At 41.3% G+C, this 131236-nt stretch overlaps 4 protein-coding genes and 1 long non-coding RNA gene across 5 annotated transcripts; 3 read left to right on the forward strand and 2 right to left on the reverse strand.

Annotated features, from left to right (window-relative positions):
* The first annotated feature begins 7697 nt into the window (after positions 1 to 7697).
* Positions 7698 to 43268, forward strand: CCND2 (cyclin D2). The gene is given in 8 exon segments (XM_032196135.1): positions 7698 to 7829; positions 7832 to 7929; positions 7931 to 7951; positions 9455 to 9568; positions 9570 to 9671; positions 12337 to 12496; positions 23865 to 24013; positions 43052 to 43268. Coding segments are annotated over 8 exon segments (873 nt in total). The 5' UTR covers positions 7698 to 7756; the 3' UTR covers positions 43208 to 43268.
* A 42-nt stretch (positions 43269 to 43310) lies between these two features.
* On the forward strand, positions 43311 to 44428 carry LOC116494213. Its single transcript, XR_004253834.1, has 2 exons — positions 43311 to 43431; positions 43908 to 44428. It is a non-coding gene; the product is annotated as an uncharacterized LOC116494213 (long non-coding RNA).
* An 11991-nt stretch (positions 44429 to 56419) lies between these two features.
* On the forward strand, positions 56420 to 67023 carry TIGAR (TP53 induced glycolysis regulatory phosphatase). Its single transcript, XM_032204619.1, has 6 exons — positions 56420 to 56504; positions 58317 to 58354; positions 60179 to 60300; positions 62571 to 62648; positions 65065 to 65175; positions 65599 to 67023. The coding sequence occupies exons 1-6, from the start codon at positions 56473 to 56475 to the stop codon at positions 66055 to 66057; spliced, it is 840 nt and encodes a 279-aa protein (XP_032060510.1). The 5' UTR covers positions 56420 to 56472; the 3' UTR covers positions 66058 to 67023.
* A 17076-nt stretch (positions 67024 to 84099) lies between these two features.
* FGF23 (fibroblast growth factor 23) lies at positions 84100 to 87442 on the reverse strand. Its single transcript, XM_032180947.1, has 3 exons — positions 87220 to 87442; positions 84975 to 85078; positions 84100 to 84537 (listed from the first exon to the last, which is right to left on the reverse strand). The coding sequence occupies exons 1-3, from the start codon at positions 87440 to 87442 to the stop codon at positions 84100 to 84102; spliced, it is 765 nt and encodes a 254-aa protein (XP_032036838.1).
* A 25261-nt stretch (positions 87443 to 112703) lies between these two features.
* FGF6 (fibroblast growth factor 6) lies at positions 112704 to 116244 on the reverse strand. Its single transcript, XM_032184645.1, has 3 exons — positions 115905 to 116244; positions 115013 to 115116; positions 112704 to 112880 (listed from the first exon to the last, which is right to left on the reverse strand). The coding sequence occupies exons 1-3, from the start codon at positions 116242 to 116244 to the stop codon at positions 112704 to 112706; spliced, it is 621 nt and encodes a 206-aa protein (XP_032040536.1).
* Between the last annotated feature and the right edge of the window lie 14992 nt (positions 116245 to 131236).

Below are 131236 nucleotides of genomic sequence, written 5' to 3' on the forward strand. Positions count from 1 at the left end.
TTAGTTACATTTACCAATAAAACCCACATTCTCTGCCCTACATCCTTACCTATGTATTATGGAGTTACGTCAATGGACAGCGAGCACTTATCATTGTTTCTTGCTGTTCTTTGAATACTCATGAAAATTTAAGGACAGAAGTTTCAGCCGGGCAAACAGTGACTGGAAAACAGGAAAAGGGTTTTCTTCCCTGAGAGTGGTGCAGCATTGGCGCAGGTTGCCTGAAGAGGCTGTGGGATCTCCATCTCTGGACATTTTCAAAACTTGGCTGCACAAGACCCAGAGCAACCTCATGTAGTTTGGAAGGTGGCCCTGCTGAGAGCAGTGGATTGAACTAGATGACTTCCATAGGTCCCTTCCAACTAAAGACATGTTAGTCTGTGTCTAATGTTTGTTTCTCTCAGAGTTGTATATATTTATGCACAGTTAGAGAGATGAAGTACAGATGAAGAGTATCAAATCATACATATGGAGTTGTGTCTGACCCTGAACATGAACTTCCAGGATCAGGGAAAACAACTCAGTGCAGAGAAGAGAGGAGATTCCTTCTGATGGCTGTTGGGAAGAGGTGGCCCACAAATAACCACTCGCCATTGCCTGGCTACTGCCAAAATATTTTGTCCTCGTGGAGCATTGGAGGTGCTTTGGGAGCCCTCCAGGAACAGCAGCAGTGGATTTCATGGAGACCTGTGAGACCTTGCTTTCCACTTCACCAGGAGGGCAGCAACCAGTTCAGGTGTTTTCTTGTCTCAGTCCCTGCCCAAGAGACCTTCCTACCCATATCAGCCATAGTTTTGCTCAGACTGAACAGGAACATCTTCAGACTTTGGCTGTATCTGACAAAGTAGGCATGACTTTGACCATATCTAGCAAGGCACCCTGGTCAGACAAAAACTACCTGCGTGAAAATGGCAGGGGCTTACACCTGAAAAGGTTGTGGGTAGAGCTTGAAAGATGTTCATTGTTTCATTGCACAAAGACAAGTGGCTAATCTTTGAAGTCTTCTGTCACTGTTAACTCGTGCAAAGCTTCAATAATGGCAACAGCTCCTCAGGAGCAGGGGTACCAAGTGATGTTAAGGAACTCACAGGTGATAAGGGTTTCATACCACCTAGAGATTCTCACTCCTTAAGAAAACTGTCTTCAGTAGCCATGCAGCACCTGGCAAGTGACTGAAGACTCCAGCTGTAATTGCTTCTGTGAAAAAAGGGCATAGCCTTTTAAAACACTTTCATGTCGTGGCTAATGTTAAAGTGTACATTTTTTCTTTTGTAGCACACTGGTGCCAAGGTACTCCATAAACTCCAGAAACAGTCATAAAATGTTGCATTCCCAAAAGAGGAGGTGAGGAAAAAGAAGCAAGTAATAGCATTGCATTCTGACAGTCATTAATATTATATGCAACATAATAGTTTAGGTTAGCATATTTTTAATGGATTAATTTTCTTAGGTGTGGAAGTAATTGACAAAGATCAGAGTGGTAAAATATCTGAACTATTTATCTGTGAGAATAGGTTTTAATTCAGGAGTTTTGCGATAGGAAATGACTAAGTAAAAATGTTTCCATCAGTAAATACTATTTATTTAAACTGTTTTATTTTGGTTTACTTTATTTTTTTTTCCTTTCTTTTAAATGTACCTGTCAGCCAAGTAAACTCTTCATTATATTCACACTTGACCATGGTCAGAAGACCAAAGTCAACAGTTCTAGTGAGTGTCTTCTTGTCCCTGGAACAATGCAAAGGGAATATCCAAAATACTGTATCAATGATTATTTAAACCAGAATAGTTGTGAAACTAGTACTTCCTTACAGATAATTGATGATGTTTTTACAGAGGATATAAGCCATGACCCGAGGAAAAAAAATAAAATAAAAAACACAACCTAGCTTTTCTTCCATTTAAAAAATCCACTTCTTTTGACAACTCAGATGTTCTCTGTATATCTGAACAAAATGAGATGCCCAATAACATTACCCCATAACAAGCTGTCCCTTAACACAGTCGTTCACGTGGTTTCTAAAACAAAATCTCATACTGATGTAGCTCGCTATAAAGTATCTTACTATTTGCCAGAAAATACATACCTTGTTCATTTCAAAAAAATATTCAACATGTAACAGGATGATTCTCTTACTGGAGATTAACAAAAACATTATATTTGCCTTTTAAATATAGCTGCTTGTGGAAATAACTTTCATGATTATTTACCAGCTCACGGCAACATGAGGACAACCAAGGCATGAAGTATCCTTCCCAACTCCCCATAAAAGCCACAGTTTTCTCTGAAGGTTTCCTTCCTCTCTTGTTCCCGTTTGTGATAACCTGGACAATACTATACACTTAACATTAAATATAAAAATCTTTGCTTCCAGTGTAGACAGAAAGAGAACAAAAGGGAATTTAAACCCCATGTTTGTACTTGATAAGAGTAAAACCATATATATTGGATCAAGACTTTGAGACCACAGAGAGAAGTCAGATCATTACTTTTGAAGGAAGGTGTGTGACAGCAAGATGCTTCAATGTCAAAGATCAGCTGAAGGTTTGGGGACTGAGTCTTTTATTAATCTCTCATTATAGTCTGGGAAGAAAATAAGATTGAGCATTTAATGTTGAAATCATCTTTGAACTGAGAACAACCCAGAGGGCAGAGAAATCACACAATGGAATGCGAGAAGTTAATAACAGCAAAGTAAATTTCAAGTAGAATACTGCAAAATAATTCAAAAGCAGAGCAAAGAAAAAAAAAAAAAAAGGATTCTGTTGCCATGAGTCCCCTTCGTACTACTGGTAATGACAAAAGAAATATCAATGGTCCATACCTGTAACTCATCAGAAACAGTTCTTGCTCTTTCACATTTCTCCTTCAAAAGCCAACTTTTCCACTTAACAAAAAAAAAAAAAAAAAAAAAAAAGATTTTATGTAAGGTTCTGCATACCAGGGGCCCAATCCGTTAAAAATGTCAAGAGCTCTCTGTTCCAATTGATTTCCTGGCGTGTGGGAGACACCTGTTATATGTTCCTTCTCCCTGTAAACGAATGGCAGCCTTATCACTGAGTTCACCAAGGAAAGGATCAAGTCTTCAGCACTCACTGGAAAGTACATGGCACCAGGAGAGTTAAGTAATGCAAAAATTTCCCCGTGTCCTGTATAGCAAGAAAAATCATAATCCTAGACCTCCAGCTGCAGCAAAAACTTCTCATCAGTTTCAGTTCCTTGCTTCAGGAACAACTGCAAGATTTTGCCCTAATTCTGCATGTACCTGTGCTACTAGAGGTTATAGATTCTACATAGATTCACAGATCCAAGAAGTTTAAGGCCAGGACACATCATGGGGATTGCATATCAGATTTGTGCGTGTGCGTGACACTGGTCAGAGAACAGCATCACATAGTAACTCCTCCTTCCATTCTGGCTGCAATTTGTTGTAGTATATACTTTTCAGGCTTTACCTCACCTAACCTGAAAGACGCAGCCCTAAATGAAATATAGAGTGGATTAATTAAACCTACAAAATTCATTTTGTTTTTAGCCTGAATGTATCCGTCACCTCTACTTTCTTAATTTGCTCTGCTTTTCTCTCAATTTCTCCAATTATGTTAATGTCAGACCTGGGAGTGTCTTTGGGCTACCTGTGGTGAACTTTCAAAGTCTTCAAGCCTAAAAAATGATTTCCAGGTACACGATCATTCTTGTAGCTCTCTTTTTTTTTTTCTTTGAGTCCCTTCCAAACTCACCTAATGAAGAGATTTATAAGTGGAGTTGAGCACCTCCTCAGTCTGTACACTGCACAAAACACAGTTTATAGCTTATGTCTCTCAAGAAGTTAAAACTAAGGAATGAGAAAGGATAATGAAGAAACTTTGCATAACAGCAAAAGGACTGAATAATCAAAAATACATTAAACAATCACCCAGAACTCATTAGTTAATGCTGTAACTGTTGTGCCTGCATAAAATGACCCTCTAAAGGCAAGTGTAGTTTTATTACAGGATATATTTCACCTGCTCAGTGATTGTGTTGTTTCAGAGGGGCAGTTAATGATAAAGCTTTGACTACACAGATATTTAGAGTTGAAAATTTGCCCTATATAATTAGAAATCTGCTTGAAAATACATGGAAAATGTGCAGCAGTTCCTTTGGTATCCAAATCCCTTTCTAACTTTCAATCAGAAACCAGAAGAAAGAAAATAATGATTTTTATCACTTTGTTCCTCTTGTGCTCCACAGTATAAATTTTACCTATGAAAAGATAAAAATCAGATATGAAAAAAAAAAAAAAAAAAGGAAAGAAAAAAGAGGAGGGTAGGGGAAGAGAAATCACCAAGACTGGCTGTTTCCAGTGACTGCAGCTGGACTGATTTGCCTTTGCATCTAATACATATTTTATTATTTATGATGTTTATTTGCTTTTGGGGCTTTCCTCAGCTTGGACAGTAGAAATACATTCATCTGTTTCTTTTTTGGCTTCCAGTCGGTTTCACTTTCAGATTCTCGTGTTTCACGCTCCAGTCTTCAGGTTTCAAGCACTGCAAGGGAATACTTATTTCATTTAAACAAACAAAAAAACCTGCGCTCACCCGGCGCGCACACACTATTGCAATTGGTCTGTGCTTCAGATACAGAGCTTGATCCGACGCTGCCCCTGGAAGCATCTTCAAGATGGTTCTTTGGGATTTTCCAAAGAAAAAGAAATGAGCTAAGTAACAGTGATGAAGAAATGAGGATCTATCAAAAAAAAAAAAAAAAAAAAAAAAGAGAGAGAGAGAAAAGATGAAGAAGAAGAAGAAGGAGGAGGAGAAGAAGAGTCACCGCGTTTTGCATCACTCTGGGACTGACGCTAATAAAATGCCATTACACATCAGCGATATCATGATAGCTGCATGTTGAGCCGTGGCACCGACCCCATCATCTGAGGAACCCGCGTCACTCCAGATTCGCACGGTGCGGGAAAAGGAATAAAAAAAAAAAAAAAAGAAAAAAAAAAAAGAAAAAAAAATACCGGCGGCGCTGGATTTAATAATTTACGCTTTTAAATGGCAGAAACAGCGCGTCACAAGGAGGGGAGCGAGGGTGCGAAAAGTATTATTTTTTTTTTTCCGGAGGGAGAGTGATATTTAACATATGGCACTCGGTGATCTCTCCACGGAGGCTGTTAAAACATCTGCTGCCTCCAGTCGCATGCGGCAGTGCCCGTGGGCACGGGGACAAGGCGAAGGGGCAGTGCGGGGGGGACCGAGTGCGTTTTCCTTTTGGGAAGCGTGACCCACCATGAAAGCCGTCGCACCGGGGAAAGGTGTGGGTTTCTTTACTTTTTTTTTTTTTTTTTTATCACGTCGCTGCAGATCAGCGGCACCTCCGCGTGTAAGCTGGCGTACTTCCATGGATTGATTGGGGGGCGGGGGGGGGGTATTCTTTTTAAGGGAACCACCCAAGCAAAGCGGCGGGGATGCGGCAGCCCTCGGGCGGGCGGATCCCATCGGCGGGGTGCGGGGGGCCTCGCGTCCCCGCCGGCGCCGTGCCCCAGACATCACCCACTTCCAAAGTCGCGGCTGGGCAATTAGGACTCTGTGTCGCCCCCCCCCCCCCACCACCCCCCGCCCCGAAACCCCATAAATCACAATCGCCGCATTGTCGGGCTACAAAGCCGGACGGGAGCGCTTATGAATTAAGTTTGGAGAAGGAAAAACGTGCGCTGCCACAAACACGCTCCCTGTTCGCAGGAGTAGCCAGGAGGGGAAAATGAATGGTGGAAGTTAAAGAGCCTTTCATTGCGGGGCACGCCGCTCTGCTGAGGGTCCCTGACCGACGTACGGCGGGGGGGTACCCCCCAGACAGCCCCCCTCCGCCTTCCCAAAACGCGCCCCCATCCCCACTGAGCCTGGCCCGGCCCCAACGAGGCCCTCGCCTCGAAGGGGTGGAGGGGGGCGAGGGGCCACCACGCAGCGCTTTCAAGGACGGGATGGGACGGGACGAGGGTCGTGCGACCCTTCTTGTAGGGCAAACGCCGGTACCGAGCGCTTCGGAGAGCCGGCTCCAGGCGGTGTCACCCGCCCAAGGGTCGCGGGGCAGGGAGTCCCGGCAGCTTTTGGTAGCTAAAAAAAGCCACGTTTGCCCCGACGGGCGGGGAGATGCACCCGGCGGGTGGTGGGGGGAGAGGCAGAGCCGGTCCCATCCCTCCGTTGCGCTGCAGAGGGGGCGACGGCCGGGCTGGGAGGGGGCCAGCGGCTGCCCCCCCTCGCCCGAGGAGGCCAGGTGAGGGGGCTGCTCTTCGCCCCCGTCCCCCCGGGGGCCGCTCTGGATGCCGGGCGGCAGGCGTCCTTAAAATATAATCTGCCCGGTAACAATCAGCGCGCAGCGGCGAGAGCCCAGAGCTATTGGCTATGCAATAGAGGGAGGGGAAGCGGCGCCCCAAACTGCCGTACTCACAGTTTTAAGGCGGTATTTCCCCCCCACAACCCCCTTCCCCTACCACTTCAGTCCACCTCCGGGGGGTCGGCCGGCGGCCCCCGGCCGCGTGCTACCCGCATGCACGTACGGGGCCGCCCCGAGGCAGCTCCCTTCCCCATCGGGAGCCCCCAGCCCGGCGGGGGCTGCAGCAGAGGACCTCACGAAAAAGTTGACCTGCGTTTTTCCAGCCGGCTGCTTTGCCCGGAGGTAGGCGAGGGAGCAGAGCGAGCAGCCCCGGGCTGGGGCAGGTGGCTCCCAACGGGAAAGCGGGGGCTGCATCGCGGGCGCCGACGGCGGGGCCCGGGCAAGCGCCTTGCCGGGGGGGGAGCCCTCGGTGCGGGCTCCCGCTGCCCCCAGCCGGCCCCCGGACCCCCCCGCGCCGTTTCCTAGAAAAGTTGCGGCCGCCGTGCGCTGCTGAAGCACTTCGCCTGCTCGCAAGGCGTGCAGACCGGAGGAAGTGCGGAGGGGATTGTTGCTAGATTGCACCCTGAAAGCGTTGCCGAGCGCTCACCCCTCCAGCACCCTCGGCATATCTTACTTTTTTTTTTTATTATTATTATTTAATATATATTTTTGCTTTTTTTTTTTTTTTTTTTTTTTTTTTTTTTCTTCGGGTTTGCTCTTAGGCAGGAGCTATCAGGGAGCTCTGCACGCTCCCCCCCCGCTCAGATTAAAGGGGGGTACCGGAGGAGGGGGGGGGGGGGGAGCGGGTCAAAGGCTCGAGGGGGGGGGACACGGGACGTGCATGTGGCGCGCCACCAAGCAGGGGCATTTCGTCCTTAGCCTTCGCAGCCCAGGTGGGTGCCGTAAGCCCCTTGCGGCCAGAAAAGGGGGGGAAATAGACGAAAGGCAGGCTCCCCGCGGGAGGAAAAGTGCGGAGCGGATTTCGTTCTGTCGCTGTAAGGGAGAAAAGAGAAGCTGTCATTTGTGTGTGTGTGTCCCTATACGAGGGCCTCCTGGTTCCTTGTTAGCTTATAGAGAGGAAAAAAAAAAAAAAAAGCGCGTTTGATGTTACGTCTGACCAGCTGCTGTTCTCCATAATAACAAGAGAGAGAACTGCCTGCCCTGGCGAGTTGCGTCACTTTGCTTCAACTTTAGGCTAGAAATCAAGAGAGGGAGAGACGAGTTTCAAGGGAGGCAGGATCGAGCTGGAAAGCCCTGCCGTCTTCCTCCCACCCACCTACCCCTCCTCCTTTACCCCTCTCCTTTCCCCACCCCCTTCCCCCCCCCCCCCAAAAAAAAAAAAAAAAAAAAAAAAAAAAAACTTTTCCATCAGAGAAAGAGGGAGATCTCTTTGGAAACATGGAGCTGCTGTGCTGCGAGGTGGATCCCATGAGGAGAGCTCTGCCTGACCCAAACTTGCTCTACGACGACCGCGTTTGCACAACTTACTAACCATCGAGGAGAGGTATCTGCCCCAGTGCTCCTACTTCAAGTGCGTCCAGAAGGACATCCAGCCCTTCATGAGGAGGATGGGTGGCCACTTGGATGCTGGAGGTTCGTATTTGCTGGCCACCACCGGCCCCTCTGAGCCCCTGCCCGCGGGGGGCTGGGGTGCAGCGCCCCTGCCTTCGCTGCCCCTCTCCTCCTGCAGCCTCTCGCCCCCCGGTCACCGTGGGTTTGGGGTTGGTTTTTTTGTGTGTGTGTGTGGGTTTTCTTTTTCTTTTTTTTTTTTTTTTTCTTCTTCCTCGGTGCGGTGGGGGAAGGGCGCGGGGAGCATCTCGCAGCCCGCCCTGGCAGTCAGCCCTGCCGGGGGGCTGCCGCTTCTGCAAAGCGGGGTGCAGCGAGGGGAGGAAGTGGGGGGGGAGCTGGGCAAGTCATTTGCAAGTAAAAGAAAAGAAAAGCCGCCTCCGGCTGCAGGGCGGCTGGAGCGCGGCTGGAGGCGCCTGAGATTGAGGCTTTTCTGGGAAAGGGAGCTGCGCCTGGGGCAGGGCGAGGGGCGGGGGGTGACCAGTGCCCCCCACGTTTTTGCCCAGCGAGGATTTCATGCCCACGTATGCAGCGGTTAGGACGTGCCTTTTTTCGCCATGTTGAGCTGCGTGCAGCTGCTCGGAGGCGCTGAGCCCGTCTTCACCCTTCTTTCCAAGAAGGGGCTCCGGGGGGGCCCCCCGCCGCTGCACCCCCGCCCCCCCAAATGCAGCCAGGGGCTGCAGGGAAGCCCAAGCAGGCGGCGGACACCTCCTGCACCCCAATCCTTAGCGTGGGGCGGCAGCGGGCCCGCAGCCCCGCATGCTTGACTGCCTTGCCCTAGCCCCTACCATCAATCAATTTGCCCACTTCGGATCTCTTTTGGGGGGGACTTTTCCCAGACAAACCCCCCCGGGTTGGAAAGAGCAGACCCTCCGCTTGATTTTCATGTGCGATTTGTGCGGTTTCTCCGCAGCGCTGATTTTTAGTAAATTTTTGAAATAATTTTCTCAGCGCTCGCCTCCGCTCTAAGGATTCAGGCTGCTCGGGCTCTCCCCACCCCACCTCGCCCTCGCTGTGTCTCCCGTCCTTCCCCCCCGCACAGATCAGGGGCGCAGAGCTGGGGGATGCCCCCCGGGGAAATTTTTGCATTGTCGGAAACGATAGGGGACCGCCCCTGGATGCCCATGGCACCAAAACCGGGACCTCCAGAGGTGTTTTGATATTTTTATCGATTTTTGAAAATATGACGAAATCAAAAAAAAAAAAAGAATTGGGTCGCAAAAAAAAAAAGTCGGAGGCTGATCATTGCTGCTGGATGGGGCTTTTCGGCTCTCCCACACAGTGTCTTGAATTCATTTCTTACTGAATGAACTAAAGGAAGATGAAAGCCGATTGCAGCCTTCCCAGCCTCTCCAGAGATCTCCCCCTCCCCCAAAATTTAGCTCCCCGGGAAACAAAAATAGCAGGAGCTGCAGCGCACAGGCAGTGGTGTGTTTTGTGGGGTCACTCGTTTATTCATTTTTTTATTTCTTGTCTCTTTCTCTGCCCCCCACCCTCCCATCCTCCCCTCCCCACGCTCCTTGCTTGCAGGTCTGTGAAGAGCAGAAGTGTGAAGAAGAAGTTTTCCCTCTGGCAATGAATTACTTGGACAGATTCTTAGCTGTGGTGCCCACTCGAAAGTGCATCTGCAACTGCTGGGGGGCAAGTGTGCATGTTCCTGGCCTCCAAGCTGAAAGAGACAATCCCCCTCACAGCAGAGAAGCTGTGCATATATACGGACAATTCCATCAAACCCCAAGAGCTGCTGGTAAGCAGCCCCCTTCCACCTTCAGCACACCCATCCTCTGCATCAGCTCTTGCGCTGACAGCTGTCCCCTTGCCTCTCCCTCTCTTCCACAGCCAGCCACCACTTTTGCCACCCTCCCCCCACGCTCCCCCCTTTTTAAAATCATGCTTTCCACTTTTTTTTTTTTTTCCTTCACACGCTCTTCCTGAATTGTCAAAAGTGCTTAGAGCCACCGTGTGATGGAGCGGGGCCGCCCAGATCCTGCGGGCGCACTGCACCCCCGGGGCTGGGGGCCGCTGGCGGTGGCAGCGGTGGTGGGGGTCCTGGGCTCCCCTCCTTGCAGCTTCTGCCCCCACCCTTGGCACCCCCCGTGCAGTTCCCTGGGGCTGCCCGGCTGCTGCTCCTGCTGCTCCCGCATTTCCCCGGGGGAGCCCCGGCCCCACGCGTGTGCTTGCCCCGCGGCGGGGGCGCTGCTGCGGGCGGCCCGGCGCGGCTCAGCTCGGCTCGGCGCGGCGCTGCGGCTCCACCTGGCGGCAGACACGCGGAGCCGGGCATGACTTCACCCCTTGAAACGCTGCCAGGCGGCCCCAGGGAGGAGCGGGGAGGGAGAGCAAGGGGGGGGGGCAGCCGGATTTAGGGCCCCGTGGCCGTCTTCGCCCGGTGGTGCAGTGGCGGGGCGCTGCGCCTAGCTGCGGGGCTTGCTTGGCTGCAAGTGGCGGGGTGCCGGTGGGCAAGGTTGGGGTGCCGGGTGCTGTGCGGCTGATGAACGGTGGGTTGGTTCGTGCAGGGGGTTCTCGGCAAGGCAGGTGATGGGGGGTGGAGTTTGACCCACGAGGGAAAGGGGCTTGGCGTTGGGGGATTCAAACCAGACACTGGGAAAGCAGAAACAGAAAGAATCACGGTTATTCAGGGGAATGCTTAATATGTGCAGAGTGGCATAGAGCGGGAGTTTGGAGCAGATGATCTCGGAGGTCTTTTCCAAGTGTAACGACTCTGTTCAGCCTGTCAGAGGGATGCACGCTCGGCCCGGTAGCTTCATTTGCACAGACGCTGGTGGATGTGCATAGTTAGCTGAATCCCACGAGAATTTCTCCTATGAATCACTGGGTGAAGCCAGTGGGAATTCCCCCTGGGGAGGGGCCAGGAGCTCATGCTTCTGCAGAATAAAGAGCTCTGTGCTGCAAACCCTGCCATGGCTGTCACAGGCATTAGGTGTCCCACTGGTGACACTGGCTGTTGCAGGAAGCGCTGTGGACCCTGTGCAAGAAGAGGAGCACAATGTACCTCCCTCTTCTTGTCACGTCATTTAACCTTGCGTTCCCTCTACCCAGTCTTCCAGATCGCACCATTATGTGCTTTTCTGGATCAGAATCTATTGTGTTGGGAAGATCAGACCTTAGTTAACGTAATTGCCATTTTGTTAAAACACCTTATTTTTACTTTTTTTTTTGGGGGGGGGAGGGAGGGAAGAAAAGAAGCATCTGTTTTTTGGGCCCTGTAGGGGGTAGGTACGTGAATGTGAGATTCCAAGCTATGGAGGGCTCTGTCATAATCCAGTAGGAATGTCTGTAGGAAAGTAACTTGCTGTTAGAGCAGATATCTATTCAGAGAAACAACTGCAGAAATGGCGTTGTGGGGTCCATGTTTATGTTTTCTCAGCAACACTGGTTGACGTTTCTGGGCTGCAAAATTAAAGGACGTTTTTTTCGACCTTGCCAGCTCTACAAACTTAGCTGGGGCTTCCCGCCACGCTGGGCTCCATCAGGCTAACGCATCAATCAGGACTCAAGAATCAGTGCATGGAATTTAGTTAATAGCTAATGGTTGATGCATGAGACAGAATGAGGTCCAAGGCCTGAGTTTTGTCTGCTCTGCGGGGCACTGTAAGGTATTCAAAACTCATTTTAAATGTTTAAGTATGCACAACCTAGCCCCACAGTCAGATCTGTTGATGAGGTACCGTTCCTGTGTGTCGTACACATTGCAGGGAATGGCCAGTAGTTACATAGGTGCCCGAGTTTTCCTTTGATTTCACTGGGAGTTTTGGGCGTGCAAAGAATGTGGGACTGGATCCTACATGATTTATTGGCATATAATTTACACAGGCTACTTCTTGGCTGTGGTTATGTGCATTTCCTTTCTGCAAAGCCTGTCTCAGAGTAGTTTAAGCACCATCAGATTTATCTGCAGGAGCTTTTGAATGCAGTTTTGGAGAGAGTGCCATCAAATGAACTTCCCCTGTTTTGAAAAAAGAATGTATATCTAGGTTATTTTTGTGCGTGGTTATCTCGAGGGCTTTTAAATGGCTATAAAGTAAGGACTACAGTCATTTAAAAGAAGTTACTAGGAAAGGACCACAATGACCTTGGCAATATCTAATTGCAAGGCTAAACTTTCTGGGTGGGCATTCAACACTGGATACAAAAAAAAGTAAAATCTTGGCAGGAGCTGCCAGGTCTCATTATTTTCAGCAGTGCTTGACATTTCCAGTGGTTTAAAAAAAAAAAAAAAAGAATAAAAGAAAAAAAGCCAACAACTTCAAAGCAGTAGGGGCATACTGAAAAAAAATTGTTTGATCAGAACCAATTTAGCAGTGATATAATTACAATCAGATAAATAAGTGAAGTGTTTTCTTCAGACTTGATTATGGCTTTTCTTCTCTTCTTCCCCCACACAACTCTTGCAGGAATGGGAGCTCGTGGTGCTGGGGAAGTTGAAGTGGAACCTCGCAGCAGTCACCCCACATGACTTCATTGAACACATTCTACGGAAGCTGCCTCTACCTAAAGACAAGTTGCTTTTGATCCGGAAGCATGCACAAACCTTCATTGCCCTTTGTGCCACAGGTACGCCAAGGTGCCCTGGATATGTCTGCGTGAGATGTGATGGGAAGATTAGTCGCTGGTGGCACGAAAGCTTTTCATCCCTCCGTCCTTAGTATGGTGTGGGAAGAGCAGTTCAAGACAGTGGGACTTTGCAAAGGTGTTGTGCATCAGGTCCTCATACTGTGTATCAACAGTATCTTGTAAGGCACTTGCAGTCCTGTTCCTACTAATACATGTGGTGCTTTTGCTGTAGGCCAATAAGGCTGAACACCAGTGATTTCCTACTTTGCCTCATTCAGTAATGTTTTTAAAGAGCCACAGGTCATTTGTACGGTCCAATATGGGATAGCCAAATACTAGAAGCTGTAAAGCACGTTGCCCAAAATGAATGTTGTGTTCTGTAAAATGTTGTTAAACAGGACACTGGTTAACCAGTGAGATAGAGATTTTATTTTTAATATGTATGTGATCCTACTACATTACTGGAGCATAGGGAATAACAATTTTAAAAAGTAATTATTAAAAAAAAAAATATTTGGATTCTTTCTCTTGACTCCAAGCAAGCAGTGAAACTGCTCCCTTTTGTAGGGAACCATTATGCTTCCCTTTTGTCATATTTTTGACTGAATACAGTTTCTGAAGGCTTAGATAAGAAAAATGGCTCTGAAGGAATAGAAGTTTTTGCTATATATTTATATGTAAAATGCTATTGTTATTTTCTGGTGACTTTTAAAGGCTAAGTGTACTTTAAATTTTCATTCCAAGAATTAACTGTTAGACCACTTTATAGGAGTTAGACCTAAAGCAGATGAGCAGCATGCCATGTTTTACAGGGGTATTTCGAAGTAGTATATGGCTTAACATTTTGACTCTCTATTGTTTGATATACCTAACTCTTTGTGATGGGATTTGTGCATTGTGAGAACTGTTGCCCCCTGTGTGTTTGCAGAGGCAAATGGAAAATCAAATGCAGCTTTTGGGTAATACAAGTGTATGACTGTTTACTGCTATTTCTGCTTCTCAATGTTTGAGACTGTTTCTTTACAATGTAGGCCAGTTTTTACTACCTCAGTAGATCTTTTAGAGAATGCTTATATGGATTTTTCAGAGGGTAATTAACTTTTTGGTTACTGATTTGGTTACAAGATGCTGAAGCTTTTCCTTCTTTTTCCACTTCTGTGTGATCCTTTTAAGGCAAAAGGCCACAGAGATCAACAGAAATATTGCTCAGTGCCTGCAGGATCACTCTTGGTAATCCATCAGATATTTCTGGTCTAATTAGTAACTTATTTTGGTACATCACGTGTATATTGGCTTTGCATTTTCCCCCTACTTAGGGTTCATTAACCTGCTCTTTCCTTCTGCAAAAGGTGGTCTTTTCAGTGGTTAAAATTATTAGGATCATCATAATATCAGCCATCACTCTTCCAACATACTTGTATGTTGTCTTCTATACCAGCCCAGTTTTCCCTCTTCCATTGTTTTAATTTCCTAAAACAGTGTTTTATTTTGTTTTAAGAGGACATTGTCTTGAGTAACGTAGATTCCACTATGATTTACCTTTTCAAATTCTAGTCTGTAATCCTTTGCCCATGAAGTTTTCCAAGTAACCATACTATTGTAGGAGTGTGGCCATGAAGGAGTTTTCCAAAGGCCTTGGCTTCTTTCCATTCTTTGTCCGTGAGTTCCTTGATGGTTGGTTCCATGTTTTACTAGTCCATTTACTGAGCTCCAGAACAGCATTCTCTTTCTGCCACTTGGTCCAGCTATGCGCTTGTCCTCTGTTTCCCCTGTGTGATCTGCTTCTTGTGGTATCAAATGCATGAACTGAAGTCCTCTAGAGTTTAACGAAGCAAACGAGTCAAAGTTTCCTTTTTTTGCACGTTAAAGATGTAGGTATGGAGCTTCCCAGAAGAAAGGGCACAATGGCCACTGGCTGCAGTTTTTCCTTTTCTTACGCCCCATTTTCCACAAATTGCTGTGGCGAACATTTACGTCTGAGGTGGACCCACAACCCATCACAGCTTCAAAAGCAGATACCTTAACCAAGCCCCCTTTTCCCAGTTGTCTACCCTTATGCTCAGTTACTAGCAAGCTGCAACACTGTTATTGCATTATGGAAATAACGTGTTATTAATGCTTTATTTCCCTTTCACTACCAAGCTTTCTCAAAGCAATTCTTAACCTCCTCTGTGAAAAAATCCCCTTCTCATCAAACTTCATTCCAGATCCAGTTGTCATTTCCTTTTCGTGTCTTATTTGTTGCAGAGCTTCTCTTCATCCAGCCGCTGCATTTCTTCTTTCCCTTCTCCCTCAAAGCTTCTGCTCTTAGCCAGCTTGGGTTAAGCCTGTTTTTCATTTTCCCCATTTGCCTTCTTTCAGCTAGATGACCTTCTTTGACATGTGGATGCCTCTTCTTTGCTCCCTCCATGCATGTGTTTAGCCCAGTTTTGGCTCTTTAGTGTTACCAGACTTGACCTTGCTGGCTGGCTAATAGTTTTAGTCTTGTTTAATGTCTAAGAGACATTAGCACGCAATGTCTCTTCTTTTGCTTCCTGATTTATCTCAATGCTGCTTTACTCTGCTCTCAAGTAGTTCTTCTTTACTGTGTCATGTAAAGTCTGACATATTTTGATCTTTTCTCCTCTAGCTTGAGTTCTTCACCTACTGCTCCATTTTGGTTTCAGCAAAAGCTTTATACCAGAAATTCCCAAGTGTTCCTTGCCTTTGCAGAGCCAGCTGTGGTCTCAGTCCTGTGAGACTTCATGTCAGCAAACTGGGAAGGGGGCACTGATGGGTTGCTGGGTTGCGTTGGATGTTTAGGATCATTTTAATATTGATTCTAGTCTGATTTCTGTGTGAATAGTACACAAAAGGAAAAGACACTTCCTTTTGTATTTTGTATAACTGAGAATACTTTTGTATTCTCAGTTATGTTTTATCATTTTGGTGCTCTGTCTTATTTCAAGCCTGGTTCTGAAACAAGCTGCATGAATATAAATCCACAGCCTCTCCCCCGTCATTGTAGTGAGTAATGATTCACAATGAGCATGACTGAACTGGAACATATCCCTCCTTGCTTTTGGTCCCATCTGAACTTATTACTTCTAAGCAAGACAGAAGCTTATTCCTTGAACAAGAAGTTTTCTCTTTTCCCTGCCCTGCACTTGTAACACTTTCTGAAGCCTCGTTCTCCACCAGAAGGATCTGAAAGTGGAGCCACCCTCAGCCAGCTCTGCCTGTACTTGCAGAGCTGTGGCTGTGCACACAGGGTACTGGCAAGTGAGCAGAGCACAATCTGTTGACTGGGAATTGCCTGTGCATAGGACAGCTCTCTTCAAGCTGCCTCGCTAACTGCACAATAACACCGTATAGACTGATACTGTGCTGACATACTGTGTCTTTCACAGTGTCATTTGTTTTCTTACCCTGCTGGTGGCTACCCTATGTGAGCTAAACTCTACTTCAGGAGCCCTGTGAATTTCAAAGGCACTAAAAAGTTAGTGCAGCAAGACTCCCTGCCCTTACCATATGCTTGGTACAACAGATGTTTTACCTCTTTTTCAGCTTGAGAGGATCCTGTTTATCTGCTTTGCCCCCCACAAAGAGACCATTCTTCTTTTGCTCTCTTAAGTCACTGTCATTTGCTGTTCTTATCCTACCTCCCGTCTGTTTGTTGCTTTTCACTCTTCATTTGTCCTGCAATGGGCTTACCTCTGTCTCTTCCCATAGCACTCCACAGTTTGGAAATTTTTCTAGGGGGTCATCCATTTGCTTGTTTGTGTTGCTCTCCAAGCCATGGAGTCACTCCTGGAGGAGCAGGAAAATGCCCTGGCTGCAGAGCTGCATGCAGAGCATGCCACACTGCAGATGGAAGGAGGACTATTCATTATTTCCTTGACTTCAGCTTGCCCTCCATTTCTTCTTCCAGGTTGTTCAGAGTTGCAGATGCTTGACTGCTTCCTTAAGTTATGCTCTCTCGTTGGAGGCTGTATGTGACACTGTTTTGGCACAGGGTATATATGTATATTTTTGTCTCAGGATCTACAAAAGAATGGGTTTTGAGGGTGGAGAGGATGTGCAGACCAGGACTCAGCAAGAGGAGCTGTGCTTCTCTGGGCAGAAGCAGTAATGGAGAGACTAATCACAGGAGGTTCTTGGTGTTTTATTTAAGTGGCATGCAAAACTTGGAAGCAGAAAGCTTTGTGGACTTGCAGAGACAGAAAGCAACTGTGTAGATCCCTAGACTCAGTTGTTTGCACATTCTCTTTTGTGCTTCAGCTGAGTCCTCTGGCAGGTGAGATGTTACCATAACAAATACAATGGAGCATCTCATGACTGGTGGCTTTCAAAATCTGTGTCTAGAATGAGCCTAAGAAACAGGAGGAAAATTTCAGCTTTAAGTCAGTTTTGTACTGTGTGCCAAACCTCTGCCCACTGTTTCTGGGACATTAATCATCTACATTTGAAAGCTGAGAAAGCTTTTTTTTTTTTTTTTTTTTTTAACTTCTGGGCCAAATCCGGGATCCTTACTCAGACAGAAGTTCTGTGGAAGTCAATGGGAGTGTTGTATGAGCAAAGACTGCACAGTGAGGCCTATAGCCATGCCGACCTGGAGGGTAACTACACAGAATGCTGTGTAACACCAAGAGGCATGTTTGGTCCTCAGGAGTCCTGCTGGGCAATGTGCTATGTGTCCTTATGCTTTTAGCCAATGTAAGACTTACTTGGCTATGTCTGTGCAGAAGGCAAAGGTGTGCTATGCATCTTAGCCAGGACCTGTTCTTCACAGAGGGGAAAAAAAGTCCAGAGAGGCTTTGTTAGATGCATTAATCTCATAGAAGGAAAATACGCATTGTAAAGTGATGGTGGTTGCACAAATGCTTCTTGCATTACACGTGTCAGAAGAAAAAATAACCCATGTGATTTTATTGCTAGACAAAAGAAGGCTTTTGCTTGTTCCTGGGAGAGGCAGCTCATATCAGTATAACAAACCTCCAGCAGAATGAGGCCACAAGAGCCATCACAGCTCCATTAGCAAGTAGGCAGGGCCTGGGGACTATTTCATATGAGCAGGCTCTCTCCTTAAGTTGTAGGACCCAACAAATCTGGAAAGATGATGTGGAATGAAATTGAGGAAGAGAGCCTTTGCTGATACAAGCTAGTATATTTCCTGAGCTGGAAGATAAGTTGTCCTTCCTACCAGCTGCACATTTGACCTTTTGATGGTTCAAGTGTTAATATAATCCTGATCTTGGTTAAGCTACCTTATTGAAATTGCAGATCAAATGGCAATAATAATCAGTACAAATAGTTATTCAGAAATAGAGCTTATGATTTAATCTGCAGCTAATCAGTATGCTGCATTGAGTGCCTGTATACTTTTCTATGTAGAGTGTTCAACAAGTTTTCCTGTCTATACTTCACTCAGAAGGTTGTGCGATAGCATTAGCATTTAGGATACTTCAAAGTATAAAGTCCAATCTTTTTAGCCTTACTGTAGCCCAGGAACAGAATTAGGTGTCTTCCCTGCCACCTACTCAATGGATAGAAGCACTTACATCTGCATCCTGTTTTACTTGATAGTTTTTTCTTTTGTCATTCTTGGCACTGGTATACCTTTTTTTTTTTTTTTTTAAGTGCTAAGGAGTCAGTTGGTTTTGCTTTTAAAAGCAGAAATTGTTAACATTGGGAAAAATTGTTGTATCTCGCAGAATTACAGGAGTAAGAGATAAAATGGCCAGTGCAGTTAAAGCCAACTGGATTATTAACACATGAACACAGGAAATGCATTTGGATCAAAACAGGCAAGAATTAAATGCGTGACTTATATTGTTTCTCTTACAGCTTTATTTTAAACTTACCTTCTAAAATAAAGATCCATGCTTATCCTCATAGTAAAATCATTGGCTATGTGAAGTTCGATGCTGAATGAAATCAGGCTGATAAATGTTGATAAGAATTATATAGCAATTTATAAACTGATGTTGTTGAGGATCATCGTTGTGTTCTCCTGATGGAGATAACATTTCTTTTTTTCCTCCCCCTGTGATGTGCCCCCTGAGAAGCATTGCTTTCCTCTAGGTAGCGCTTTCCAATTCTGCATTTGCAGCTCTGCAAACAAACCTCTATTAAATCCTATAGATGAAAACTGGCTGTTAAAATAGCAACCTGCAACCAGAACAGCAACAGGGATCATTGTGAGAAGGTGGAGTTCCCACCTGGCTTTGGCACACAGAGCACGTCCAGCCTGGGTATTTGTCAGTGCTCTTTTCCTTCCGGCAGTTTTCCTTTATTGGCTGTGAGTTAGGGCTTCCCCTTGCAGGACCTCTCTGGGTTCCTGCCTCTGGTTCTCTCCTGCTTTAGTCTGACTGTCAACCGTTCATTTTCCTGGCTCAGAGGTAGTGAAGTCCACTGGATCTGCCTGCAGGAGTGAGCTAGCAAAATAGCTCAGCTGTGGTGTGCAGGGTCCTAGCACCTGACCGTCGGTCACATTTGCTGCACGTGCAGAAAAATGATCTTGGCATGTGCATACATTCCTGTCCTGGCTGTCAGTTCTAGCTTGAGTGCAGAAGAGTGCTGATTGTCCTTGGTACCCTGAATTTGCTCTGGTTGTCTGGTCCAGAGGTGGCTGTGTTTCAAATGGCACTTTCTTGTATTTGCTTTTTTTTTTTTTTTTTTTCCTCCAGTACTGAAGTTACCTGTAGGAGTCAGTGGGGTTGTGCAGGGTTGGTCCCAAGTTTTTAAGATCCTTTAGGAAAAAAGGTGGCATGGAAATGGTGATGGGATGGTTCATGGCATTTATTGCCTGGGAATAGAAGGCAAAACAAGTCCTGCTTTCTAACAACCCATTTCTTTCCTTAAAGTGTTTGCATGTTCTTATTCTCTTAGACTACATGTTGTTGTGCTACCCCTCTGACTTTCGAAACTCTTTCGTATTTTGCTGTGGAGTTGCATAAATCGCAGCAAAGTAAGAGTCAGAGCCATGCCTTGAGTACATTACTCTGGGTTCCCATAACCAGGGTTGCATATAGGTCCATAGCCATAGCCTTGCTTCAGGTGTCCAGTGCTTTTATAAGATGCCTTTGTAATTCAGGGTTCATGGTCTCCGGCAAGAATTTAAGTAAAAGTATATGTCTCAAATGTTTTAAGTTCTCTCTCTTTCCCCCTTTTATTTTGATTTTTTTTCCTTAAATGTCAAGGCAAGCTTTTGACTTAAATCTGGGGAAGTTTTGCCTGTGAGTAAGAATGGCGAGTTTGGCTGTTATCATGTGGGAAGTGGGACAAGAGCTTATAATCAAGAAATCATATATAGATATCTTGTTTCAAATTTCTTGATGGAATGTAAGAGACTCGGAGGGGGGTTCTGCATCCCCTCAGATACGGTGTTTAATATTTATTGCTTTCATTGCACCTTGACAAACACTTCACGTAGTTATTGCTTTGCTGAATATGGAAATATGTTAATTACGGCCTTTATTCCGCTGCCTGCTCTTTTCCTCAGCCTTTTCTATTCAACCCTCTAGGTGGCCCAGCACAATGTGGCTTCTTTTCTTTCAATGAGCTCTTTCCACACTAATAGGGTCCAGGGTGATGTGGAGAACCATGTGCACAAAATTGGTGCACCACCCCCCATCCCTTTGTGGGCATGTCAGGTTAAATTCATATCAGCAGGAGGGTCACTGCCATGATTTTCAATAGCGTGAGATGAGGTGATGACTTCAGACAATGGCGCCACACTCTCCAGTTGGAGACACTTGCCTCACCAGTTGCAGTAGTTAATTAATATGCTAAAAATAGGAGCCAGTGATACAAATCGCTGCCTGTTGTACAACAAAGACTGGGCATGTGTAGCTTTGATAGCCAAGTTTATGGTGCTTGTTATGGAGGGAAGTTAGTTTAGAGCTAGAGGCAATGTAAGACTTTCTGGATGCTGAGCTTTAGTCACTCTGGGCCTCTGGCCATTCGCTCGCTGTCTCATTTGCATTATGAATGACATTAAGGGAACTAACAAGGTTATTGGGCATAGAAACGTTCTCATGTGACCCCACGTGGAAGCAGACCTACAGCAGTGCTAGTTGGCAGGGGCACTGTGGCTCTTTATTCAGCTTCCTAGGAAGACGGTTTCTGGAAGTACATAACTTGTAGGTATAAAATCAACCACGAGAAGACCGGCATTTGAATAATGTGGAGGTCCTGATGTAAGCCCCTAGGAGGCGAGGAAGTTCAGAGGGGAGGCTGAATGCGTGTTGTTCGCTCATCTCATTGAGCCTGGGCTGTGATGAGTGTTGGGAGAGAGACACAGGAGCTCCCTGTTGATGAGATCTCCTCTGCTAGCCGCTGGCAACTGGGGGAAGCTACGCTATGAGGACACTTGTGAGGCATGGGTCCACCTGGGCCTCCAAGGGGATCTGTTTCTCCCAGCTGCAGATGCAATGGGTGGGAGTGGAGGCATGTTGTTCTTACCCACTGCATTGTAGCTTCTATATGGACTGTCCAGACTTTGTTGGAGTTATCTTTTCCAAAAGATAACTGCATCTTCCCAAAAATTGTGGCAAGGAGGAGTAGATTATGGAAGATCCATGGCCACTGGCAGGTCTCTAGTTCCATGCATAATTAGGACACAGTTTGGTAAGTCCAAAAACAAATGCTGGAGTTGCGTCTCAGCTTATGGCCATGTTAGTCAATTGCAGCCTCATTCATGCCCCATAAGCACACGGGGTTTGCACTCGCCGTTTTTCTCGTCTCCTTCATTTTATGCTCACATGTACTTCAGCAGGCATTGTGCCACAGCCTGCTTTGTCCCCTGTGGTATCAGCCAGGAGCACTGTTAGTTCCCGTGTCTTTGTGCTGTACGTGGAGGTGAAACATGCTGAAGTCAAAGGGCTTGAATGCCTTGTTCCCAGTTGAGGAGAGTTCCCAGCAGAGCTAAACCCAAGCAGTTGCAGTGTGTACAAGGGTAGAAACAGATCAATGGAGATGCATCCTTCTTTAATTCATCCATTTCTACAGAAATTAGTGGGGTTACTCATGCTCTGTAGGAACAGATTTTTGGGATGCTAAGTCTGTTCTATAAATGTTGTTTGAATATTTTAAAATGTTATAAACATTTGTTACTTGCTCCATGGACTGGGAGAAGACTCTGGACAGTAATTAAAGCACATAAACATTTACGAGCTTTACAGAAACGCCTCTTTATTAGTCCTGGAACTGTTCCTGGTTTTCATGTTGGACTTTGTAAACTGGTGGCCCGTGCTTCTTCCGTGGAGCCGCTAGCTACCAGATCAGTCGACAGGAATGAGCTACAGCAAGGCACCCAGAGCTGAGTCCCAGGGCTCCCAGTAGGTAGCCGTGAGTAGGAAAAGAGGCAGCATGGCACAAAACAAGGGCCATTTTGAACATCCGTTTTCAAGCAGGATGAAAGAAGAAATGGTGAGTTCTGCTTAAAATCCCACTGTGTTTATGGCCTGCTCTCAAGGTCTAGCCCAGTAATAACCACAACAGCAGGCAGAGGCACTGAGCAGAGCACAGGCTCCTGCTGAGAGTGCATGTGCTCTGTATCAGGTAGCACTATTTGTTCTCCCTGGTCTCCCACTTACAGGCTGGGGGATGCTGTCCTATGCTGCATAAATTCACATGAGGTAAATGTGAAAGATTGATTTTGATGGTGGAAGTGTAATTCCTTTTACATTGGTGGCGTCATTTGTGATGCATGCTGAGATCAGCATTCGCCAGGCAATGTCCAACACTGACAAGAAGGGGGGTCAAGACTTTCCTGATGACTTAGTTGTTAATTTGGGCACTATTATGATTTCCAAGGCTATTGGCTTTCTTATATATATAGTGAGTTACTACTACAGAAGTGTATAATTGTTATTTTTGTAATAATAGCAGTCCATACTAGTTGTTTCTGTCAGTGGGAATTTGATCATTCAGAAGTGTTTGTCTGTGTGTGATGTCTGCTGAGCTTTCCTGGGAGGAAGGACAGTGGTGGGCATGCAAGTGGTCATCTCCCAGTGGCTCCATGAGACAGATAAGTCTGTGTGAGCATTTCAGCTCCTCTCTTTTCTCTCCCACTTTTAGCTCCCCTTTTAGCCCCCCTCCAGTCCATATGGTTCAATAATATCACCAGAGTTCCTGTCTTCGGTGAATTCTGCATTCCTTTTGGATCCCAGGTACATATTACAGCCTGGAGAAGAACATGCCATCTTCAGAGCTATTCCTGTGCCTGCTGTCTCAGTACCTGGGAGACTGAGAAAGAAACCTCTGTGTGTTTGAAACTTCTTTGGTTACACAAAAATCAGCAGGATTACAGAATTTGTGCTAGCTGTCTTCAGACTTGGGATGTGCCCTTAATGGAAGGACAGTTTTCTGTGAAGTGTCTGTATAAATAGACTAAATATGTTGATAGCATTTCTTTTATATTTTTACTAGGATTATTATTTTTAATCTGGGGAAATACTTGGATTTCCTCTTCTTTCTCCTCCAGTCCTTACAATCGAAAAGTGGTAGAGAAGGGTTTAATAATGAGTTACTGTTGAACAAACAACTTGCAAATCAAATTTAAATTTAGGAAGATATTTTTAACCTAGAAAATCTGGGAATGGTGTTTAGTAAAGGAAATACAAGTTACCAAGCGCCTATGCAGTATGGAAAAGCATAAAGTGGCCTTAGAAAGGTCACAAGAGCATTCAGTTTTATTTTCATTTCTCTCTTGATCTCCGCAGATGTGTGAGAAGTTTTGAAATGCATTTTCAACCTGATTGTTAAAAAGTAGTAGTAATGAGAAATGTGATCTTTGTTTTTTCTTTGATCACATAGCTATGGGCTGTAAGTGTTCTCACTTACTAATTGCAAAGGTGTTGAACATAGAGCAGTAAAGATGAATTGTTAATTAAAATCTCTTTCCCAGACAGTTTGTTAAATGCTGGAATTAATTAAGTCTTTAAAAACTGACGTGAATAAAAAATCTCAGTTCAGTCCTTTGTGATACCTTATTCCAGTTAGTTTCTGATTGTACATAGAGCTCTAGTGTGACCAAGACCCAAATTTCTGACATAAATTACAGAAAGCCTCCCTCTTCTTTTTCCTTTTTTTTTGTAAACTAAGAAAAGACTATTAAAATTGTCCAGGTTTATTTATGCATCAGTGAGAATAAAAGACCAAGCTGCATTTCCATCTTAATTTGTAGATCTGTTACACCTCCTTTGACTACTTGTGATGAGTAGTGTGACTAATGAGCTCAGTCAGACCAAAAAGAGTGGCACTTTTCCCTTTCTTCTACTTCCCCGTTTTTTTATTCTTGGGTGTGGTTTTTATGTTGATTGCCTGTGATGTTTTGTAGCTTTTCTGGTCCAGGCTTGACTAATTCCCAGATCTGTTCTTGCAGATTTTAACTTTGCCATGTACCCACCATCAATGATAGCAACTGGAAGTGTGGGAGCAGCCATCTGTGGCCTTCAGCTTGATGATGGGGACAGTTCACTCTCCGGTGACAGCCTAACAGACTTCCTGGCCAAGATCACAAGCACAGATGTGGTGAGTGTCCTGGATTCCTGTTCTTGTTTCACTTCTGAGAGCTCTGAGGAAAACTGGGCCATCCATCAAATGGGTTCTGATCCTGAAAGCCTGCCAGAGTGAAGGGAGGGAATAGCTCCTGGGGAGAGCAGGTTGTAGGTGTGGGCCCAGTGCCTTGGTGGAAGTGATCTGGATGTCCGGAGTTCCTTGGCCTCATGGGAATCACTCTTCATTCATGTTTTGTTCAGCAGCTATGAGGGAAGAGCCTGCTCTGCCTTGGCTGGTCCGAGTGCTTGGACCCACTCTTCCTACTGTGAATAGGCTTGCTATAGTGGGGAAGCCACCCTTAGTGCCCTTCAAGTGATGGCACTGGAAGGCAGACGGCATCCCTCGTGGCATAAGGTAAACACAGGGGCAGTGGTCCTGTGTTTCCAACCTTGAAACTGCTGTTCTGTCCCTCACTGAGAAATCTCCTAAAAATCCTTGACTTAAAGGAAGTGAATTCTGAGTTTACCTAATCCTCCAGCACTGGCAAAATATGAGGCAGGTGCAACCCAGACCATGTGGGTTTCCGTATATAACCTTGCTAAGCTCTCCCCATGAAGGGAATTTCTTGTATTGTCAGAAAATTAGGTTATCAGTAGGAGAGGTGAATCTGCTGGCAGTTCAGTGGTTCCTGACAATTAAGTTTAACTTCTGGTGGGTACCTACGAAAAACCCAAACAGGCAGCTCTGCTCAGCAGTCTGAGCAGAAAGCTGAGAGGACTGAAGGGAGTGTTCAGGGTACCTTTCCCCTAGGGGTTTTTCAGGGCACCTTTCCCACCAGTTGTACAGCTGTGTTGGTAGGTGGCTGCAGGTAGACTGTAAACTGCACTACGGGATAAACAGGAGCTTCACCTCCTGCTAAGGTGACAAGTTTTGCCATGGAGAAATACACAGAAAAGGAAAGAAATTGAGCGAGACTTTATGAAATGCAGGCTACTAATAATGCATTCTTACCATAAAAGTATCAATTTCCAATCTGTCAGCCTTAACATGTGTTAACCATAAATTGTTTTACTGCGTTTGCTTTGCAGAGTAAATACCCTGTGCAATTAGTAGATCTGTGATACAATTGTCAAAAGAAGTGTGTTTTTTTTTTTTTCCAACAAATGTTCTGAATTTTGGTTAAAAAGGAATAGTCCAGTTTGAGAAAAAGGGAATTTCACAATTTCTTTTTTTTTTTTTTCCTTTCAATCACTCTGAGCCTAATTTTAAAGTGCATTTTTGGATCTGCTCATTTCTTTTGATTGGAAATGAGTTCTGCAAAGAAAAAGGAACATTTACAATTCTGAATGCTTATAATGAAATTTAATGAACAGAAATTTAATGAACACTCATTTCATTGTAAGTGAAAATTTCACACAGGTGATTTGCCATTTTGTGCCTGTTTCATACGGGCACAGAAACAGCACTGGTATATTGCAATAAGCAGCAGGAACATACAAGAAAAAATGTATATGACAATTAAGACTGAATGGCTTGATGCAAGTAATTGCACAGTGCTCATTTGTACAGTTGTTCTATTTTAGCTTGAGTAAATCTATTGCATTTACTTAATATATGTGGAAAACAAGAATTACCAGTTATTGATATTGGCAGTTATTGGCTGACTGAAATTTTCTCTTTGGATGTTTTTTGATTGGATGAAACACAGTAAGTTTTGGTGTTGCATCCAACAAATGTCAGGCAGGACTCCTCTAGACATCAAGTGGATAGATATAAGCAGGACATTAGAAACTGGGCAGAGGAAGACCAGAACTTACAGAGAGACTAAGATCTCGTTAACACAGGTGCTGCTTCTGGCCATACTTGTGAGTGTCCACATAATAAGGAATATAGTTGGTGTTAGCCATTGAGAGCTTCTTGTATAATTATCAGTGATTGTAATGCCATGGGATGTCCATGGACTGATACTCCACAGCCATGATTTTGCTTGCTGCACAGCAAAGCCATATGAATTTTGTTTCTTGGCTGAAGCTTCTGTTGAAGCTCCTTGGCTGCTGCTTATTTTCCTGCTTGCTTTTGCTGATGGATGCCCACACAACTGTTTATGTCCCTACTTCAAAATCCATCCTGGAACTGATTGAGCATAAAGAGGGAAGGATCATTTGTTGTTTTGGAGTTGGTGGGGGGAGTTGCTCAGTTTCTAAGAACAGCCTGTGCTATCAGAGTCGGAGAGCTTTACAGATGCAGTCTTTCCATCACTAGACCACGTTCCCCATACTGGTAAGAGCTGAGAAACTCCCCATACTGGTCCAGATAAACTTCTACTACTATCTCCGCTTGTTGGAGTGGAGATGGCAGGGTAGCACTGCTGATGTGTTTCTCTCAGATGCATGTGGTGAGGTTTTGATCAACCATTGAGTAACTAGGCTCTATCTTTCTGGAAATGGCAGGGAGCTGTTCAAGGTCATTCTTCGTGTCTTCTGAGAGCTTCTGTTTGCAACCACAAGGATCTTTGTCCTTGCTCTTTTTTAGCATGGACAGGAGGTTTGGTTTGCAGAGACAACAGGCAGCTGACAATACTCAGGTGAGGGCAGGCAAACTCAGCATGTGGGCCACAAAAGTTGCGTCACTGGGATCTGGCAAAGTACTTGGATGTACCTAGATTCCACAATAACAGGGAAGAGAATTACCACCCTCAACTGCTTTTTTTGCCAGCAAAGAGGTTTGAGCATCACTTTATGATGCAGCCCTTGCCACAATAATCTGTTCCTCACTCACCTTTAGATTGGGTAATTTGCAGTTCATGCTGCATGGGGTGTATTTGGATAATGTTTAGAAACTCCAGTGAGGCTAGATGCAGCTGCTCGCTTGCACAGTCAATTGTCATGGTAGGGATTCAAATCACAGGTTTTCCTACTGCACCTCTCCATGTGTTTTTTTCTGGTTACTGGCTGGTTACACCAGCCAGTAACCAGTAACCTCCTTGAATCAGGATCCCAGCTGTTGTAGAAGTTGGCTCTTCCCATGCGCTGTTTGTGTACCGGGGATGTCTGCAAAGGCTTGTAAAGACAAATGAAAAGTCACAGTAGGGTGTCCTGCTGGTGGAATTTTCTTTCTCCTTGGTTTGGTGGAGCCCCTGTTAATTAACTTCCAGAGAATGTTGCAAGGGTATTACACAAGACCATGTTGGAAGGGGAATATATGGCTTTTTTTTTTTTTTTTTGCTGTCTTGGGAGTTTTTTTCTGGATTCCCTTCATTTGATATTTATGGATATACATTTAAAGCTCATTTTCTTTCTTATAGGAGATATATGAAGCTTTCTCAGGCTTCCCGATACTTCTTAATGTAATGCCCTTTTGCAACATCTTGCAGATTGGGCAAACTTTATCTCTCATGCTGAATTTTTCTATCCTGATTGTTTCATTCTGAAAGAAAATACCTGCCAGAACAGTTTAGTAGTTCTTAAGTGTTTAGAAGAAAAAAGATGTTGTCTCATTGAAAATTCATCATGCTTTTTCTTTGAAATTTAGCAGATGGCTTTTTGTCAGAAATGTGCTTTTTGCCATCCTGCTGAAAATCTTCCCAAATTTGGCTAAGCTTATATGCCTTTGGGAAAAAAAAAAAAATCACTCTCCCCAAATAACAAAGAACTCTTAACATTTTACTAGTCACATCCTCTCCAAGAGTCTGTCGGCACTGGGTAGAGACAAGCTTTCTTCTTTTTGCTCCTGGTCTCAGCCCACAGCAGCACAGACTTCTATGGAGACTCTCACTCAGCCTCCAAGTCAAAGCTCCAAGTCAAAGCACACTCAGTACAAAAGGAGCTTCTGGATAATTTAGTCACTGAAAAAAATCAAGTCTTTAAAGAACTTAGATGTGCGCTAATTTTTCAAGATACTTCCATGTGGCTAAACTTGGAGGATTCTCACTGTGGCAGAGCTGGCCCTAACTCAGAGTCTGTCTCCTCCAAAAATTTGAAGTTGCAGATCAACCAAAGTGAGCAAGAATTGTTAACTTGGGCAAAAATAGTGTATATTTCATTAGCCAGGTATTTGGAAATATTTTGGTAGATCTTTTCCCCGTGACATTTTTGTTGGAATCAGGCCATGAGCTGGAAAGTTTCACCCCACCTGTTAAAGCTTAAGGGAGCGATAAACAGCTGAAAATAGCTGAAAACAGGGTCTCAAAGAAGTATCAGGCAGTCTTAATAATAGGTAGTTATATCAGCCACATCTGTAAAATGTATTGTTGGTAAAAATGTACTGGCTGGATTGTGTAAGAGTCACCCAAGGCTGTGTTAATGAAGAGTAAAGACTATTGTACTATATTTTATGCTGGCACTTAATTAAAGTTGAATGAAAAGCTTCAGTTCTCTCACTTCCTAATTTCTGATGCCTGAAAGCTGTTTCTGCAGCAACACAATTAATTCATCGTCACTGTATGAATGATCTTGTTTTCAAGGGGAGATTAGAGAAGAGCAAGAATCTATAGCTCAGAGGTTTTAGGAGCATCATGCAGTGGAAAAGTGAGGTAACTTGCAGAGGTTACAGCTCTGCAGGGGAAAAATCTGTGCCTTTATGCCCCTTGTGCCTCCTCGTAGCCCACAGAATGCTGCACAGGGCTGGAGGAGAATCTTCCCGACGAGCAGGTCCTGAGGGCAAAGTGTTGCAGAGTTCTGCTGCCCAACAAGGGGTGCCATGGTGTTTCCTATGGGGTCCCCTGTGTTGCAGTTGACCTCCTAGCTCAGCTTGTAAATAAAATGAACTTTCCTGCTGCTCAGCCGAGGAACTCTGAGGAATGCAGGGACATTTCCTGAACCAGCCACCTTGGATGCTTCCGATATTTGAAACTAGTTCTCAGTTGTTCAGGAGCAAAGAGGTGTCTTAAAAACCCACATCAGCAAATGGGGGTGGGGGAAGTGTTGAGAGAGAGATTGCTTAGCGTGGAAACATAATGGGAAATTTTCATGAACTTAAAGAGAAATGTCGCTATCTGAGGTAAAGCATATGAAAAATTTCAGCTTCAAAGTTGCAAGCGTATGAAAACATACTCTTGAGAATGATAATGAAATCCTGCTGTAACTAAGCTGCACTGAGCTTTTCTAAACTTTTACTGTTCTACAGAGATAATTTGAGGGTGCTATCTGTTTGCTAGGAAATAGCAGCATAAACCAAGAAGCTGAAATCAATGGAGTTATTTTAGATTTACACTGGTGTAACTGAGAGTGGAGTTTGGCATATAGTGCTGTAATGTTTTTAATGGGTGTTTCATTAAGAATTAGACCAAAAATATGCTACTAATAAACACCATTTAATTTAGAACCCTGCTGCTGGGTAAGCAAAGAACCAACACGCTAGTGTTTCTTTCAAAAACACATGGATGATGATTACCCTCGTATGAATGCAAAGCAGTGCTCTGGGTTTCAGACAAGATAGTACAAGGCATCATGCCAGTATCGTTTTAATGATAACAGTGATTTATGATAAATAGCTGCCCCAAGCTATTTGTTGAAGGTTGAATCACAGTTTTGAAGAGGCAGTGACAATTAGCCCATGTAAACCTCAGTTTCATTACTCCTTTCACCTACCAAAATAATCATTAGGGAGTAACTCTTGGAGGAGTTTGAGAATGCTCATCGGTGTTACGGGTAGCAAAAATAGGCTCTGTATGGCATATCTGAATGGCCTTATCTGATAACTGTTTTCCCAAAGAGTTGATAAGATCGAGTCCAACACAGCTTGATGCAGTTTTGCAGGATGGGGATTGCACAGTGTGATCTGTTTTCCTGCCAGAGGGTGGGAACATTTCCTTTGCTGTTTCTTGAAGAGGAGAGGCTGGTAGGCAAAGAGTTAACAGAACTACTCACAGGAAGCACACAAGCTCCCTGTGCATCTCTTGGAGGATCATTGCAATGGAAAAATAAACAACTCAGGAAGTCACGAATTTCCAAAGCATCCCAGACGAGCACTCCAGTGTGCACAGTATCCTGTTCCCAGTGGAGCCAGCTGCTTCAGAGGAGGATACGAGCATTCCTGCTGTGTACAATTACGGGATATGAGGAAGGATAGCTGAATGGGTAGGGCATAAACCTGGCATTTTGAGACTTTGAGGTTAATACTCCGCCTTGTGACAGACCTGCCTTGGTTAAATCTCTCTTCACCTCCTTGGAAGAGCAGCCATCAGTTCAGTGTGTCAGCTTCCTAGCCACATGTCTGGAAACTGCCTCTCTGACCTTGCTTGAGAGCATTCTCATAAAGCATGGCACACGTAGACATGATTTAACCTGGTTATTGCTTGCATTTCCCTTGAGTCTGTCCAGAGACTGCCTTGCCTGCATTTTCTGTTGTGCCACAGACCTCCTCATGGAGAAGTATACTGAGGATTCCAAGGTGCTTTAGAAACTACAGTAGTGGTAGGTAGATGAGCTCTTTCCTGTAACCTTGGAAAAGAATTTTATAGGCAGAAATTAGTGAGAATTAGGGTTATCTTTAAAACATAGTTATGTACTTTGAGCATAGTTATGTGCTTTGAGCAAAGGGTTATTTTAAATGATCTCCACAGTTCCTTTCCAACCTCTTAAGTGCACTGAAACACAGAAATGATTATCTCATGTTAAAAATGTGTTCAGATTATATCATTGATAAAAACCGGCAAGGTTAGATCTAAAATTAAGCTGGTTAGTAATTGCTTGTGGAAGAAACTCTGTAAAATGATAGCAGCCAGAAGCATTGGTCAGGTTCAGTCTGTGTGATAATGAGGTTTATGTGCACACATCTTCCTTCTAGAGCCCAGCTTTCAGGGTTGCAGCCCTGAAATGACAAAAGTTGTTGTCCTCCCCTGCATCAGCAGTAGGGGAAGGGTTTTCAGGCAGAGCCAAATGTAGGCTTTTATGCAGGCACAAGTCCCTTTAAAAAGTCTGTTCCCTGATGGGAACTGGTGTGTTCTGAGTGGTTTTGAAAATCCAAAGCATATTTAAGGGCCTGAGGTAGAAAGAAAAAGGAACCAAGCTTTTCTTAAAGTCTTGTCAAAACAGCTGGCTATGAGCCCTTGAAAATGTGGAGTCAGGCTGTTTTGAAGACTGGATCCATAATAAATTACATTTAAAATATCTCCACTTACATGTGCTACATATGTTAGTGCTGGGATTTTTTTTTTCCAAGGTCTGAAAAGTTCCTTCATAAATATCCTTGCAAATTTTTGCACGGAAATGGCATTCAGAACCACCATACTCACTCAAGAATTCATTTTCTGTTGAGCTGCAGTATAAAATCATGGAAATCTATCTTGAATGGATAGCATTTGAACATTGTCCCTAAAGCACATACACTATTTATTCTCTCCTTTGTAGTGTTCAGGGCCTGTGGTTTTGGAACCAAGTAACAGGACTTGCTGTATCTTATCCTGCCTTATTTGTTGCAGACCACATTTTGTATGCAAGGAAACAACAGACAAAATAGCCTCCAAAGAAAGGAAGAATGAGATAGTTTCCTAAGTTGTCTTTGCCTGAGTTGGCAGCTGCTCTGGTTCATTCAGCTTTTTGTTCCCCAGTGAGTGCTGTGCGTGTGTAGTAACAATGGGGTGATGCAGTTACACTGTAGGCTAATAGCGGAGTTCCGTCAAATCCATTCATAAATGCAGAGGAGGGTGCAGTGCTGTGAGAGCCAGCCAGCGCGCAGAGGAAGTGAGGCCCCCGAATAATGAGCTCCACATCACAAACATAGCTGTCAGAGCTCAAGGGTTGGTGATAGACTGCGATCATCTGGTTGGAGCCTTGCCCCAACCTACGCTGCTGCAGATGTGTGACCTGCTCAAGTTGACAGGGGAAGCTGATAGCAGCCGGCAGATTCCTTTCTGTATATCCTCTGCTCTGATGCGGCTTTCTGTAAGGCAGGCAGGTTATTACAGCTTTCTCCAGAAATTCCATTTTTTTTAATAAGTGATCACAACATTTAGTGCAGCAGTGTAAAAACTAAATTCACAGCTCTCATCTGACAGTTGCAGAGTATTCTTCTGCATGTTGGAGAGAGATTATCAACTAGAAATCGCAAGTCACATTAAGCAAGGAGTATAAATTCAAGCATGGCATCTGCCCCTGGATCACCCTGCCAGTGTTTTGGCTTTACTCTCACTTTTTCCAGTTCTGAAAACATTGTTCTCTTCTGTTGCTATGAGAAATACCACAGGAGCAACAGGAAACCAGCAAACTGGCTGTTTAAGCAAACAGTGGAACTGAATCTAGAAAGTATACTGTTGAAAGTGCTGAAAAGACTGAAAAATTGCAGAGAAAAGTGTGCCATCTTTCAGATGCTTAATGCTAGCTATGCTATATATTACATTATTACAATAATGTAACAATAGTGAGTGAAGAAATTCTGGCATGGATATGAATTTTTTTTTCAAGTGAGATGTCCTCATTAGTCTGCATGAAATGCTCTTTGGAACAGCAAATTACTATTCTCTGTACTTTGTAGATGGAAAAACAGAGACATAGAAGCTTATCTGTAATTGATGCTATTTGTTACAGTAGCAAAAATAGGCACATTTAGGAGGGAAAATATGTCTGTTTTTAAACTGCATCCATTAGATGTGAGATCACTGAGATACAATAAATGTAGTAAATGGGCATAATATTCCTGCAGCTGCTTTTCAGGCTCTTGTTTGGGAGAATGTCAGAGAGCTAAAGGACAGTGTTCTGCAAACGAAGGCTCTAGTTTGGGAAGGAATCCCTGTTTATGTCAACAATGAAGCATGTGCTTTGGAGAAGTTTGAATTGAGGCCTAAATGTGAACCAGCAGAGGAATCCAGCCCTCTTTTGTATCTAGGAATACGGATGACATGTTTCATGCTGGAATTAATGTAAATCCCAACTTTTCAATGCATGTCTAACTGCTGCTTTCTTAAGTTATCCAAGCAATGATTTCATGACAAGCAAACAGTGTTGTCACTTAAAACATCTCCAGCATCCTTGCCATTTATCATACCAAGTCTTGCACCTAAAACAGTCCTTTCTGGTTTCCTTTTTGCAATTAGTTTTAAGAAAGAGGAAGAGATCTTTAAAGCAGTCATCAGGGGTGTTAACAGTTATTTGTGAAGTTGTTAAGTTGTTAATCTATATGTAGAAAGCTTTAACACAAAAAAAAAAAAAAAAAAAAAAAAGGGCCAGAAGAATTTTGCAGTGTTCTCAGCTTTGGCAATTTCAGCACACAGCAAAGCATTCAGGGTTTGTATCCAGGCTTCTAAATCTTGTCAGGAGATGCAAGAGGATAAAGAAGTACCCGGTGCAGCTACAGCTCAGTATTTTGGATTATTTGTGTGCATATGTTACATATATATTTATATATAACAACAGCCCTACTGTTACTCTTCTGCTGTTGGTTTTAAGAGAGTAGGGCTGCTGTTCGGTTTTCTGAAGTCCTTGAGAAATGACGTGCGCCATGATTTAGTGTGATTGCCCTCAGCCTTGTCATTGCAAAGGATTTAATGAATCTCCCTTGCCATTGACCTAAGCTCGGCACAACTTGGACTGTAGTAGCAATGGCTGGCGTGTTGGTCACTGTCAATTGGAACTGTGTTTTCACTGGAGCTGCCAAGCTGTGCTTTTGACAGCTAGATGTCCATACTTCCCTGGTAGGAATCTGAGATAGGGTATCGCTTCTCCTCAGTCATTTCCCACTCGTCTATCAAAGCTATTTAACTGAATTGGGCTTCTGTTGGTGCTGGCCTTACTCTTGGACTTCTTGGTAAAGCTAAGATCTTGTCAAGAGTTAGGTAATATTTAAATTTAGCAGAATTAAAATGGAATGTTGTTAGAATAATAATTTTGCAGTCTGGGTTCTTCTTAAAATGATGTTGTAACACATCTTCTCTGTACATTGGTATTTCCATATGAATGCCATCTTGGATAAGCAAAACAGTGCAAGGTTCAAACGAGTTTATGCACACCCAAGTGTTTCCCAAAATTTCATTGATAAAACAATTAAACCAACATTAGGAGTCTTGCCAGGGTAAGGCTAAAACTGCAGTGCAAAAGGGAAATCTGAGAATCACAATATACAATATATTGTGTCTTAAAGCACTGTGGAAAAGACAGGAGATAAGTTCATCACCAGAGCTTACTTTTGCAAGGCATGCCTTCCTGCCTGCCGCAGTCAATGAAGAGCAAGTCTGAGAGAAACTCTGGTGTCTGCTGACACAGGGAGCTCAAGTCTTGGCAAAACTGGGTGTTACATGACCAGAATGAATCCAGGGATGCATTATCATTTCTCAGCCCTGCCTGGCTGCAAAATGAGTCTAGTGGTTTAAATATGTTTTAGAGTGGTCGTTATCATTGGAGTAAGTGCAGTGATAGACAACCACAGTTGCCTTACAGTCACAGAAGCTCTGGATTGATTCAACATGGAGAAAAGGTAGAAAAGATGTATGAATAAAATAAATTACCTTATTATGCTAATGGTCCACTATTGGCATTTGAAAGAGTGGTGTTTTCCTTTGTGGAGAAGGTGGTAGACTGCTACACTGAGGGATCTGGTGCAGAGACCACTATCATCCAAAAAGTACAATCTATCAACTTCAGTTTGGACATGGTGCCATGGACAGTTTGAAAATGTCTATATAATGTCTATGGCAGAAATCCAAGTTAAGGTACTAGAACAAGTACAAAGCCCTTCAAAGTCCCCTGTTCTCTTCCCCCCCCCTTATTAAAAAAAAATATATATCAGTCTGGTCATGGTCTTGCAAGATGGAAAAGATGCCTTGCGCCTCTTTAACTCAGTGAAGTTAGATGGAATGGGTACCCCATGTGAACAGGTTGCTTGGGTCATGATGTCATGATTCTGGAGATTGGAGCAGTCAGGACTGAGAATCCCACTGATTATGAGTGTAAAGTGAGAGGGAGCCTGTTTGCTGGGTCAACTTGAGTGGGATTCCTCAATGACAGCTTGCTAATTGCAATCATTTTCATAATAACATTATAAACATTAGTTTAAAACTGGAAGCTGGGGGGCAATTTAGGTCACATAAATTAATGATGTGTTGAAAAGTTCAAGAAAATGAATTGTGTATAATATTCTGCATGATCTTTCCTACTGCTTATGCTTTCTTTCAAGACTGTCATGCATGGAAATGGAAATTTTCAGTTATTCGTTTGAATAACTAGATCCTGCCATAGTGCTGATGACCCTTCCTTCCAATCATTTTCACTACTAGCGTTTCTATCAGAGCCATGAAGTTACTCTTCATCACACACAGGAAAGCATTTATGTTCTTTCAAATGCTTCTCAGGTGTGCTTGTAAAATCAGCTAGAGTTCAAAAATTCTCCACCCCACTCTACAAAAACAATAACAACAAATACAAAAAGCAAGTACAAAAGTTAATTGCTTTTTTAGTTCTGCACATGCTGAAGTAAAAATAAAACTATGGAGTGGAAAGTACCTGAACTATTTTCATCATTAAAACTACTAGACCATAAAGAAGAATGAGGAAGTTGATCCATGTGACACACTTAAAAAACAAAAACAGTCCTACAGTATTCTGAAGGATTGGCCCAATCCCTGTGTCGCAAAATCTAGGGCCATTACTTCTGTCATTATGCTGTCTTTCAAGGAAGATCTGCTGAAAATAGTGAATTTCATACTTTTTTTCTTTGATAGATTTTTAAAGTTTGAATTTTCTCTTATCAGTACTGTCTAGAGTTTGCAAAATGAAAGTCCTCTAGTAAAATGTGTACACGTGCAGCAAATTCACATGAAACTTCAAGGGGTTAATAACACTGGGAAGGCCCAGTTGTTTTCCAGGATAGTTTTTTTTTTTTTTCCTTTTTTTGTATTGTATCACTTATCTTTGAATTGCCAGAAAGTTCCACTGAGGCAAGCAGAAGCAGTAGCCCCATCTATAAAATAAGCCACTTTCTATAACACGCTCCAGTAATTGGGTGATAAGATACTCATAATAAACCCATCTTTTCCTCTCACCTGTAACATTACCATCCATCAGGTATACTTCATGGTGGTTACAGCTAGTTGCACATTGAGGCTGTGGTTCAAGTGCAAAATGTGGTTTTAGGATTTGCTGTGTAAGAATTCAAGCAGTTTGCTCACATCATTGGCCATGTGTAAACTTTGTCTGCTAACTCCAGTTTATTAAAAAAAAAAAACAAAAAACATTGACAGGTTTAGTTAGTAACTCATCTGATCAAAAGCATGTAGCTCAAATGTGTCCACGCCGCTCTGACCGTGTTGTGTCAGGTTTCATCTATTGTCCTGCAGATAGCACGTTGAAAAGACATCATGTGGTCTGAATACCTTGGCAGAAGTGGTCTTAGGAGCCTGTGCATGATGTTCACAGAATCATTGCGATTGGCAGATGAAATAGTACGCAGATCCAGGACTAATGGTTGCACAGCCACAGTCTCAGGTGGATGATTTGGTTGTATCTCAGTCATCAGTACTGAAGAATCTGGACTAAATCTACTGGTATGTTCCAGCTCATTTTGCTGCATGACTGAGATTCACTCATGAATCTGGTATTGAGGTTTTTCTTCTTACTAGATTTTGATTGTAGATCTTGACAACCTGCAAAATAAGGTGACACCATTTTAAGTTAATGCTGGCCAGCCAATTTCGGCTTATGGATGGATGCTTTATAGGTGAGACTAAAAAGAATGTTTAACTCAGATTAATAAAAACAGAGTTCTAGCATGCAAATAGCAACCTTTATATCTATATAGATATAGATATATTTGGAAGCTATTTCACACTAAATGCAACATGCTGGTCATCTTTCCATAGTTTTCTTTGTTTTAAGGACTCCTGTGGTACATTATTTTATATTCAAAACATGAGTGTAGACCCGAGCTAACATGTGACAATAAATACATCAGTGGCTTGTGGATCCCTGTGTAAGGTAAAATTCATGTAAACTGTGGCAATTTCAGTCTGGACTGCTTTATTGGTTTTATGTACAAAATGAAGACATCAGAAATGGCCATTTTTTTGTATAAAATTACTAAGAGATTTTAGCTTCTTCATGAATTAAATGAAGCACTATGTTGACCATTACAAGTTTTTACAATTACAGTGTAAATTATCATGTGTAAGGAGCATATATATATATATATATGTATATATAAACAGGCAAAGCAGGCTCCAAATGCTCAGGCCTTATGTTCCATGTGTCACCACCCTTCCTTCCCCAAGCCTGGCTGTAAGGAAATTGCCTCATTAAGCTCTCTAGTCAGTAGCTGCTTGTAAAAAATCTGGCTTATTTTCAAAAGGCTGTGTTATTTTGAAATTTTGCACCACTGTGCTTTAAGAGATTCTTATACAAAAAGAGCATTATGACTATAATCTGTTACAATAGTCTACAAATTGGTGGCTCTGCTCTTTTTTCCATTTACGGCTCTGATCCTGCTCAATTTGGCCATCAACTTAAATGGGAACAGGTTCTGGATCTCCTCCAGGGAGACTTGCTGCAGCTGGAAGTGGCAGCCCATGGGCTGTAACACTCCAGGACTCCCCCACCAAGGGGACTCGTCTGTACCAGCTGGGATCGGGTTGTGCTATCTCTGTGGCTGAACCTCTGCTTTCTGAGAAGGGTAGCTCCCAAACCAGGGTCACAGAGTGAGAATCACTATCAAGTGGAGCTGCACAAAACCATGTCTGATCATGTGCAAGGTGCCTTTGGCAAGTACGTTGCAGAAAAAAAAGCAGTGTAGGTAGGGGTGCTTCGCTGAACAGAGCAGAGCCGCTCTGAAAACATTGATTAGGTCTCTTGCATTTTCTCAGAATCTGTTCAGGAAATCTCAGCACCTGTTCCTACAAGCAAGAAGCAGTTTCTACAAGCAAGCGGCAGTTTCAGTCACACACACATAACTGCCTGCTAGTGTAACTGCATCAGCTTTGTACCCTTGAAATGACTTGCTGCTATTGCCATCTCACAAAGAAGTGAATGATTGCAATGGAGCTGAATCCCACCCAAGCTAATAGTGGGGGATTTTCTTTATCGGAGTTTCTGATAGCTTTTGGCAGTCAGGTATTTCGGAAGAAAGGACAAGGAATTTGTCCAACTCCCATCATTAAACAATCAGTTCCAGTACTAGGAAATCACTAAGTCCCCAATAATAAAAGAGCAATACCCAGCTATAAACAACATTTACCTGATTAAATAAAAGTACACATTCTTACCTTAAAACAACTAGATAGATTTGCCAGCAGCAGGAAAGTGGAAACAGAGGGAAGCCTTTCTCCTTACCTTCTGTTAAAGTGACAGGAAAGGAAGAACCCTATGAGGTGAGGCATGCTAAAATCTTGCTTGTTTGTTATGAATCTTATTCATCACCAGAAAAATCCACTGTGCTCACATTTTATTGCATCTTCAAACACATTTGTCTTGTCCTCTCACTTCTGAGGCTTCCTGCTCAGCTCCAAGCAAGCTAGATATTAAAGCTTCCCTTCTCTCCAGGAGTGGGAGTCCAGCAGACTGCAGTTCCCTGCCTTCTGGTGGGAGCCAAGCACAGATGTGAGTGCGAGCAGAGACAGGCTGCCTAGTGTCCTGCCTGCCAGACAGCTTTGGGAGGTCGGATTTTAGGCGTACCCTCCTCAGTCCTACTCAGTCTGTAATTAAGCAGATTCATGAAACATGTGTTTGGTAACTGCGTGTTTTTTTGATTAACCTCCTGCTGAAACGGTTGCCACATGAGGAGTTTTGTAACGTGGAGTGCTGGGAAAGGCAGCAGGCGCTGGTGTGGGACAGAGACAGTGTACAGCGGGAACCCATACGGCAAGCCCAAATCCAGTCCACCCAGGGCTGGCACTGGAACAAGCTGATGTCCTGTCTGCAGAAAGTGGGAAGCAGTGATCAGGAGACTGCCAGTGTGGTGAAGGCACACAGAGACTAGCATTTTTTAATATAGCTTTCTAGCCTGGGTGCTGCTGTTTCTCTTGAGTTCTCATTTCCATAGTACTCTGAAAACCCCTGCATCTCTCTGAATTTACTTGGCATTTCAGGTGCTCCATGATTCTCAGTCCCACAGTTATCTACTGGGTGGCAATGACACTAATTATGCATTGGCTGTGGTAGGCAGTGGTTGTGCCCATGTGATACCTGTGATAACTCTTCCAGCTGCATCATTCTTGCCCAGAGCGTTGGGATGAACTGCAGGAGTAACAAAAATCAGGGCATGACCCTGAGCAAACTCTGCTCTCTCCAGAACAGGAGAGAGGCATAACTTCTGCCTTCTTCCAAAGCATAGACCTTCTCAATCTTAAGGTCTCCAAATGAAGTTCATCATACTTGCCAACATCTGTATTAGAGTAGCAAGACTTTTGAGACTTTGCTCCCAGCTTCCTTCTTGTGCTGTCCAGAGCTAAAATTAAGCAGGTGCTGTGAGAAGGGGGCTCCCATCTGCTTACAGAGGGAAACTGCACTTTCATTAACTGGCAGATGAAATTGCTGAGCCACAGTCCATCATATTTGAGAAGTCATGGCAGTCCAGTGAAGTTCCCACTGACTGGAAAAGGGGAACCATAAACCCCATTTTTAAAAAGGATAAAAAAGGAAGACCTGATGAATTACAGGCCAGTCAGTCTCACCTCTGTGCCTGGCAAGATCATGGAGCAGGACCTCTTGGAAACTATGCTAAGGCATATAGAAAATAAGGAGGTAATTGGTGACAGCCACCATGGTTTCACTAAGGGCAGATTGTGCCTGACAAATCTGGTGGCCTCCTACAATGTGGTTACAGCACCGGTGGAAGACCAGCTGAGATCAGCTACCTGGACTTGTGCAAAGCATTTGACACTGTCCCACAGGCATCCTTGTCTCTAAATTGGAGAGATGGGTTTGATGGATGGACCATGTGGTGGGTAAGGAATTGGATGGGTACTCACACTCAGAGAGTTGCGGTCAACGTCTCAGTGTCCAAATGGAGATCAGTGATGAGTGGCATTCCACAGGGGTTAGAACTGGGACCAGCACTGCTTAACAGCTTGTTTGGTGACGTGGTATTGAGTGCACCCTCAGTAAGGTTGCCGATGACACCAAGCTGTGTGGCGCAGTCAACACACTGGAGGGAAGGGATGCTATCCAGAGGGACCTAACAGGCTTGAGAGGTGGGCCTGTGCAAACCTCATGAGGTTCAACAAAGCCAAGTACAAGATCCTACAGCTGATTCGGGGAGATCCCAAGCACAAATACAGGCTGGATACAGAATGGATTGAGAGCAGCTCTGAGGAGAAGGACCTGAGGTGATGGTTGACAGGAAGCTCAGCATGAGCTGGAAAGGTAAGCTGGCAGCCCAGAAAGCCAATCGTATCCTGGGCTGCATCAGAAGTGTAGCTGGCAGGCTGAGGGAGGTGATTCTCCCCTCTGCACTGCTCTTATGATACCCCACCTGGAGAACTGCGTTCAGCTCTGGGGCCCCCAGCACAAGAAGGACGTGGACCTATTAGAGTGAGTCCAGTTATTGTGGAGTTTTTTTTGTTTGTTTGTTTGTTTTTGCCTTTTTTTTTTTTTTTTGGGGGGGGGGGGGGGCATAGATACAGTACAGCTGCAAACCAGTGAATTTGACTACTAGTAAAGTTTTTCTTGAGCAGCCTTATAGTTCCCTGCTTTCAAACCCAAAGACAAGGGTGGGGAAGACACAGTCTGCCCCCACGCATACACTGTGGTAGCAGAATTTTTTAGTATCATGCTGTTTCACCATGGTGTTACTCACTGTGATAATTCTTGCTGAGGGAACAAATTTTGGGGTCTGACTGCACACAGGTAATTCAGATACTTACATTTCAATGACATCTCTTTCTAGTTGGGCAGTGTTGGTTTTAGCTCATGTGGTCCGCATCATTGAATAATTCTGTCGTTAATACAGCCAGCGTCCCATCCAACCCCTTTTTCCTGTTCAGTTTGCAAAAGCCATCTTTCACAGCCTGTCTTTGGCAGATGCATCTTCAGACAAAGGTTGTGATACTCCATTACAGAATGGCTTCATGACAAAGAGAGGACATGACTTTACAGCTAGCAATTGCTGACCAGTAGGCAAGAAAATGGGTGTTTATGACACCCATTTACACCAGAGCTAATTGCGTGCACTATGAATGTGAATATCAGAGGAACAGATACTCTGCATTTGACATGTTTTCCCAGTCTGACCAGGATGACAAATTGAACCTATGTACATGAATATTTCAAACGCTCCTTGAATAACCTGATACTGTGTGGAGAAAGTGAGTGCTGTTGCTTGTCAGAGCCCTGCTCTCCAGAGGTGCACTCATGCTCTGTATTCAGTTCCTGGGCTGACACAAGTGCCTGTGTGACCTGTGGAGGTCAATGCCTATCTGTTTTTCAGCATCCCTTGCTAAAAATAGCAACGTCTCTGGTCAGAATACTTAGAAAATCCATACTAGCCAAAACTGCATTTCTCTACTGCATGAAGTCTTTGGGAGAGACCCAGTTCTTAACGTGTCAGAGCTCTATCACATTCACATAAGGCTTCAGTGAGTTCATAGTATTGGTACCTTTTTGAGTATTTTAGAAGGACTCTTCAAGACTGCTTTTTGAAAAAAAACGCCTTTATAGTAGCACCACCTGCCCACATATGCAGTGTGGTGTTGATATTCAATCCCAGCATGCTACACATAAGTGGCATTGTGTTCATACAGTTATGGCTTTAGTTTTATTTTTTAGTTTCTGCTAAAACTAGGAGGTTGTCAATCTTTTCTAAAATTTCTCTCTCTTTTTTTCACCCCCAGCAACCCCAATATTTGGCCTTCCAACATACTATCAATGTGGAACATCCTGTAATACTTCAACAGTCTTGTTCTTTGTCATTGTGTCTGGTATTAGTGTGGTGAATTCTTCCCATTTCTTTATTCATATCTCCGTGAATGTTGCAGGACTGATAATGTACAAGTCTCCCAGATCTGTGTTGTTGTACTATATCCTTTTTTCCCCAAGTGTTGTGTGCTGTAATTTGGAATGTAGTCATACCTGAGGCTTGGTTATGCACTTCTAACTTGCATCTTTTTATTGTATCTGTCTTTGCTTCAATGTCTTCTGTGAATGATTACCAATGACTATTCCTAAGGATGTTAAAATAGCCCAATTCCAAGAGTAAAGGTATGGGAGGGTACACTATACCTCGTCCTCCTGTGATTCTGAAATCACCTTTTTTCTCTGGAATGTGTTCAGAGGATAATAATGCTGGCGAATTTGTGGATATATGTTTGGGGCTGGATTGTTAGTTCCCTCACCATGAACAAAGCCTTATTTCCCTTCAGAGTGCCCAGTTACTATGCAGTGTGATTTGCTCTGGGATTAATGTTCAATTGCCTTTTTCAGAGACTTAGCACAGAGATGGTTCTTTCTTGCTTCTTCAACAAAGACTCTTTAAAGGAAAATAGCAAAATGGCATGAGTTGATGACCTGTGCTGCGCCATGTTGGGATATATTTGGAAGCAGTACAATTTAACTCTGTGATGTTTCTGTTATTCTGGACCTTTTCTTCATGCTTAAATTTTCACAGATACACGGACCTTTCTTTTGCTTTTGGCTTCGGATACATGACTGATACAGACACTGTGACAAGGAACTGCACTTTTGGGGGGACCTCAAAACTCCTGCTTGACTTTAATGTGTTAAACTTGCTTGATGGTAGAAGTGATGTGCCTCTGTCTGCATTACATTTGTATAGTGCATGTGGTTATTTCAGAAGAAAAACACTTTTCTTTTTCAGTGAAGACCCAGCCAAGTCATTTAACCTTGCATAGAAGAATGCACAAATTCATTTACCCTGCCCTTTGTTTTTCACAAGAGTGCTGAGGAGTGCTTTGAGTTCTTGCTCAAGACAGCACAAATGAGCAAGGACAGGTAAAATATTTAAATTTTGAAATTATAATAAATGTGGAATTATTATTTAACCCAAGAGTTTGTAAACACTGATCATTTTTGAGAATTCAGGGTTATTTTCTGTCACAGCGGATGTTCCTTAGCAAGACCCATTTGCTGATTTTCAAACTTTTACTAGCTCAATAAGAAAAAAAGTAACTAACAGATCAATTTGCTTTTTATCCTTTAGGACTGCCTTAAAGCTTGTCAAGAACAGATTGAGTCGGTGCTAGTAAGCAACCTTAGGCAAGTCCGGCAGCAGCAACAGCAAAGCAATCCTTCTAAGACGGTGGATGAACTGGACCAGGCCAGCACTCCCACAGATGTGAGAGATATCAACCTGTGAGGACATCAGCACAGAAAGTCATGCTTGCTCCCCCAGCCCTTTTATTTTTGTTATTATTTTTAGAGTGAAATCTTTTTTTTTTTTTTTTTAATCTGCTCCCGTATAGAACGTATTTAAAGTTCTTTTAGGTAAAAAAAAATAATACAAAAACTGAATAATGAAAAAAAAACCACAACATTTGGCGCCCATGACGTTCTACAGAAGGGAATCCCACAATATATTTGGTAATTGCTATTTGATTATGTATAAGTGATATTAAATGCTTATAAAAGCATACAAGTAGCTAGATAAATGTAAGCCTGCATTTGTGGGAAGAACGTAGAGTATACTTGTCTGTGTATTATGACCTAGTGCATACACCCCTTTTTTAGATTTAAGAAAGGAATTGTGTGTGCGATTTTATGGCTTGACTAGATTGCAAAGCAATAGAAGAAGGGGCTAGGGCAAAGTGGGAAAAGGTCCCTGAAGCAATTGAACCATTTTGAATGCAGAAGAGATTTGCTGATCTGTCACCTCTGTTATTAGTCAGAAGTGTTTGTTGGATCTCTGTATGTTAGTTTTGTTTACTCTTGCTGTCTGTGGTAGCTGCTACCTAAGAAAGAAGATGCTTTATTTTGCCAGCCGGAAGAGCAGGTGTTTTTTTGTTTTGTTTTGTTTTAAATTCCCCTCTCCCGTCTGACTTTTTCTACTTTTCCTTCAGAAATGGTTCATTCTAAACACAGCAGCATCTTTGGCATAATGGCAATCCTCTTTACCCAACTGTGGGCCAAGCCAAAGTTATCGAGTGCTCACGTTAGATGGGGGAAATGAACCGATTAATTTCGACCAGTCGGCTAATCAGACCACCTCCGACCTTTGGATTGCAAGATGCAGTGGATCATCTGTCAAAAGCATTATATTCCTTTACAGTGCTAATGCTTCACATCAATGTTAACTTTTGGCAGCTCCTTAGCTTGGTGTAAAGACAATTAAATGATGCTCTGTCCATCTTCCTTTTTAACATATCCTCACTGTGTTAAAGAAGATGAGGTTTGGTATGATCCCTCTTCTGTCTACACAGCTTCCCCCACCGCCCCATCACACCTTTTCAGCATTTCAATAACTTTATTGATCCACAGTGAGCGTTATTATAAACCATTTCATTCGAAAAGCACTTTGAAAATTGTTCCTAAGGGATTAAATGAAATGGTTTATGACGATTTTGCCAAGGAAAAAAAAAAAGGAAGAAAAAAAAAAGAAAAAAAAAAAAAAAGAAAAAGTCACAAAAGCAAAGCATTATAGCTTTTTATAGTCAATATTTTCCAGTATCTGGTGTACTTTGTTAGTTGCGGTGTTGCTGGAAATACCAACACCTGCTTCAGATGACATTCCTGTCATGACATTCCGGATAAAAGCCTGACGATTTGTATTGTTCAGTGTCACAGAAGGATCTTAATACCACCTGCATGCTTATCCATGGACAATGAAAGAAAATTGCTGGTGCACAAGACACAAGTGGTAAACATCAAGGTGTGTGACTTGGAGTTTTATTACAAAGGTGTATTCAGTGTACTTGAATTTATTTTTCTGCTCCATCTATAAAGAAGAGGCATTTAGATGGCAAAGGAGTTGGAGCAAATTTTTTTTTTTTTTTTTTGCACAATTGTATTAACAGTTTGCAAATATACAGAATGAAGCTGTTGGTTGAAATGTTAAATGTTTGCATTTTCAGACAAAAATCCAGAACGAACATGCTACTTCGAAGAATATTATATGAATGGACTCAGCTGTATTTGGCTAGATGAGGGTAGAAAATGGAGTAAGATTCTAAGGTTTTGTTGGTTTTTTGTTGTTGTTTTTTTTTTTTTTTTTTTTTTTTTTTGCGCTGCTAAGAAGCTATGATTTGTTTCATTCTTATTCACATTAACAGTACTTAGCTGTATTGTTTCACTGAGTGTGCTGCTATTTTATAAACATTTTTATAATATATTATTTTACTGCTTAAATTTCAAATCCTGAAGTAGATGGTTAAGTGGAGATATGATGAGTTCTTTGATTTACTGGAAATGCCCTGTACAGTTTTTTTTTTTTTTTCCTAATAGCGTGTTCATGATTTTTTTTTTATTTTATTTTATTTTCCTTTTATTTTCTTTCTTTCCTTCTTTTTTTTTTCCTTCCTGATCACATTCTGCAAAGATGGTATACTTACCTCAGGTTTACTGGACAAGACAAAAATGGTTCCCATTTTCACAATACCTCACAACGTGACAGTTATTTTCTCCCCGCCGGGAGCCTCAGCGGAGCGGTCGGTGCAAGCGGCAGCTCTTGGGGCCTGCACTTTGGCCAGCGGAGCATGGTCGCGCCGGCTGCGTCGGGGAGAAATTGCAGCAAGCAGGGGCATTGGCTCCCTTTTGGTCTTAGGTGTCCTTTTCATAGTGGAAAAAATGCATTGGTCCAAGCGCCTGTCCAGGAGCATGCCCTGTGCCTCCAGGCCCTAATCCTGGACACATGGATGACATGCCTGTAGTGGCTGTGCACCTCCCTCCCAGCGCCCCTCCAAGCTGTCATTGCAGCATGGTGGCCCAGCCCCTGGTGGTGTCTGCACAAGACAGGGTCCAGCACGGTGCTGCCCAGCCCCTGCAGGTTGTTAGGTAGGCAGCAGGGCAGCCACCGGGGTGGATGCTCTCAGAATCCTGCTGTTCAAAATGGCCATTGCCTTGTGGAGGACCAGGCCCAGCTGCACCACTGCGCCCCAGTGGCCAGGTGCCAGCCCTCTGCCTGTCCCCTCAGAGCTCTTGGCTGTACTGCCCTGCAGCTCTTGGGTGCACTGCAGCACGCTGTGTGGAGCAGAAGTCTCCCCCTTGTTAGGTGACAGTAACTGATGGTAACTGCTCTTAGCAAAGCGCGAGGGCCGAAGTGCTCTTCCCACTGGTGGCTTCAGGGGCTGCAACAGCTTTGGGGGCAAGAGTGGTACCCTGCAGTTCGCTAGAGCAGGTTTCAAAAGGGACAAGCAGCAGTGTTGCTGGAAAATGGTAGGTGGATGGCTTTGTTCTGACAGTGGTGGCTTTTCACACTGAGAACATGTGAAATTCAGCAACTACATCACTCTTAGGTGATAGTTTTGTGGAAGCACCATGATAAGCAAGATTTCAGAACTATGTGCAGCGCACATATGAGGTAATGTTCCCTGACAGATCAGGTAATTCCTAGACAGTGTTTGCATGCACGAGTTTTTGCGCTAATCAATGTTGTTTCTTGGGGAAGTGCACCAGAGGAGTCTGTGAATCCTGAGAGAAATGCTACATACACATGCTTGGTGTTAGCAGAGCTGCATGTAGAAAGTGTGAGCACTGCATGCATCGCACTCAGGTGCTTTGCTCCCCTTTGTTCTGCCAGTCAGCGTGGCTGAGTATAGGCAGGAGTAGTATAGCTATGGTTCCTGCCCCTACCCTTGAAAATTATGGAAAGTTTTGTGGCATCTTTAAGACAGCCATCAGAACATTGGCTTCTTGGCCTGATGAAAACACAGGCAAGTCAGTGGACTGAAGTTTAGCGTTTTGCCCCATTGGGGTTTATGTGGTTGCAGGGGGGTGATAGCCCACCCCATGCCCTGCGGTGTCCTTGTCCCCTGTGGGGCTCCCCACCAAGGCTTCTCTTTGCTGTGTAACCTCTTATGTGGGTCCGTGTCCACTCACAGTTTCATAGGTTTCACTGGAAATCAGTGTAAGTGTTAACGTCCACTCACCTCACCATGGCGCAAGAAGTGGGCACGGGAGTTGGGTTGGAAGTGGCGGCACCAAGTGGCAGCCCCTCATGTGGCAGGGAGACCCACAAGCTCACCACGAGTGCTGGGAGTGTTGTCCTCTGCAGTGATGTTCTTAAAAATTATGTGACATACTTGAACATGAACATTTTCACAGCAGCACCCAAACAAAAATACTGCATAGTACCCCTTTTAACAGATGTTAATACACTGTTATTGCAAATGAGGTGTAAGATTTCTCCCCTGAATTGCAGATATAAAAACTTCCTATGGATCAGAAATATATATATATTATATATATATATATATATTCTGATTATACTTTAAAAGTGCTAAATGACTGGCACAACTGCTAAAACCATTTATGTCAGCTTTCTATTGATGGTACCTTGATCTTCCCCTCCAACCCATTACTGTAGTGTAGGAGCACCTTGTAATTGGTTTATTTGTACAACATGCTTGTGGAAGAGAAAAATACTGAGTCCCATTTTGATGTCAGTGATTTATGCTTGAGTAATTGGACATCCCTGTACTCAGCAAACCACCTGGCCACTGGATTTTTTCCACTATGTTTATTACCATGTTCTCATGTACCTCAGAAATCACTCTCAGTTGCACAGTTCCTGTTCTCAAACTTTTTTTTTTTTTTTTTTTTTTTTTGCTTTAACGAGTGTGATGCCATATCAAGTCAGCTATTCTCTCACAATGTGCTCTTTAAGAGGTGTGGATGTTTATATGGTCAGGGGATGCTAGAAAGTGTGGTAGTAGACATGATCAATGTAAACAAAAGTATTTAGAAAGTATGTGAGATTGTTTTTGATGGATAAGACTCTGATACAGTGTAGTCTTGATTACCTTTTAAAAGGTCTTCTCTGTTCAGTGTTGTCATTTTTATTAATAACCCGTTGTTTTGACTAGTTTAAAGATGGTTTTAAGAAAAGTGTTTTGGCAGGATTAGGTATGCTGTATGGACAATAAACTCACCTTGACCTAAATTTACCTGTCTTGTTTTTATTCATTCATTCATTCATTGTGCAAAAGATGATGTGATTTTGGAGGTTTTTATCTGGATAGATCATGTTAGCAGGCATATAAAATGGGAACTGTTTAATGTTGCAGTCACAGAAGTTTTCCTCTAAAAAAAAAAAAAAAGCATTATATGATTGCCTACTGTTCAAGGCAAATTCTGTCTGTTTCTTCCATGAAAAGGTCCAGGTGGATTTAAGGAGAAAAAAGTCCTAAAGATGGTAAATTGCTAGATTAAAACATTTTGTGGAAATTAAGTTGAGGTTGTGGAAGAGTGTTTGTAAGTACATGGAGTGCACATTTTTGCAACTAATTTAAATCTTATTTAAACATCCAGTTATTTGATGTATTTTAAAGGCTACTGCAACATTCTGTAGTTTTTTGTTGTTTTTTTTTTTTTTTTTGTATAAGCTTTGGGTAAAAAACGTGGGAAAGAGTTTTTTTTGTGGTGAAACCAGTGGGAAGAAACAAGCCTCCATAAACTAAGTCTTCTTTAGCCTTTAACCAGGTGGCAAGACAAACCCTCTCTGTCTCTCCCATTTTCATCACAGCTCATGCTGGTGAGGTCAACCTTACTGTAGGTTGACCAACTTAATGCGTAACATGTTTGGCCTAACCTAAGTCTCTCTTGCTCCACAACACTGTAAACAGGCACTGCCAAGACTCCCCAGTCTCTGTTGTAGGTGAAATTCTCCACTGCCATCAAGTAGTAGTGTGCTCCTTTTTAATGAATTTCAGGCTTTTGGGTGCCCTTCAGGAGAGCAAAGAGGCACTGAAGAATGAAGAAGTATTTGGGCAGACACTGGAGAAAAAGTAACACCATCATGAAATGAATAATGCTACAGACAAAAATAGAGAAGTGAAATGAAAGAAAAGTAAAGAGGAAAATGAAAGCAAGATGTATTGAACCGGGAGAAGGAGAATACTCAGAGGGAAAACACATGTTGCTAAAATGAAGAAACGTATGACATATATATATGGGGGGAAGGGGGTCATATGTTTCTTCAGATATATATATTCATATATATGAACAAATAGAAGAAAAAATCATGGATGGGATAGGAAATATGATGGAAAGTGTGAGGTATGAGTCAGGAGATAGAGCTCCTTCTAGTCATAATCACACAAATGAGAGCTGTGGTTTACAGCAAGGTCTTTTAAATCTTCCCTGGAAATTGACCTGTGAGTCACAGGTTATCTGCACCAAAGATTTTAACGCATAATGAGTCCTTGTGTCCCTCTGGTACCACCAACAATTGACCAACAATCTGTAGCATTTCTTGGGCCTAACTAAGGGCCAAAGAACTTGAACATGTGAGAGTTGTTCTTACACCTTCCATTTGTGTTTTGAAACTCAAAGAGCCTGTCGTAATTACAGGTCTTGTCAGATTAATTTTTTTTTTCTCTCTGTAGTGTCAACAGTAGTCCCCCTGAAACTTAAGGGATGTGCTGTGCAGCTTTGTGTTTTAAAGGTCTTACTAAAATTAGATTTAGCAAAGAAGAGATTTTCTGTTGTAGATTAAATAAATGTATGTTTTCAAAATTAGTGGATGTACTGTGCAGAAGCTAAACTGAAAATAATTGGAAAAAAGCCTGTTCCCGTTCTTTAAAGAAAGCGGTCTGAATGCTGAGAAGCCACATACAATAGGGTTAAGTTCCATTATGTGGCCTGTGAAACTATTTTGTATTGTCATCTTCCTACCATCTGCAAACAATATCTGCCCATCATGATCCTATACGTTATATAAGGACAGCCTGAGGATTTTAAGGAGGGACCACAAAGCAAAATCCTGCTTTAAAGCAACTGCATGCTGGACTGACTTTTATATTTAATAAATAAATAAATAAATAAAAATTAATTTGTCCACGAACTATGGAGCCACTTTTCATTCTGTGCTGCTCCAAAGAAGCAAAAAGCCCTACAAATCTAATGCAACCAGTACAAACAGAATGAAATTATATCCCTGCTGAAGACAGTGAGAACTCCACTGTTGACTTCTAAAAAGTTCAATAATTTTCCCACTAACCTCAGTTCATTCTGAGTTATCATGAGTCCATCTTTTTCAATACAGAGTTAACCCCTGGGCATTTCAATGGTGCTTTATCCTATTAAAATAAACATACATGACTGTCTAGGTCACTGAACCTCACTGCCAGTGGTCAGAGGCCATCAGCCACTATACTTTGTCTAGAAGGATGCACAGAATGTCTCCACACTGTATAAATTACAGTAATTTTCAAACCTACTGCAAATCAAATGTTTTGTGGGTAAAGAGCAGGAGAGATGAAGAGCAGGAAACGCTGTATCAAGCTCATGGACTGCTTAATAACAATCTAGATAACAAGATAGAAAATGTGTATTTTAATCTTATGTTTCACAGGGAAGAAACAGGCCAGGCAAGAGTATGCCCCTGCTCATGCAGGTGACTATTGCTGATACAGGTTTGCAACAGTCTACAATTACTTGCAGCCATAAACATAAAGCAGTTGCATTCAGTTTTTAGAGAAATTATATTAGAGCATTCTCTGCACTGCTTTGCAAATTACAGCCAGCCAGCTGGCACTAAGAGAAAGAGGCTATGCTCTAGTTTTTTGCCCCCACAGCACACTGAATCATTTCTCCCAATTAAGGGAAAGTTTATTTTAAAAAGACTGGGGATCCCTTTAGATCTTCTGAGAAAGTTGGCTACACCACACCTTGTACCTCATTGAAATATTTAAAACAACAACAACAAACAAGCAAACTTCATTTTCTTAATGTCATGTTATATTTAAAAGGATTCCCAAAGGTGGTTTGCATTTCAGCTGTGTGTTGTTGCAGGGGCACAGGTACCACAGTATTTTTACACTAAAACCAGGGGAAAACAGGGAAAATTGTGGGTATCTTATTACAGACACGTGCAGGGGAAAACATCAGGGCACTGTTCAGCATGGGCTTCAGGTGCACTCTGTGGCTTCTGACTGTTCAGAGCTGAGTGGGGAATAGTAGTTCTCGGTAGCAGACACATTAAACCTAGACCTGTTAACTTAAAACATGAAGATGAGTAAAGCTGAGGTATTTATAATGAGGTAAGAGCTTTACATGCCATATGCTTGGCAAGAGGGGCTGTTCTGTGTTCTGCTGCAACCTGCTAGAGAACGAGAAAGAAGTTGATGGGCAGTACAGTAAAAGGGAAAAATGTCTGTCTGCTTAAATGTCTGTCCTTCTGTAGAAATGATGTGGTGATAGCTCCATATTAATATTGATTCTTCTCTAAAAATAAAGTGGGATGTTATTTGAGCTTTTCCAAAACATAACATGCAGAAACTACGAGAAGCATTAGGACAGAGCAGTGAAGGAGAGAGAGAAAGATCAACACACTGGCCACGTTTGGAGCTACAGTTGCTCAGATTATTCAGTAATTCTTCTTAGAGCAAGACCTCTGTTTTGTCTAGCTGGAAAGTAACAAACATCCATCTCTGAAGAGCAACAGATTGACCTTTTTGATGATTAGGGTTTTTCAGCACTCGAACAAAACTGTGAGCGGGAGGGACATAACCAGCTGGAGGATAAGGAATGAATCAGGACTATTACTCAACACTCCCAAACAAAAGTAGTTTCCCTCAGTTTTTCCAGCTTCAAGTTTCTTTGGATTTGCTTCTTACATATGGCAAAGTATTGATCTTTCTGGAGTGCCCTGAGAGCATAATGCGTTTCCCCAATTTTAGGTATTAAGGTTTGGGCCTCTCGTCATAGAAACTTGAAACAGTAATTTGTAAAATCTGGATGTGATTCTCCTTGATGGCTAGCAGCACTGGAGCAAACGATTAAATATGTAATCTGAGTGACATGCAGAACTCGAATGGGAAGGAACCTGGCTTGGGCAGTAAAATCGAAAGGTGCATATTTCGCGGGGGCCGCGAGATGGCAGTAACGTAACTCTCACCACTGCAGCTGCTTGGAGCTCCTGGAGGAGATGCCGGGCGCTTCGCAGCCTCCCAGGAACCAAAATGTTTCACTGAAACTTCGCACTCACCTGACAGCTCGCCTGAACGTCCTCATCACTCAGAAGGCGTGCAAGCGTGCCCTGAACTTTCACACTTCGGGGTTGGTGCAAATTGGCCTGGAGCACTGGCTGTTTTCCGTTCAGCGGGACAGCCACATGGGCTGGCTCTGCTCCCTGTTTGCAGCTGGTATATATCACTGAAAGCCATCTGAAAAATAATTAAACACTTTCCTGAAGTTACTTTGCCATGAAAGCAATTAAGGTAGTTGCAGCAAAGGTACTACACAACCATATTCTCCAGCCTGACAAATTTAAGAACTGGTGAGAGCACAATCTCTGTGCTAGGATTCAACCAAGTCATGAATTTCTTCACGCCAGCATGTCCTTGAGAATTGTATTATGAAGCGAGAGGGGTGGGGGAGGAAAGAATTCTGCAGAAGTTCAGTCTTGGTTTCTCCTGGGCTGGTGAATTTGCCAGAGCAGGAAGGAAGATCATCTCCTGAAATGATAAGTGGTCTGCAGAGAATACCACCCAGATAATGACTTCAATTTTGCATATTTTAATTGCTAGCTCTTCTTCCGAGGAGACAAGTTTTCCTGGCCTGTTGATATTGTCTGGTGTTAGTGATGTGCAATCCATGTGATAATGACTTTACTACACAGTCAACATTTTTCAAAACCGATTATTTTTTTTTATTAGAATATTTTCTGTTTGAAAATTTTCAATTTCCAGCACCATAAAATATTATTCTTCCTAAGAAGAGTTCCTCGAAATACTGTTCCTCATTTGAAGAGTTTCTTTGTTTGTGCTAGCAGTTATGTTTTATAGACACTTTGCTTCAGTGGGTCAATTTAAAACATAAACATGGGGTCATGATCACAGGCTGACATGATATGCTACAGCAGAAAAATTACTGAAGAGGAAGAAAAGAAAAATAAGTTTAAAATGCTCAGGAAAAAAAATATATATGCGTGTGCATGCTGAGAAGATGAAGAAGACGAGCAAAGATAAGAGTATTAAACAATGATAAAAAGAAACATTATCTAGTAGCTAAGCCATGAGTCTGTAAGTCAGAAGCCTCATGCTTTTCGAGCTGTTTTCTCACAAGCCCAGGCTATGGAACTTCAGACAAAGTCTCTTAAAACTTTGCCTGAAGAGCTGTCACTTTTGCCAAGGGACCCGTACCAAAATATGCATTTATAAGATGATAGACGATAACAGTGTTGACTCACATTTGTTTCTTGTACTTTTAAAACATGCTTGAAACACAGCTGGGGGCTTACCATCATAGCAAAACGCAATTGTTCTGTAATGGTGTTACAATAGAAATAGGTCAGAGCTGAGTCATTTGGCACTGGATCATGTAAAGGCTAGACATGTCACTAATTTCACCCATTTAAAATGTCAGTTCTGAGGCACTACAGAAAAACAAGGTTATGCCACAGTACCAAAGGAAGATAAAAGGGGAATGAAATAGACCCAGTGCTGTATTAAACATTTAATTTATCATGTGGTTTTAAAATGCTAGAAAATGAAAGAATTATGTTTTAGTCTTCATTTATTTATTTATTTATTTGGGTGGGGGGTTAAGACATAAATTGGTTTCAAAGTTAGGTCAAATGTCTAGGCAACCCAGAAAAATTTCTCCAGTAACTGATTTTTAGATAACATTTATTTCTTTCTGTTGTGAAATCCTAAAGCAAATACACTCAGCTCTCTGACCAACTAATATTTTGGTTAATTAGATCATCTGTAAACCATAAAACTTCAGCTTTCTGAGGTGAAAAAGATGATCTGTGGTTGGTTCTTTTGTAACTTTGTCCATTTTACCAGCAGTTAGGTCATTGCTCATTGCTTGTTACAAATCATCCTCAGCAAAGAGATTAAAATATTAATGTTAAATGCTGTTTTCTCAGTCCTTTTGTGTTATTATAATTTCTTGGGTGTTTGTGTTCACCCTTAGGTGACGTCTCCATTTCTTTCCGTGCTTTTGGAAACCATAAAATACATATTACCTGTTATCCTACCCTATATCTATAACAGAGACATGATTTGACCAAATTTTATGGTTAATTTCCCCAAATGACAGCAATTTTAAATCCTTACTATTTTTGGCTAGTAGGACCTTTCCTGGGGCGAATATCTTATTTCTGTGTTAATAAAAACACCTTCTATGTAGTGTTGTTGCAGTTTGCCAAAATGGAAGTGTATTTTTTTCATATATATATATATTTTTTTTTCAAAAACAGGAGGTAAGGAAGGAACAGCAAAACAAACTTCTATTTTTCTAAAACTTCTTTTCTTTTGTTTTGCTCATCCATACTAGGAAAAGTGAAAGTCAGAATGGCAAACCCTAGCAACAGAAGAAAGAATCCCTTTACTCACACAGGGAGCAATGCATAAGCAACAAGAATGTCAACTACAAAATGAAGATGCATCTTCCCACTAATGTTGTCAATTGGCCCAGAAAGAATACCACTAGGCAACAGAGCTGATTTATTTTATCTAGATCAGATGTCAGTTTTACTCTTAAGTCTGCAAACACCACTGTAATACAGGGCATGGGTAAGAAGTTGGTAGGTAGGTGGGTGGCAATGTTCAGTTTAGTTTTGCTCTTCTCTCTGCTCCTCTTCCCAGTTCCTCTTCTCTGCTATTTCTTAAGAATGATGGTGGCTGTGGAGCAAAAGTGGTTTCCATCCAACAAATCAATCTGCAACAGTCTTAATATGAAATTCATCCAAGATTCTGGATGCCAAAATTTTATTCCACCTATCTCCCATCTAGATCACAGGCACTGAAATGATTTGGGTAAATAGGGCCTGAAGAAGATCACAATCTGTCTCATTTTTCAGAAAATATAGGGAGGCTTTGGACTGCATGAAAAGAAGCATGGACAGCAGTTTGAGGAAGGTGATTCTCCTCCTCTTCTCTGCTCTTATGAACCCTCACCTGGAGTACTGTGTCCAGCTCTGGGACCCCCAGCACAAGAAGGACATGGACATGTTGGAGTGAGTCCAGAGGAAGGCTGTGAGGATGATCAAAGGGTTGGAGCACCTCTCCTATGAAGACAAGAGGGCTGGAGATGTTCATCCTGGAGAAAGCTCCAGAGAGACCTTATAATGGTGTTCTGGTACCTAAAGGGGGCCTGTATGAAAGATGGATAGGGACTCTGTAGCAGGAAGTGTAGTGATAGGACAACAGGTAGCAGTTTTAAACTAAAAGAGGATAGATTTAGATTAAATATTTGGGAGCAAATTCTTCACTCAGAGGGTGGTGAGGCACTGGAAGAGGTTGCCCAGAGAAGTTGTAGATGTCCCTGCCTATGGCAGGGGGGTTGGAACTGGATGATCTTTAGGGTCTCTTCCAACCCAAACTATTCTACGAGTTGTATCACACAAGACCAGCTTGGCTCCAGTTGTTGTGGAAGTCTACAAATGTGCCTATATCACCCACTTCTTTGCCTTGTGATCTGCCGGACTGGAACAGTTGCTTTGAAACCAGCCCTCTCTCTGCTGCAGATCACTGAGAAAATACGATTTGGCTTCCAAGACTTTTAACCAAAACTTGTACTAAAGCATAATTTACCCACTACTGATACTATGAGCAAAGTCCTGTTGTTGATTAGTGTTCTTATTTTAGTTGATAGAACAAGTCTGAACATCAGCAAATATTGTGTCTTTTGAAACCTAATAAACTTAGTCAAGCTTCTTGTCCTAGAATCATAAGATTACGTGAAAATCAGTGTTTAAGATGAAAGCCACCTGATTATAATTGTAAAGTAAGAATATGCGCATTGAGACCTTAAAAGATGTTTCAGACTGTATATGTCTTTGATTTAATTGTTAAGGGGATTTGTTAAGAAGAAATATTCTACATCCGTAGCATTTTAAGGCCTGGTTGGCACAGCCCATGCCTCCGCTAGATGATGCACCTGCTGCCTGTAGAGCAGCCGTTCCCCCCAAGCACACTTTCTCCTGCCAAACACAGGTTGAGCCTGCGTCTATCCCCACAGTCCCTGACAAACAGCAAGGTGATGAACGCGCTGGGGCTCCCAACATATTCCAACAGGTGGAAAAAGCTCATGGCTGAGGCACAAAACTGTGCCTCGGTGGCGCTTCTGCTTGCGGCGGGTTGTTGGAATGGAGGCAGAGGAGGTTTTGGAGGCAGAGAAGTTTTTGAGGAAAAAAAAGTTCGTATAGAAAGTGCATTTTTTAGAAAGTGTCTTTTTTTTTGGGGGGGGGGAGGGGGCAGGGGGGAGGTTTTTGTTTATTGATTGATTGTTATATTTATTGATTGATTGATAGATTTAGTGAAACGAGCCGAAGGCTTCCCTCAGGAGCGACCTTCCCGTTCCGCGCACCTCAGCGGGGCGAGGCCAGGCGCTCACGGCCGCCAACCGCCGCCGGTGCCAGGAGGAGGAGGAGGAGCAATGGCGGCTGCCGCCCCGTGACGTCACCGCCGGGCGCCGCAGTGCGGGCCCCGGCAGCCGGCGTGGTGGTGGCGGTCCGTCATGGTTCGCTTCGGGCTGACCGTCGTCCGGCAGTGAGTACCGCCGCCTCCTCCTCCTCCTCCCTCAGGGAAACAAAGCCTTCGTCTCTGCCGCCAGCCCTTCTCCGGGCGGGAGCTCCGTCAGCCTCACGGCCCTCACCCGCAGCCGGGGGGTGGGGGGGGGGGTGGGGGGTGTCGGGGGTGCGCTCTGCTTAAGGCAGGCTGTGATCGACCGAGGTCCGGTGTTAGACGTAAATTTAGTAAGGGCTATTTATGAGCTCCTGGGTCTTGTGACCGTCCTCCTGCCAGAAGCTCTCTGGTGGGGTGACGGGTTCGCTCCAGAAGGGTAGGCTAACCTTTCTGCTGCGAAATGTTACGGAACTGGCATTTGTGGCTTCTTCAAAAGCACTGAGGCGAGCTGCACTTCCAGGCTGTAGTGGATATTGACCGAGACCAGTGGTTAATGGGAGTAAGCAGCTCCAGCTCCCTCCAGATGAAAGTCAACTTAAGTTAGCAGTTAGCAAGCTAGCTCCAGCTCCCTCCAACTGGCAGTAGTTTGCTGCTTAACTTTATGAAAACCAAACTTTCATTTCATCTTCAGCATAATATGGCTTAATACTTGATTAGTGCAATTGGAACAACAATTTCCTTTTTCTAATTTTCCTCTTAAACAGAGTTATTCTTCCCTTCCAGACCTATCTCCCATGACTCGGTGCTCTAGTTGCAGCATTACTTTTACGTCATTTAGAAAGCACCAAAGCCTGAAACAGTTTGTTAAACTATCTTCAGGTGGGAATGTAGGAGGCACTTTGGAAAGATACAAGTCATTCATCAGGAAATGGGTTGGTGTTAACTTAGGCTGTGCTTGTGTGCGCTGCACTAAGTCAGTGCTACTTTGAAATCTGGGGATGCTGCTGTTTCCCCACCCCCAAGCTGATGACCAGCAGGATGGACTCCATCCACCCTGATGTGTTTTCCTCAGGAGGCTGAAAACAGCTGTCAGAGTGTGGATAGAGTGTGAAGGATTAAATTGTTGCCCTGTGTGCAGGGATGTTTAAAGTGTGCTGTAAAATAGTGTTCTCTCTTAAAATACTTGCTTTCTGTCATTGGTTATCTATTTGGGGCTCATCTTAAGGACTTTTGCCCAGCAGTGTTGACAGCTATTTAAAAAGCAAGCAGCATGTTTGGTCCTCAGTACTGCAAAAAGTTAAACATGTGATATTTCAGTCAGGTGAGGCGTCTCAACAAACCATGCTTAAATTTGTTCATACTAAGTTTTTCCTCCAAAATATATCTTCTCATGGTTTTAGTTGTTCTTTTCTTGCAATACACCCAGTTATGATTTTCAAGATTAAATATTCTAATTTCGAAAGCAGGTTATGTTAATTCTAGTAGTTTTTCTACAGCTCTGGCATCTTATACTGTGCTTCTTCAAGGTGTGCAAGCAGCTCTGCTGTCAATGTTGATAATTGCTTGAGTTGGCTTCACTCTAAAGCACAGGGGTCCAGATGAGTAGTAAATACCTCTCTTAAGAGGACTACAGAGTCTTCCTACTTCTCTCTCTCCGATACAACACTGTAATAGATAAATTATGCTGCATTTATGATGAATTTAAGAGATTGCTTTCCTTCTCTTTGTTTCAGGTAGGTTTGTCTTAGTAAATATTGATGATGTGATTGAGGCTGATTACTTGAAAATGGTTTTGTTCTATAGTAAAATCTTCAAATACATCTGTTTTTGAAAGTAAGTTGTGCTGTACGTTGCTTTTGATATTCAGACTCTTCTTCTCCGTTTTGTTTATAATATAATAATGTTATTGAACTTTGACTAAATTATTGAGTCACTTTTTTGTCTAATGTCTTTCAGTGGAGAAACAAGATACAACAAAGACAAGATACTGCAAGGTTAGTGTCAGTTATTCTACTAGCTTCTTGGAGATTGAGAACTACTTTTCCCTACAAAATGAAAAATCCCAGAATCAACTGCTAAATACTACTACAGAATAATATTGAATACCTTAGGCTATTAAAATATTTTTATTTGTAGATGGGAATGTTAGCTTGATAACTGTAGAAAACTACAAGGATTCTAAGTCAGTCTCTGCAGAATGCCACCAAATAGTGGTACTTTTCTGGTATTGACAGAAGTGTTACATTTCCTTTTGCTAAACAAGAAAAAAAAAAAAGATACCTGTAATTGAATAAAGTGATAGCAGCACCTGTTAAGGATGCCAGAATGTCACAGACCACTGTCTTAAGTCTCAGGAGTTAGTATCAAGACTGAGAAAAGGGCTTATGGGACTTGCATGCGTAGTGAGAGCAGCAGCTCTGATGAAGAAGCAGCTAGGTACACCTTCATGCAACGTCTGGAGTTAGTAAGGAACCACAGAGGCAGGAATAAGGGTTATGTTGTAAAAGATGTTGTTGCCTTCAGGTGGCAATCTGTCACCTGCAAGGAAAAAAGAAAAGTGAAGATTGCTTAAAAGTGCTTGAATTGTTCAATCCCAGCTCTTTCTATGACGACAGTTTTTAGAAAAAGCATTTAATTAGTGCTGACTGACTCATGCACCCAGAACTGAAAACTGTGAGCTGTTTAGATGCCAGTTGTAGGAAAACTGAGGCTTACAGCTACAAAGAACCTTGGAGGCTTTTACTCTGAGTAAATATATTTTTTTCAGTGCTATGTGTTGTGAAGAAGAATCGTGCTTCTGGATTTTCCTACCTCAATTTTGACATTGCAACTTAAAGTAGGCAATACAAGCACGGACACAACAATTTCTTACAGGTTGGTCCCTCTGCCACAGTTTTGGGTGTATGAGTCAGCCAGCACAAAGGAGCACACCTTTGTCATTAATGTTGGGTCACCAAAGTGCTTGTTCTCTCAGCACTGTCCTAGTGCTCTGTGGCCAGTTAGCTTCACAGACTATTCTATCTGAAAACCATTTTTGTAAGGGTTACTTTTCAGCTAGATTTGTTGCTGTGCACACACTTGCTGTGCAGCTGTATGAGTGTTAGTGTCAATATGCGAGGTGGAGCAGGGGAGAGAAATAGACCACAACAGATTGTGTTTACATCAGCTCTAAAATTCTTGTGAAACTGTGTCTTTGGCAAAGAGTGTGTGCTGCTTTCCACATTACACAAAATCCCATCCTGTTGCATCATTTCTTCAGGGCATTGTCGATATTAGGGAATGGGCAGGAACCACCATTTCATATTTGTTAGGACTTGCCTCTCCTGATGTGCATGTTTTTCCATGTGTGTATTTTAGTATCAACAGCTGTATCTCAATTGTATTGTCTGTTTTTTCTTATTTAAAATGAAGAAACATTTTCAATTTTAATTTCACTTGAGACTGACTCCTCTAGCAAGGAGCCTACCAGAGCCTACTCTAAAAAGGATAAGTGAGTTGAAATTAGTACTCATGTTTAGAAAATGTAGGCTTCTGTCTTATGTTTAAAAGCTTTTAAAAAAATTTCTTATGTGAATACCTTAATTTCAATATCATCAGTAAATGATCCTTCTGCCTTTCTAGTGTGTGCTCCCTTTCTTTATACTGTGTGACTAAGTTTAAGAAAGACCAGAGGAAAAGTCACTTTCACAAATAGTTGGCTTTGCTGCAGGAGAGGCATTTTATAATGACTGAGCAGGTTCTGTCTGCCATTCATCTGCTAAGCTGATGAATGATTTTAAATTTACTTGTCTTAATGCTGATGGGTTTTTGTTTTGTAGGTCAAGGAGTAGATGAGCCACTCTCTGCAACTGGTTTCAAACAAGCAGATGCTGCTGGTTTATTTCTAAGCAATGTAAAGTTTACTCATGTCTTTTCAAGTGACCTCCTTCGAGCAAAGCAGGTAAATGCTTCTTGAGGCTGAGTGTAAATATGAGCTTCAGATTTTGGTGTTTATTTGTTATTGATGATACAAAAATAATACAGTGAAGGAAGGCCAAAGGCTATTTTAATGGATTTAAAACTGAAGTTTGAGTTGTGTAGAATTCCAGAAGGCCTCTGTGAATATGGGAATTTCAGTGCAAACAGCACACTGATGAAGGCCAGCTTGCAAGATGACATGTAGTGTTTTTCTTATGGATTTTCCATTATTTTGTGTGTGCATAGGTTCTTGTTAAAAGAGCGATTGGGATTCAGAGGTAACACAGACCAAAGTTGTTTTTTTCTTTGAAGAAACAAAGCAAATTGCTGTATGCACTGTCTTATGCATTGTAACTACTTGCCTTTTTTTGAGAAAGGCAGACCAATAATGGCAAGGTCAAGTTTTGCTGTCAAGTCAGTACGGGAACCATTAAATGTATAGAGCTGTTGGATTTTGGCAGGAATGTGATACCATACATCTCACCTTATGTACTGTTTTAAAAGATTATTTAAAGACAAAAAATAGATTATTTAAAGAGGAAACAATGTTAGTTACTGAGTGGGTTTACATGTGGCTTTGTATACAAGATTACAAAATGTTCAAAAAAGTTAGGGAAACAGAACTTTTCTACATGTATGTAGAGGTGTCGAGCTGCTAGCAGTTCTAGGAAGGCCACATCTCCTATGGGAGTTCTACCCTTAATTCTGTTTCCTGTTACTGATTCTGTGATTTCAGGAGACATAAGACTTCACATGGTTGAAACTAAGAAATTTATGATAGCCCTAGTTTCTTGCTTTTTCCTTAGTTGTACTGCTACAAAAATCTTTAAAGCCTTGTAAACCAGATCAACAAAATCTAGGTTACAATTTCTTCATTTTAACACAGATAATCTTGCTCATCTGTTTTTGCAGCACATAAACTTGTGAGACCAGTGACTCATAGGCTTGTAGCAGCATAACTTAAGCAGAAAGCAAACTAGAGAGGTAGGGAGTATGCAATAATTAAATATTTATAAAATGCATAATAGTGGCATCTTTTATTAGAGAAAGCCTTTTCCATGGGAAGCATTTGTGCAGTTCTAAAGTAGAAAGGAGACCTGAATTTGTCCTTTGCATAAGGGCAACATGTTTTACCATTCTTTTGAAAAGCTATCTAGACTTTGTGGAAGCTTTTCCAAAGACGTGAAGAGAGCTTCAATTTCTATTTGTTTGTAACTCCCTTTTTTGGCAGCTGCAGATCTATGAAGGGTGCCCTTTACTACACTGTCACTTCACTGCTCAAGTATGAGAGGAATGTACAAGTTCCTTTGAAAAAGGGGTGGGGGTGGGGGAACACTCAAGCCTGAACAGGGTAGGAGAAATTGGGTATGTATGCAAAGAGAATTGTACTAGCTGAGCAGGAATCTTGAGCACTAGAAGAGATGCACAGTGAACAGGTATAGGACAGGCAGAGAGAGAGAGAGAGGCTTTGCAGAGGAGCATGTTTGACAGTTAGCCTAGTAGGGAGGGGTCAAAGACTAGCTCCAGAAATTAGCAGTGTGGAAGAGAGCAGACAGACCTGGAATGTGAAAATATAAAACTCAAGACATTGTTAAAAAGCAAACTGAGCCCTTTGGGTTTTCTCTCTCTCTCTTTTTGGCCATGCTGTCAAAAAGCAGGTGAGTATCATCTGTTTTTTTTCCAAGTGTATAATCCAGTGTGCGTCTCCTTCCTGAGCATCAAGACTGACACTTCTGTTTATTGCCAGCAAACACCCTTCTTCCTCTTAAGTGCTTCAAGAGTATTTGATTTCCGAGGTGTATTAAGTAGCTATTTGCCAGAAAGTTACTTCATTCAATAGATGTTATATTGTTGGCAGTTGGAGTAACTGATCAGTTTTTAGGAATGCACTGCTTGCAAGCATGACCCACATACTACAAGTGTGTGTTGGCATGATCGCTTTGTGAATGGCAGTATACTCAAGAGGAGATGTGGTTTTTTATCCCAATAAATTGTGCTGCTGATCTGCATCTAGCTGCCCACCTTTCATGGGTGCTAAGTGTATCTAGTTGTTATGGACTTTGAATTGGGAAAAAAAAAATCTGCCTTTTATGGCATGACACAGGCCATATATGCAATTCTGACAGACGCTATTAGCTGGAAAATTCTTAATCTTGTGTACTTGGGTTTTTGGGTACTATTAATGCAATTCACTTAGACTGTGGTTTTGTAAGATCGTTTAGATATTGATGTGACTGTATATTCACTTTTTAGACTGCTGCCACAATTATAGGAAAAAATAAGTTTTGCAAAGATTTGGAAATCAAGTATGATGCAAGACTTCGAGAGAGAGTAAGTGCCAAAAGAGTTGGTTTTAATATTGAACAATTTGAAAGTGCAACTTACTGCTGATCTTAACTTTATTTAATAGATTTAACAGCGAAGAGCACTATGCGATGTATATTTAATAATTAAGAATTGATTTTTTTTTTTTTTTTTTTTTACATTGGGTACTATAAATAGTTTGCCTGATTGCAGAATTCTGAAGCAAAGCCAAAAGCTAGAGATAGGGCTGTAACTGGTGTTCTGGTGATTTCAGTACTGAATGACTTGCATGTGGAGGGAGTTATCTTAAATGTAATAAAAAGCTTAGCTATGCATTCTAGCCCCATTTATAAAACATTAAAGGTGCTCCCTTTGCTTCCCTTCTGTATTCTGGTGGCACAATCTGATGTTGTTTTTTAACCTGTTTATACCTTCTCATTTGCATGAAGACTATTGGAGAACTTTCTGCTGGTCATGGAACAATCTGCTCTCCTGATTAGCCCCTTTATCTAATTACAGGCGTAATAGTACCTCCTGTCTGTTTTTAACTATGTCTTGATCAGAATAAGCTCAGATGCTGGCTGTTTCTGCTAGTATGAGTCACCCTTCAGATGCTACACTGACTGTGTCAGCTGAATTTTAAATACTGAAATGCTACAAAACCAAAAGTGGGACTGCATATTGCCTGCAGGCAAGTAAGTGTTTAAAGAGCAGAACTTGACTGTAGCATTTCCCATTTTGATCTCTTTCTCTGACAGAAACTCTGGTTCACCCCCTGAAATCAGCAAGTTACATGCCTCTCAGTCTTCTTTAATTGCTTAACCACCTGGTGTTTTCAAAAATATTGTGGATTGTGATACAGTTTTTACAAAGAATAATCTTAATTGTACTTTTTCTTTTCACGGTGTTTGTATTACAGTATAAAACTGCCAATATGGTTTCTGCAAGCCACAAGTTGTAAGGCATTGCTCTGGATAACTGAAATTTAAGTTTGAATAGTATGAGAAGAAACTTAAGCTTAAAGGAACATATGTCATCGATTCTATTAAGAAAGCTTTATTATCTTGTGCCTTGCTTTCATGGGAGAAGTCTGGAAAAATCTTTTAAGATTAGGATTTCCTTTTTAGTAGTTTCAGAGCTTTTATTTCTTCATATCTCAATGTTCTTAAATTGCAAGGTTCCCTTTAGAGAAGGGAACTGACAGTAGACTTGTTTCAGTACACATAAATTCCTAAGACTATGATAAATTATTATGGCTGCAAATTCCATGTCCACAGCATAGAAATCAAAATATCAGTGATAAGCATGTATCTGTTTTCCAGTTGTCAGTGTCTGGATCTATGGAACACAGGTAACTGAGAGTTTAACAGTACAGCACAAGTCCTTTCTCAAAATACACATAACTGTACTGTTTTCACTGTCTTCAGTCCTAAGAAAGGACCAAACCTTTCTGTTTGAATGTATTTTTAATCTGTTAGTGGTAGTGAGGTATTAATCTTCAGTGGGAGAAGTATTAATCTGTTTTGCCACTGTTAAGAGATGTACTTTGGAAATATTTTCAAGGTAAAAAATGGTGGTAGACATCCACATGTATATCTTTTAAAATATATTATAGATGATAAATATTAATTTATAATGTGACCACTAGTGGTCCAGAATGACTAGTTGATATATACATGTATATGGGTTCTTTTTTCTGTTTCTCATATGGGCCTTGCCTTTGGAGGTCTCAGGAATAAGTGTGTCATTGAATATCATTAATTGCATGTTCTGAGTCCATTGTCATATGTTAAGATCATTTTCTTCTTCCTTGTTTTCTAAAAACTCTGTCCACAGCAATAATGTGTGCCCTGAAAATACAGGGGTGGCCCTTGGGTTATTTTTAATAGATGTAATACTTGTGGTGTTTTAGTTTACTCTTTGTCCTTTTCAAAAACTTTGTTTTAAATGGATTAATTCTGTCTTGTGACAGTTACAGAATTCTGTAGATTAAATATTTTTTTGCTTGTGAAAAATAATTCCTTGTAGTATTTCTGCAAATGAAAAGTAAATGGAGTTTATCCTCCTATGAACAGGTATGTACAGAGGTATTTGCAATGCAACCTCAGTTATGAAGACATGAATTTTGTATACTAAGAATGAGTGTCAAGAATATAAGAAAAAAATCTCTAGTCAAAGATCAGGCGGAAAGTAGTGTTTTGAATGCTAGCCCTTTAAATGAGATGCTACTTTTAATGTATTTCTCTACCCAATGTATATATACTTCTAACCTAAATAGCAGATACATTTAATTCCGATGTTGGGGGGAAAAGGTAAAAAGTAGTTAAATCTGCACATTACACTTGAGAATCTAGAAAACAAAGCTGGTGGGAGATGTTTGCATTGGACATGATAGTGAAGATTTATCTTGCTAAACCTAGTCTTTGTAACTTGCCTCTCATAGAAATACGGAGTTGCAGAAGGAAGGCCATTGACTGACCTCAAAGCTATGGCAAAGGCTGCTGGAGAACAATGTCCTGCATTCACACCTTCTGGAGGAGAAACGCTAGATGAAGTATGGTATTTATGTATTTGTGCCCTGGTTTCTAGGCAATTTCACTAGTACAGATACTGCTTACTTAGGAACATCTTACTGAAAGTTTAGTCCAACCAAAGGACTTTTTCCAACCATTTTTCCAAGCTAAAAACACCACTTGACCTAATGGTTGTCCATTAGGGAGTCTCTTTAGAAGTAAAATATTCATTCTGAGATTGACTCTTCATTAAGCTCTCATATGCAGAAGGATGGTGGCAATTGCTCTCAACCTTGGCTTTGAAGGGCAGAGCAGTTTTCACAGCATTCACTAACCAGTGCTTTCAGAGTCTTGTCTGTGATAAATGTTTATATTTTTTCTGAAGTAGTTGTATCTGTTTTCTGAAAGCTAAAATCTCTTGCATTCTTCACAATGTACTCTTCTGACCTTTATTTTCTTTTTAGGTAAGAGAACGTGCAAAGGATTTTTTTGAATTTCTATGTCAGCTAGCTGTTGAAGTGGAACAGAAGGAGCAAGAGGTGCATGGTGCAGCAAGCAGAAGCTCAGGAACATCTGAAGAACAGTCTGTTTTCCCTTGGACAAATCACTGCAGTCAACCTGGACTTAGCTCTGATAACAGTGGAACTTCTAAAATATTAGATGCCAATATCTTAGTGGTGAGTCATGGAGCCTACATGAGGAACTGGATTGGTTATTTTGTTTCAGATCTCAAGTGTACTTTGCCAGCAAATTTAACAAAGTCTCAGTTGTCTTCTGTCAGTCCCAATACAGGAGTTAGTCATTTCATTATAGAACTTCAAAGTGGAAGTAGATTAGAACCTGAAATCAGGTGTGTTTGTCTTAATCAAGACTCTCACTTGGTGGATGTGGGAGCTGAATGTGTAGCTCAGAAAGTGTTTTAAGAGTTTTTATAGTGGGGAGTGGTTTTCAGTCACCATTATACTAAGCTTGGAAAAGGTATTTATACTGACTGGAGTTATTGGCACTAAACTGCAAGGTTGAAGACACACAACTGCCTGCCATCTTAAAATAACATTCAGTTTGCATGCTCCTAGTACATGTATAAGTTGGTGCTGGAGAAACAACACGTGTTCTTTATGAACAGTAACATCCAACCACTTGCATGCCTGCTCCTACAATGAATATTTTTAAAAACTGCTTTTTGTTAGTCCATAAATATTTTAGTTATCTTCAGGTAAAGCAGTTGGGGTAGGGGAGAGTAACGGTACATAAAAAAAGAACTATACTGTATTCTTGTTTTATTACAAAATGCTATACTGTAGTATTAACATGTTTTGAAATAATTTTTTTGAATGCAATAGATTAACTTAAAAAGGGGTATTGCCTAGTCGAAAAGGTTGGTACAGAGTCAAATGACGTGTTCCTGGTTCTGATACTAAATAACTGTGAGACTCTGGGCAAACCTCTTTTCCATTTTCCCAATGGGGATGATGATATACCTACCTCGCAGGAGTGTTTTGTAAGAAATTGTTAGTGTGGTTGAGACCTCTGTTGCAGAGCACTGTACACAAACATAAAGTACTTATTTTTTAACTGTAAGCAGAATGAGAAACCTTACGTGCACATAATTGAAACAATGGCTTCTATTCCAAAAAACAACCTTATCAATATGGTAAATTGTACCTGACTGGAATCCTGTTATCCATTGCAGTCATACACTTAATGGATGAATATTTTTGCCTAGAATTAGGCAAGTTTGATTGCTTGATTGTTGATGACTGATTGCATATAGCTGCTGTTAGTGCTGCATACCTTCCCCACTGGGGTGTTTGTAGCGTTACTGTGTAAGCTTATCTGATTTATGTTATTTATAATCTCAACATACCTTTTCTTCATTTGCATATTTAAGCCTGTAAAAATGAATTAAAGGCTCCTGAACAGAACTCAATTTCTTTTGTATTTCCTTTGAAATAAAAGTTCTTGTTAATAATACTCTATGAAGCCTTGCTCAGATAATATAGCTTCTGTTTTTTTCTGAAAAACTCCAGGCTACTTTTTTAATAATTAAATAGAGCACTTGTTTACTCATGAAGGGCTGATGGATTAGTGCTAACCTAACTCTTCACAAGAAAAAAAACACTAATGTTAAAATGGTAAGGATACACCTAAACTACTTCCAAGTGTATGAAATTAACTGTTTGACTGCAGTTTTAATTTTTTATATTTTTTTTTAATGTGCTGTCGTGTACTTTAACCAATTTGGCGCCTTTGTCTTGAAGCAGACACTTGAATTTTAAGGAGCAAAGAGAGGTTGCCATTGTTTGGTTGAACAGGTCAGTACGTATACTAAAATGGTGTCCTGCTGAAAACCAACAACGGAATTGTTTAATCTGACTCTCATGACTGTATTTTGCTTCTTAAATTCCTGTGATTGTGGTTCAGTAGGTATGTTGTCTTGATTCCTATGTAAACACTGATTAGGGGTATGCTTCTGTGGTATTGTTTGTCCAATGCTAATACTACTGAAATATGGAGGATAAAATGTGAAGTGTTCTGCCTTGTGATAATCAGTTAGCATTGTATGGCAGAGTTCTCCAAAACAACCAAACCTAAGGCTTTTACTTGCAATGGGATTCATTTATCTAGTAAATGATGATGGAACCAGCTAGCTGCTGCTGTGTCTGACAGCTTAAACCACAGAGAAGAAAGGCAGTGTGCCTGATGTGTGAAAATGGGTACTAGTAACATGTGTCAGCAGGGATTAGCCTTTTGTCCTGTAAGGCATTACATAAGAAGAACTGGACTCTTAAAGTTGGGATTACAAATTTAAATCAGAGGTGAGTATTGAATTTACGCATTGGTAAGCCTTGTTACTGATTGATCAACTGCTTTCCTTTATTTATAGATAGAGAAGAAAACCTCTTCCTTATGGCTCTTGTTTTCCAATTTGAGGCAGTTCATAATTGTACAAGTATATCTGGTCACAGTTTTATGAGTAAGGTTGTTCCAGCAAAAATGAAGCTTTCATAATATATGATCATGGAAAACTTAAGATTTCTCAATAACACAAAAACAAGCTGTAGTCAAAATGACTTTTATATAAGCAGTCTTTGTTCAAAAGAAAGGTGTTCTTAAATGTTTGGTTTCATGGTTTCAGTGTTATTCAGAAGTAAAATTTTTTGAATTCAGATTGTCACAGTAAAATGTTTAGAAAAAAAAAAATATATATATATATTTTTCAGAAAGCCAGCCAACTGGAAAAACACTTGATTAGCTAGCCATTATTGACATTTTACACGAATACCACTTGAATGGTAAATTTGTATTTGTGAAATTATAAAGGGCCTGTTTCAAATTAAAAAACAAACAAACAAAAAAAAACATGCCAGTGGTAGCTTGAGGAACTGTTCAAGACTCTTATTAAGTGTCCAAAGATTTTAAAAGAAATAGTTCCTGATTTCTTGACATACTAAATAAAATATGCGATGTACATATGATGGAAAAATGGGAATGTGGGCTTCTACACAAAAGCTTTTTGTGAAATGCATCTTACTAGATAGGTCCTGAATACTAGATCATCGCAACTGAAGAAGATGGGCAAGTTTTAATTATGTCTACTAAGAGAGTTTATGGAAGAGGGTAGAAGGAGAGTTCATTCTTAATTTGCTGGTCTCTGATAGTTCATGTTTATTTCAGGGAAGTTAGTTACATAGTGAGAGGCTATCCTATTGGTACTTTAAATAGCTTGAACTTTTCTGTAATTGCCACGTCCTGAATTTTGTCAGCCGTTTCCATTAATACTTCTTTGAACCAAAGTAACCAAGTTAAAAGTGCACATCCTTCCACATCTAGGAAGTGACTGGGGACCCAATACGCTTTCCTCCTAAAGTCAGTATGTTTTGTTGGATGTTTTAAAATATGCTGATGAGATGTGCTTTCCTTAGCCTAGAAAGTCTTCTTTTACTTTCTTCCTACCCCAAAACTTAATTACATTTTGCTTTTGTTGATGAGGTCGATATCGGAAAATCTCTTTACCGGTCAAATCCTTTACTACTTCTTGTGAAATACTTTTCCCTTAGAGATTTTTGTCTGTATCTCTACAATATGTTTTACCATATTGAATGTATTTGCAGGTGTTTAAAATGTAGTCCCATGCTGTTGTTGGAGACAGGATACTGGCCTATGTGATCCTATAGCCTGTCCTAATTGTGGAATCGTAGAATCATAGAATGGTTTGCCTTGGAAGGGACCTTAAGGACCATACAGTTCCAACCCCTCTGCCGTGGGCAGGGACACCTCCCACTAGATCAGGTTGCCCAAAGCCCCATCCAGCTGGGCTTTGAACACCACCAGGGATGGAGCATCCACAGCTTCTCTGAGCAACCTGTTTCAGTGCTTCACCACCCTCTGAGTAAAGAGTTTCCTCCTAACATCTAATCTAAACATACCACCTCTTAGTTTAAAGCCATTGTTCCTTGTCCTGTCACTACACCCCCCTGACAAAGAGTCCCTCCTCAGCTTTCCTGTAGGTCGCCCTTAGGTGTTGTAAGGCTGCTATAAGGTCTCCCAGGAGCCTTCTCTTCTCCAGGCTGGAAAACCCCAACTCCCTCAGAATCTCTTCCCAGGAGAGGTGCTCCAGACTTTTGATCATCTTCATGGCTCTACTCTGGACTAGTTCCAACAGCTCTTTCTCGTGCTAGGGGCCCCAGAGCTGAATGCAGTGCTCCAGGTGGGTTCTCACAGGAGCAGAGTAGAAGGGGAGAATCACCTCCCTCAACCTGCTGGCCATGCTTCTTTTGATGCAGCCAAGAATACAGTTGGCTTTCTGGGGTGCAAGTACACGTTACTGGCTTGTGTTGAACTTATCATCAACCAGCACCCTCAGGTCCTTCTCATCAGGGCAGCTTTCAATCCTTTCTCTTTCTCTGTCCAGTCTGTATCTGTGTATGTAATACCACAATACTTTTTCTTTCACTGTTGTTACATTGAATGCATGCATTAAAAAGTAAATCAGTAATTTTGATAGCTTCTGAAGTAAATTCTAAACCTTTTATCTTTACATCTGTGTATAGTATTGGTCTTTTAAGTCTTGAAATTGATGCGAAGATTAAATCTTGTTTTTGTAAGAAAATCATTATCTTGTACATTTGTACAGTTACTGTACAGTTTATTAGGATAATGGGAAAGGAGAGTTGAAGTTATAGATAGTTCCATTAGGAATAGTAGCAGAACGTAAATATTTGAGGGATTACTCAGTAGTGGAAAATGAATGTTTTGTCTTTGTGAAATGCCAGTCTCTAATTAGCAGTGGGAGACGATGTCTTAACTGCAGGTTGGATTTTCAGTAGTAGCTGCCAAGATGTAAGAGAGGCTATGAAAACAGATTGAGCTGTTAAGAGGTTACTAGGATGATGAGAATTTCAAGTGATAAGAAAAAGTCACATTTTTCCTACTTCTGTAGGAAAACAGAACTGAAATAAATGTCAGAAGTATCTCAGCTTGCCCATTTAATGGCCTTTAGTGAGCTCTGAGAGAACTGATGCTTATTTAAAATTTATCTTTTAAACTGGTGAAGATTAAAATAAAAGCTGTCATGGCAGCCTTTCCCAGTTGAACAGGAGAAGGAAAGGGTGACTATGGCAGTTGCCAAGATCAAGAAACTTAGTCCCCTCCTTAAGCTAATGTTTTATTTTGCTCTTTATTTGTTCAATGATACTCTACTCCCAAGAACGTTATGCTTCAAAATGTAGGGAGTCCCTTGTTCATGCTTAAGCATTGCTTTATGAGGCCAAGCTTGATTTGGAAAAGGTGACAGGAGAGACAAAGGTGAGTTCAAAGTTCCCTTATGAGTTCAAAGTTCCACTTATTCCTTAGTTTGGGCTCCAGCAACACAGTCTCCTAGCAGGTATGCTTAATGTCTAGCAGTCATCAGGCATGCACTTTAGCAGAGTGTGCTGATAGTATCACGGTTTCCTTCATCTAAAGTAAAGGCCTTTTTTCCAGACACTTGCTTTATTCCCACAGTTCTCTGTTAGTGTTGTTTTCCAGACATAGCCCTGTCCTTGCAATAGTTTGGTTCTCTCTCTCTCTCTCTCTCTCTTTTTATTACAGAATTTAGATCAGATGCATTCTTCATCCAGGCTTTTGGTATTTCATGAGACTGCCTCGGATGCACAGCCCACATGCCTGGGCTTGAAATATGTCAAGTTTTCCCTAGATGTGTCCCTCTTGTGAGCGCATTGGCCATAAGCCTGAGGTTTTTGGATATATAGTAATCCCAAGCAAATAACAGCTGCATGAGCACAAATCAACTGTGCAGTATGTGAACTGATTCCCTGACATCTGTGGATATGACAAACCTGTGTGGATGATCTGTATGTGCATGGTAAATCTAGCACTGTTCAGGCAGGTCTTATGCACTGAGATAGCTCTAATGTCACTTGTAAACATCTCTGGGATTCCCTAGCATGTAGAAGGCCATGTGTGAGTCTTAATATGTCCTACCTGAACACCAGAAGCTTGTAGTGGGACCCCTGAGAGCACAATCAGAGGTTAATAGCACAGGCCTTGAGAATACAGGCAGAGAGGGTGATACCAGGAGCCCCAAGGATAAAAAGCATGCATTTGGAATAGGTAATTACTTTCACTGAAGTAGCGTGTTGGAGTCCAAGCAGAACCCATGTGGGAGCATGATGGGACATAGTAGTCTTTTACTGTGGCACCAAGTTGCTTTATCAAGCCATAACTAAACAGCAGTGTGATGTGTTAGACTTAGCACGGTTAAGTCATGTATGTAGCCTTGGAGAACTAACTGAATTCACTTAGAACCTTCCTTACCTCATCTTTTAATTTATTTCAAAAAGGGAGACGTCACAAAATTATAGTGAGGTCAGCTTAATACTTAAGAGCCTTAAATGAACATAATATAAAAGAAATGGGGGAAAGTTCTGTTTAAATAAACTGAATGTAAAAATTACCTAGACCTTCTGTCCCAATTAGCAACAATTATGAGGAAGGTCCTCAGGCCCAATTAGATGAATAATCATTTCAGAAAGAGTTACTAGTAGTGGGAAGAGACCCTATAAAGTGTAGGAAGAAAGCTGTATTGTGCAAAAAGATGCATCTTAGATATGAAATTATGAGAATTGGCATAATGCAACAAGTAGCAAAAAGAGCTTGAAATACATATATATCTAAATATAGAACAAGGGAAGGAGTTTCAGAACCGTTGCCATGTGTGGAATAGAGATTAGGTATTTTTGAATTGTATCTCCAGAATGCATTGCTTCACTTGCAGTAGTGTTGAACACTAGGATAAAAAAAAAAAAAAAAAAAAAAAAAAGGATAATGGGATTGAGGATAGGGAAAATACCACATTTAAAGCCAAAAACTAAAGAATTTTGCATGCTTCTGTCAGGGGAAATGACTAATCTTTATTCCAGAATTCTGAAAACACATCTAAAATTACATGTCTGAAAGCAAGAATTTTAAATAGATCTGTCAAGCTGGGTGTGGAACTGTATGACTAGAGAATAGGAAATAAAATATTTTTTATTAGAGAACAGAGGACAAAGTAATCCTACAGAACAGTTAGTTTGACCTTAACATCCAAAGCTTTAGAACAAATTCTGAAGGTGAATGTAATTACAAGCAGAGTGGTAAATGAAACCTGGGATATACTTAAATAAGGTTTTGCTATAGGTAATTGACGTTAAACTGATAGTTCTTTGAAATAACTGATGTCTAGGCAAGGGAACAGTGATAGAATGTGATTCAGGTGAATTTTAATTGATCACTTGATACAACGCAATGGCATGAACCCTCAGCTCAACTGGAAAAAAATAAGTGTTACTAGGGAAAGAAAGTGAAATAGGTATCCAAGCAGTTTCCAGACATATGATTAAGTAATAGCATTCGAGTTTGAGCACTGAGAGTAGGTTCCTCATGGGGCTTTTTTTTTAACGACTTTGAGTAAAAATACTGAGGAATGTGGAAGTGTGGGGAGGCATTATCAATAAGTAAGTGGATCAGAATATCATGTAGGGAAAGAAACGATGAAATTGAGGCATGGGGTTAAATTGCTGAGACCAACAGAGGAGAATAATTTGTGTAATATAAATCTCTTACTTACTATGGGTAGTTGGTGTTGTTGTATTTAGAAAGATAAGCCTAATCCTGAAAGATGACTCCTTACCTTGACCAGAGACATTAATGCCATTGTATGAGCAGTGATGAGATTGCACCTGCAATACTAATTTTTGTCACCTTTGAGGAGGAGCTGAGAAATGTAACTCTACCTTGAAAATGCAAGCCAATGGCACAAGTTAAATCAAAGCCCTTCATTACTTAAATAAACACCAACAGCATTTTGTAAAAGTTTGCCTTTTATCAATAGGTCCAGGAGTTGGTGTTTAATGCATGTTTAGTTTTGGGAGGAGGCAGACAATATTTTGCTCAATCAGATAATGACAGCACAAGGGGAATGGTTTTAAATTAAATGAGGGAAGATTTAGATGCAATGTTGGGAGGAAATTCTTCACTCGGAGGACAGTGAGGCACTGGAACAGGTTGTCCATAGATGTTTTGGATACCCCATCCCTGGAGGTGTTCAAGACCAGGATGAGTCCCTGGGCAAACTGATCTAGTGGGTGGCATCCCTACCTATGGCAGTGGGGTGGAATTAGATAATTTTTAAGGGCCCTTCCAACCCAAGCCATTCTATGATTTCATATAAGAAAGCTCCTCTTTCTAAACTGTACCTTCCTAGGTAAGTTGCTTACCCTGAAAGCTAAGACAAGAATGAAGTTCACTGATGTGCAGATGAATATTACAAGTCTTGCATCTTGTTTACATGCTCAGCGTAAGGTTGGAGGAGAGGCTTACTCTGCAGAAGAATTTCCAACAGCAAAGCATCAAAAATCATAGAAATTGAGGTTACCTTTAGTTATATTGCTGGTCTTACTACTTCTTAGGTCTTAAAATCAGTTCTGAAAACATTTGTGCCGTGTCTAGGATTGTTCCTTTGCCTCAGCAAGCAGTCTCCTGGCTTATGCACCAGAGGTTGTTCAAATGAAGTGAAGAACTGTTGGGGATGAAGTTTTGCCCAGAGTTCTGGAACAGGTTCATGCTTACTCAGTCTGCTGCTTGCAGTGTGGAGTTTTCCCTTGCTTCAGCAAAATCACATTTTCCTCAATTAAGTTAATAATAAAGTTTTCAGATTTCTGTAAGTTATTACCCAGATCAAGCATTTATCAATGCAAATTAGAATGGGATCTGGTAGGTTAGAGAAGACTTGGAGAATTAAAAGAATAAAGGAAACACAAAAGTTCTGGTTGGGCTGTGAATCATCATGCTTTAGGATCTAAAACAAATGTCATCAGGGACAGGAGTCTGAACCAGGTGTGAACTTTCATGCTTCATCTTCCTCTGCTGGAAGGACAGCAACTCCAAGTAAAAAACTTCAGGGTTCTCGTATTTGTTTGAGTAGCCTCATTACCTTCATTGGTATTGAATGAAGCCTGTGACTAGCAGGCTTTTTTATTTATGCTGCTCTTGTTTTTGAATAGTAAAAATAAAACTTCATTCATGCCTGTGAAAATCACATGTGCTTATGTGATAAGGCTACAGAAATGTTTTTTGTCTTCCAACTTCAGCATAAATCCTCCCGGAAGCCTCTTCCTCCCTTCCTGACTGTGGACTTTCTCAGAGGGTCTGTGATCTTCTGAAAAGCACAGAATCAGGCAAGTAATCAAAAAAGAGTGAATCCCTGTTAAATCAAGGTAAGGGTGAAGACAAGGGTAGGGAAGACAAAAAAAAAAATGGTGGGTGATGAAGAGAACTCAACCACAATTAAGGGAATGTGGCATCTCCTTTATGAGGAAAGGCAGAGGGAGCTGGGTCTCTTTAGCTTGGAGAAGAGGAGACTGAGGGGTGACCTCATTAATGTTTATAAATATGTAAAGGGTGAGTGTCAGGAGTAAGGAACCAGGCTCTTCTTGGTGACAGCCAATGATAGGACAAGGGTCAATGGGTGCAAGCTGAAACATAGGAGGTTCCACTTAATTATGGGACAAAACTTTATAATGCTGAGGGTGACAGAACACTGGAACAGGCTGCCCAGGGTGGTTGTGGAGTTTCCTTCTCTGGACACTTTGAAATCCCATCTGAATGTGTTCCTGTGTGACATGATTTAAGTGTTCCTGCTCTGGCAGGGGGATTGGACTAGATGATCTTTCAAGGTCCCTTCCAATCCCTAACATTCTGTGATTATACCTAAAGCACTAACAGCCTTTGATCTTGTGCTGGCAAGTCCACCGGCAGCCTAGCCCATACCAAAAGGAAACCGAGGGGCTTATCAATGTTTTGCAAAAACTTTTGTTCTGGGCTTTATGCTGTCTGTTATTATTATTAAAGAATGAAGGAAAAATTTGTTGGAAGTCTTACAAGCTTGTTGCTGTATACATTTTGAAAGTTTGGGAAGAGGAAAGGATTACAGGATTATTACAGAAGAGTAGTTTGTAAAATTGCACAATTTGCAATGAGGTGAAATACAGCAATAGGCAGAATAGCTGGGGGCTGTGTAAGTGTCTAGCTTAATCCCTTCTGCTCCTTGTCCTTGCATCTGCATCTGCTCTGGAGAAGAGAGCACTGGCCAAAGGCAGTATGAGGACCTCTAGAGAGAAGGTAGAAGAAGGTTACATCAAGCTACTATAATTCCAAAACCCCACCCAGCCAAATGAAGTAGGCCACTTTATTTTTTCCTCCATAAAAGGGTACTTTAATGCAATACCAAATGTGAGATTCTGCGTGCTTTTTTCTGGTATATCCATCTACTGGAAGCAGAGCCTGTAGTGCAGACATTAATTTCATAACCCAATGCTGAGGTCACAACATGGATATTTGTGCATTTGTATTTCACTTTAAGTGGGTCCAGATTCATCCCAAACTCTATGGAACAGCTCAGAACATCATTATTTATTTTTTTTAACCAGCAGGTAATTATTTTTCCCTCTGATGTATCAACTTAATTTTTCTCTGTGTTTTAATGGCTTAGAAGAATTTTGCACCATACAGCACATCCACAACTATCCTGTGATTTCCACCTAAATATTGGTCATTTATACTAAAAGGAGTCAAACCACAGAGAACAGTATGGACTTCAGCATGACTTGTATTTCATGCATTGTTCTCAACTGTGGTGATCTTTGATTGCAATAGATATTCCTGTCCATGTGCTCCTTATACCACAGTGCCTAACTACTGTACCCTTCTTGAACCTCTACAGCATGCTGGTACTGATGCTATGTGTTCCCTTCCTTGGATTTCCATGCTATTTCTCTAATTTCTGCTTTCCTGTCACACACTTACTTCATTCCTTCCTCCTCCTCTGCAAGGTTCCGTGCTCTGAAGGCAAATCCAGCTTGAAATTGTCATGCTGCGACAAACTGCCAAGCTCTGGGTAATACCATGTAATCAGATAGTCACCTGCCATTTGTCAGCCACTCCCTTTCCTTCTCCTTTTTCTCCTTGTCTTTCACCATCATGTCAGGTCTGTAAAGAAGCAAGAGGTAACTTCACACCAGGGTGATCACGCCCTGTGGTCAATATGGGGTCAGGCTCCTTGATCTCCTACTAAGCTGACAGTGTTTTTGCTGCAGGTGATAGTCTGTGCAGCAGTGGTACGTGGGGTCTTGTCCTACCAATATGCCCTGAAAGCACACAGAGTACTGTCAAACCTATGAAAATACAATAAAATATTTCAAGCCTGTAACAAAACTGTTTTAACCGATTCGTACATGAGGAATAAAAACAGATGTAAACCACAGCCATAGGACATAGTCCTGAAGGAGCTGTTGACAAGAAACAGTATAAGCAACTGATGTCATCTATCTGGACTTGTGCAAAGGACTATCTGGACCACTCAGTAGAAAAGGAATGTGCTGAATAGCTGCACACAGGGAATTGCAGTCAACAGCTTTATGTCCAGGTAGAGATGAGAGATGAGTGGAATCCCTCAGGGGTTTCTGTTGGGATTGGTATTAATTAACATCTTTGTTGGCAACTAGGACAGTGGGATTGAGTGCACCTTCAGCAAGTATGCGGACCATAGAATCATAGAATAGCTTGGGTTGGAAAGGACCATAAAGATCATCTAGTTCCAACCCTCCTCCCACTAGAATAGGTTGCTCAAAGCCCCATCCAGCTTGGGCTTGAACACCTCTAGGAATGGGGCAACCACCACCTCTCTCGGCAACCTGTTCCAGTGCCTCCCCACTCTCTGAGTGAAGAATTTCCTCCTGACATCAAATTTAAAATGGGGACTCACGAGGGCCGAGCAGAGGATGACAACCACCTCCCTTGACCTGCTGACCACTCCTCTCTTGATGCAGCCCAGGATGCAGTTGGCTTTCTGGGCTGCAAGCATACACTGCTGGCTCACATTGAGCTTTTTGTCCACCAGAGCCCCCAAGTCCTTCTCTGCAGGGCTGCTCTTGAGGAGCTCTTCACCCAGTTTGTACTCCTGTTGGGATTACCCCAGTTGCAGCACCTTGCACTTAGACTCATTGAACCTCATTAAGTTCACGTGGTCCCACTTCTCAAGCTTGTCCAGGTCCCTTTTGATGGAATCCCTTCCTTCTGTTGCATTGACTGCACCACTCAGCTTGGTGTCATCTGCAAACTTGCTGAGGGTGCACTCAATCCCATTGTCTATGTCGTTGATAAAGATTTCAAGTGTACCAGTCCCAAGACAGGCCCCTGAGGGACACTACTTATCACTGGCCCCCTCCTGGACATAGAATCATTGACCACCACTCTCTGGGTGCAGCCTTCGAGCCTATCCTTATCCACTGAATGGTCCAACCATCAAATACATATCCCTCCAATCTGGAGATCAGGATGTCATGTGGGACTGTGTCAAAGGCCTTACAGAAGTCCATGTAGGTGATATAAATTGCTCTTCCCTTGTTATCTTATGCAGTCACTTCATCATAGAAGGCCACCAAACTAGTCAGGTTCTGCCTAGGATATGAAGATCTGAAAAACTATGTTTCTTATACACTGGCGCACTCCTGTCTAGAACATTTTAGTGCTCCCCAGAGTGGGCTGCTGGGATCCAGCCTAGATCCTGGGGGCTCTGTATCAGCAGCAATGGTGTTCACAGGGGGGTTGTGTCTTGCTGTAGGACAACCCCATAATGAGAGGCAGGGAGGGTAAGCAGCAGGGCTCCGTCCTTCCCCATGTTCTCACTGCCTTTATCATCTCTTTGCATCACCCCAGAGCCTAGGGGTCCTGTTCTGTGAACACTGTGTATTATATTTGATTTGAAGCTACTTGGGACAACATGATAATCCATAGCAAGCATGTGGCACATTGACTCATATGACCCAACATGAGGCATGTTCTCTATGCACATCTGTGTGACAGACGGGAGAGTCAGAAGAAATATAATTTAGATTAAAGCCACATTGGGTTAGATTTCCTTTCATCCTTACAGAAGTAAATAGATGCTCCATTCAATTCACAGTTGTATAGAAGAAGATAAATCCACAGCTGAATTTATGTGGGAGCTGTTGTTCTATGTGGGCTTGTGAGTAAGCAATAATGAACAGTGAGAAAAATGCTGTAAGACTAATTAGGTGATTATTGTGCCACATTATCCTTCTCTGACACATCAAGGCTGAATTCTGCTCAGATGCAGAAATAACCCAGGGGGAACAAAAGACTGGGAAGTGACAGATGCCATAAACTACACAATAGACCAGTGAGATGGTAAGCCTGAGGTGGGATGGGTTTCCTTCTCTGTGTCTGGTTTTAGAAAGAAAGTATGCATGGTGCTGCAAAAGGAAGGAAGGAACCTCTCCCCATGATGCGGGAGATGGTGTGAAAGAGAATCCTTTGAGAGCTGAAACAGTCACTGGTGGGTGCCTGTGGGCATAGAATCACAGAATCCCTAGTCCTCTGCCATGCTATTTCTGATACACACCAAGATGCCATTGGCCTTTGTGGCCACCTGAGCACACTGCTGGCTCATGTTCAGCTGGCTATCGACCAGGGCAACTTTCCTGCCACTCTGTCCCAAGCCTATACCACTGTATTGGGTTGTTATGACCCAAGTGCAGGATCTGGCACTTAGCCTTGTTGCATGCCATACAGTTGGACACAGCTTATTGATCTAGCCTATCCAGAGCCCTCTGCAAAGTCTTCCTACCCTCAAGAGGACTGTCAGTCCCACCTCACTTGTCCCCAAGACTGAGCCCTGGGGAACACCACTCATCCTCCAACTGGATATAACTCCATTCACAATGACCCTTTGGGCCCAGCCATCCTGCCAATTTTTTACCTAGCAAACAGTACATCCCTCCACGCTGTGAGCAGCCAGTTCCTCCATGAGAATGCTATGGGAAATAGTATCACATGCTTTGCTAAAGTCTGAGTAAACACCAACCACACCTTTTCCCCTGTCCTGTAAGCATGTCATCTTATAGAAGAAGATCAGGTTCCTCAGATTTCCTCTTGGATTATAAGGGCTTCATTCTTCTCCCTGTCTCTGTCTTCCAGCTGAGTGGGCTGTGTACCCCAAGAACAATTAGTCCTACTAATAAAGACTGAGGCATAGAAGGCATTAAGCACTACAGCCTTTTCCTCATCTCTCATCACTATATTGCTTCCCACAAACAATAAAGGATCTTTGTAGTCCTCCCATGTTTTCTTCAACCTTCTTCCAACTTTCTTTTTCTTTCTGAGTTCCAAAAGAACTGCAAGGATGCTCTTCTTCCTCACCAGCTTGTCTTTTGGCACACAGGGACAGCCTGCTCCTGTGCCTTCAAGATTTCATTCTTGAAGAATGTTCAGCCTTCCTGGATTCCTTTACCCTTTAGAACTGCCTCCAAAAGTGACTCTGTCAACAAGGTCCCTAAATAGGCCAAAAGCAGTCCTCCAAAAATGCAGAGCTCTGCTGATCACCCTCCTTGGTTTCCCAAGGATTGTGAATTTTTTTCATCTCAAGATCACTGTGCCCAAGATCACTTCCAGTCAACAAGCCCCACAAGACCTTCCCTGTTAACAAACAAGTCAACCTTCCCTGGTTGGCTCCCTCATCACCTGTGTGAAGAAGTTATCCTCCATACATTCCAGAAATCTCCTAGTCCATTTCTTCTTCATGGTATGGTTGCTCTGCAGCATGCTTCTTTTTATTTCTCTGTGCACACCTTACTGTGAATGAGCTCAAAAGGTCCCAAGGCAGTATGGAGATTTCAAATGTGTGTAAAACTAAATGATACAAGCTGATTTTTTAATGAAGTTTCTATAAAGTTTTTCATGTGCTTCAATGTTTATTGAATATTTCTGCTGTGTTTCTTCCTCCTTCAAGTACACAGGTTTAAACTTACAGCAATGGGAGGAGAAAGGGGTCTTGGAGGAGAGAGGAGAGACCCCCACCTACCTGATATCTCTCTCCCACTGAAGACCACTCTCTTCCTGGTCACAAAGTGCAACAGTACTGTGGTACAATATAATATATATATATTATAATATTATATATATATATATAATATATATATATTTTATATGTAATATAATATATATAACTAAGAGTGAGTGTACAGTACAGAGATCAACAGAGTGTCTGTGGTGAGGGAGCACTACAAAGAGAAAATTTATCAGACCCATGGGCCCTTTGCCATTTTGAGGGTGTCTGTTAGGTCTTTGTGGGCCTGGATACCATTGCAGAAAGGGAGTATCTGCAATTTTTTTCAATCTGTGACCTGTTTGCTGCAAAACAGCCTGATCATGGCCTTAGGAATGGAGAAAGAATACTTTGTATGAGCAGCAATAAGATAGAAGTAACAGTAATTTACCTAATGCCTTTTATTATAAGATTGAGTCAGGATCACAAGCATTTCCCAGTAGGACCGAACTGTTAGACCAGCAGTTTTCCATTACTTCTGTGTTGCACAAGCAGTTTCCCTGTAAAGGTGACAATCTCTTCACAGTCAGTTTAGACCCACTAAGGCTTTGTTTTTCTCATCATCTTTCGCACAACTTTCGCAGGTTTGGTACATGAAAAACCCAGGAACCTGCAATCTATGAAGCTGAGAATCACAGAGGACAGTAGGACTCACTTATCAGACACAGGTAGTACCATTTGTCCATTCAAGTTTTTTCTGAAATGGGGGGCTTGAACAAACAATGCAAAATCCACCACTCTGAGAGAAAGAAAAGTTTATTGGTATTTTATAAAAGGAAATGGTCACTATAATACATTGATATAAATATTTATAAATATTATATGGGACTTCAGACCCACTCCAATAAATAAATAAATATTGCAATATTAAAATATAAAGTAATGCTTTCTTACTAGCTGGTGATGGCCAGCATCTCCTTTGAACAACTAATTCTTTTGACACATTCACTACATTTCTTTGTAATTACAAATATGTTTTTGATGCAAAAATTACCGTGCATTCACTCTTAGCATAGGGACTAAATCTCCTGGCTACTCATGGAGTGAGCAACCCTTCTTACTTTGTTATGATGCATAAATATAGAGATGGCATAGAGATATAACCCCACAGGATTTTGTCATCAAAGCTTGATATGGATTGAGACAGAATTTTTCACGATTAAAACTGTTATAAATATATTGACTCATAGACCTGGAGCGCTCTCTGAAGCTTAGAACAATTTATGCAAAATTAAACTTTTGCTTGTGTGATTGCAGTCCAGAGGTGTCAAGGAGAAAAAGCCAAGAAGAATGGTAAAGAAATAAGTAAAAATATTAAACTGAAACACAAATAAAATGATACCTGTTCACCACATAAACAACAAGGTAAAGAGTCTTGTGGTATTTTGAATAAGCAAGAAAATACACAACCCCTGCTCTTCAATTCTCCCAGTCCATTATAATCACTTATTTTCCTTAGAAGATAATTATAAACATGATGAATTTAGAGGATGAAAAATAATAAATTGTGAGACCCAATTCTTGATCTAATCCTAATCATTTGGATTGTCCTGTGCTCCTGGGTACTTGTATGAATTGAGAATCATGCCAAGTGGCAAAACTATTGTAGCAGCAGAATCAGGCCTTATGATTATCCTAACATAACTACCTGGAGGTTGTAAATAAATAAATATTTTGTATGTGTATCACTATATATGCATATATAAATATGTTTTAAATGCTGTCAGCAGGACAGACCCTGTGCTAAATCCAGAATTTCCATGAAAAAAAAAGAACTTAGTGGGTCTTACTTTGATCTTGTTACAGTGATGCAGTTCCAGTCACTTCAGTGAATTACTTCACCAGACAGTAGGAAGAACAGAACCAGAATCTAGCCTGACATATTTTGTGTTATTGCCAATAAAACTGGCCAAATGTACTATTTTCAGAATGGTGTCAGACTGTTAAATATACTAAGTAAACAAAACAGAAGGGTCTGCATCTTGACAGAAAGCACATGCACACCAAGATGTAAAACCCTTCTCATATATCCACCACACTGGATTTTTCTCCAGCTGTTGATTTCTGATGCTATTGATTTCTGCTGGAGTACATCAAGAATAGCTTTTTCAGAATTACTCAAATTTACTCCAAGGAAGATAGGATTAAAAGTAAAAGAAATAAAGGAGAAAAATAACTAAATATGTGTACAATTTTGAGTCCTGAATATAGCTTCATTAAAACCAGTGAAGCTATACTGAATTCTACCAGTTAACAGTTTGACACCTAAATTACAATGAAAAGCTCTGCTCTGCACATATCTCATCTTAACTAAAGATTTGTAAATGTCAAATGTATATATTGAGGTTATATTTTGACAAATAAACTTACCATAGCATTTTCCAATCTAGATGTCTAAATTTTGTCAACATTTAGAGATTTGATCACATTAAGGTCATTTCATTCTTACAGACATAAATTATCTGATACCTGCTCAGAATTAGATAAAAACATTGATGCCAAACTTAGATTCTCCTTTTCTAAATACACAACTCATTTTCACTTATTAGATGAGAGTCTGCATTAACTGTTAATATTTTAATGTCTATGAGGCGTAATTTGCGGGGACTTTTTTCCCCAAGCACTGTGCAGAGTTAAACACTGTACAAAACAAACAAACAAACAAAACAACCTATTTGACACATTATTGGTTATTAATATTTCTGTTACTTATGTCTCTGTTGGAAATATGCAAAATTAATGAATGTTTCTACATTATGTTTCACATCATTACAACTAAGTGAATAGAGAGGTGTGACAGAAAAGGACTTAAGAAAATGGTGAAATCAGCTCCTCTGTTTCTAAACCTCATCTTGGAATCAAGATGTGTCAGAAATGACTCTTCCTAAACAAAATTATTTGATCCTTGTTCTCCTGTCAGTTGTTACATTTTCCATGTGTGCTGTTTTTTGTTTGTTTGTTTGTTTGTTTGTTTGTTTTTAACAGCAGAGTGGTCACTTTTCAACTCTTATAGGCATGAAAAGAGACAAAGTTCCAATCTTAACAGCTAAAAACATATATAATAAATTTTATATAATAATATAACACACCATTGGTTAGTTAGTCTGCTGTGCTTGCAAGTGAGCTGGTAAGAGGATTCTCTGCCTCTGCTGGAATATCAATTGCTCCAGGGCCCAAGTATCTTCCAAGCTACATCAGTTTCCCATTCATTCCAGTGAATTTTGTTTCTCACTGATGCATACCAAGGGTAATTCAGACCCTAGAATATTTGGTTTGTATTATTCTTTTTGAAAATTTCTTCTTTCCAGTAAAGCAGAGTGCAACTCTATTTTTTTTTCTTTTCTTTTTTTTCAGTAAGCTGTCATCTGTAAGGACAGAATTTGAAATACAGTATTTTTTCCCAGTATCTTTCAGTTTTCTAATAGCCATCTTAAGAGTCAGAAATTGAGTGTGCTAGGCACCTCCTTTTGTCTATTATATTCACTCACGCATGTCATCAATTTGCAGGTGGCCCCAGTTATCTTGTAATATAAAAGCGAGGACTTGCATACCTCCTGGCATCCATCATGGCATGTGGGTCATCTGGGTTCACCACATCATTCTGATTGATTCTCATGGGTTCCCTGGGCATGTGGGAAAAGTCTGTTTGTAGCTGCAGCTGAGATCCTAATGCAGAGACCTTTCTCTGTGGGACCAGGATCTGGTGAGGATCCATTGGATCAATATCTGCACTTCTAGTATTTCTGTGGGGTTCAGGTGTGTTGAATCGAAACAAAGGGATTTCATTTCTTCTGGACAAAAACTGGGAGTACGGTGGTGGATTCATACCAGGGAAGAAAGCTTGTTTAACTCTGCCTAAACTAACCAGAAAGTTGTGCTTGGGAGATTGGTACACATCATATCCATTTTCCAGTGTCCTATGGTTGAACACACAGTCCTCTTGACTGAAGTAATGCTTAAAAAAAAAAAAAAAGACAACTGTGACAACTGTGATCAAAGGCAATTGGTAAAAGACAAGTACCAATTAAAGATGGAAAGAGGAATGAGCTCTTTCAGCAGGGTGTTTTCAAGCTCAGTTAAACGCAAATCTATTATGGGTGCCTACATTTTCAACTTAGGTATTATTCAGATAGCACTGTTTTCTTTCAGAGGTCTGCATTGTTTGAGCTACTCCCAACCTGTGGATCTACACTACAGCAAGACTGTAAGATCTCATTGGATCTCATTCTGCTCTCATTTATCCCAGCAGGAATTCAGCTCTACAATTTAACACAAACAAAAAAGAGAGGAAAGTTTAATTTAAATGGCAGGTTGTCAGCTTGCTTAAGCCTGAATCCTCCTGCTGTAGCTATACAGATTTGCCCTAAATGAGTCTTAGTAAAGGTGGCTCACCGATCCAAAGATGTTTCCTTTCATGTCCATGCATAGGTAGCGTCCACTCTTCACACCTGTGATTATTACACAGCCAGCACCCTCAGACTTGATCATTAAGGCACCTGTTTAAGAAAACAAAGATGTCAAATCCAGGACCCAGTTTGACATTGCGCCTTTGCCTTACTGGTCCACAGAAATGGTGACTGGAAGTGTCCTCTGAGGAGTCTGAACCCACTTACCATGTGAATTGAGACTATTGTGCACCCTAGATCTAGCTGTGGCTTTGTCTGAGCTTTGGACAGCTCCCAGGGTGGAAATGCTACCAACTCTCTGGGTGCCCTGTTCCAGTACGGTAGTAGAATCTCAAAGACAATTTTATTCTAACATCCTAATTGAAGTCCCAAACCCCAATTTGGGGCTATTACCCTTTCTTCTGTCACTAGCAATGACAACGAGGAGTTTGGATCCCTCATCTTTATGACTGCCCTATAGCCACTGCTACGTGGTATTAGATTATCTTTAACCTCCTTTTTGTTGTGTTAAAAAGATCACCTCCTTAAATCTTTTTCAAAAGTTTGTGCTCAAGGTGCCTGGGCAATCTGCAAACCCTCTGCTAGACCATTTCCAGTTTCTCCACATGCATCTTGAACTGGGGTTGCTATAGTACTCCAAGTGCAGTTTCCCTCATGACAACTAAAGGGGGAAAACTAACTTCCCCTGATCCACTGATCACAGTAGATGGCTTGTCATCTTCTCAAACTGAGTGTGCTGTATTTGATTTGGTGTCCTCTGTAACCCTTAGGTCCTACCCAGGAGAGGTGTATACACCCAGCCTCTGCCCAGTCTGTGCAGCACTTTGGACTTCTTATTTACCTGGTGTCTGAGTGGCACTGTGGCGACCTGGCAGAGATTCAGTCACCTTCCCTTTCATGACCCCTTTGTCTGATTTCCACTATTCTACCATTCCAAATATAGGTGGTTTTGTTTCAAGGCAGACATTGGCAAAACGTGATATTTTGCTGGCTGTTATTGTCGACAATTTCTCCCTGGTTCTTGACCAACATACTTAAAAGTGAATTTTATAAAACCTATAAATATGCAGGAAGAATAGCAGCAAGACAGCACAGGCATTCCTAAAAGTGTTTCATCAGCAATTCCTTAAAAGAAAAAATAGTGAAACTTGATCCCTTTTTCTCCTTAACAAATTACAACTTTTCAAAATATCTTTTTTTTTTTTTTTTCCTTATATACTTCTACACAAATATCACAAGATGTGTTTACATTTTGCATTGTGTGGGTGAAGAACATGCTATGTGGTAATGAAATAAATGACTTTATAGTGCATAGCTACTTGTGATTTGAGTGATGCTAGAAGAGAAGTAATTTTGGAATCCTATGAAATAACCCCATGTCTTAAAAAAATAAAATGTAACAAACAAATAAACAACAAGAGCAACAACATTTTTTTAACTAGTTATGCTGTTTGGGCAGGCATTCAGCCAAGGATACCTGAATTTTCCATGAAAATAAACTATGATAGAAGATTTTAGTTACAAAAGGGGATGTTTACTTCTTATGAACTCCAAAGGCGTAGCTCTTCATTTATGACAGTCTGGCCTTCTGCAGTTTCCCCCCATTTAATCAAACATGTCATGCTTATTTACCCATGTTCTATACATTGCTGAATTAGTGCCACGCACCTTCTTCAGACATAAGAATTCGAAGGTTGCCTTACAAACCAATTTTAAATAAAGAGAGCTACAGTTATATTTGAAAGGACATAACCTAGTTTTAGTATTTAGCAGCTCTCTACCCCAGAATAAAGATTCTGTGGACACAATCAGTTCCCCAACCGGTACTGCGATGACTTTCTTCAGTACAATGCTGTCACTGCAACATGAAGTAGCTCTTTGGGACATATCACCAAATTCTAATAGGAACTTCCACAAGAAACTGTAGGTAAAATCATGCAGTGAAGGATAATTCAGGTAGTTTTTGCTTGAAGAGGATTACAACAACCATAGAAATGTAGTGCTCTGAGACAATGAAAGAAATTTCCCACCTGCTATATTTCTTTGAAGCAATTTTATTTGTTAATCAAAAGAAGCATTATAATTGTGTATGTTTTCCAACCCATAGCTATACTCCTCTGTCCCAATGCCTAACAAGAGGATGGAATTTTCTACAGGTAGCAAGAAAACAAAAGTCTTGTCTTCCCTCCCCTGTTCCCATAAAGACTGAGGGTCCGTAGTAAGCTACTTACTGTATATGGTTTGATGAGGAACACCATCAATGTAGCCATCAGCATTGATTTGGAGATGGAAGCTGTTCCTCTCTGAAGATGTATACAGGTGCATCAGGCGATCTCCATTCCCCCAGCTGGGATTCAGCAGTGGAGAGGAGTTGGGAAAGGCGACTGTAGCCTTCAGGCTACAGAGTACAAGCAGCATGTGCTCCAGGCAGCAGTAGGGACTAGTCTGTTGCATGGCTCTCTGTTCGTCGTGGCTGGTTGGTATCTGAAACTTGATACTCCTCTGTGCTTCTTGCTTTCCCTTGTTTGCATGTGCCTGGAGTGAGAATTCTCGGATAGGTTCCCTTCTTCTTTGCAGAGGCTTATAAAGGGCAGCAAAATGACATCACACAGGAAAAACTTCTCCACATCCTTGATTTTTGTCAAAGCAACATTTTAAGTGTCCCAAAACCTCAAGGGAAGGAAAGCACGTAGGATCTCTGGGTAAGGTGCGGGGGGGAAAAATGTAAGGTTTCTAAAGACAGCTCACAAAAGCTAATCATATGTTCAAATGTTATCTACAACCCTGTGACATCTGAGAGCTTCCCACGCCCCTACTGTTAAATCCAGGAAGAGCACTCCACCGTCCTTTCTGTGAAGAGAAGGGAATGACCCTTTAAACTTCAGTTATCTTTTTTTTTTTTTTTTTTCCTCATAGATGTTTATTTAGATTCCCACCTCCCTCTCAGTTTCCAAATGACATTCTGATTTGGTGAAAATACCAAATGCTACTAAAAATTTCCACAGCTGTATCAAAAGCTGACATTAGGTTGGTCTGGGCCTGATTCCCTCTTCATTATAGTATAAGTTTAACAGTGACCTTGTTGGACTGATACTTGTGCTACCCCGTTTAAGCAAGTGAAACTTGAAGCAAGTGCAGCCCATTTCAAATAAACTCTCCCTTTTCTTTCTCCTCTTTGAGTCACTAATTAATTTGAAGTTGGCCAAACATTAACTGCAAAACTAATTAAAATTAGAGGCAAAACACTTAGAATCTTCAAGAACCTGCAATGCAGATCTATCTGACAGTCTTTTATAGAGTCATATTGGTTAGCATGGCCAGAAGATCTCAGATCTGAATCAAGACTAAAACATTCATATTGTCACATTTTTATTACTTCAGGTACAGCAAGAAAGCTTGGAAGAACTACTTAGAGACATGACCAAACTGAAAAAGTAATAAATGTAAAGCAATGTTAAAAAAACACTCCAAGAAATGAAACTTGCTTTTCAGTTGTCCTGCCAGTGTCCTGTGGTTTTACAAAAAAAAAAAAAAAAAAAAAAAAAAAAAAAAGATTAAAAAAAATATGGTTCTGTTTATTGTAAGAAAATGCTGTACTAATGGGAAATTGGGTATACAGGTAAAACACTGATGATAGGAATAACAGGTCACAAACTAGGCAGTGTTTAGATTTCTTTTTAAAATGAATATAGAACTGAAAAGAATACTAAACAATAAATTGGTCACTTTTTAAAAGGAAACACGAGGATATTAAGTGTAGCAGTCTTAAGTTCACCAATTCCAAGCACAGATATCAGTGAGTTAGTCTTTAGTTAGACACAGTGTGCAAAATTTTTAGTTCTATGAAGAACCTGTGGAGCAGTGCCATCATCACAGAATATGTTATAGCTTGACACAACTGTAAAAGTTGATGTGATTCTTTTTTTTTTTTAAATCAGCAAAATATTTCTGCCAAATACTTCTGTCACACCTGTGTAAATCTAGAGGCTTGCGTCATTGTATATACACCTGTGTAAATGACAGCATTTTTTAGCCAAAGTGTATAAGGGTCATATCTTAAGCTGAGTAGATTGACAAAACTGTCTTCACTGAGAGACATTCTAGGGTACAAATCTTTCACTGGTTATAATATCTGAAATGCTTTGCCATCTTAATTGAAAAAATAGCTTATAAATAAAGGAGTTCTTGTTTTGTTTTGTTTTAAGTGATGCATCTATTTACTGTTGAAACTATCTACTGAAGCTTTTTGGTTCAGCATTCAAACAAAAGTATTTTTTGTTTGTTCATTCGCCTTTTGCTCCCTTTCATTAGACTACCATGGAAATGTGGATATGGATACTTCAGAAGTAGTTGCAAAATTTTCCACAAGAGGCACGTATAGGGTACTGAGTCCTCTTGGAAATTTTTGTGATTTTTTTGTTAACGCACTTTTTCTGGTTTGATATTTCATATTCATCACGAAGTCTTCCTATGCTTACCATTATGCACTCATTTGATCTCTCTTTGGTGTCTTAGCTACAGAGAAATGGTTCTCAGGTGTTTAAAAAATGCATTCAAGCCCTGTGGTAGCACACAGCAGTTGTGAGAACCTGATTTTTATTTATTTTTTTTTAATGTCTCAAAGAAGCAAAGAGTTCTTTCATACGCTTAAATTGTTAGGCTTTTCAGAAGCTTCTCAGAGAGTCAGCAAAACCCCTGACTTTGCTGAGTTGTGTATTAGCAACTGGGCTAAACTCTCTACTTTTGAGGGTGATAATGTAGGTTTTGCCTTTTCATTTACATTTCTGTTTTAAACCTATCAATGTACACTGTCGGTGGTTTGTTTGTGTGTGTTTTTTTTTTTTTTTTTTAACAATACATTTCTTTTTTATTCCTGGTTGATCCATTTATTTTCTCTTTTGGTATGCCACTTTCCTACCCATTCAACTCTTTGCTTGATTTTTCAGCTGCATCAGTTAGAAGTAGTAACCACCCTTATTTCTCTTTTATCATTATGCTGTTATATCAGTAGTAACAATATTTTTGCAACTTCTACCACATATATTGATATTGCTTTTTTAGCTCTCTGTATTGTTCTAAGATGTTTGACCAACCAAGACAGCTTTTGTCAGTGCTGGGCTTGGCTTGCAGGTGCTTGAGAAAATTTTTGATGCTCAGCACCTTACTGGATCCCATTCTCCTCCTCCCCTCTGCCATGCCTTGCTCCCAGGCCTACTCCTGCTGCCTCCTTCCTGCTGAGGCAGCACAGGTTTGACTGTGCTAGGTGCCTCAGCTGTAATGCCTGAGTACCTCACCAGTACAAAGTGTGCTCTAAGTGTGACAACAGCACATGCAGCAAACAGTGGACAGAAAACACTGGATATCTGTAAATTAACAAGATAACTTTCTGTCCTGAGTAAAGTAAATGTATGGTGGAAAGTTCTGTAATTTAAGTAAATTATACACAAGACTGTAGACAAAGGGAAGTGTGTTAGGTTCATGGGAGCATCCTAAACTCTGACTTCCCCCTAGCTTAATGATGTCATGTTTCAGCCTTAGTTTTCTTTTTCTTTTTTTTTTTCTTTTCTTTTTTTTTTAATCAAAATTTATATGTTCAACTCTATAAAACCCTGATCTCAGCAGCTATGTGTCATCTCTTCTTCAGCTGCTAGCAAAGTAACTCCTTTCCTCTGTTGTTTATCACTTCAGTCAACTGCAGAGGACTTTCAGGGGAAAGGCAAGCTTTTTATTACAAATTTAAGTTACTACAAATTATTTGCTCTCAGTTACCTTTTACAGACACCTTGGAAGTGCTTTATGCACCATCAAAAAAAATCACATTAAAGAGAAGCTATTTAAAAAAATCAACATAATGTGGTTGCCTTCCAGGACTCTCCCATAAGTAAAGAGGCATGTTCCCTCACAGTGTTAGACCACCTTGATCACGTAGGAGCACCTGTAGCACTGTTGCTTAATAAAGCATATTGACCCTTATTTAAACAGGTGTGTAGCTTGTCCCTTTGCGGAACTCTGGCTATCTAGGGACAGAGAGATGTTCACCATCCCTGTTCAGTCAGCCTGTCCCCCTGGCTAGGAGCCACGTGGTAAGTGTGTGAGGCTGGGCAGGAATTGCCCCTGCAGTTCCCAGGTATCTCAGATGGCCTCAGAAAGCCTCGTGCTCTCTACTGTTTCAAAGATTGCAAGGGAGTTTGAGTTGACAGATTTGAAACTAACTCTGCTTTTAACACTTTTATTTGCATTGTGTCACTTCAAAAACATAAGAGAAACTGGGGTCTTTTTTCCCTCCCTCCTCTTCCTAAAATCACTGTAATAACTGGCTCTGGGACAATCACATCTTCAGCATTGAAAGTACAAGGGTGGAGTGCCTCTCTAGTAGTTATTCTAGGAATAATGACGCACCAAGTCGACAGTATGTACAGTGGATGCTCTGTAAGTATGTTTATGCATGAGCCTTCACCACAGACTTTACCCAGCATTGTTAAACACATCCTGAGGGACCTTATTTGGGCATCCCATTCTTGTCACACTGCCCACGACTAAAGCAAACATCCTGGCCATCCTCACCTACGTGAAACAAATGAAGTAAGAACAGCCCACTGGGTTTGGGACCGCAGCGTGTACTAGCAGTTTCTGCCATGTACTTCCAAATATATTGTCTTGGCTCTTCTATTTTTTCCCCTCAACCTTTTCTCTACATAACAGACATTTTGGAAATCTGTTTCCAGTTGTAGAAGTGCTAAATCACATGTGTCTGAAGCTCTGGAGCAGCTTCTTTGATGCCTGTGTTCACATGATGCAGGATATATGGTCTTCATGAGGAGTGCCTGTCTTTTCTTCTAGGCTCTTTTCTGTCCAGTCAGACAGAAGGCCGGCATAAGCTTTTAGCTCTCATTCACAATTCCCAAAGGGAGGTAGATTTTTACCAGTGGCTTTAGAGATTATGGGTTTTTAAAATGCAATGCTACAAAGATGGTCAGAAGCAGAAAGCCCCAGTACTTCACTATATTCTGAGGAGGAGGTTAATAAGAAATCAGACTTCCTGGTCTGTAAACATCCCAGATGGGCATTTGTGATGCTGTTTGTGCTGTTTTACTCTAACTGACTGAAATGAAGGGCCTCATTCCTCCCCCAGCTGAAATCTTTGGCAGAGCTCCCAGTCAAAGCAGAACGAGTCCCTAAAAGGTTGTGTTTTCTGAACAGAGACTGTTTCTGTCATTTTAAAGGGTCTGAATTTTCTTAGGTATTGTGGAATAGAGAGTGGTCCCAGTCTGAAATGACAGCTGCTGATACTCTCCATTTCCAAAGAGATGCTTCCAGTTCCTGAAATGGAGTTTCTCAGGCTGTGGTATCTGTTCCTTTGGGGGTGGGAAAACCCTTCCATATGCAGGGACCTGCTTCTGAACCTCAGGTCAGCACCTGGGCACAACCAACCCAGCTAATATTCTTGGTGGTAGGTAGATGAGAGGATGGACTTCGCCTAGGGTGAGAGAAATGAGAAAATTTGGTAGGGATTTGAGGGTGAGCCCCAGAACGGGAGTATGTGGGAGGCAAGTGTTCAAAGTGAGCAGTAGAAGTGTGAGGGGTACACCAAGAAGGAGAAGGCAGAGAGCACAAAGACAGACCTCTTTTCATATTTGGCTGCAGGACCTGCTGCTCTTTGTCCATGAGCAAACTCTGAGGTAATCTGCTTGAAGGACACAGGTGGCCAAACTAGGTCTAGGTGTCCTTTCCCAGTGTCTTCTGGTAGTAACTTCTCCTGATAGTCTGTGGCTTGAAATACATATATATATATATATATATATAAAATATATGTATTTACTAAAGATATATATTTTGACTCCTCAGTCTGCACCTTGTAATTTCATATAAAGTACCACAGCAGTGAAAGTCTTTCAAGTTAATGCTGTTCTGACACACATACTCGTAGTAGCTCTTGGGTGTTTTTTCTCCTCAAAACTAGACAGCTGAGTCAATTTGAGCTCTCATGTGGAGATCTCGGCATGCTTCCACTGAGTGTCCTTGGATGGTTGCTCTTACTCACTTCCTAGTCTGAATACTTATCTTCAGTTCAGACCACCCTCTATAAAACAAAATGCTTGTGACCAGCAGTAAGAAAATGAAACATCTGTCCATCCCTTGTTTCACTTCACTTTCATTTCTTCCCAGGATACGTCTCTGTTATTTCCTGTATTCTCTACTTGTCCAACGTAACTAAATACATGCTCTTGAGTAGCTGATTACTCCAGGCAGTAATGCTCAGCCAGGAAAGCCTGAGCAGTCCAGAAGTCCCAAGCAAAGCCGGAGCAGAGCTTTGTACATGTGAGATGAGACAGCAGGGTGCTGCGGCCTGTAGGACCTGCACAAGTGGCCAAAAGAGCTCACCTGTGGGTGCAGACTGGACTGGCTGTCGCTGGCAAGGAGGCTGCGAGGAGCTGAGGTGTGAGAGGTGGCTGGAGGAGTAACAAAGCTCTCTTTGTGATACGCAGTTTTTAAGCTTAATTATAATTCCCCCTTCGCCCCCCACCTCGCCTCTCATAGGTAAGTACAATAGCCTCCCCTTCATCTACAGGGCTGGGGAGCAAAAAGATACACTGCAGCCTCTAAAGGGCTCCTTTTGGACACACAATAGTTTAAAGGCTGGCGCTGAGCTCTTTGTGAAATGTTTTGCCCCCAAAGGCTGTTGGCTTTCACTTCCATTCTTCTTAGTACTGGAAACAAAATCAGTATAAATAGAAATGCGCCCATAGAAAATCCTCCTTTTCCTGTGCCATTTTCCATACTTGATACAAAAGCATTTGGGTGCTCAGGGCTAAAGGGAATGTTCGTTGCTTGATGCAGTTATCACATTTAGTGTTTGATTATGGGTGCTAAATTGAATTCAGATCCTCATAGCCAAATGCTACTGAAATAGTGTTGTTATTAAACTAGTCAAGGATTATTATTATTGTTATTGTTACTATTTTTTCCTCCTGCATATCAGCACACATGAAGTAGATAACTCAGTTTTCTGGATACTTTCTTTGAGGTGTGAACTCGTCTCTCTTGTAAAAACCTATTGGGGTTGTTGGCACTTAAGATGGAGTCCAATGTTGTAAAATGCAGTTTGCTAGCATGGCAAATTTTTGCTGTCTTTGAAGAGCATTTCAGTTCTCAGCTGTAATACAAGTTTGCACTTGAGAAATGAATACTCTTGCACATGGGGCTAGGAAGGATGGAGATAGCAGCCTTATAAGCAGAAGCAAAAGGTTTAAAAGAGTTTGCTTTTTATTTTTTTAAATGATAATTTCTTATTTTGTTTCCAAACCTGTTTTGGAGAGGAAAAAAATTGGTACAGTATTCACAAGCCTTAAGATTTCAGCTTTACAGCAATGATATTTGATCTAGACATAGCTGAAGGTAGTATCTGGGCAGCCCAAACTCACCACTTTATCTCTACAGATTTGCACCTGAGTTTTAGTGATTATGAAGGTTCTTATTTATTTATTTTTTTTTCCTGAAGAACAGCTAACATTTTTTAAATGGACCTATCTAGCATCAGCTTGGTTTCGGGTGTCAAGAAGCAAACAAGATCCTCTCAAAATTTTGAAGAAAAACTGATATTACAAAAGATTTTTGAAATGCAACTATAAAGCATTTCTGAGTAGTGTTTGTGTTATAAATGAGGTCTCAAGTCAATCTGAATTTTGTAATATTTATAAAACAAATATTTCTAAAAGGTATAAAAGGCAAGTAAACAGCACTGGGTGTGCGGGGAGTCTATGCTCCACCAACATGCACACACAAACATCAAACATTCTAAATACACAGAACATTGCTTTACATACTAAACCCGAGTATGCCTATACATACGTACAATCAGGAAAGGCAACAAACAATAACTTACTAAAATCAAGTACGCCTATACATACGTAAAATCAGAAAAAGTAACAAACAATCCTTTAAGTTCCATGACTTAACAAGTCTCCATTTTCCATTCCTTCTGAACAATATGTCTCGCTTTAAGTTGTCAAGCAACTTGGTCTTCAGGCCTTATGTATCCCGTTCTTCCCAGATCAAAGAAAAACATATCCACCTCCTTTTCAAGGCCAATAGGCCTGGGTCAAAAGGCATGTCCAGGTCAGCAGGGGGTGTAACAGCAAAAGCCTTCGATGGCTGTAGCAGCAGAGGGGCCGATGGCATAGTAGTCGGATCAGTAAAGGAGCCCGCAGGTCCCTCACTATCTGGCAAGCCACACATTTCTGACGTGGCCCCACATGGCTCTTTAAGGCCTCAGAAACTGCTTGCCAGGTGGCGAGCAATCCCACTGCAACCTCGCCATTTTTAGTTGCAGAGTCCCACACCTTGACCTCAGTTTGGTCCCATATTTCAGGGTCATAAACTGTCCAATTGTTAATAAGGAGAATAAGCTGTAAGGTTACCAGGACAGTCTTTGTTCCTAAGGACGTATGATTCCCCATAATGCGCAACTGCTTACCAGCGAGGGGCAGTTGTGTGCGCGGCTCCGCTTCTCTCAGCTTGAGCTTCTCTCCAGCTCCAGTGCGCCTGTTTCCAGCGACTTTCAGTACAAGCTTCTCTGAGCAGTTTGCTGAGTCTGGCCGAACCTATCTTCATGAGGCAATCAAAATGTCTGTTCCCATCCTGGTCTCCATTCTGCCAGCCTGTTCCTCTTCACTTCTTTTTCATCATGCTGCCTTTTTTTTTTCTTTTTTTTTTTTTTTTTTTTTTTTTTTTTTTTTTGAGGCCAGGCTTCCCTCTTATACCCTTCTCTCCACAGCAGTTCTTTTCAAAACAACTTTTCATTGGTCAAACAACTTTGAATGTAACAACAACAGCAAACACCCAGAAACATCCATGCCTTAATGGCTGGAGAACAAGAGAACCATCTGGAGAACAAGAAACCGGAGACTGCATGGAGTCTCCTGAATCACCCTTCTTTGTTCCCTCTAAACTCTTTTATATTCCTGATGGCCTCGTCATTAAGAGTCTAATGTTATCTCAACCACGGGGCTTTCCAACCCCCATGGCCACATTACCAAATCTCCCCCTTCTTTATTAATATCAACCATTTTCTCGACACGAATTACCACTCCATATATAACAGTTTGCAAACCAAACTAAGTAGCATTAGGTACTGAAAAGAGGAGGAATCAAAACTAAATAAACCAGGAACAGAACACACAATGTAATTTTTAATTTGGTCTGGAAAAAAAAAAAAAAAAGAAAAAAAAAGTTAATGAATTAATCCCAATGACCTCCATGGATAATGCTTTTTTTTTTTTTTTTTTTTTTTTTTTTTTTTTTTTTTTTTTTCCCAAATGGTCTTCTCTAACAATCTTCTCTAACAGTCCTTTGTAATGGACAATTTCTGTACTAAAACTGCACATTAAAATCCATTAAGTTTCGGTCTATTACGGTAAAATATACTACACAAATTGCAAAAATGGAAAATTCCCTTGGAGAAAAATTCAAAATTCTTCCCATAAGAGTGATGCAGCACTGGAGTAGATGCCCAGAGGGGCTGTAGCCCACAACCCTGGAGATATTCAAAAGCAGACGGGGCAAGGTCCTAAGTGACCTGATTCAGCTTGGCAACTTACCCTACTGTGATCTTGGGCTGGACTAGAAAGCTCCAGTGTCCCCTTCCCACCTAAATCTTTTTGTGATTCTGTGACATTGGGTATGGTAATGTATGCCATGACATTTACTGGCAGCTTCAAATAATAGGATCATTTTCCCTTGTTAGTAAGAAGACTAGAATAGACAATAAATTGTGTTCTAACCTAGTTCTAAACTTACTTCAGTCTCTTTGGTTGAGACGTTTTACTCCATTGATTCTGCATTCTGGAAGAAGAGATGGAAAGGCTTAGGTCAAAGAAATGACTGGAAAATGCAAAGAGGGAGGGGGGAGACCCTGAAACTGTCAAAAGACAAAATATGCAGACAACCTCATCATCAGCCAAGGGCCCTTCTGCTGTGTGACAGTGACGACATGGCATGCGACTGATTTGGTTAGAATTGCTTCAACACAGTTCCATGTGTTGTTCTTCAGCTCTGAGACATATTTTTAGTGGGGCCCCTTTGAAACTAAATGCTGGTTTAAGAAACTTTATACATTTTTATATATATATATATATATATATACATATATATATATATAAGTTTTAAGAGTTATTTCTGAATCTGAAAACCTGAGCACTAACTGATGAAGGTCATGACTGAGCAAATCATTACTCTTGTAACCAGTATTTCTAATGCAGGGAAAATAGAAAAGCTTCGCAAGCTACTGCAAGACTAATATACAGTTCTGAACTCCTCTAAAGCAATATGAAGATCCAACTTCATGAATGGCATGGAAAGATGTATAATAGTGACTTCATCTTTCCACCGGGAAAGTGCACATCAGTAGCACATAGGCAAGGACTGATTAGGTTGAATGGAAATCTGTCAAAGATGTGTCTTGAATGCTGTCCTTATTTAGGCTTTAAATCATAGAATGACTTTACAGGTAGATTTACACATCTCTGCAACCACAATATTTCTTCATGTTGCCTTCTCATCATGCTGCTGGTGGGGAGGAACTTGGTGTCCTGGATGCAGAGGTTCATCAATTGCTGGGACACTGATCCTGCACCTGCCCCCTGCTGATCTTTAGCCATTTTTACAGCTGGCACAGTCTGGTGTCATGCCAGGACTGGTTGGGAAATGCATTCTGTTTCAAAGAATAAAAGCAAGCTGGTTTTTATCATCTTTATTGAAATTTTGGCCTCTCACCAAACTGCTCAGTTTTCCAAAAACAAAGAATTGCTGGCTGATATGTTTTTTAAACTTAGAAACATAATATGTATGTTTTATTATTTATTTTATTTGTTTATTATTATTACTATTTTTTATCTATTCCTTTGCCCCAGTGAACCTTTTTACATGTCAGAGGGTGAGTAGCCCACTTGCCTAGCCCAAACATGATTGTGTATCTGACACAGTGGTCCCTTCAAGACCCTTTGCTCCATGGTTCATTCACCTCTCTGACTTCACTTCTGGGGAAAGTGATGAAAATGAGCTTAAAGGATGGAAATTTAAAAAAGAATGGAAGTTAACTCAAGTTAGCACTTTGATGTCTGCTGATATCCAGCTCAACAAAAAATTGAAGTTGTGCAGAATACAAATATACATAAGAAATTTCAAACAAAAGAAATTTCACAATAACACAAGGGGCTTTTAGACCTGCATGTTGACTGTTACAGGGTTGTGAAAAATAAATTTTGTTCAATATTACTATTGTCTTCTTTTGAAATCTGCAAGTTTTTCATTAAAATCCACAATACAGAACATCTATAGATTTGGTCAATATTTAAAGAATGTGACACCCATACATGTCCCATACATGTCATTTTCTTTGCAAAGTGTTGTTTTTTGGTGAGTTGCCATGGAAAGGCTGCAGTTTCTCTCTCTGAATTCTCTGATTCTGAAATTTGCCCTATAATACAGTTTCTTTAACTGGCACATCCAGTATTGTTGACCTGCCTATCTAGGTAGTGTGTCTCATTTACAGAAGTATATTCATTCTTCTTGTGTGCTTGCTTCTATGTCCTCAGGAATACTGAAGATCCAGATATGCAGTCTCAACAAGAAAATCAGTTCAGGCATTCATCCCCTAATGTACTGTGCTGCATATAAGCTAAAGATAGGCTGACAAATTGTTTTGTTTTGGAAAAAAAAAAATAAAAATCTTTGGTTTGCTTTAAGTTTCCTAACATTTCTGTTCATTTAGCTCTAGGATTTAACACTTTTGCATAGGGTTAGCTACATGGTTATATTAAAGTGCAGGAGTACTTAACATTTCACAGTAAGGGTCTCTGGATCAAGCCAGGCAAGATCATGAGGTTAGAGTCAAATAATGTACTTGTTATTCCCATCACCTCAGCCTGAGGTCTGAAGGCCTGGCTGCATGGAAACATTGCCAAGAGCCAAGGTAGTGTAAGGATTTGTCAAGTGCCCTGCTTGTATTTTGACCCTGGCGTAAATGTAAACTAACTTGTTCCTCACTGGATAACTGAGATACTTAAAGTGCTTTCGAAAAAGGTGATGATCTCACTGAATGACACCTATGCTCGTTATCATAACTACCTTCTATATATTTTAGAGGCAGATCTATTGTCCATTGAATAAACCGGAGGATTTTTATTGGCCTGGTAAGCTCTGGTTCAGGTCACAGATGGAATAACCCCAGAAAAAAGTAGGCTCTGATCACCTGGAATAACTCAGAATATATCAGTTCTCCTAAGAAATATTTAAGAGAAAGTTAGGTGCTTTTATCCCAGCAACCCTGCAAAAACATAACTGCAAACAACTTCATTGTTTTATACATTATCCCTAATGATTTCTCATCTGACGTAAGTTGGTATGGTTGTATTGTCCTTGGAGGAGCTATTCTAGTGCTATGAGTTGGGCCCATGAAATCACAAACACACAGTAAAATTGAGGACTGTAAACAGTTGAGTTAGGGGACAGAAATTTAGTCCCAATCAAGGCATTTTACTCTACACCTTGTAACAAAAAATAACTAATGATATGCATGCATGCAATAAAGGATTGAATTATATGTTCTTCTCATGATCCAAGGGCACAGCTTGTTCAGCTCATCTGGACTTATTCGCCCCTTGGATTTTGGCCAAACTCTTTTCAGCAGACTATGGCTTCCAAAACAAACATGCTTTTGGGTTGAGCTGGATGCAGAGGTTGGCTGCAGAGAAAAAAAGAACTCTCTGCTTGTGGCTGCATACTTAGTTGTTTGTTTTTAGGATTTTTTTTTTTCCAGTGACAGCTATTTCATCAGTCAGGATTGGTCACTGCAATTAAATGTACATCCAGTTTACATTATGTGTAATAAACCTAGAGATTCCCACACTGTTTGTCTTATCCTCAGTCTCTTCCTCAGTTACCCAACAACTAGAAGAGATTCTTGTTTCTTCCTTCAGTCTTGCATTATGGCAAGGAAACCAAATATCCTCTTTGCTTCTGCTGAGTCATTTGTGACTCTAAACCTGAGGCACAAGAGTTCGCACTTGGGTCATTTTCCCAAAGAACAAAGTCCTTCTTAGTTAAATACCTGGGACATAATTCTGTCCTTCTTTGATTAAACTGATGCAGAACATTCAGCAAATGACATAAGAAAAAGTAGGGGTGGGGGTGTGTAGAGAATATATATATATATATATATACATGTATATATATATATAAAAAAAAAAGGAAATGCAAAAGAGATTTGAGGCTGTTTTTTTATTTTTTATTTTTTCCTTTTATGAGCATAGCTTGTTACATGGTCATTACTGAGCAGCATTCTTGAGTCACTGAAAGATTATGGCCTGCAAATTTCTGTCAAAGATCCTCTGCTTTCCTTAGCAACGGTGGGAGCAGAGCAGAGCATTGCTAACCCTCATGGGGACTGGATTGTTTCACAACAGTTTAATTTCTCTTTGCAAATTGCCTTATGAAATCCAGACACTAACCTCACCCCATTGTCATGCTCCTGCACTGAACTGTATTAAATGAAGGTCTGGTGATTCCCTTGAGAGGCTGGAGGGGGAATCCCCAGTTTATAGACTCTCTGCCTTTACCAGCCCATACCCTCTGAGACTCCTTAGTTTAAGCAAGACTATCAACCCAACGATTAAAAAAAAACAATGGCATATTGGGTTGCATTCGAAAAAGCATAACCAACAGATTGAAGGAAGTGTTTATTTCCCTTTTGTAAGGCCACATCTGAAACAGTGTCTGATTTGGGGCTCCACATTGCAAGAGAGATGTTAACAGATGGGAGCACATACAGTAAAGATCCACTAAAATTTATGTGGACTGGAGAATGATACACAAGGACAGGCTGTTAGAGCTGGATTAGTTTGGCCTGGAGAAGGCAAAGGGTAAAATCTAGTTGGAGTTTCAGTACTTGAGTGGCAATATACAGAAGACAGAAATAATATTGTTGTTATGTGAAAAATAGATGGCTGAGGTAGTTGTCACACAACATTTAGATCTCCCAAAGGCTAGTCCAGAATCCTATAAACCTTTCCCTGCTGCCTCTTCAACTACACATCTCCATGTCAGACCTTTTCCCAGAGTTGTCTTTCTCCTCCATTTTTGGAACCAGAAATGCAATTTCTGCGAAAATTCATGGTAATCTCTCTAATACTGCTAATTTACAGAGAAACATTGTTCTTTAGAATGATGGTGATGTATCTCAGTCCAGCTTTTACATTTGTGTCTCATATGTCTGTGCATGTGTGTGGAACAGAATATCTGGAAAATGCTTTTTCTGTTGTGTGAAACACTGGATACTTTGCCAAATGCATCATCAGAAGATACTAAGAAATTTATTTTCTCTGAAGCATCTGGCATAGAATCCTGCTAGGACACAACCACCAGTTTAAAAGAACAAAGCTCATCTCTTTCGGTGGATCACTCACTAGAAGTCACTGTGGTAAACAAGTGTCAGGGACCAGTGTGGGCTGGGTCTGCTCTCTAGGGGAAGAGGATCTGAGAGCTGAGAGGAAAAAATAAATAAAATAAAATAAAATAAAATAAAATAAAATAAAATAAAATAAAATAAAATAAAATAAAATAAATAAAATAAAATAAAATAAAATAAAATAAAATAAAATAAAATAAAATAAAATAAAATAAAATAAAATAAAATAATCAGAGGCATAGCAAATCAATCACCTCACCAGCCAGCAGCTGTCCCACAATACCCAAACTGGGGCATAGAGCAGACCCAGAGATAGTGGCCAGGCCCAGACAAGAGCCCGGATCACAAGACAACATCATGGTGACAAGAAAGGTCTAGGACCTAGACCTGATCTTCCCATCAGAATCAGGTCCAGTGAAAGCCAGGCAGGTCCATGTGGTGACAGAGCTGTGTTAAAGCCAGGTTGGGAAATCAGACTGCGGTAAAGATCAGTGGGTTCCACGACAGAGCCGAACATGAGCACTCTGCTGAGGCAGCTCAGACATGCAGTGTGTTGATGCTTGTCTCTCATCCTGAGCTCTGCTGTTGTGACTAGGTAGGAGATGAAGACTGATTCTGCTGACCTCACCAGGCAGCAGGACCATTGAGTGGGCAGTCCTAACCTAGTTCTGACAAGATAGGCCCAGAATCATAGAACCATTCAGGTTGGAAAGCACCTCTGTCATGTAGTGCAACTTTTAATCTAGTAGTGAAAAGTCCACCACTAAATCATGTTACTAAGTTCTACATCTACATATTTTTTGAAGATCTCCAGGGGTGGTGACTCAGTCATTTCCCTGGGCAGCATGTTCCAATGCCGCACAACCCTTTCAGTGAAGACATTTCTCCTAATATCCAACCTAAACCTCCCCTGGCACAATGGGAGGCCATTTTGTCTTGTCCTATCACTTACTGCTTGGGAGAAGAGCCTGATCCCCACCTTGCTACACTCTTCTTTAAGATAATTATAAAGTGCAATAAGTCTCCCCTGAGCCTCTATCATTTATTCTAGATCATTGCTAAAGATATTGAAGAGGACTGGCCCCAGTACTGAGCCCAGGGGGACACCACTAGTGACCAGCCTCCAACTGGATTTAACTCCATTCACCAAGACTCTTTGGGCCTGGCTACCCAGCCAGTTTTTAACCCAACAAAGCGTACACACACCCAAGCCTTGACCTGCCAGCTTCTTTAGGAGAATGCTATGGGAAATGATGTCAAAAGCCTTACTGAAGTCTAAGTAGACCACAGCAATAGTTTTTCCCTCATCCTGGCACCCTGTGTGTGTTCTGTTGTCAGGAACATTTGCAAGGCTGAGTTTAGCTGACCTACAGCAGACTCGAGGAATCCTGCTGCCTGTGCAGGACTTTCTTGATCTGTGAGAAACGGTCTAGCTCTCACCTTTGCTTTGGTTTCTCATTGTGGTTCCTAAAAGACAGGCTCTTCTGAACAGCTAGAGACTCTGAGACTCCCTTGATTTGAGTCTCCCGACTTGCACCAAGATTAAGTGAGAAGGAAAAGAGGACCAGGAAGCAACTAGGCAGGTCCCATGGGATTTCAAGATTGCATTCCAACCTCTTATCCTGCTCCTAGGATGAGTGCTGGGATCCTGTGCAGAAACTCACAGAGGCTGTACTGTAGGCTTAGATTAAGTACACCAGGCAAGCCTGAACCTGCTTCCTACCTTGATTATAGCAGCATAGATAAGCTCAGGTAAGAGAGTTCATCCTGGCCCTTTCCTCTCAGACTGTCACAGACTCACAGAATCACACAATGGCTGAGGTTGGCAGGGACCCCTGAAGTTCAGCTGGGCCAACTCCTGCTCAAGTAGTCAGCTAGAGCAGGGTGCACAGGACCATGTCCTGGTAGCTTTTGAAAATCTCCAAGGGGAGAAATTCCACAACCTCTCTGAGGAAGTTGCAATAGCCTTTCACTTCCTATTGGATTCACTTTTAAAACAGGAACAGCCAAAACAAAACAAAAAGTGTAAGCACTAAAATATCTCACGTATCTATGGTTTAAACTTGGTGGGATATTTTTATTTTTGGACAACAGAGAAAAATATAAAACTATTAAATGAACTTTTTTTTTTTTTCTTTTTTCTTTTTTTTTTTTTTTTTTCTGCCATTAACTTTCTTAATCTGAAAAAGAAATACCTGTAAATTTTTGAAAATGTTTTCAGGTATCATCTTTCCACTCATGTGTTCTAAGGAAAGTAAATATCTTATTGGAAAGTTTAAATTAAAAGTCTATTTTTATTCCTTGAGCAAAAGATCTGGTTACACATTTTTGTGAAACTCTACAGTATGAAACTATAGTATGAAACTCTACTGGACTCTATAGTGTGAAACTACAGTACCTGCCACTATTCTAGGAAAAAAAAAACTGGGCTGGCTCAGTAGTTGGTAGAGAAGTGGCTAACTTGTCAATGATATTAGATATTTTACTGGCAAGCTAAATCTCTGCTTGGTATATTTCTTAACAGCATACTTCAAAATAATTGTTTCTAAGTGTGTGAGTGACCCCTCCGTTTTTTTTTTTTTTTTTTTTTGTTTTTTTTTTTTTTTTGTTTGTTTGTTTGTTTGTTTTTTTCTCCTCAAGTTGTCGTTTCTGCAGGTGGCACACTGCCCCCTGGCAGTCAGAGCACCAACATCTTCCCTGGGGTTCCTCGTGATGCAAAGAGTATCTCTGGTAGCAGATGGACATTGTATCAACTGTGAACACTTATGGCCCCACAGCACTATGTAAAATAATGTGCTCAGTGAGATAATGTAAGGAAATGTTTTCTTAATATGCTTTCAAATTTCTGCTTTCAATATAATTTGGGAAACGATGATATATTATTGTGCTTTTGTCCTGAAGGTTCTCCATGCTGCTAAACGGTATTTCCTGTCACAGGTGTCTTCTGGGACAGCAGGGGTGTACAATCAACCTTGTCATTTTGTCTTTTAAACTGTACCTTCTGGCATTGCTTTTGATGTGTAAGATCAGGTTTCACATTTGCAAAAACCTTGGTAAATCATCATGTTAGAAAAAAATGAGGAAAAGTAGTTTTCATGACAAATTTACATGTCTTGTGTTATGAAAAGTCATTAATCAATAAGATACCTGAATCCCAAATACCGTGTTTAGTTGCATCCCAGTTAAAATTTTGACTTTCCTGTACATGGGTGCAACTGATGTTGATACGCTGAAGGCCAGTCCAGGAGGTCTTAGCTTCCTTTTCTCCTTGTGTCCAGGCTTGTGTCCAGGCTTGTGTCCAGAACCTACATGTATGTCTAGTCTTTGACATCTCACTGCTAAATAACAGAATAGCCACCAGAGGGCAATAATAATAACCGCCAATAAAAAAAATGCAGTAATCAGCCTCAGGAGGTCAGACTTTCTGCCTGTCTCCATAGGTGTTACATGACACACATATATTACAACAGCACTGCTGCTGCTATTTTCGCTGAAAGTGATTTGGAGGTGTGCTGAAGCCAGGCAGTTGATGTACCTGTGTCCTCCTCTAAATCTTGTGTACCTACAACTGAGGTAACTTTGCATCCCTGAATTTTTTTATCTTCAGGGGACTGAAGCCTTCAGACGATTTCTGCAGCAAAGTGTGTTGGTAAGAATGAGTTCCACTAGGAAACTAGAAACAGTTCTTGATGCACAGGCCAGATGTGGCTTGTGGCAAGAACTGATAGGGAGATGCTGCTAGCCCTGAGTGTGGCTTCCAGCAAAGCGTGAGCAGCACTGATGACCCCTTTGAGACATTTCTCTATGATTGAACCCTGTAGATGTGCTATCCAGAGGCTAATGAATAATGAGGCTATCACACAGGCTGTTGGAGGTGGTGGATGGAGGGGACTCTTCCTGATGAACCCTCCTCTAGCTTTGAAGTTGGTCTTGCTTTGAGCTAGAGGTTGAGTGGAGTCCTCTAGCAGTTCCTTCCAGTTTAAATATCTCTGATTCAATGACCAGGATGTTTCCAGGGCAACACCTATATAAACCTTAACTTTCATAGAGTAGGAAATATTTCCTGCTCTTTCATATATATTTACATCTATCTGTTTACTTTTAGATATCGCTACCATGGTTGAGCAAATTTTGCTGGCTTCAGGAAGGTGCAGTGCTCTCTGTTCTCACCTGTGCTGCTCAGTTTGAACTTCTGTCAGTCAGGAACTACTGACAACACAGGGTCATGAAGCTAATGAAAACAGCACCTGTTGCCTCATATAGAGGGTGGGACATCAGAGAAGACAAAGTCCAAATAAATGAACAGATTATGGGCCTCTACCAGTGGCTTCAGGCCAGGGGACACTGAAGGCAGTGTGACTTGACAGAAAGGGAGAGAGAAAAGACATACTGGGAAACTGTTCTGCCTGCAGAAAAAGACATTTCAGATAAGCAGTCATATTTTCAGTGAGAGGTCAAAGAAAAAGAATTGGAGGGAAGAAGAGGCTGGTGGGCCAGGATTAGCGCAAGAAGCTCAGAGAGGCACCCTTTATAAGCCATTTGATTAATTTTTCTGTTTAAATTACATTTGTCCTTCTCTGTTAAAACGTCTTCTTCCCTGACAAACATTCAGTGTCATAGGTGTACCCATAGGAACAGATACACAAAGACATTTCAAATTATCTGGAGAAGGAAGAAAATTATGTAAGTGGAGTAAAAAGCAGCTTTTTTTTCTGCAAAAAAATTCCCTGTGGATTTTTTGGCACCTGAGCTGACAGCACACAAGGATATGGGACCACCAAACCCATCTCTGCCTCCCAGGGCACCAAGGCACTCATCTAGGTGTTTCTAACCAGCTTCACATTTCAAAAGGTAAACTGTGATACAGGAGTGGAAACTAGCCTATTTATGAGGTGCTGTCTCATGAGCTGGCCGTATGTAGCTCTTTCCTAGCCTCTGCAGGTGAACTCCTTACCAGGTCATTGAAGTTTTTGTTTTGCTGGGGCTAGGTTGGTTTGTCCTTTTGTTTTCAGTCACTTCATGTCAGCTTTGTAGATTTTTCTGTTCCAAATTCTGCCTACAGCAACTGGCATTCAGAGCTGTTAACAAGGCACTACTGTAGCAGACAGAAGTGTTGCTTAATCCACCTGTGAAATGTAGTCCTCCCACAGGTGAAATACAGCACATGCACTAAGCAACAATATGCAAGAAATTTATGACTATTTGTATGCAAAGGGATCTATTGCAGGGGAGTTTATGCAGCCAAAATACAAATGCAGGAATACCATTTAGTGAGAGTGTTGGTGCTGAACCTTGAAGACTTGGCCACTGTGTGATACCTTCAGTGGTCTTCTGTGATGGAGTGACTGCCTCAGATAACAAGGGAAGACCAACTGATGTCATCTACATGGACTTCTGTAAGGCCTTTGACATGGTCCCACATAACATCCTCATCTCTAAATTGAAGAGAGATGGATTTGATGGGGGGACCATTCAGTGGATAAGGAATTGGTTGAAGGCTATACCCAGAGAGTGGTTGTCAATGGCTCTATGTCCAGGTGGAGTTTGGTGATGAGCAGTATTCCGTCAGGGGTCTGTCCTGGGACCAGTACTGTTTAATATCTTCATCAGTGACACAGATGAAGGGATTGAGCGCACCCTCAGCAAGTTTGTAGACAACACCAAGCTGAGCGGTGTAGTTGATACAACAGAAGGAAGGGATGCCATCCAAAGGGACCTGGACAAGCTTGAGAAGTGGGACCACGTGAACATTCAACAAGTCCAAGTGCAAGGTGCTGCACATGGATTGGGGCAATCCCAACAAGAGTACAAACTGGGAGAAGATCTCATTGTGGGCAGCCCTGCAGAGAAGGACTTGGTGGTTCTGGTGGACAAAAAGCTCAACATGAGCCAGCAGTGTGCACTTGCAGCCCAGAAAGCCAACTGTATCCTGGGTTGCATCAAGAGAGGAGTGGTCAGCAAGTCAAAGGAGGTGATTGTCATCCTCTGCTCTGTACTTGTGAGGCCCAACTTGGGAGTGCTGCATCCAGTGGGTCCCAGCACAAGAAGGATGTAGAGCTGCTAGAATGGGTCCAGAGGAGGGACACAAAGATGGTCAGAAAGCTGGGGCACCTCTGCTGTGAAGAAAGGTTGAGAGAGCTGGAGCTGTTCTGCCTGGAGAAGAGAAGGCTCCAGGATGTCCACACTGCAGCATTTCGGTACTCAAAGAGGGCTTATAAAGAAGGTGGAGAGCAAAATTTTTTGATTGAACATTGACAGGACAAGGGAGAGTGGTTTTAAACTAAAAGAGGGAAGATTTATATTTGATGTTCAGAGGAAATTTTTCACTCAGAGAGTGGTGAGGCACTGAAACAGGTTGCCCAGAGAGGTTGTGTATGTCCCATCCCTGGAGGTGTTCAAGGCCAGGCTGGATGGGGCTTTGAGCAACCTGGTCTAGTGGGAGGTGTCCTTGCCCATAGCAGTGGGGTTGGAACTAGATGATCTTTAAGGTCCTTCCAACCCAAACCATTCTGTGATCCTATGATTCTATACCATGCAGGTTGAGGACTAAACAGTGCATTTGAACTAAAAAGTAGGCAGCAGATTCACAGCTATTGATTTCTAATATCTTAGTGCCAGTTCCCAGATTGGGAAATGTATGCAGTCATTTAACCAACTGAAAAGCTGATTAAATGACAACATGGGAAGGTAGGGAGGGAGAGTAATCTTAGCAAATAATTGAAATTTACCAAATCACTGAAACATGCCCCCAGTTTTGAGGGATACTGAGGCAAAAACCTTCAGAGGTGGCTACAGGAAGTTGCCCTCCCAAGTTAGTTCCAAGCAAGAAGTAAAAATAAATAAATAAATAAATAAATAAAAATTCTTTTTATTTAATGAAGTAAAGGATATACTGAAGAGCTTTAACAACAAGAGAGTAACACTAGACCCTCCCTAGGAAAAAAAGCATAGGAATTTAGACAGGTGAGTATGATAGCTCATCTTTAGACAGATTAGAGTTTTATTTTCCTTCTCTTCTGTGAAACTTCTCAACAAGAATTATTTTCTTATGCCTTTCCAGGGAAGAAGTCTGAGGAATACAAAATTTTAACACAATTTTAAGTATACAGATATGTTCTCTGGTTCTAGAGGTGAATTAAAACTGTGTGTTTTGTTTCTCTGTTTGAATATGGCAGCTCTGAAGCAAGGGGGAAAAAAAGAAACACACACACACAAACAGAAAAACAAAACAAAGCAAATAAATAAAAGTGACAACAACAACAAAACCCACAAATGATAAGAGGGATCTGGAGTCAAAACACTTCCAAAAATGTATAAAACTTTATTTTATGAATACATTAAACTATTGTGCACAGCACATACATATAAAAATAGAAGCAATTTCACAAACAATTGATTGAAAAAGTTTTGTGTTCTTTTGCAAATTTACAGTCTCAATTATGAGTCCATATTGAGTCAGAATATGAGGTATATTTTTGTGACAAAAAATAATCTGAGAACTTTGGCACCATTTTACTGTGCAAATAAAATTTTGGAATTGCAATAGGTAGTGAGGTATACATAAATTACTCTGCTTTTCCACTGTGTATGAATGTCCATATTTCTGCCTGTTTATGGAAAAATGGATTATTTAAGAACATGATGCAGTGGCAGTAAAGGCTATTTTCTAACAGAGGTGGATTAAGTCTTAAATTATCATGGACTTTGCCTATGGAGGAAGAAACTTCAAAAATAGGTTTCAGGTCATTGGGAGAATATCATTTGCAAAATCTAAGCCACAAAGGCCCATGCGGTGAATTCATAGCAATACGTTCAAAGTTTGCAGCTCATTTCATGGCTTTGTGCTAATGCAGAATGAGATGACATATGCTTTGAAAGGGACCACCAAAAAAAAATGTCAAAAATTTGTTTCTTAGCTCTGACTTGGGAAATTGTTTTACTTTCATGCGTTTGTCTTTACATAGTCACATATCCATGGAACTGTTCTTTTCAAGATGGCCTTGCTTGAGAGTTTGCCAGATCATGCCCATATTCTCTCTATAACTTCCATATGATGCAAATTCAGCTTATGATTTTTTTTCTTCTGTACCAGCTCAATAAACTTATCCTGAAGTGTCTAAAGTGAGTGGTGGTCTTTCTAAGCCCTCCTTCTTCCATGAAAATGACAACAGAGGAAGGAGGTGGAATTTAGCTAATCGAGCAAGAGGAAGAACAGGGTCCGGCTTTTTTCGAGTCTGTGTAACTTCTTGAATTCTACCACAGTGAATTCTACTATTGTGGCCTGCCCCTAGACTGCTTGCACATGCACAGCAATGTGTCAGCACACACCTTAACTCCTCTAGTGAAAGTAGACAAGCATTCACTGAAGAAGAACCTCTGTCAAAGTTGCATTCAACCAACCTAAAACTGCACAATGCTGCGGTACTGCACTAGTTGTGCTGGAGGGGCTTCCTGCCAGTTACCACACCTGACAATGTCATTGTTCATTTTTGTATTAATCATGGCTCCTGGCACTGCAGAAATTTTTATGTTTTCAGTGTTGACTTCAGTGTTGATCTGGCTGGCATTGATATGTAATATGGACAAAGCAGTGGTGTAAAGAGTAACTCAGCAGAGTGAATGGTGGGAATTTCCAAATGCCGACCAAAACTGCATCCATGGGGGTCTGCAGTTCTTAAGAACAAGTTCAGCTCAGCTTGCTGCATCGAAACAGACTTCTTGTGACCTGGTCTATGGTTTTCTTGTTGTTGACCAGTATGCGTAAAATGGAGTAAGTGAGTCTGATTCTCATCTTTTTATACCAGTTATCCCATTACTTATCAGTACCGCCAACAACAAATTAATTTAATCTATGTTGGTTTAAGAGGGAACAGACTTCATCCTAACCTAATGACACTGGTGTAAGCTGTAATCAGAAACAAACGTGTCAGCATTCAAACTATGATTTCTTCTATGTCCATGCACTCTTCCACCCTTCTTCAAATTTCATTTCAAAAGACAATTAGGAATATAACACAAGAATACAGATTGTCAGCTAATGTATTTCAACACAGCTGTGGTCTGCCTATCAGCACTATTAGGGACTCTATGTCAATGTAACTGTCTGATATCAACCGAACTTTGCTTTGGGGCAATCTCCCCACTCAAAACATCCTACTTTTTCTCTTAAAATGCATTTTTTTCCCAAAGTAAACTGCTGCACACGTTGTAGATGAACAACGGGTGCCAACTTGGCTTCTTTCTACATACTGCAAGACCAGAAAATTAAGAGTAACTCCTATCCTTTGCCATATCCAAAATGTCCCCTTAGTGTAATGTAAGCAATGTTCCATTCTTTTTACTCTTCCTTTACATTGTGATCACCACTTACATTTAAGAAAAATAAATTCAAGTATAAATTACACAAAAGTAGTGGAAAACTGTATTATGTCCAGAAAACAATTGTCTTGACAATAAGTCAGAAAGTATGGCTGCAGATGCACCCTTGTAGGCACACTCTTTGGGCCAAATCTTCTGCAGCTATAAACTGATAGTCCAGTTTGGCTGCTTTACTCCATCTGAGGATCTGGCCCTGAACAGTGTTTTTCTTACATGTCAGAAGGCTCAAATTCATTATGAATAGACACCCCCTGCAAATAGAATGGCATGTCAAGGCTGGACATAGTCACATTTTGGCTGCACATGGGAGATTATCTTGCACTCAGATGTTCACTTCTGCAGCAGCACAGTCCATCTATGCTGAAAATGCTCATGCTCTGACATTGCATTGAATCTAGTTTCAAATTTAGGAGCACGCCATCAATGCAGGAATCCCAAGGCTTCTGGTAACTGACATTTATAGTGACTATTGACTTTGGACCTCTTAAAATACTCTTTCAAAGGCACAGAGAATTGTGATATGGAAAAAAGATTGTCAAAATAGTAAGGCAAGGTTATGCACCATTTGTATGGTTTCTAGGAGAGATCTGGAGAATATTTCATATAGCTTGCCATGATGTCTTTGAATGTGATGCTTTGCAATTGACAGAAATTCTAATTATAGTTAAAATTCCTCTGCACCAACCCGGGAAGGTGTGCTTACATAAATTCCTTCTTCCTCTGTACATGGTACCTCAGTGAGGTGTCATAGAAAAGAACCAAATATACTTAAAGCAGTAAATAGAATTGAATTCAAAACAGAGACATTTTCTACAATAACCATTAGATGGAAGCTTTCATGAATTCCATACATCTTATATTATATAATTAAATAATGCATCCGACAGACCAGTTTCAGTTCTTAGAGGTAAATATGCTTCAGCTAAAACTGAATACGTTGCTGTTAAATATTTATAATTGTATGTGTGTATGCATATCAGAGCACCTGGGCATCTAGAGACTGGGATGACTGATGCATTAAAAGTATGTAACTACTTAGATGCACAAACACACATACCATGTCTCTCTATATATTTATATTAAAGATATACATTTCTATATTAGAGGTAGGTCTAAACTTAAGTAGCTCACAAAATGCCACGTGGGTGGCATTCAACATCCTAATCTCACAATGCATTTTGTATTTGGGACCCATCTCTGATACACCCCATGGCCCTTCCTGAGGGAAATTGATTGTAGGTCTTAATTTTGCCAAAAAGTCCATGTGAAGAGGACCTGCAGAATCCCTTCAGAGAAAGAGGGACTCTGGGGGTAGGCAATTTGCTTGTGTGGAAACAGTTGCGGAATGGGCACCATCATGGTCAAAATAGTCTGAGGACTTCACAAGACAAGACACAAGTGTACATGTGTAGGAGGGGAGGTGCAGACAGATATTCAGATGGAGTAAACTGCTCAAAGTTCTGGTGAAGCAAAGTCATCTGATGATTTGGCCCATGATATGTAAACAGCTCACCATGTAGGGTTTTTATCTGAGGTAATTAATATTAACTAGTAAATAATAAATGGTTGATTAGATATTTATCACAGCCATTCTACATCTTCCTAATATTTTTTATCTTTGCACTTCAACTTGCATTTTTCTCTGTTCAGCACCAAAGGAGGCACACAGCCATGTAAAATTTGTACAGAGTAGAAGAGAAGCAGCATAATATTGCATATGCTATATGATGAACCTAGTACAAATAATTTTATCCAAATATACACATATAGATTACTTTTTTCAATGAACAGTATAAATACTTTACCTGGGAGATTATTCCCATGTGCAAAATGAAAGAGTTTTTCCTGGGATTAAGTCTTCTGCTTTGTTCATGTTCATATTCTTGGTAAAAAGTGGGTCACTGTCATAGCTGGAGAAACTTTATTTCCTCTCTTCACTCTCCCGTGTTTGCTGAGTGCTATGTAAGCCCCATGGTAAGCATTTGATTCATATGCATTGTAGTTATTGGGCAGCAAGGTTTCTTTGAATTTGCATTCGTCTTGGAAAACAGCCTATAGAATAGGAAGGGCCGGGGGGGGGAGGGGAGAGAGAGCAAAGCACTTGCAATAAGTATTTCAGGAAGACCCAAGTCACTTTTATTACTAGCATTTTTACTGAAGAAGAGCATGTTATAGTGTGCAACAGGTGGTGCCGTAGTGTCTGCATCCAACAATAAATCTCCCTCTGCAGTGCTAATTTGGTGTCAGATGAACTTAGATACCACCTGTCCAGATAATGAACTGTGGACTTCCTGTGACAGATCAAGTTAATTCATCATAAATCATGGATGTCACCATTTTCTTTGTAAGCAATAATTTGTCATCATCATGCCCTTTTGCCCAATTGATGTAGCTTTATTTCATACCTCCCCTCTGCAAGAGGTCCTGTCATTCATGAAATAATTATATGCTGCCTGTCAAAACATTCAGTTCTCTCACAAACAGCAGTGTTCAGGGAGAACAGGTTATTTGAATAAGGCATTTGAATAAAACCTTTGATTAGCACCAAACCTTCTTTTTTGTTACATCATTAGTGATGCTATATTTTGTTACATCATTACTCATGTTATATTTATCTGTTAGTGAGATATGATGTTCCAGCTTCTAAGCCAGGAAAACAGTTTTGGTTATCTTCATATGGTGTCACTTCAGTCCAAGGAAATAGAGTTATCTGGGAGAGAAGGTGACAGGATAAGCAGGATACAAATGCAGAGCACCACGGAAATCAAAAAAGAAAGCTGAATAATTCTCTGACATCAAATGTCTGGCATATGAGACACCACCAGTGCAATTCTACTGGAGCATCTTTGTAATAAAACAATTCAAAGTTTATAAGAGTTTAACTCAGAGCATTGCATTGTGCAAGGGAGAATGCACGTCTATTTCAGCATTTTAAAATGTCTTTGAAAATAAGCAAGATTGAATAGACACTGTAAAAAATAATCAAAAGGAGCCCTGGATTTCTTTAGAAAGAAATTTCTTTAGAAAGAAATCCAGGCTGAGCAAAACATTTGGGCTTCTGGCAATTCTAGGTACTTGAAATCAGACATGAGTGAACTAATATTCCAAGAGTGGAACCTTAAGATGCCCCATTACTATTATCTGTGTGAGCAGGAAACAGCCAGATTAGTAATGGCTACCAGTCCTTCACAACATTTGGTATTTTATTAAGCAGTGAAATGCTTTGTTTAAAAAAAAAAAAAAAAAAAAAAAAAAAAAAAAAAAAAAAAAAAAGGTGAGTTCTGTCAGTACAATTCATTATTGTGAGATGAGCTGGTTTGCTTATTGCCCAGAGTCAGACTCTTTCAAATGAGCTTCCTGACAGGTGCCTTTTCTACTCCGTGTTGAGACTGAGGACGCCTTGCTCAGGTCTCAGAGATTAAATTGCATTTAAAAAGCATAGCTAGCACTTTCTGGAGGAAGATGATTGTGATGATGTTTCAGTATGACTTGCATACCATTATTACTAGCTATTACTGTTTCTTCGTTCTTTGGGATTGATCCCACAAAACCGATCCTTAAAATAGCCCCAGTCACATATGTGGGCGTTGTAGGGTAGACTTCCTATTTATTCTCCATGCTGTGTTTGTTTTTAGTAGGGAGAGGCATGTTGTCATGATTTTACTAACAGCAGCTAGCACTGATATAGCTCTAATTCTCTCTCTCTTACATGCTTATGTATGCACATGATCACATACACACACTTTAGGTTCTAGCAGTTTTTCCAAAGCACACCCTTTCATTTTAAGTGTAATGAAGTGTTGGCATCAGTAGGATTCACTCTTACTACAACGTTTGCAGTGCTGAGCCCTTAGAAGAAGGTATCTAATTAATCTGTACTATTTGCAAAATGCATTAATTTTCCTGGGGTGCTTTCTGTACAGTGTTATTGGAAAGCTTTAAAATAACAGTCCACCAACAGACACAACACTTGTTGCACTGAATAACGCTGATGACTTCAGGCCGGGTACATTCCCTGTAATTGAAAGTCTGTTTTCTCTGCTTGAAAGTAGAGATTTTCAAGACGAAAAAATAAAACAAACAAAAAAACAAAACAGCAAAACTCAGGACCTTTTAAGTTTTTTTTTAAGTCTTGAATTATTTAATTTATTTTAATTATTAAAATTATTTGCACTTGTACTCACTGTTCCATACAGCTTCCCCTTGTTGTTCATTGCAATGAAGAGAGCACTTTTCACACCAAACAGGCTAACAACACCTCTCTCTACAGTGGATATTTCAAAGAGACCTAAAAAATAAGAAGTTAATAGAAATATTATCACAGAATTTGTAGCTAATCAAAGGCAAATCAGATATGACTACTTTAAAACCTTAATGAACATACCTTAATTTTTATTAGAACTATGTCCCTAGTTGGGCATAATAAAAGTACACAGAGAAAATGATGTTTTTTCTATATGCCAAAGGATCTTATAATAATTCTTCCAGAATCATATTCACATCATATAGAATCCTTTTGCTCTTGCATCTGTCAAATTCTCTTAGACTTTTTAATATGCAACTTATTTTTACATTACTGTTACTGTCTTCTATGAAAAAAATCAAGTCCAAAGGACTAAAGCTTTTCCTTTAATCTTGTAGTTAAAGAACAACAGCCATAAGAGCAACTACACCAGGAACAGCAAGCCCCTTCCAGTACTGAGTGTCCCAAATGTAGGATTCCAAAATCATTCTTTGGCTCTGTGAGCTTGGTGACAACCTCCCAGATTCAAAAGGTAAATGAGAAGGTGAGGAGTGAGCAAATGCAGCAGAGAGAAAGTTTTCAACCTGTTTTGTCTTTTCTCATCTGTGCGGTAAAGCAAAGTAAAAATAAATTGTATCTAAATTTGTCTAAGCATTTGTGACATGTTTCAGCCTGTAGGTTTCTAATGTTTATTGATCCCAGAGACTTTTAAAAGGCAACAGATGTAGCACAGATTAACAATAACAAGTAATAACATTTGCATTCTATGAAGGGTAATTACTAGAGTTCACAGCAATTAAGTGACATCTATTTCATTTCTGGATGCAACTCACTGTATTGGTTTTCATTGTGAACTCCGCTTATCCTTCCGTCTGGGAGGATTTGAAGGTGAAACCCGATGCCCACGTTGCAATAAAGCCTCCGCTGCCTCTTGATTCCTAGCAAATAGTCACTCTCCCAGTTCACATCTGACTTCTCCCCTGACATCCCAGCAATGGACCTGGACAACAGAGATTGCCATCCTCTTTCCAGCAATGTGCCATTAGTTCTGCTTACAACTGGATATGTTGAAGCAATCCCAGCTAAAAAAAACAGGAGAATGAAAGCAGACAACGTCCGATGAATGCTGGCTTTGGAGAACATAGTGATGAGAAGTCTTTGTGCAGTGGTCATCCGGTTCACCTCCTGGGCACGTGGTCAGAATTAATGGCCCTAAAAATACCGCCCTTCTTGTTTTTCTCCCTTCAGCATGGTGGCAGAAGCTTATTTTTGGAAAGCAAATAGAGATTGCTGACATGAAACTAAAGCCTGAGAGCAGTTGAGTTGGAAGCAGAGACAGGCCAACAGGACTCAAACTGGTGGGGACCATGTTTTGGAGGTCCTGCTCTCTGGTGGGCAGCCTCGGTTGTATTTGATTGACCCATCTTTATAGTGCAGAGGCTGTCCCTCCCCACATCATCACTCTGACATCAACAGCTTGCCAGAGGTAAGCTTGCCATGGCTGTAACACTAACCTGCCGTCCTCCCAGGCTGGCTGGGGTTTGATGAGTGCTGTCATCCAAGACCAGAGGCAGGAGTGAGGTTTCATTGGCTGCGCAAAGCAAAGGAATCAAATTGGTTGGGCAGTCAGAGGCCTCGCAGGCAGCTTCCTTATTTAGAGAAGAAGGTGTAAAAACAGTCATGGACCTCATCAGAGAGCAATGAAAACTGTGCAGTCACTTCCTTAGCTGCATGATCGCTGGGTGTATATCAGGGTAGCTCAGCATTTGGGGAGAATTGGCTTGAAGTGGCTGTTTCTCTTTTAGTGCATGCCCAGCAAATCCAGGGCACCTCTTATGATAGCGGCCCATGCGCTAACAGCTTTTCTGTGCCTCTAAAAGGAGTGTTCCTGGTCTGTTAACACAGAGGTAAGCCATGTGAAAGGTGGGGCTTGTTCCTACCGTTTATACTCAAACATGCTTCTGCTGTTTGCAGTTGCAGTTCTGCTAAGCTAGGCATGCAGGCACAAGCATTGAGCTTGCTGTTGCTGGTACCAAGGGGACATTGCTAATGTTCTTAAGTGTTTGTGGTTTTCACTGAGGTGACTGCCAAGTGATCCCATTTATATGGGAAGGACATGTCTTAATACAGTGAACAAACCTGGGATCTGTGCTGCTCTAGAATACATTTGCAGGTGTGCAATTGTATTTGCAAGACAAAGGCTTTGGCAATGCATTAAAGAGAGAGGGAAATGGCCACTCCTCCCTACCTTTTCACTGTCTCTTTTCCTCAAGCCCAAGTGCTCCTTTACTTTTATTATTTACTTTTGTAAATGACAAGCATCTTCATTTTCCTCTTCTTCCTCAGACTGCCTTACTTATTTCCCCTCATTTTGCACTATTGTTGTTTTCTTCTTTTCTTTCTTCTTTCAAGTCTAGCACATCAGTTTTTTATCTTAATTAGTTTCATGGAGCTTATTAATACACCAGGTGGTGGAAAATGGCTGAGATATCTGCAAATATTTTTGCCAATATGCCTGGCAGCTTTTCACAGCACAGAACTTGTGTTGTCCGTGTCATTTGAGATGCCTGCATGCTAGTAAGGAGAGTACCTGGAAGCGCAGTGGAACTGAGCACATCAGGCATGACATACAGTTTCACATTCACAGGGCTGTAATATGAGGCCATGGACACAGCAAACACTCAAGCAGAGGCACTGTGAGCGATGGGGAGGAGATGGTAGCCTTGAAGCAGGTGAGCAGATAGATTCAGTGACGTGTGAAATACTGATTACTCTCTTGAGAGGAGCTCAGCTATAAAAAGACTGGGAATCACTGGACTAGTACCCCAGCTTGTGCCAGGTGGCATTTCAGAAGCTCTATGTCTTGGTCAAAGCAACATTCAGGGTATCTTCTGCCTTTTGTTCATGATGAATTTTTTTTTTTATCAATTTCTCTGCTGCTGTCTACTTTATCTCATGATTTTCCGCAGTGTGAACTGCATATATAATTTTTAGCAATTACCTGCATTTTTCACCCTCTCGGCACAGCTGCAGTGTCTCTGTGGGAGGCCAGTGCTGACAGGAAAAAAGGCTCATAGTTATAGGGATGTTACAGGGATGAAGCACCGACTTCCTAGGTTGTTTTGTAGTGCAGTCTGAAGTCCTGCTCATTCCCAATGCATGTGACTCCAAGAGAAAAGCTGAATCTCTCAGAACCATCCCTGTCTCTAAAATAAGCATTGTAATATTCACTTCCCAAGTGTAGTTTTCTTCTCCCTAATAAATGTTTGAAGTGTAATTTTGCAGTTTGCTTGTGATCAGTGTCCTAAGAGGAAAAGCAGAATACAGCTGTCAATCATCAGGCAAAACAGCAGTTGGTGGTTTCACGGGTTGAGGGAGAAGGATGCAGAGCTGGCTTTCCATCGCCAGCTTTCAGTCACTTTTGACTTATTTGTCAGTTTTCTCACAGCAGGGCCAAGGCATGGGCTAAAACAGCTTCTCTAATTTTTCCTGGCATATCTGCTACTGCCACTTTTGCTTGATCTGGAAACTAAAACAATAGCTAAAAATTGACACTTCACTGGGATGTCTGACAGTCCTCAGAGACAGAGTTTTGGTACCCAGCCTAAGACCAAATAGTGAATGGTGTGCAGCTGAGAGATGAGGTGTATACTATAGTCTTGTAGTACTTGGCAGTTCTGCATCAGAGCTGAAATGAGTCTTGAACCACCTCTCAGTCTGATCATAGCCAGCAGGTTGCTGAGTTTTGGTGTACTGGGAAAGGTGTCTGAAGACAAACTTTTGTGTAAGTTCTAGAGTTTCTGATTCAAATAATCCTTTTCTCCTTTACAATGTATTTTGTTGGGTTAAACTTTTCTTGGCCTGTGAATTAACTGTCTGCAGAAAATTGACTGAAATCTTTTTGATTTTTCAGATAGCACGTTGTTCTGGCATCATGTGTCCTGCAGAATTTTCAAGGTGTCAAGGGAGGTAGCAGTAAAAAAATATAAAATAGAAATTTACAGTAAAATAAATCCCATGAACTCCATAATGGTAAAAATTTATCTCAGCAATCAACCTCTTCTTACTCAAAGTCGTAAGACCCAGGATGATGGGGGTTACCACCTAATTAAAGTAACAGGTTTTCATTGTCAGTATTTCAGTGCAATATTAAAATAAGGCCCCTCTGGAACACAGCAGTACAGATCCACTTTCAGATAGTCTAGGAAAAGCCAGGCAGCTGAGCAGTAACGTGATACAGATTCAGAGCAAGTCTTTCAAAAATGCACGATGACCTAGGCTCCAGGGTTCCATTTTCAAATCTCTTAAAAGTCTCTCCCTATTTTAAGGCACGGAAGGAGCCGTCCCTCGTTCGGAAGCAGAGTCAGACTAAAATTGTTCACCTTGCCTGTGCTGAAGATCCAGGCTGGTGGTGGAACAGAGGAGGAAGGAGATTGCTGGGTCACAGATCGGACTGCTATGGCAGGGTATTGCAGGCTCTGGATATCTCACACAGGACTGTTAGCCCCAGTATGAACATAGAGCCCCATCAGACCATCTTCAGGCACAGGGGGTTTGCTGAAATGAGTTGGCCAGCATGGAGAGAATTGTAACAGAAATGCTATTATGAATGAAAGACATAAATCACAGAATGTGTGTATGAAAGCAAAACCAAAAGAAAATATAGCAAGGGTTATGAAAATGACTTTTATTGATACCCAAGGACCCAGCTAACAAAAATAAAACTGGTAAACACTGGGTGTGTTGCTGACATTAAGATCAGACAGCCCACATTGGATAGGGCTACAGCACATGTGACTAATCAATAGAAGACCAGAATGCTGGTGGCAAGACAATGACAAAGAGGGCTATAGCACGCTGCATTTCTTCCCGTTATCCCACTGGGAAGGCAGATGTGTAGCCATTTATACCCAGAGTGAGTAAGCAAGAAAATAGACAGCAGCCTTGCATAAGACACTTAGAGGCTGAAGCAAACAAGCTTCTGAAACAAAAGTATCACCTTGTTACAGCTACTGACTTCTGAAGCATGTAAAAGGCATATTCAAAAACCAGTTTATCATCACCAGTCAAAGTGAAACCAAGACATAGACTGAGGATGTAACAGCTAGTCTCCCTCATCTTCCATGTCACAAGCAGTGATCCTGGCCAGGACACTTGGACACATATGTCTTGGTGCATGTGAACATGTGGGTAGGAGAAAACTTAGAGATTTGTTTATAATAAATATCACCTTCCCATTCCACCACAAGGCCTCTCATTGAGGTTTTACATGCTACTTTCCTACAGACAGGTACAAATGACAGAACACCTTCCTGGCATTTTTTTCCGAGAAAGTAGAGGAAAAGATCCACTCCCAAAGGAAGCCATAGAAGAGTCAGGAATATATAAGTATTATAACTTACTGGGAAAATTTTGGTTTACAGATCATTCAAGATAAATTCATATTCATAATCCAAAGAGGGCATGTCAAACATAGATATGCCAAGCTGATTAGTCTTTTTCTCCCAAGGCATTAGCACAGAAGTTAGTTCATAGGGACACAGAGTAACTTTGCTGTGTTTGCACACAGACAGAATTATGGGCAAATCTTGCTCTTTATGACATGAACACAAATTCCTTCTTGCAACAGAGTTGTTCTTCATGTACCATGATGTAACTTGCACCTTACCTTTATAGTTTTCCACACAAGAGCTGTCCTAGGCTTATCCTAGTTTAAAGCTTGGCATGGAAACCCAGAGCCTGGAAGACTTCTGGGAAAAGAAATTGTATTTCAACTTCTCCTCTGTTCTAGGGGCTGTGAGGAGAAGGTAGCCCACATAGGCTGCAGATGTGGTTGGTGTTGAGTAGGAAATGGAGTGGCCAAAGCAGCTGGTGATTGCACTGGCTCCCCAGTAGACCTCTTGCTGGTACAGCTTGGAGGACACTTGAAGATTTGTGACTGCTCTCTGGAAGCACAGGAAAAGACTTCTGTGATGCAGAGTTGTCAGTAAGAGATGTATTTTTGTGCAGCTGGCCTGGTTCTTCTCTACATTCCTGGGCACAATAAAATCCCACCAACAACAGCTTTGAGGTGGCTAAATCTGCCTCGCCATATCTTATAGAGATTGAAATGTCTTTCAGAAGACAGACCAGTGAATCTATGGTGAACCTTTTGCTTCCCAAGCCAGTGCTCTGCACACCAACCCACTGCCTCTCTCATCACCTCCTCAGCTGTTCCCACTCTGCAAGTACAGGCAGTCCGAGGGCAAAATGCTGAGCTTAAAAAAGTGACAGCCACCAGCCCCCACAGAGATCTCTTCAGTGTTATTTATTAGAAGAGCAGAATGATGTGGGACATGTTTAATTTGGTTTTAGTTTATTACACCCAGGGTTTTATCATTACAGCAGGAACAAGGACAGTGCAGGGATAGGGACACTAAATGGACCATTCAGGTAGCATCATCAATAGGAAAGCAAAAATAACAATTTTTTATTGGTGGTAGTATTGATGTTTTGTACAAGAGGCCAAGTGACAAAGTCTTTGGGCTATTCCTGACTGTGGAAGCCATTCAGATGATTTGAAGTAATCCAGTTTTGAAGGTTGAAGGCAATTTCTTCCACGTGCCAGGTAAATGTGTCTTCCTTGTTTTGTGTTCCATTAGTTCAGGTGAGGGCTTTCTCTTGCATGTCAATTCTGTATCTCTTGGTCTTGATCCCTCATGTTTTGGGGAAGAAATATGAATCATGGGGCCTTTGTGGGGCCATCTGAACTCTTTCCTGGTTTCTTGCAAGCTGGGCAACACTGAAGGTCTAAAGCTTGGAACCCAACTTTGATAATAGTTACAATTTGTTGCTGAATTTCACCAGGAAAGGAACCTGCCTTTGAGTTCTCCTCCTGCTTTCTTCCCTTTTTTTCCATTGTCATTGCAGTGTTGTTGGGGGGAGAAAAGGTACTCACCACATCTGAGGATTTCAAAATCCTGTAAGAAATACAGGTGTGTAACCCTTGTCATGTTGCTCATTCACAGGGGAAGGCTGAATTAATTAGAGTGAGTCCTGGAAGGGGTCAAAATCCAGGGCCTTGAAGTGCAAGAGGAGGGCAGAAGAGAAACCCATTCTGGCAAGAGTTCCTGGGCCATTTTGGGTGAGCAACTGCTCTGTGTTCATATGTGGGTGTAAAGGTACCTACACTACAGTGAATCCATGTGCTCCAAGGGTCTAAGCTTGCAGTACATTCTGGGGGTGTCTAGTTAACACAGTCAAGGAGTGCAGAAACAGCTCACCAGCCAGGAGGTGTCTTCTCCAGGGTGAGCTGAAGCCTTCTCAGGACTCCACTACCTTCATTGACAAGGTCTTCATGTAACAGGAGCTGAGGCATGCACACATTGACACTTAAATGGAAGTTTTTTAATGTGGAGATGAATCCCCTCCCTGGTGCCCAGCAACCAGCCCAGGAACAGAGCAGCAGACAGACTGCAAGTAAATGTGTGTGAGCTGGTCACAACCAGGATATGTTGTGTTTGATCCAGCAGCATTTGCAGTGATGGTGTCTGCTTGGAAATCTTTTGCACTTTTCTCCCAACAGCACAGACATGTTTCTTCACTGAGCTCTGAAAAGCTATCTCAAGCCTATTATCTGAAGTCCTACAGAGTCTTCACACATACTTGTGTCAGGAGTGTGTCTCAGCCACAGGCTGCAGTGTACAGGATGCTCTGGGTATATTCAAAGACCACAGGACTTTGTTTTGTGCTACAGTATTTGCACATTCCCAGCTACATAAGAGTGGGTGGAGAGTTGCTGCACAGAGTGTCCCTTTAACATCCCTCTTTCTTCCAGATCTACACTTGGGTGAAATTTTCTAAGGGCATCAAAACTCCAGACTGATCTAAGTGACTCAGGCAGGGTTTCAGAAACCCCTGGCTTCTGGTGTCAGCTGCATGTGCTTTCCACATGATTAGGCCTCCTAGAGCTACCTAGCTATAAGGAGGTCAAGGACACAAGTCTCACCAGCCAACTCACAAATGCTGGCTCATGCTCTGAATATGTTGTGGAATAAGAGCAAGAAAAACAGATTCTCCAAATTCTTTATGCTTCTGAAATTAAATCACAGCAGCCATGGGATGCCAGTTCCCTTTAACTGCCCCTCTTATGCCCTTGGCAGACTTTTCAGACTAAGCCTTACCCCACCCATGGAAGAAACTCCTTGTTTCTTCCTTAGGTGTTTCTTTTATTTGATCTCAGTGTTGTTCCACAGTGTTCCTATCATGTTATTGCATGTACAAAAAGAGCAATAATTTAATACCTCACATAAGGAGGAAATCTGGTGTGCCAGTGATATTACTAAGATCTTAACAAGTTTTCTCCTGCCCTTTCTCACTAAACTTTTCTCTGTTTCTCTGACCCCCTGAGTGAGTCACGGAGTCATTGAAACATGTATATTAGAAGGGACCTAGGGAGTCCGAGTTCAGCTTCCTGCTCTAAGTAGTACTAACTCCAGTGCAAGAGCAGCCTGACCAGTCAAATACTTAACATTATTAGGCAGCAGCAAGAAGGGAAAGGAAGGCAGCAGCTGAGGAAGGCTGCAGCATGGGCTTGGTCTGTGCCTTCAGTGTTGTGCCAACGATAAATAATTTTTCCTTATGACACACTGTCCTCAAAAATGTCCAAAAGATAGTAGATAGAATGCTCCGCCTTCAAGCTCTGGGAATATAAATCAGACAGCTGTCAGCTTGAACTATTTGATTGCTTGAAAACGTCATTTGTGCTGAAAGATGGAGCTAGTATTTTCCTTTCATGTTGTTCTTTATGTGAAGCTCTGAGAAATAAGAAAATGAAGGTAAGAGATCAAGGGATTTGTCCTTCTTTTTATTTCTTTGTTATTTAATATAAATTAATCAGTTCCTGGGACTAATTGAAAGGGGCCTGCACTTGAACTAGATCTATAGGAGTAACTGAAGATTTTTCATTCACTCTTTAAAAATGTGCATCTAAAACTATTTCTTGCTCTCCTCATCAGGGGTCTAGTAAAGCTCAAGGCTGCATTCTTAGACAGCTATCTAGATGGGTAGCCAAAATTCAGCCACCAGAAATTCATCCAAACAGAAAGTTCATCAGCTAAATTGGGACATTTTGGAAGTGATCTATGCTCTATCTGGTCAGATTTGCAGACTAAAACAAGCCAAATGAATTTTTCATGCACAATTGCAATAATTCAGTTTTTGTTCCTATAGCTCCTTTTCTGAACAGGAGATAGTGAACAGGATATCCTTTGGCTTCTCAACACAGGACAAATGGTACAGAAAAGAGGGTTCAAACTATGTCAGAGTCTGCTGAGAAGCTCAAAATTTGTATAGAACTTGAAAGGGATCGGGAATGCACAATGGGAGAGTTGGTACGAGCCCTCACTGAGTTCAACTATGCAGATCAATATGATTGTAACACAGATGCTTTCATTGCCAAGGGTGAAGAAAGAAAAAGATTGATTTCATTGAGGGGTGAAGAAAGAAAAAGACGAATCATCCTATGGTTTTGTAGAGAGAAGAGTGCTTTTGGTTGGCACTGCATGGGAAGTGCTCTGTGATAAGTAGGCCACTGTTTCTGTGAGATTTTCATTTTAGCTTCTTCCCAAGGCTCAAGCCAGTTGTTTGTTATAGAGTTGCTAGCTATTCATTTAGGCCTATGACTAGATTCTAACTTGAACAATAAATTAGTCTGGTAAAGGTAAAGCTTTATTCTAGGCAGAAGCATGAGTGCTTGCACACAAAAAGCAAGGAGCAGGGAAAGTAAGCAAGGTCTCACTACTCATCCATTTGGTTAGCATGTGGCAGAACATTTGTTTATCTCATCTGAACTATTGTCCAGCAGAGCTCTTTATCCAGAGAACAGCTAAATGAAATGATGTTACTGAACTTTAAACAGGACTTACAAAAGAAGGAGTGGAAGACACTGAATTAGAATACAAGAATAGATTAAAAAATGAGCTACTATAACACAGATTTTTTTGTACATTTTGCATCATTAATAAAGAGTCAGATATACAGAACTTGCTATTATAGTCTTTGTAGGAATGGGATAATCAATTTTTACTCTGAATAAATCCTTACCCAATTATTACAGAGAATACCCAAGTTGGAAGGAACCCACAAGGATCATCAAGTCCAACATTTTTTTCAGAAGATTGATCTCTGAGAACAGGATCCATACAGCTCTCAGTGAAGGAAAAAAAAAAAAAGAGAGAAAGAGAGAGAGGGAGTATTAAAATTGTTGACTAGTAAGGAACAGGTAAAAGTTGTTATAATTTTGGAGATACAATGATGTAATCTCCAGGGACTTCCTTTCTACTGTTTAAGGCCCTGTAAATGGTAAGATTTAGTTCTACAAGGACACTTTGGTAGGAAAGATGAGAAGGTGGAAATAATTCTCCCTGGGAAGTGGAGAAGAAAGGAAAAGAGCAAAATCACATCCGTTTGAGACAGAAAGGTGATGAAGTGGTATTTACATATACCAACATATCTGGAATGAATTTTGTGTGTATATGTGGATATTTGTTTTAGAAATAGTGGGAAGCATATCAGATCTGCAGGGGCATACAGGAAAAAAATATAAAAGAATGGAAGGTGGAGCAAAGGTGGAAGGTGGCTGGTATCAACCAGTAGATAACTCTGAGCAAGTTTCAATTCTTAAGTCTGTGGTCTTTGTTTCCTGTAGACCCTTGGACTGTTCATGCACCCAAAACTAGGCATATGCTACTGCAGATGGCTGAACTGGCCTGATTTACAGTAGTAAATGTAGGTACATGTAGAAGTAGTTTGAAGATCAGAGCATTAATGAGCAGAGGGTGCAAAATAAGCAGAGTCAGTGAACATTTCTTCAGTGTTAGATAAGACGTGATAGATATGGAGTGGCCTATACCTCCACGGTATAAGAGGTTATAAAAGAAACATGGAAAAAAAAAAATGGAATTCAAAAAAGTAGAATTGGACCAGAATTTGAGCTCTGGTCATTCTCTGAGACCTATACTTCTCCTGTGGAGAGCTACTAGAATTGGATTCCATTGGTTTCTTCTTTGCTTGAAACAAACATTTATTACACACACGCAGCATTCAAATTTTGTGAATTCTCCATAGGATGACAGAATGATTTCATGGATAATATCCAGGACCCTATTCAAAAAGCATCTGTCTGAGAAAAATGGAAAAGTTTTTACTTTGCTAGAAGGCTAAAGCTCAAAAAAGCTACAGATAGCTGAGCAGTTACCTTGATCCTTGGTATGTTGCCGACAACACCCTCAGCCTCTCCTTGAACATCAAGCGCTTCAGCCCCCTGCGAATCCTAGTGGTTTCCCATTGTACTCTCTCTAATCTGTTGACCTCTCTTTTGTGCTCAGACGCCCCAAACTGGATTTAGCACACCAGATGTGCCCTCACCAGTGCCAGTTACAGGGAAATAATTGTTTCCCTTGAACTCTAGGATACATTCTTGCTAATGCAGTGGGGTATAGCTGTCCTTCCTCACCACAACTGCTGCCTCAGATTCGTCTTGCTCTCTACCAGGATCCCCAGCCCCTTCTAAAAGTGAAGCTGCACCCCCATCAGTCAGTGCCCAGACTATACTGTTGTGAGAAATTAGGTCTTGCCAGGGGGCAGGTCTTTTCATTTGTTAATGTTGAACTGCATGAGAGACCTGTCAATCCACTCCTCCACCTTTTCAGGGTCCTATCCTATTTGTATCAACTCTTACCTTGCTTTGTTGTCAACTGCAAACATCTGAGTCAGTGAAAAGAAACTAACATGGTGCTAGTGGTGGATTCTTCTATTGATGTGTCATGTTGTTTATTTTCTCCAAATTAATGCATTGTGATTGAACACTATGTAGTACCCACAGGAAAGGAAAGGAAAGGAAAGGAAAGGAAAGGAAAGGAAAGGAAAGGAAAGGAAAGGAAAGGAAAGGAAAGGAAAGGAAAGGAAAGGAAAGGAAAGGAAAGGAAAGGAAAGGAAAGGAAAGGAAAGGAAAGGAAAGGAAAGGAAAGGAAAGGAAAGGAAAGGAAAGGAAAGGAAAGGAAAGGAAAGGAAAGGAAAGGAAAGGAAAGGAAAGGAAAGGAAAGGAAAGGAAAAAAAGTTTTTTTCTTTTTTTTTTTTTTTTCTCTTACTTTTAACATGTTATTTTTAATGTGCATTATTCTAGATGTATTGCTACTAAACCATGATTGTACTATACAGTTAGACTGACTGAAGCACAACCCAATGACAAGCTGAGATTAGTAAACCCAGAGTTTTAATCTGGTTGATTACCATAATCATCATGTAATATTCTTAAAGTCTACAAGTCCCATTTTTCAGAAAGGAAACCATTTATTTTTGTCAAAATATCCTCTGCTCCCAGTGCATTGAGGGTCCTAAATACAAGTACCATTTTTCACAGTGAAGCCTCAGAGTTTTTGAAGAGCTGGCTGTGAGTAATGGGAACATTGGTGCCCTCTCTCCAAACAACATGCAGGTTTGCAAGGTTATCTGGCTCAAGACTGCCTCCTTGCTTACCTTGAAACGATCATTTCTGATACCTACTCTGATAAGAGTAGCAAATCTGAACATAAAATAAACGCTTTGTATTTCAGGCTGCAGCCACCTTGTTATATCTTTCTCAGGAGCCACAATGCAAGGTATTTGTTGTGATGGTTTTTAACATATGGAAGATCAAGATCAGATTCCTAAAATATTCTGAAAACCAGTTATAGCTTTAACACTGACTGTGGTTAAATATAAAACCCAAGCAATTTGTTCTATTAAAAAGCCGGAGTCTTATTTTTATCAAGCGATGTTATGAGGGCATGTTCTAAATCAGCCAGAAGCTCTTGAAGTTATAAGAGCTTCACTTTTGAAATTTTTAACAGCCCAGTTAAGTTGGTGTAGGTTCTTAGTGCATTTTGTCAGCACAGGATTCTTCCTCTGACACTGACCAGATCAGAGTAACTCCAGAAGATTAAACATTTAAAGACATAGACAAGGGAAATACAAGAACTGAATTTAATTTTCCTCTGCAAAGATGATTCTCATTTGGACAGGGTCAGGTTATGGTGGGAACACAGGACTAAGAAATAAAAACACACATTTAATGCATTCATACAACACCTCTCCTCATGACATCCCTCTTCCTGCTATCATGCACTTTTCCATATGCATGAGCCCAGTTTAAGATTGCTCTACTAATGATGATATGCAACTATTCCAAGCATCTTTTAACAGAATGTGTATTCCATGCAGGATTAGAGAACAGTTTGTCTGATGCACACTAGACAGGCGGTATGGAGCAGGGTCAAGGCAAGCATGTAGCAGAGCTCTGAAATTTCCTTTTTGATCAAGCAAGTAGTCAGCATATGTTCACAGCTGGAATGTGTGCTCAACTTACTTTAGTGAAGTTTCAGCACTGACCTTTTGCTGCATTCCTCCAGCAGCAGTAAAATGGTTCTGCTTAAGTAAACTGACATATACCAAGTGCAAGTCCAGCTGTCTCCTCCAGCCCACCATTTCTCCTACTGTTACAAAAAGCTTGAAGGCATGGGAATGCTGTCAATTAATGTGTAATAACTAATCGTGAAAATAGTGTTGTGTAAAATAATTGTGTTTATGGCACAATGAAAGCCTCTTATACATCTCCTGCTGAATCATGTTGCTGTGTCCAGCTTGACTGATCCCTAACTCTCTTTGGTTGTGTTTGCCACCTTTGTTCTTGTTCTGCTTGTTTTTAAGTGTCTAGGTCTGGCTTGTGTATGACTCTAAAGTAAAAATTAAGATAGTTTATGCAGCAAGTAGGTAATCAAGCAGGCACATATTACTCTGCAAAATGCTTTTTACAGAGAACAATTTCGTTCACAGAGCTTCTCATGACAGCAAGCACTGCCACTGGTGTGAGCACTGCACAGGTGACAGCCAGATTTTGTTCTCTTGTTTCATTTGCACTGTGTGCAGGCCAAGACTTTCCCAGATGACTTGTTATTCCAATTACCCCTATTTTTGAGACATATTAAACTTTAGATGCATGGGCTTGGCTTTCAGAAAGTGCTGAATATCCCATTTGAAAGCCAGCCTGTTCAATCTGCCTTAGTTTGTGTACTCAGAAATGAAGACATTACCTGGCATTTGGATAGACAGGGAAGAGCTTTCCTTTATGTGCATTGGCTGAGGTTCCTGAAAGTCACATCTGAATGTGTCTTTCCCTATAAAAATGCAGCAAATTTAAAGGTGATAAGGAGCCAGCATGTACTGTATACAGCCTGCATTGTCACATTCTTGCTGACTTCTTTCTTTTCTTGCTGATTTCTTTCTTTTGGAAGCTGGTGAAAAATACTGATGAACAGCACTAGCAGTCAGGAAAGATTCAAAGATCTCTTTTTTCCCCCCTTCTCATAGGAATTAAGGTGCTGTCTCCATTACCCTCCTCAAATACATATCTCAGCCTTGATCGAGTTTTCTTCCCACTGCCATGACATCAGCTGAAAGATTATCACCTCCTGCTGCTCCTTGCTGCTGCCTTTCACTCAAACTGTGGTGGGTCAGTTAACACAGGGCAACTGAGGGGCTCTTCTGACCCAATTCTTTCTGCCTACAGAGCTCAAATTGCATTTTGAGGAGCGTTTCACCCAGTGGAGGTAGAGATGGGGGTGGTGACCTTCAGCAGGGCAGGATGGCCAGCTGGTGGAAGTTACCCTTTCAGTGAGCAGGCAGAGAATGGAGAGAGTCCTGAGCTCCTCCAGTTTTCCAGCCTCCCTAGATCAAGCCTCCTTTCCTCCTGATGCATTCACTCAGGCCTGTGCCCACAAACCCTAAATTTGCTGCTGCAGCTCCTTGCCCCCAGGTCCAGCAGGGCTGAGTGTGTATTTCCAGCAGGCACACATGCACACAATTCAAACGTACATCTCTACATGGCTGATCCTACAGATCAGCTCAGACAGAAAACACAGCAGGCAAGGAAACACAATCAGTGCCAATGGGTTCATCCTGTTACCTTCTCAGACTGATTGGAGAGTGGAAAATATGTCATTATCAGGGGGTGTAGTGATAGGACAAGAAGTAATGGTTCTAAACTAAAAGAGGGTAAATTTAGATTAAACATTAGGAAGAAATTCTTCACTCAGAGGGTGGTGAGGCACTGGAACAGGTTGCCTAAAGACGTTGTGGATGCCTCATCCCTGGAAGTGTTCAAAGCCAGGTTGAATGGGACTTTGAGCAACCTTGGTGTGGTTGGAGGTGTCCCTGCCTATGGCAGCAGGGTTGGAATTATGTGATCTTTGAGGTCCCTTCCAACCAAAACTAATCTATGATTTTACATGTATGTATGTATATGTATGCATGTATATGTACATAATACAATATGTATCCTTCCAGTGGCTGATGTGCTCTTATACACACTATCTGTCCTGTAACTTCCCCACAATCTTGCACCTCTCCAGTGGCTGGCATTTGGACATATTAGCCCCACAGGCCTGCAAACCCACTTCAGCTACTTCCTTGCACACGTACAGAAACACATGCCTTATGGACATTGTTTCCCTGCAAATTATTTCCCACTGCCAGCCAGAAGTAAAATACATGTATGCTGTTGTTGTCTAAAGCATGATGTACAAAGATAAAGAATCAACATGATGGAAACTTCCTTTCTTCAAGCTCTTTCTATAGGAATAGTTGAAATGAGCTCTGCACATCTCAAATATTAAAAAATAAATAATATGGTCCCTTTAATTGCAATATAGGCATGAGATCATACTATCATAGAAATGTTTGTTGGAAGGGAACTCTGGAAGTCATCTAGTTTAACCTCCCACTTCAAGTGGGAGTGTTGCCAGCTCTAGAAAAGATCAAGTCATGGCTGACCTTCATGCCATATTTCTAGCTGTAGAAAGATACCCATCTAACTTAACGTTTACTATAGGGCTAAGAATACTTCTCTGACTAAGGTGCTCTTTTGAATAAACTGGATGGTATCTGACCTTTTGCAGTGGATTTTTTTCTTCTATTTTTTTTCCTTTTTTAATAACTGCACTTTCAGAGTTCAAATATTCATAGCTTTCCCTTTTTCTTCAAGGAACTAGATCTCATGAAAATTTGAATAGCATCTGAATAGCATTACTGATATGAATGCAATGTGTAAAAGTTTGTTCATTTTTTTTGCTTTTTCATGAGGTTTACACTA

This window comes from Aythya fuligula, chromosome 1, assembly GCF_009819795.1.
Source record: "Aythya fuligula isolate bAytFul2 chromosome 1, bAytFul2.pri, whole genome shotgun sequence".
NCBI classification, from domain to species: Eukaryota; Metazoa; Chordata; class Aves; order Anseriformes; family Anatidae; genus Aythya; species Aythya fuligula.

Coding starts and splice junctions, on each gene's coding strand:
- TIGAR (XM_032204619.1), top strand. CDS start 56,473: ATGGTTCGCTTCGGGCTGACCGTCGTCCGGCA. Junction 56,505..58,316: donor GGGCTGACCGTCGTCCGGCA/GTGAGTACCGCC, acceptor AATGTCTTTCAG/TGGAGAAACAAGATACAACA. Junction 65,176..65,598: donor GAGGAGAAACGCTAGATGAA/GTATGGTATTTA, acceptor TTTTCTTTTTAG/GTAAGAGAACGTGCAAAGGA.
- FGF23 (XM_032180947.1), bottom strand. CDS start 87,442: ATGCAACAGACTAGTCCCTACTGCTGCCTGGAGCACATGCTGCTTGTA. Junction 85,079..87,219: donor TCCTCATCAAACCATATACA/GTAAGTAGCTTA, acceptor TTTCTTAAACAG/GTGCCTTAATGATCAAGTCT. Junction 84,538..84,974: donor AAGGAAACATCTTTGGATCG/GTGAGCCACCTT, acceptor TTTTTTTTTAAG/CATTACTTCAGTCAAGAGGA.
- FGF6 (XM_032184645.1), bottom strand. CDS start 116,244: ATGACCACTGCACAAAGACTTCTCATCACTATGTTCTCCAAAGCCAGC. Junction 115,117..115,904: donor TCACAATGAAAACCAATACA/GTGAGTTGCATC, acceptor CTTATTTTTTAG/GTCTCTTTGAAATATCCACT. Junction 112,881..115,012: donor AGGGGAAGCTGTATGGAACA/GTGAGTACAAGT, acceptor CCTATTCTATAG/GCTGTTTTCCAAGACGAATG.